The sequence below is a fragment of the Cucurbita pepo genome, chromosome 7 (genome assembly GCF_057944985.1).
Source record: "Cucurbita pepo subsp. pepo isolate OVF chromosome 7, ASM5794498v1, whole genome shotgun sequence".
Taxonomy (NCBI): Eukaryota; Viridiplantae; Streptophyta; class Magnoliopsida; order Cucurbitales; family Cucurbitaceae; genus Cucurbita; species Cucurbita pepo.
The window spans coordinates 14,253-136,148 of record NC_141804.1 but is presented as its reverse complement, the minus strand read 5'-3'; the positions used below and the strand labels follow the sequence as shown (position 1 = coordinate 136,148).

At 38.5% G+C, this 121,896-nt stretch overlaps 26 protein-coding genes and 1 non-coding gene across 50 annotated transcripts in view; 12 read left to right on the top strand and 15 right to left on the bottom strand.

Annotated features, from left to right (window-relative positions):
* The first annotated feature begins 903 nt into the window (after window positions 1–903).
* LOC111798931 (poor homologous synapsis 1) lies at window positions 904–6,707 on the top strand. 2 transcript variants are annotated; one of them, XM_023682288.2, is made up of 9 exons: window positions 904–1,250; window positions 1,785–1,901; window positions 2,032–2,097; window positions 2,192–2,295; window positions 2,394–2,587; window positions 2,660–2,718; window positions 2,879–2,906; window positions 3,642–3,708; window positions 6,372–6,707. In XM_023682288.2, the coding sequence occupies exons 1-8, from the start codon at window positions 951–953 to the stop codon at window positions 3,698–3,700; spliced, it is 927 nt and encodes a 308-aa protein (XP_023538056.2). In that variant the 5' UTR covers window positions 904–950; the 3' UTR covers window positions 3,701–3,708; window positions 6,372–6,707. The 2 variants fall into 2 exon arrangements, with proteins under 2 accessions (XP_023538056.2, XP_023538055.2); XM_023682287.2 differs by lacking the exon at window positions 6,372–6,707 and having other exon boundaries at window positions 3,642–3,859.
* Window positions 4,054–6,374, bottom strand: LOC111798930 (L-tryptophan--pyruvate aminotransferase 1). The gene is made up of 5 exons (XM_023682286.2): window positions 5,799–6,374; window positions 5,405–5,714; window positions 4,948–5,237; window positions 4,523–4,824; window positions 4,054–4,422 (listed from the first exon to the last, which is right to left on the bottom strand). Exons 1-5 carry the CDS (start codon window positions 5,876–5,878, stop codon window positions 4,229–4,231), a joined length of 1,176 nt encoding a protein of 391 aa, XP_023538054.1. The 5' UTR covers window positions 5,879–6,374; the 3' UTR covers window positions 4,054–4,228.
* A 49-nt stretch (window positions 6,708–6,756) lies between the features above and the next one.
* LOC111798928 (uncharacterized) lies at window positions 6,757–9,598 on the bottom strand. 4 transcript variants are annotated; one of them, XM_023682282.2, is made up of 8 exons: window positions 9,086–9,598; window positions 8,849–8,943; window positions 8,665–8,768; window positions 8,463–8,563; window positions 8,289–8,392; window positions 7,576–8,013; window positions 7,340–7,471; window positions 6,757–7,060 (listed from the first exon to the last, which is right to left on the bottom strand). In XM_023682282.2, the coding sequence occupies exons 1-8, from the start codon at window positions 9,323–9,325 to the stop codon at window positions 6,901–6,903; spliced, it is 1,374 nt and encodes a 457-aa protein (XP_023538050.1). In that variant the 5' UTR covers window positions 9,326–9,598; the 3' UTR covers window positions 6,757–6,900. The 4 variants fall into 4 exon arrangements, with proteins under 4 accessions (XP_023538050.1, XP_086981846.1, XP_086981847.1 ...); XM_087125720.1 differs by having other exon boundaries at window positions 8,849–9,025; window positions 9,068–9,256; XM_087125721.1 differs by having other exon boundaries at window positions 8,849–9,009; window positions 9,066–9,217.
* A 283-nt stretch (window positions 9,599–9,881) lies between these two features.
* Window positions 9,882–12,533, bottom strand: LOC111798929 (protein neprosin). The gene is made up of 7 exons (XM_023682284.2): window positions 11,697–12,533; window positions 11,525–11,611; window positions 11,208–11,420; window positions 10,922–11,086; window positions 10,701–10,754; window positions 10,451–10,597; window positions 9,882–10,375 (listed from the first exon to the last, which is right to left on the bottom strand). The coding sequence occupies exons 1-7, from the start codon at window positions 11,907–11,909 to the stop codon at window positions 9,998–10,000; spliced, it is 1,257 nt and encodes a 418-aa protein (XP_023538052.2). The 5' UTR covers window positions 11,910–12,533; the 3' UTR covers window positions 9,882–9,997.
* A 58-nt stretch (window positions 12,534–12,591) lies between these two features.
* Window positions 12,592–13,240, bottom strand: LOC111798158 (uncharacterized). The gene has a single exon (XM_023681158.2). The coding sequence runs from the start codon at window positions 13,238–13,240 to the stop codon at window positions 12,740–12,742; it is 501 nt and encodes a 166-aa protein (XP_023536926.2). The 3' UTR covers window positions 12,592–12,739.
* LOC111798155 (cysteine-rich receptor-like protein kinase 2) lies at window positions 13,169–17,620 on the top strand. Of its 4 annotated transcripts, none has more exons than XM_087125716.1 (9): window positions 13,169–13,421; window positions 13,530–13,623; window positions 15,009–15,708; window positions 15,789–15,902; window positions 15,991–16,130; window positions 16,234–16,444; window positions 16,532–16,766; window positions 16,872–17,022; window positions 17,121–17,620. In XM_087125716.1, the coding sequence occupies exons 2-9, from the start codon at window positions 13,594–13,596 to the stop codon at window positions 17,463–17,465; spliced, it is 1,926 nt and encodes a 641-aa protein (XP_086981842.1). In that variant the 5' UTR covers window positions 13,169–13,421; window positions 13,530–13,593; the 3' UTR covers window positions 17,466–17,620. The 4 variants fall into 4 exon arrangements, with proteins under 4 accessions (XP_086981842.1, XP_023536918.2, XP_023536923.2 ...); XM_023681150.2 differs by having other exon boundaries at window positions 14,910–15,708; XM_023681155.2 differs by having other exon boundaries at window positions 13,169–13,628.
* A 596-nt stretch (window positions 17,621–18,216) lies between these two features.
* LOC111798156 (cysteine-rich receptor-like protein kinase 2) lies at window positions 18,217–21,167 on the top strand. Its single transcript, XM_023681156.2, has 7 exons — window positions 18,217–18,985; window positions 19,084–19,203; window positions 19,301–19,443; window positions 19,536–19,746; window positions 19,830–20,064; window positions 20,181–20,331; window positions 20,428–21,167. Exons 1-7 carry the CDS (start codon window positions 18,217–18,219, stop codon window positions 20,770–20,772), a joined length of 1,974 nt encoding a protein of 657 aa, XP_023536924.2. The 3' UTR covers window positions 20,773–21,167.
* On the bottom strand, window positions 19,829–23,723 carry LOC111798157 (2-phytyl-1,4-beta-naphthoquinone methyltransferase, chloroplastic). Of its 3 annotated transcripts, none has more exons than XM_087125724.1 (8): window positions 23,026–23,723; window positions 22,845–22,909; window positions 22,669–22,759; window positions 22,490–22,578; window positions 22,183–22,316; window positions 21,955–22,016; window positions 21,746–21,845; window positions 19,829–19,906 (listed from the first exon to the last, which is right to left on the bottom strand). In XM_087125724.1, exons 1-8 carry the CDS (start codon window positions 23,215–23,217, stop codon window positions 19,878–19,880), a joined length of 762 nt encoding a protein of 253 aa, XP_086981850.1. In that variant the 5' UTR covers window positions 23,218–23,723; the 3' UTR covers window positions 19,829–19,877. The 3 variants fall into 3 exon arrangements, with proteins under 3 accessions (XP_086981850.1, XP_086981851.1, XP_086981849.1); XM_087125725.1 differs by having other exon boundaries at window positions 19,829–20,997; window positions 23,026–23,722; XM_087125723.1 differs by lacking the exon at window positions 19,829–19,906 and adding an exon at window positions 21,262–21,573 and having other exon boundaries at window positions 23,026–23,720.
* A 680-nt stretch (window positions 23,724–24,403) lies between these two features.
* LOC111798326 (protein trichome birefringence-like 2) lies at window positions 24,404–26,886 on the bottom strand. The gene is made up of 5 exons (XM_087125717.1): window positions 26,037–26,886; window positions 25,616–25,808; window positions 25,351–25,541; window positions 25,102–25,260; window positions 24,404–25,030 (listed from the first exon to the last, which is right to left on the bottom strand). The coding sequence occupies exons 1-5, from the start codon at window positions 26,825–26,827 to the stop codon at window positions 24,688–24,690; spliced, it is 1,677 nt and encodes a 558-aa protein (XP_086981843.1). The 5' UTR covers window positions 26,828–26,886; the 3' UTR covers window positions 24,404–24,687.
* Window positions 26,887–27,028: 142 nt separating this feature from the next.
* LOC111798323 (protein CLAVATA3 INSENSITIVE RECEPTOR KINASE 1) lies at window positions 27,029–30,802 on the bottom strand. Its single transcript, XM_023681389.2, has 11 exons — window positions 30,279–30,802; window positions 30,054–30,186; window positions 29,897–29,968; window positions 29,593–29,736; window positions 29,435–29,506; window positions 29,271–29,330; window positions 29,090–29,178; window positions 28,878–29,021; window positions 28,370–28,711; window positions 27,682–28,073; window positions 27,029–27,495 (listed from the first exon to the last, which is right to left on the bottom strand). Exons 1-11 carry the CDS (start codon window positions 30,382–30,384, stop codon window positions 27,175–27,177), a joined length of 1,875 nt encoding a protein of 624 aa, XP_023537157.1. The 5' UTR covers window positions 30,385–30,802; the 3' UTR covers window positions 27,029–27,174.
* A 1,362-nt stretch (window positions 30,803–32,164) lies between these two features.
* LOC111798324 (ATP-citrate synthase alpha chain protein 1) lies at window positions 32,165–36,504 on the bottom strand. 2 transcript variants are annotated; one of them, XM_087125718.1, is made up of 13 exons: window positions 36,345–36,504; window positions 36,023–36,131; window positions 35,277–35,453; window positions 34,987–35,148; window positions 34,774–34,854; window positions 34,482–34,533; window positions 34,092–34,206; window positions 33,914–33,995; window positions 33,251–33,346; window positions 33,051–33,152; window positions 32,786–32,902; window positions 32,575–32,691; window positions 32,165–32,477 (listed from the first exon to the last, which is right to left on the bottom strand). In XM_087125718.1, the coding sequence occupies exons 2-13, from the start codon at window positions 36,119–36,121 to the stop codon at window positions 32,406–32,408; spliced, it is 1,272 nt and encodes a 423-aa protein (XP_086981844.1). In that variant the 5' UTR covers window positions 36,122–36,131; window positions 36,345–36,504; the 3' UTR covers window positions 32,165–32,405. The 2 variants fall into 2 exon arrangements, with proteins under 2 accessions (XP_086981844.1, XP_086981845.1); XM_087125719.1 differs by having other exon boundaries at window positions 36,270–36,389.
* An 846-nt stretch (window positions 36,505–37,350) lies between these two features.
* LOC111798325 (uncharacterized) lies at window positions 37,351–41,388 on the bottom strand. 3 transcript variants are annotated; one of them, XM_087125796.1, is made up of 9 exons: window positions 41,186–41,388; window positions 40,547–40,901; window positions 40,037–40,070; window positions 38,752–38,979; window positions 38,467–38,556; window positions 38,264–38,329; window positions 38,090–38,181; window positions 37,942–37,989; window positions 37,351–37,858 (listed from the first exon to the last, which is right to left on the bottom strand). In XM_087125796.1, the coding sequence occupies exons 2-9, from the start codon at window positions 40,867–40,869 to the stop codon at window positions 37,741–37,743; spliced, it is 999 nt and encodes a 332-aa protein (XP_086981922.1). In that variant the 5' UTR covers window positions 40,870–40,901; window positions 41,186–41,388; the 3' UTR covers window positions 37,351–37,740. The 3 variants fall into 3 exon arrangements, with proteins under 3 accessions (XP_086981922.1, XP_086981923.1, XP_086981921.1); XM_087125797.1 differs by having other exon boundaries at window positions 40,547–40,898; XM_087125795.1 differs by lacking the exon at window positions 41,186–41,388 and having other exon boundaries at window positions 40,547–41,179.
* Window positions 41,389–42,221: 833 nt separating this feature from the next.
* Window positions 42,222–43,191, bottom strand: LOC111799040 (uncharacterized). Its single transcript, XM_023682427.2, has 4 exons — window positions 42,948–43,191; window positions 42,728–42,833; window positions 42,557–42,634; window positions 42,222–42,410 (listed from the first exon to the last, which is right to left on the bottom strand). Exons 1-4 carry the CDS (start codon window positions 43,011–43,013, stop codon window positions 42,352–42,354), a joined length of 309 nt encoding a protein of 102 aa, XP_023538195.1. The 5' UTR covers window positions 43,014–43,191; the 3' UTR covers window positions 42,222–42,351.
* A 1,740-nt stretch (window positions 43,192–44,931) lies between these two features.
* On the bottom strand, window positions 44,932–46,020 carry LOC111798129 (DNA-directed RNA polymerases I, II, and III subunit RPABC5). Its single transcript, XM_023681107.2, has 4 exons — window positions 45,865–46,020; window positions 45,633–45,691; window positions 45,448–45,542; window positions 44,932–45,344 (listed from the first exon to the last, which is right to left on the bottom strand). Exons 1-4 carry the CDS (start codon window positions 45,898–45,900, stop codon window positions 45,319–45,321), a joined length of 216 nt encoding a protein of 71 aa, XP_023536875.2. The 5' UTR covers window positions 45,901–46,020; the 3' UTR covers window positions 44,932–45,318.
* A 327-nt stretch (window positions 46,021–46,347) lies between these two features.
* Window positions 46,348–49,382, top strand: LOC111798097 (putative BOI-related E3 ubiquitin-protein ligase 3). 6 transcript variants are annotated; one of them, XM_087125344.1, is made up of 4 exons: window positions 46,585–46,725; window positions 47,637–47,816; window positions 47,989–48,350; window positions 48,785–49,382. In XM_087125344.1, the coding sequence occupies exons 2-4, from the start codon at window positions 47,711–47,713 to the stop codon at window positions 49,334–49,336; spliced, it is 1,020 nt and encodes a 339-aa protein (XP_086981470.1). In that variant the 5' UTR covers window positions 46,585–46,725; window positions 47,637–47,710; the 3' UTR covers window positions 49,337–49,382. The 6 variants fall into 6 exon arrangements, with proteins under 6 accessions (XP_023536831.2, XP_086981470.1, XP_086981472.1 ...); XM_087125346.1 differs by having other exon boundaries at window positions 46,589–47,036; XM_087125345.1 differs by having other exon boundaries at window positions 46,589–47,179.
* An 848-nt stretch (window positions 49,383–50,230) lies between these two features.
* LOC111798447 (cytochrome b-c1 complex subunit 8-1, mitochondrial) lies at window positions 50,231–51,856 on the bottom strand. Its single transcript, XM_023681600.2, has 2 exons — window positions 51,676–51,856; window positions 50,231–50,497 (listed from the first exon to the last, which is right to left on the bottom strand). The coding sequence occupies exons 1-2, from the start codon at window positions 51,843–51,845 to the stop codon at window positions 50,449–50,451; spliced, it is 219 nt and encodes a 72-aa protein (XP_023537368.1). The 5' UTR covers window positions 51,846–51,856; the 3' UTR covers window positions 50,231–50,448.
* LOC111798446 (polygalacturonase At1g48100) lies at window positions 51,799–58,158 on the top strand. The gene is given in 11 exon segments (XM_023681597.2): window positions 51,799–51,939; window positions 52,374–52,445; window positions 53,634–53,724; window positions 54,423–55,307; window positions 55,448–55,541; window positions 55,544–55,578; window positions 55,713–55,940; window positions 56,045–56,089; window positions 56,185–56,392; window positions 56,791–56,981; window positions 57,151–58,158. Coding segments are annotated over 8 exon segments (1,551 nt in total). The 5' UTR covers window positions 51,799–51,939; window positions 52,374–52,445; window positions 53,634–53,724; window positions 54,423–54,953; the 3' UTR covers window positions 57,547–58,158.
* A 489-nt stretch (window positions 58,159–58,647) lies between these two features.
* Window positions 58,648–75,182, top strand: LOC111799185 (uncharacterized). Its single transcript, XR_015421783.1, has 4 exons — window positions 58,648–59,091; window positions 73,966–74,083; window positions 74,695–74,897; window positions 75,013–75,182. It is a non-coding gene; the product is annotated as an uncharacterized LOC111799185 (transcript).
* A 1,023-nt stretch (window positions 75,183–76,205) lies between these two features.
* Window positions 76,206–79,973, top strand: LOC111798999 (ADP-ribosylation factor 2). The gene is made up of 7 exons (XM_023682374.2): window positions 76,206–76,366; window positions 76,997–77,167; window positions 77,354–77,424; window positions 77,566–77,685; window positions 78,361–78,479; window positions 78,565–78,646; window positions 79,681–79,973. The coding sequence occupies exons 2-7, from the start codon at window positions 77,020–77,022 to the stop codon at window positions 79,684–79,686; spliced, it is 546 nt and encodes a 181-aa protein (XP_023538142.1). The 5' UTR covers window positions 76,206–76,366; window positions 76,997–77,019; the 3' UTR covers window positions 79,687–79,973.
* Window positions 79,974–86,350: 6,377 nt separating this feature from the next.
* On the bottom strand, window positions 86,351–89,502 carry LOC111798998 (OBP32pep, putative (DUF220)). 3 transcript variants are annotated; one of them, XM_087125813.1, is made up of 6 exons: window positions 89,291–89,499; window positions 88,728–89,181; window positions 88,380–88,547; window positions 87,988–88,110; window positions 87,164–87,307; window positions 86,351–86,898 (listed from the first exon to the last, which is right to left on the bottom strand). In XM_087125813.1, exons 2-6 carry the CDS (start codon window positions 88,845–88,847, stop codon window positions 86,440–86,442), a joined length of 1,014 nt encoding a protein of 337 aa, XP_086981939.1. In that variant the 5' UTR covers window positions 88,848–89,181; window positions 89,291–89,499; the 3' UTR covers window positions 86,351–86,439. The 3 variants fall into 3 exon arrangements, with proteins under 3 accessions (XP_086981939.1, XP_023538141.2, XP_086981940.1); XM_023682373.2 differs by having other exon boundaries at window positions 88,728–88,923; XM_087125814.1 differs by lacking the exon at window positions 88,728–89,181 and having other exon boundaries at window positions 89,291–89,502.
* Window positions 89,503–90,494: 992 nt separating this feature from the next.
* LOC111798997 (putative inactive poly [ADP-ribose] polymerase SRO2) lies at window positions 90,495–92,152 on the top strand. The gene is made up of 4 exons (XM_023682371.2): window positions 90,495–91,081; window positions 91,230–91,468; window positions 91,569–91,711; window positions 91,802–92,152. Exons 1-4 carry the CDS (start codon window positions 90,600–90,602, stop codon window positions 91,916–91,918), a joined length of 981 nt encoding a protein of 326 aa, XP_023538139.2. The 5' UTR covers window positions 90,495–90,599; the 3' UTR covers window positions 91,919–92,152.
* Window positions 92,153–93,341: 1,189 nt separating this feature from the next.
* Window positions 93,342–94,498, top strand: LOC111798391 (uncharacterized). The gene has a single exon (XM_023681496.2). It carries the CDS (start codon window positions 93,533–93,535, stop codon window positions 94,304–94,306), a length of 774 nt encoding a protein of 257 aa, XP_023537264.2. The 5' UTR covers window positions 93,342–93,532; the 3' UTR covers window positions 94,307–94,498.
* A 703-nt stretch (window positions 94,499–95,201) lies between these two features.
* Window positions 95,202–100,041, top strand: LOC111798996 (uncharacterized protein At4g28440). Its single transcript, XM_023682369.2, has 3 exons — window positions 95,202–95,359; window positions 96,726–96,960; window positions 99,391–100,041. Exons 2-3 carry the CDS (start codon window positions 96,738–96,740, stop codon window positions 99,579–99,581), a joined length of 414 nt encoding a protein of 137 aa, XP_023538137.1. The 5' UTR covers window positions 95,202–95,359; window positions 96,726–96,737; the 3' UTR covers window positions 99,582–100,041.
* A 3,612-nt stretch (window positions 100,042–103,653) lies between these two features.
* On the top strand, window positions 103,654–106,367 carry LOC111799239 (polygalacturonase-1 non-catalytic subunit beta). The gene is made up of 2 exons (XM_023682704.2): window positions 103,654–103,868; window positions 104,043–106,367. Exons 1-2 carry the CDS (start codon window positions 103,800–103,802, stop codon window positions 105,843–105,845), a joined length of 1,872 nt encoding a protein of 623 aa, XP_023538472.2. The 5' UTR covers window positions 103,654–103,799; the 3' UTR covers window positions 105,846–106,367.
* A 328-nt stretch (window positions 106,368–106,695) lies between these two features.
* Window positions 106,696–109,176, top strand: LOC111798891 (protein CORTICAL MICROTUBULE DISORDERING 4). Of its 2 annotated transcripts, XM_023682238.2 has the most exons (5): window positions 106,696–107,568; window positions 107,694–107,857; window positions 107,959–108,050; window positions 108,133–108,775; window positions 109,028–109,176. In XM_023682238.2, the coding sequence occupies exons 1-5, from the start codon at window positions 106,842–106,844 to the stop codon at window positions 109,034–109,036; spliced, it is 1,635 nt and encodes a 544-aa protein (XP_023538006.2). In that variant the 5' UTR covers window positions 106,696–106,841; the 3' UTR covers window positions 109,037–109,176. The 2 variants fall into 2 exon arrangements, with proteins under 2 accessions (XP_023538006.2, XP_023538005.2); XM_023682237.2 differs by lacking the exon at window positions 109,028–109,176 and having other exon boundaries at window positions 106,698–107,568; window positions 108,133–109,012.
* Window positions 109,075–116,200, bottom strand: LOC111798890 (beta-amyrin synthase 1). Of its 2 annotated transcripts, XM_023682236.2 has the most exons (12): window positions 115,580–116,200; window positions 115,199–115,384; window positions 114,833–115,120; window positions 111,662–111,746; window positions 111,405–111,571; window positions 111,136–111,327; window positions 110,700–111,056; window positions 110,496–110,594; window positions 110,142–110,198; window positions 109,666–110,034; window positions 109,475–109,555; window positions 109,075–109,366 (listed from the first exon to the last, which is right to left on the bottom strand). In XM_023682236.2, the coding sequence occupies exons 1-12, from the start codon at window positions 115,778–115,780 to the stop codon at window positions 109,160–109,162; spliced, it is 2,289 nt and encodes a 762-aa protein (XP_023538004.2). In that variant the 5' UTR covers window positions 115,781–116,200; the 3' UTR covers window positions 109,075–109,159. The 2 variants fall into 2 exon arrangements, with proteins under 2 accessions (XP_023538004.2, XP_086981601.1); XM_087125475.1 differs by lacking the exon at window positions 115,580–116,200 and having other exon boundaries at window positions 114,833–115,131; window positions 115,199–115,337.
* Window positions 116,201–118,222: 2,022 nt separating this feature from the next.
* LOC111798004 (spermidine synthase 1) overlaps window positions 118,223–121,896 on the bottom strand; it is a 4,730-nt gene continuing 1,056 nt past the window's right edge. The window contains exons 2-6 of one of the 3 annotated variants that reach the window (XR_015421666.1): window positions 119,077–119,153; window positions 118,861–118,983; window positions 118,599–118,737; window positions 118,370–118,452; window positions 118,223–118,280 (exon numbers count right to left, since the gene is read on the bottom strand). Coding sequence is in view for 2 of the 3 variants with exons in the window: in XM_087125477.1 (XP_086981603.1) it covers window positions 118,612–118,737; window positions 118,861–118,983; window positions 119,077–119,153 (326 nt within the window). In the remaining variant the exon portion in view is untranslated. Of the gene's footprint in view, window positions 118,281–118,369; window positions 118,738–118,860; window positions 118,984–119,076; window positions 119,154–121,896 lie in introns of those variants that run through there. The other 2 variants (XM_087125477.1, XM_087125476.1) reach the window with 2 other exon arrangements.

The following is a 121,896-nucleotide window of genomic DNA, read 5'->3' as shown; positions in this document are numbered from 1 at the left end:
AATCTGCTTCAATTCTAACGTACAATCCAGTGAAGGGCAATTCATTTTGTCTTGCCCTTGCCCTTGCCCTTGCCCTTGCCCTTCCAATTCTTTGCTTTTTGTGTCATTATTGTCCAGACAATCGGGTGACCCCAAATATGGAAGACAACTCTTCAGCATAGTTGGTGTAGGACTACTACTCCTGAACAATACTGATGCCCCAAATTGAGCATGGTTGTAAAGAATTTTTATAATGGGCGGCCACCTCGGCACAAGGGTGTGGGGGATGAAATCGAGGCTCACCAATGATTTTAAAACTATATAATAACGTACATTACAAAGTGTTTTTCCATATGTTTTTCAATGGATAATGATGAAGCTTGCCAGTCAGCTGCTTACACATAATCTGTATGAGCTGTGTGTCAATTCAACTTTTGATTGGTTTGGTTGCTTTGTTTGTCTGCCGCACAATATGGGTCCCAACTTATTTTGACATATCTTATCATATGCTACGTGATGTGGTTGATAAAAGAATTGATCAGAGCCTTTTCTGAAGTGGGTCCAACCCCATCTCGACCATGCTTGAACCCATTTCTTTCGTGAACCATCGGATGATCCTCCTCCTGAATACCAGTATTTGATTCTGTAACGCTATATAATAGCCAATTTCAATAAAATGAGAGATTTCTCCCTTCTCCCTAGGTATAGTTATTTGTGCCATAATCATCATCATCCGATGGATTGAAGGGAAGAGATAATTCATAAATATTTAATTGTAAAATGTGTCATAATTAATAATAATAAAATTAATGCTTTGCTAGGTTTAATCATACTCTGAATTTGAATGAATTTAAAAATGTTTGGAAGTTTATAATTTAAAAAATTAAAAGAATAAATTTGTAATTTAGCGTGACTATAAATATGATTGGCGATTTTGTAAAGCAGGAGAGGGATTGTTGGGAGGGAAAAGAATGGCGGGATTTGAAGGCGGGGAACAGAGCAAAGAGGAAGCGGAGATGCCATTTGCTGCCATTAGAGACCAATGGGAAGTTCAATTTTCTCGCTTCGTTTGCTATCCAAGCACCACATCTACATCCAACGACACCGACACCGACACCAACACCAACCTCCGTCCTCTCCTTCTTAATGCCCGAAACCGCCCTCCTCGAGGCACATGGATCTCTTCCTCTTCCACGGCTGTCCTGCAGCTCCTTCATCATTGCTCCGCATCTGATTTGATTCTTGCCGTACGCTTTCGAGATAAAATCCTCGTGAGTTCTTTTTTCACTCTTCTCTCCAAGTTCAACTCGTAATCTGTATGTGCCGGTAAATTTGTTTATTATACACTCGCTTCTTCAGATTCCTCGAATTTTGTCCTTACCGCATTTAACGAATTTCCTATTACATTTCTTTAGCCATTGCTTAAATTCATGCAGTTTCTTATTAATGTTCTTGAAATCAGCCTGATCATGTGCTAATTTCCGCTTAAGGAGTTGGTCTCTTGTTTGATTTCTTCCGTTTCCCCCCCTTAACCTCCCTGCATGGATGATTACCTTCGAGGCTGCATCTTGACCTCATTATATACGCTTTAATCTGTAGTTCATTTATTATACAACACCAAATACTAGGGAAGGTGAGAAATCCTACTTTGTGAATTATGCTTCCTCTGGCAAATCAAATGCAGCACCTTATACTGAGTTCAGTCGTTTAGCACAATCCAAAGTATCAATCTAAGACACGATTTCTATTATGTGGATGCGTTTATCGCAATGGATGAATCATGTCTTATTTGCATACTGATGTAGGAAGAACACTACCTCTCGAAGCTGCATTTCTCTTGGCCTCAGATGTGCTGTATTTCTGGTTTTCCAGCCAGAGGCACCAGAACTATATTCGGAAGTTATAGAGATTCAGCTGACGAGGCAAGTCATGATATGTTCATCAGATTTTGTTTGTCTGTGGTGCCACGGAATTTCAAATAAAGTAGTTTTCTGAGGACGAGTTTGAGTTGTTAAACCCCACAACTCACGAGGGCACTGTTTTTCTTGGCAGATCCAAAAATTTGCCCTAAGATTTTCAACATCTTGCGAAATTGATTCATTTGTGAGCATTCTCAAGGTATTATCATGAATTCCTTTGATGGCACGGTTTAATGGAAGGTATTTGTCTACTAAAAGCTAGCTGCTGCTTTTGTGCTTTTCTCCTGTTTCAGGAGATGTCGAAGGATGCAAGAGATATACAACCAATAAGTTGCGACTTTGGATCTCAGATTTCGTCTGAGTTATTATGTTCAAATACAAATAGGCCGTCTGACAGGTAAATGGAAATTATCTAATTATCAAATGCATCATTTTCTTTTTACAGCCAGATTCAGAGAGAGAGAGAGAGAGATTTGATGCATCTTATGTTTCCAGCCTCTCTGAAGAATTGAGCAATTCTACCGTGCTCCAGCCTTACACCCCTGAAATGCCTTTGAGCTTAAAAGATACTGCAGAGAAATACTCATCTTCTCAGGAAAATGTACATGTTGACCACTTAGAAAGCATATTTGCAGCGTTGCCACCCAGTTTCACGTCTATGGTATCGAACTGTTCAGATGTCAAACAAGGTAGATGCTATGACAAACTTAGCCAAAAAAATATTTCAAATCATTGTATTGATCAGTTCCCTTCGTTGTAAGGTCCAACTGCGACGCCACCATCTGCTACAAAGGATAATGATCTAAAGTCTCAAATCATGGTATGTTTCATTGTTATCAAATGGAATTTCTTTTTGCGATACCCTCTATTAAATGGTTTGATCTAATATTGAAATTTTTTCTTGGACTCAATATTGTACATTTCGTATCATCATCGTTGGGTTTTTATCTTTTTGAATTTTTTTTTTTTTTTTGGGACAGAAATGTATGGAAGATTCTTCCTTTCAAGGTACGTTTATATCAACACTTATCTAAACTTGCAAATGTTTCCATGATGCCCTGCATTTTAGGAACTGTTTTAGTCGATTCAAGATGGTAGAGTTAGTTCTGTGAAATCTTGCACCAGACTGAAAGACTAAGCTTATGGTTATAACTAAACTCAACAGAAATCTTAACAAAATTACTGATACTTAACAGAAAATGCCAGAAATAGAAATGAAACACATTCCGGAGGTCTAATTTCAGAATACGCATTTTGTTTGTTTTTATCTGATTTATTTTCCTTTTGGGCTGGGCTTAGTTTTCTGTTAAGGCTCGTTTCTAAGGCCCGTGGAACCTATCAAAATCAGCTGTGTTGGGCCTATTTTAAGGCTTTTCTCCTGTATATTTTTCAGTCAGCTCAATAATACACGACATTTGTTCCAAAAATAATAAAATTAAAAGATTAATAATAATAATATAAACATTCGAACAACAACGTCTCAACAACCAGATGACGTTAAAACAGCCAGTAATATAATTTTGAAGCGCATGTCAGCTTCATTAGATTAGATGCCAAGGTTGGAAAATGCTGTGAATTTCTCTAGCTTACCGTAGCAATAGCTCTAGAAATGCGCCTTCTTTATTAACGGGATGCAATTTCAAATAATACATTTCCAATTCGAGAAGTAAATTGTTTATTCTTATATAATACACTGTAATATTAAATACTGATCTGTTGGTTTAAATTCTTGGTGGTTGCTAGATATGTTGAACAGAGTTGAGAAAATTGTCGGCGAAATTGGAGGCGATTTGGCGCTGTAATTCTCAGGGTAATGTCCATAATACTTGAATCCTTAAGATTTCTTTCCATTAGCCCCCATCGGTGGCCATATTATTTTCGCATACACATTATTCTAGTTTGCACTTATATACGGAATATTCGAGTTAATTTGACATCTCATAGGCCTCTTATTATTAGAATCCAGTTTCAATTGTGAACTAAGATTTCCCTGGAGGATGCTTGGAAAAATCTTAAGAGATAAAAAAGATGAAATTAGATATTATATTATTTGGTCAAAAAGAAAATTGGGAGTTATAAAATTGGTTGGTCCTAATTTGGGACGAGAAGGTTATGAGATGAAATTAAGTGGATTGATTGGTACTGACTACAAGAATTAAGAAATAATAGAATTAATATAGATTGGTTTGCCAAATAAGAAGAAGAATGATAAACTAAACCACCAAACATGGACGACAGAGGCATTGCCCTCCCATCGCCCTGGGGGTTGCAAATACAAATTAGGACCAAACCCATAAAACAAAAACAGAAAAGACAATGAATTTCAGTAGTCACTCTTCAAACAGTCGGATGGCGTTCAGCCTGTCCAAGAAATCCTCAAAAACATCATCGCTACTAAGCATGCTTAGTCTCAAATACTTGGCATCAGCTCCAAAACGCTTCCCATTTCTCCCCAATATGTTATACCTTCTTAGCAAGCTACCACAATCCTCAGTCTCCTCATTGCACTTCAACCAAGCAAAAGCTGTTCAAACTCACATTAACAACATGCTTTATGTCACCATCTTTATCCTTGTAACACAAATTATTAGAAGCTGAATTTAAATCTAGCTCGGACGACTTACCGGGATATGGTTTTGTGGGACGTCCAAGGAAAAAGCAGTATTGCCGTTCAAAGCTGGGAACACTAAAGAGATCACTGCTTCCAATTGCCTCTCTCAAACTCTCCCATCTTTGGGCCATGAGACGGTTCCCATACTCAAAGAAGTTGTTTGAGGAATTCAACCCAAATTCTTTGTGCTCATTGCACAACAATTCCATTATCTTTGCTGTTCTGAATTGCGAGTCTTTTGATACCCCAATTGAGTTGAGCTCTATATATTTTGTCATTTTTATGGCCACCTCTCTGTCCTTAACAAGTGCCCAACTTCAAAGACACAGAAAGAAACAAAGACATATGAGATCAGATGCATTAATTGAATGATCCTCGTCTTGTCTTGTTGGGGACACATAATCCATTGTAATTATAAAAAAGTAAATAAACACCCACCCAATGCGGGAGCCAGCATGTCCGGTGCATTTGGAGAAAGTGAAATACATAAGATCATGATCGGCGGGACGATTGATGGGCATGAACTGGGGCCAGTAATAGGCCAAGTCATGGATGAGCTTGCCTTGGCCGCAATCCTTGACCACTGATTCGCGCAAACTACCATTTGGATTGTTTGGGGAGTTGACCACTTCTATGAATGGTCCACTTTTATTAGCGTTGTACTCATTGGCATCCCCCGCCCATTTGTAAAGCCTCGAGCACAAGTAGTCTGTTTCTTCTGGATAACACTGCTCAAGGAAAGTATACGATTCATTCAGTTTCATTACATTCCGCCAACAAGCTGAGGTGAAATGATGTAAATCCAATTACAAATTCGAAGGGAAAAGGAAGAAGAAATAGATATGTGGTGCGATGTGTAAAGTGCATAAAAAGTGGGGGAGGTTCTGATTCTGACCGAGTAGTAAGGAGCAGCAGAAACGACATTAATGGGTTTGAGGGAGGCAGGGGTAGACAGAGCATAAAGGGCAGCCTGGTAGAGCTGGGTGGAACCGGTCCCCACTACGATATATCGGTCATCGACCACGGCGTTGCCGACGAGTCGATGCAATCTGACGATGGCGTCCTCCAATTCCGGCAACAAAAACCAGCAGACTTTGCCGGGCTTGGTGGCGGCTTTGTAGCTCATCAGCTCACACCCTGGGATCACGACCCTGCACTTGTCTCCCATCCTCCTCCAGTATGGCTCGAACACGGTTGGGTTCCCCCTGTCAGTCACCGCCAACAGAATTAATTTAATAACAAAATGTGAGATTAATTAAGACCGAGAGAAAGAGGGTAATGGAGGTTACGGATCAAGATCAATGAGCGACAGGTTGCCTCCGAAGCCATTGGATTCAGTGGAATGGTTGGTTGTTTCAGCTCCACACATCCTTAATCTTTCTTCTTCTTCTTCTTTTGTTTCTGAACACAGACAGCAAATCCAAATAACAATACAACGTCTTAACCTAAGTGGTGGGGTCGAGTTATTGGATTTTTGGTGTGTTTTGCCTTCCTTTTGGGTGCGCTATTTATAGATAGTTCATCCGAGTGTTTATAGCCGATGCATATGGATTCCCATGAATTTAAATGCTGTAGACAATATCAAATCACATGGTGGAATTAAATATTGGTTAAAGCAAAGAGTTCAAAATGATTAGAAGCGGTTGAATAATTGTGGTGTGTATGAGGAAGAATAAAATAAATGTAAGTTTGGATTTGACGGTAGTTGTTTGGCAGAGCTGGTCTCACAAAAATGGATGCCCAAAAGACACGGGGCCATCCCTTAAAAAACAGATTAGAGTTCGGACCGTCATGGAATTGGGCTCGAATTGCTAGTGTTCTTTCTTAAACAAACCCCATTTGAATGTGGATATCATTTGCAGTTGCAGAATTAGACGATTAAAGCGGGTATGTCGATGGAAATGCGACAAAGGGTTTGATCGACCAAGTGGCGATGCCATGCCATGCCATGCCATGTGCCCCTATCCACTCATGAACCAACCATTCAACACTGCCATGTGCCCTCTTAGATTCTGTTCCCCCCCCTTTTTTTCTCTTATCAGAAGTCAGAACAAACTTCTTATAATCCTTCTTTGATGCATGTGATACTAAGTTAACGAACTTCTTCTAATCTGCCTTCGATATTACTAAATTGTTTTGTTCTACGTTTGAATAATTCTGTTTTTTTTTTTTTTTTTTTTTTTTTTTTTTTGAGCTCTTGAGAAGCTCAGGCTGGTACTGCAAATTGATGGGCCCAGGGCAGGAAAATGAGGAAAACAAACGTAGAAACTTTTTATTTACATGAAAGGGGAAAAAGAAGGGGGGGTAACTACAGGAAGAGGCAAATGACTTTTTGTTGGAATTCCCTAGCTGTAGACTCTGTAGTGCTATTGCGATCACCAGTAAGAGCGCCTATGCGTGAGCTTCGTTAGGCAAGGTTGGAGGGTTCTTCCTGAACACATGTTTTCTACAACGTTCAAATATGCCATCATATATGAGATCAAATTGAACTCCTGCTCTCTCCCGATTCACTATGAACATTATGTGATCACCTTCAATGATCTTGTAGTACCTGCAGTTTCAATCAAACTTGACATTAAGATTCAACCCGAGTGTTCAAATTTCCACGCAAAAGAGAGTAACACTTGGAATGCGTCTTCTGAAAGTAGTAGAAGATGGCAGCATATGATAATATGTCTCTTCTTAAGTTCTAGATGATCAGGAATGCATTTCAAGAAAAAGTGTATATGATTTGATACAAACCTCTTTAAACATCAACATCCCAGACTGTCAACTGGGTTTCAAATAAGGATACGGAAGATGGTAAGGAATTTGAGATGTTTCAACTTACCAGATGCCAGGTTCGAGGGGTTTACAATCTGAATCGTTTACGACATGACGACTTGGATGCTCAACTGGAAAGCGTGGGTGAGTCATGGATATGGTGTTAAGCGCACCATCGTTGTCTTGCCAATCTTCATCTCTGCACAAGCACCACTACCATTATATTCTGCTGCCCTGATGATCTTTTTCATAAATCAAAACGAAAGTTGGAGGGGTTTTCTTGCTACTTATTTGTTCACACACCTATAGTCTTTGTAAGGTGGCGCGACATCGGAAGGGTGGCGCCATTGGCTCATCTGCAGAACTCTAATAAAAAACAAGGGATGGATTCTAAATATGCTTGATGGAACCGTGATCCCTAAGATCTTCCTAGTACATTTGGTTACATAGTTAAAATAGTATGTATTAGGAAAGGTCTGTAATTGGTTGTTGAGATGGATGGAACCCTGTATGGTAAGATCAGGGAGGATCCAATCTCCAGACGCAAACGGACCCGAATTTCCCATGAGGCAATGAAGAAGACCCCAAATACCCATTTTCTTCCACGACATGTTGAAGTGATCAAACCCAAAGTTATAATATGCTCTCAACCAGGGAATGTCAATCCAATCATATACTATAACGCCCAGGCGGCAGAACTGCAGCAGGGATATAGACTTCATTGATCTCCCATCTTCCGGCCTGGAACAAGTTGACATGAAAGGTGCTAAAATGGTTTATTGGATTAGTTTGATCATATTGGCTGTTAACAAGATCAAAATATTACGTCAGGATGCTAATCTGTGACTATTCTAAACAGTCAAAAGCACTTGGAAACTTGGTGTGAAAATAATGTCATAATAGCGACAGACAGGAAACTTTTTTGGGCCACAAGCTTCAAAAAGATATGACAGTTGATAAAAAAACGAAGTAGAAGTTATGTTGGTGGAAAAGATGAAAGTGGGTAAGGAACTTACTGCATCCCATCCAAGTAGGTCCTGGTAGTCCCATTGAATACTCCTGATAAGGACGTCATGCTTATTACCCAGTTTGCATTGGTATTCTCGTACCCCTTGAATGCCTGAACCAATAAGTAGGGGTTTCAGATATGTGTTATTATCTACAACCATTGAACTCTATGTTTCCCTAACCTTGTCGGCGAGCATTTGCTGGAGTACTCGAATGACCTGCGCTCCGGCAGAATGGCCAACAAAGTGAATAGGATGGTCTTCATCCCATTGAGGATAGTGTCCTGCAAATACCATTTCGGATCAGAAGATAAGGGTTGTATGGAAGCAAATGTTTTGAGGTAATAATTTAGGTCGTAGAAGGGAGAGAAATATGATATGAAACCTGGTTCATAAAGTCGCCCAAATTGAGAGTGGCCATAGGCGTTGCTGTGTTCTTCCCCATAATCGACTCGTCCGCCTTTGAGATAATAGAACAATTCGCGAGCCCTAACAAAGGAAAACGAAAAGGGTTGAGAACGAGAAGCGAAAAGGGAAAAAGGAATGAAATGGGTGGAAGATGGAGTGACCTGTCATAAATGCTGGTTAAGGATCCTAGATCAGGGACAAGCACTCTATCGTCTTTCTTCTCGGCCCCCGCAAAGTAGGATAAAGATCCCAATCTCTGCGGAAATGGAAGAATGAGGGGAGAAAACAAAGAAGAGAAGAAAGGGAAACGCAGAAAAGGAAACGCAGAAAAGGAAACGCAGAAAAGGAAACGCAGAAAAGGAAACGCAGAAAAGGAAAAGAAAGGAATGAAGGCATACTCCTTGGCCAAAACCAAAAATTCCATGGACTAAGACAATGGGAGGGAGAGTGTGGGGATTGGGTATTGTGGTTGCAGGGAATCCCTGATGGACGGCAACTTTGGGGGAAGGGGAGAAGAGGAATTGGGAGAGATCCCCCGCCACGGCTGTGCTAAAGATGTAGAAGGCATACACCAAATGAACAAGGGAGCTCAAGAATAACTCCGTCAAAAGCAGAGCATGAATCCAGAGGGTAATCATGATTTGAATCGAAGAAGAAAAAGCAGAATAGAGGAGGGCCTTCTTCTTCAACCCAAGAAAGAAGAGAGAAAGAAAGAAGAGAGAAAGAAAGAAAGAAGGAAAGAAAGAAGGAAAGAAAGAAAGGAGGGGCAGGAAGAAGACTCTTCTGGAAATGTGGTCGAATGTGAGTGACCCCGCAGAAGCAGCAAATATATGGGGAATGTCCTGTCCTCTCCTTTCCTGTCCTCTCCTTTCCTTTCCTTTCCTTTCCTTTCCTTTCCTTTCCTGCTCTCTCCTTTCCTGCCCTCTCCTTTCCTGCCCTCTTATACCACCAAATAAAAATATATTAATATTAGCCAATCAAAAACACACCCATAAAAAAGGCGTTTCGGTGATGTTGGGCCCGCTCCCCCTCCTCCCTCCTCCACGTGTTTCATCTAACTTCAATTGATTGATTGTATACCAACCCTTCATCATTTTCAACTTTATTCCTTCTTAACTTTAATATATCTTTTCAAATTCCAATACTTTATTTATTATTAATGATGTAATGTTTCCTTACACATAACAAATGTAATGTCTAAACTGCTGATATTGATATTATACTAAAAATGGTGAATCAAAATTTACAATTATATTAGTTGTAATGATGAAGGGGATGTGATATAACAAAAAACAAAAACAAGAATTGTGTCAAGGACACCTCTGGCTTCGGCCAGGTCCACCGTAGTAAAAGTAGTTGCCCCAATCGGTGTTCATCCCTGCTTCAATATCGTAGCACTCCGGATGATCCGCCAATACCATCAGGTTTGTTAATGGAACCAAGCTGTTGTCCCAATCCACCACCTGCAGGTTCCGGAAGTAGGAAGCTTTTCCGAATCCCTCCCCGCCGAAATGCCCACTCCCCATCTCCGTGCTGCTGTGGAATCCGGAGGGGCTTGAATTCACCACCTCTCCCCCGAACTGCACCATGGTTGCATGCTGTTGCAGATGCGTGAATAAGAAGGACGGCCAGTATCCCACCAGTACCCCCGCTCCAAATTCCAGCCACCAGTTTCCATGCTTTGGGTCCTACACCCCCAAAATGTTAATCAAATGCCTAACAAATTGGGACAACTACCTTAGCATCATTATGTCCAATCCCACCTTCCAAACCATCAAGCTGATGTCGAATTGACCGCCATCCAACGAAGACGTCGGAGATATTGTAGCCCCAATGGCCACTTTGTTATTTGTTTGGACAAACCCCGAGCATAGCAGATTGTAACATCCGGTTGCTTGGTATGCGTCCGACTGTTGCAATTCATCTCAATGTCAAATCTCAACCCCACGATTCTTTTTTGCGTAAATGAACAAGAATGCAACACAAAACCTAGCCTTTTGTTGGGTATCTCACCGTCCAGTAAGTAAAGAATCTTGGGTAATTGTCTCCGTACAGTTCTGGACTAACCTGCGGATCCAAAATTTCAAAACCATCGGTATCAATCCTTTAAATGGAAAAAGAGCATAGTATGGCACTTTAGTCACATGCTTTGTCGGCCCAATCTTTAGCTAACTGAGATAAAGACAAAGTAAGATGAGGGAGGGAGAAGTTAAGGACTTAAGACACAGACATGCCTGCCAACCGGCTTCGAGGGTGTTGAGATCGTCGCCAAAAGAGCCGGAGATGACCCACATTTGCGATAAGCTGAATTCATACTGATCGGCGACTCGAGGTGCCCACACGTTGATGCTTGCTTTTGCACCGAAGTAGTGATTGCCGGTCACATACCCCACAGCGTGCTGGAAAAAGAACCAAAAGTTGAAAAAGAACAAAGGACATTTGTCAGAGAAAGAACGAGAGTTTGATGTTCAAAGATGAAGAAATTGACAAGGATTCTTTTAATTTTGTTGGAAATGGTACCTCATGCCCGTCGCTGCTTGTTTCTCTCCTAACCCATCCTTTTACTTTTCTTCCAAACATCTGAAAAGAGGTAGCTCTGAGTATGTCTTCCTCCGTTGTTCTTCTTATTGGAACTGTTCCTTCCGGGCAAGTTTCCCCATTCATGCTCCATAATTGGAAGCTCCCTATCTCCGTCCTAGGCGGCTTATGTCCTTCTGGTCTCTCTGGTGGATCCTGCAAATTTAGACACAACATTCATTCACATTCACATTCACTTTCCTTTCAAGGCTGAACCAGTTGAACTTTGAATTTGGGTGGCAATGGAAGTAAGCGGTTACCAAGGGTTTTTGGGCCTTCAAGTTTGGATGGTCAAATGCTGGTTGGTGGTGAGATAAAACACAATCAATGAGATCCCCGTCAGGACTCTGCATTCCCAAAACAAAAGCGTCCTGTTTTTTTAGTGAACAGAGGAGGAAGTGAAACAGAGTAGTGTATTAAGCTATTAGTAACCTGAATTGTGTGGACTGCAGGCTTGTTGACCTTATCCAGATGAGCCCTTATCATCTTCAACTTGTTCAATTCCTGTTGGGGATGGAAAGTCTGGTTGGTGGCAGGAATATGAGACGAGTATACCGGAGTTACTGGGAAAGCAAGAAGAAGCAAAAGCAGCGGCACAAGAATGGCAATGGTCTGGGGAGTGTTGAAGAAGCAGGCGGAGGCCATGCTTAGGCGGAGTGTTAAGTGTTGGAAGGGTGTTTCATGTCCATAGAAATGCAGGGCCCGGCATTGTTGTTGAGAGAAGGCCAAAGGATGATCCTTTAAGCATAGTGAAAGATATGGGGAGAGGTTGTTTGGTTTATGAGGAGGAGGCGCTGGGGAAGGGGGTTGAAGAAAGTGGTTTAATAAGGGAGATTAGAAAAAGGGATGAAGAAATTAAGTAGTTGGCTGGGGTAGTGATGGAAATCATGCTGGATTCTCCTTTTTTTCTTTTTCTTTTTTACTTTAAACAGAGAGAGTGTATGTGTGTTCCCAGTCTCCAGTACAAGGCCTGGAACTTTAGCTTTCTTGTGCGTAAGATGATTAATATGTGTTGTTGTTATTCCTTACTTTGGTTCTGAGGGCAGAAGGGAATTGCACTCCCATTCTGTGGGCTCCAAAGTTGTTTCCTAGATGTTCTTTCTGTCACCACCTTCTTTATTACATCCCAAATCCTTCCTTAAACCCCTCCTAACCAACTATATCTCAATCCATTTATTTGGGAGCGACAAAAACGACAGTGTGTTCGGACTGTAAGTTGTTGTCAGAATTGTCCCAAATGAGTAATGTATGTATGTATGTATGTCACATCCGAATGGTAGGTTTTGTCGAATATGAATGAAGAAAAAGCATAGGGAAGAGGATAGAATTAAAAGAAAAGAAACGGCAGAAGGGGAAAAACCAGGCCACTTCTGCATGCTCTATCCCCACCTTTTCTTATTAATGAAAACTAGAATTTAAAATAAATAAATAAGTAAAAACTAAAACTAAAACTAAAACTATTCCAAACAAATGTTTCAGCGAACGCCAATCAAACTAGACAAGTACAAACAGTTGGTGGCCATTTGGCGGAGTGTAAGGTTTGTTCGGGTTACGGGAGAAGTGCCGCCTCTCTCGGCCACCGCATCGTCGCAGGTGACGTAGCCGGTCAAAGCTGCAGAGAGGTTGATGTTGAGGGTAGGTTTGTCTCCGGTTTTGAGGGTCGAAAGGCAAGTCTTGAGGTTGCCGAAGGCGTCTTTGTATGTCTCGGAGCATACCTCCATGCCCGGTGACTTCCTCAGCCTCTTGGCTGTAGTCCTCGCCATTTTTGTTTGCAACATCAACTGCCTGATCGCGGATTCTAAGGCTACAGATGGCTTACTCAGACCCCTCACCACAGATCGACACAAAACCGGGTAGTCTGCCTTTCCGCACAGGTCTCCCATATTCGGATCCAGATTCAGACTCAGAAGCTCTCGCTCCTGCTCCTGCCCCTGCCCCTGCCCCTGCCCCTGCCCGCCCTCCCACATACCCGCCATGGCTACCAACAACAAGCAACCACACCAAAAATGGCTTCGGAAACTCATTCTTTTTATTATTTTTTTATGATTATTTTTTATCTTAAAAAGCAAAAGACAAGCTCAATCCCTGCAATCCGAGGCGTGTGTGTGTGTGTGTGTGTGTGTGTGTGTCTGCGCCTGGACTCCAAGACACAGGGAGGTAGTATTTCTTGAATTGAAAAGATGGGTTTGCATTGGTGATTACAGAACCGTATTATTATATACTGAATTTGATTGGTGTGTTCTGTTTGGTCTAAAACTGTAACAGATAGTTTGGTTTCGTGAGTCTTACCCTTCAGTGTAGCGATTGCTTGGCATCCCATGCGTTGCGTATGCACTTCCTATCCCAACCAACCGCTTCTGTATGGTACACTCCTTTTTTGTCGCTTTTACTAATTAAAATTATGTATAACCATTTTTTGATGTGCATGTTATAGTTTTGGTTTAGTTGTAGCAATAGCAACAGGATAATTGTAGAATGATTTTTGCAATATCTTGAAGTGGAAAAAGTGTTATAACATAGAAATAGTTGTTATAGTTTAACTCAAAAAGTTGAGATCTTTATGTTGCTATGTATTATGCATTAAATAATTGGGGATACACAGTATGAATCGAAAATGTTCCCTCTTTATTCCAATCACAATCTTATTTGTTTGAAGTTTGAGCATCAGTTTATGCGGAATTGGGTTTGAAATAGTAACATCCAAGTTGGTATAAACGCATATTCACTCCAATAATTGTTTTTGGGGGAGCTCTGGATTTACCCTATTTGCATATGTCTGGTACTCATTCTCATCCATCTTCTTCTTCTTCTTCTTCTTTTTTCTTTATATTTATGAAATTTCGCCATTTCCATCATTTTCTACTCCTCATTCTAATTCTCATCATTTGTATTATTACTCCTTTGAATGCTCCATCAGTGGTGGGTTTGGGGCCTCACCATTCCATTACAGTGCCTGTGTTTTCATTAGTCTGCGCATCCAACTTTTAACTGAACAATTTTTTAATCATTTCTGTTCTTATATTTCTTTTTTGTTTATATTACTCTTCCTTCTATGAATCTTGTGTTAATCTTGAACGATATTTTAGAGGAGGAAGAATGAAGGGAATTATGGAGTATTGATCCAACCCACCTCTACAACCCACCTCTACTGCCCCACTAAGACTTGGAGGTGAAGCCACAATTAAGTGGTTGATTCAATGATCACAATTCCTTCATTTCCTTTTCTTTTTTTCTTTTTTTATTGCGCACAACGCGTCTCCTTTTAATCACATAATCTTTTTCTTTTCTTTTTTCTTCCCTTTATTGTATTTGGTTTATTATTATTTTTTTTATAAAAAAAATACTGTTTTTTTTTCCACTCTGAAAAGAGAATCTATTGACTTGAAACCGAGTTGAGTTGACTTCCACAGAATACCATAAAGAACAGTAAAGAATATGAATATTTGGAACCAAACAAATTTGGTAACACATAAGACAGATATCATGTTTGGTTTCTTTTCCATTTTGAAGTGCTCACATGATATGATATGATATGAATATGGGCGTTTCTGTTTTTTGTTCTCTTCCCTTCTACATATACTATATAATTCTCACGTCTCTTTATCTCTTCTTGCTGCATATACAATACTTCCTTTGAATTCGTAGCACACACACAAAAGGAAGCTGCCAATGAACACTGCATCGCCACTTCTTCCCACATATGGCTTCTTCATCATTTTCATCACCGCTCTTTTCTTGCTTCAGACCACGTCCACACTGGCCAACCCCAGATCCCAAACGGTGAACATACATTGTTCCACCGTGTTAGAGCATAATACAACGGCTTTTGTGCCAAACTTCGTTGCCACCATGCAAATAATCAGCGATCAAATGCGAACTGGTGGCTTTGGAGTGGCACTGGCAGGGAAAGGGCCGGACGCCAACTACGGCCTCGCTCAATGTTACGGAGATTTGTCGCTGATGGATTGTGTGTTATGTTATGCCGAAGCTCGTACTGTCCTGCCTCAGTGCTTTCCTTTCAATGGTGGCCGAATTTTCCTGGATGGCTGCTTCATGAGGGCTGAGAACTACAGCTTTTATAACGAATATAAGGGGCCTCTGGACAGGGCTGTGTGCGGCAACACCTCCATTACTACCAACTCCCTTTTTGGACAGTCGGCCAGGCAGGCTGTGGGCCGAGCAGTTGACATTGCACCCAACAATGGAGGGTATGCCAGAGTTGAAGTGCCTGTCCCTGGAACCTCCAATCTCTCGGTCTACCTGTTGGCTCAGTGCTGGAAGAATTTGAAACGCAGCTCCTGCACTTCCTGTTTGCAAAACGCCTCTGCTTCTATCCTCAAATGCTTGCCTCAGTCCGAAGCAAGGGCCCTCAACACTGGCTGCTTCATCAGATACTCTAGCGTTGACTTCCTAAATAGGGAAGCTCGAGCTGCAAGGTTCAGAGGTATGAATGAAAATTGGTGTTGTATTATACGCCACCACTACTAGCTTCTTACTTGAATTTACTATGGACGATCTCTGCAGGTAACATTATAGCAATTGTAATCTCAGTGGTAAGCTCGATTGCTGTTTTGGTCGCTGGTGTGTTGATTGGAATCTACATCTGGAATAACAGATATGTAAAGATGAAACGAAAAGGTATATTTAAAACAGCGCCTTTCTACTTGTTGAAAATAAGTTCTTCGTTTCTACTTGATGTTCACTTGATTGCCATATGTATTGAAAGGTTCAAATGATGCAAACAAGATGGTGAAAACACTCAACAATAGCAGCTTGAATTTCAAGTACTCTACCCTTGAAAAGGCAACAGAATGTTTTGCTGAGGCTAACATGCTTGGACAAGGAGGATTTGGCACTGTTTATAAGGCCAGTCTTCTTATTGTTACCTTCAAACATGCAATTAGCTTAATAAGCTCAAACACTGAGATTTCATCATCCCTTCCTTCCTCTTCTGTCTATGTTGATGCAGGGAGTTCTGTCGGACGGAAGAGAGATAGCTGTGAAGAGGCTTTTCTTCAATAACAAACATAGAGCAGCAGACTTCTACAATGAAGTGAACATAATTAGTAGTGTGGAGCACAAAAATTTAGTAAGGTTGCTTGGCTGTAGTTGTTCTGGACCTGAAAGTCTACTCGTCTATGAATTCCTTCCCAACAAGAGCCTCGACCGCTTCATTTTTGGTAAACGCTGACATGTTCATTTCATTAAACATCCACTTGAACCATTGTTTATAAACACCTCTTCTGATTAGTTTCAAAACCATACAGATCGAGACAGAGGCAGATCACTCAATTGGGAGAAGAGATTTGATATTATCGTGGGAACAGTTGAAGGTTTGGCTTACCTGCACGAGAACTCGAAAACCAAGATCATTCACCGAGACATTAAGGCTAGTAACATCTTGCTTGACTCAAAGTTTCGAGCTAAAATTGCTGATTTTGGATTGGCTAGATCCTTTGAAGAAGATGTGAGCCACATCAGCACTGCCATTGCCGGAACCTTGTACGTAATTTCTCTTGAATAACAAGGAATAAGTATCAAATTAAACAACACAAAACAAAAGTGATTTAACATTTGTTGTTGCTTCTACTGTTCGTGAATCCACAGGGGGTATATGGCGCCAGAGTACTTGGCTCATGGCCAGCTAACAGAAAAGGCTGATGTCTACAGTTTTGGGGTGGTTTTGCTGGAGACCATCACTGGGATACAGAACAGTAGGAGCAAAACCTCGGACTACTTGGAAAGCATAGTACTCATTGTAAGTAGCTCTTCTTCTGTTCGTTGTTTCATGGTAGTTCTATATTACGAAGAAAGAAAGAAAGGAGAGTGATAAATATGATTGATGTGGGGAAACAGACATGGAAGCATTTTGAATCGGGAACAGTGGAAGGGATATACGACCCGAACCTGATGGTTGATGAGAAGGAGGGAGGTGGGAGCATAAAAGAGGAGATATTGAGAGTGGTGCACATAGGACTTCTGTGCACTCAGGAGACTGCATCACTGCGACCCACAATGTCAAAGGTACTGCAGATGCTGATGAAGAAGGAAGACAAACTTCCAGCGCCGACCAACCCGCCTTTCATGGACGAGAGGACAATGGAACTGAACGACACCAGCGACGCCCCGTCCCAGTACAACGTCACGGAAGGTTCTTCCACGGCTGCGAGCGTCACCCATAGTTCATTCCATCCCAGGTAATTGTAATTGTAATTGTAAAAACTGGAAAGGAAATAGAGCTCGGTTGATGAAGAAATGTGTAGACGTGGTGAAGGAGGAAGTGGGGTTTGCTATATTTGTGTACACTAATACTGCGTATAATCCAATTATCAGACTGAAAGTATTCAGTCCTACAATTACAATCCCAATCCCTCCTCACTCATCTCGGTGGTACCCAAATTAAGGTAGCAAATGACTTCTTTTCATATTCTAGAACATCCCCAGACTTCTGGCTTCAATATTTTGCCTTTTCTTGACGGCAATGCAAAGTGAGCCACAGACAGGGGAACTCATTTCTTTTAACTATTCTCGACGACTCTTAACAATGAAAGATCAGATTTTTGTGGAGGGAACTAAAAATCATCAACCGTCAACAAGATAATTGTTCAGCCGCCGTTATTGAATTTTCTAAGGCTGACTGAACAGAAGATGTTGAAATAGATACGGTCAGCGACTCGGTCTATTTTAAACGGAAAACGCCACACTCGCTTTCTCCTTCTCCTCCTCCTCCTCCTCCTCCTCCTTCCGGACCTTGACTTCTTGTCAATTACTACCATCCACTCCTATTACATCGCTTCTCATTTTCAACAGATATATTTTAAACTTGTATATTTCGTAGCCCCCTTTCGCGCAAACTGTCACCCATTCCGCAGCTTCCCGACCTTCTTCGTCGTCGGCGGCGGCAGCAGCCTCCTTATTCAGAATCAAGCAGACAAACGGAACCCCAGATTCAATGGCGATCCAGCTTGTTTATGCTTGCAAATATGTCCTATTTTCGGTCCTCGCTCTTCTTCTGCTACACCTAACTTCGGCTGTGGGAAAGCCAAGAGATCAAACTGTGAAAGTGATTTGCGGGAAAGAACTAGAGCACAACACCACGGCGTACGTTCCAAATTTTTTTGGCTCAATGGAAAAAGTAAGACAACAAATCACAACTTCGGGATTTGGAACGGCGGGTACAGGAATAGGACCTGATGCCAGCTATGGGCTTGCCCAATGCCATGAAGATCTCTCATCCCACGAATGTGTGCTGTGTCATTCTCAAGCACGTACGGTGCTTCCCCAGTGCTTCCCTTTCAACGGTGGCCGTGCATTCATCGATGGCTGCTTCTTGAGGTTCGAAAACTATAGCTTTTTTGACGAATACAAAGGACCCGAAGACACTGCAGTTTGCGGGAACCTGACCCAAAATGACCCCAACTATAGACAAGCAGCCAGGGATGCGGTGATGCAAGTGGTCAACGGTGCACCAGGCAACAAAGGCTTTGCAAAAGCTCAAGTGGCTGTGGCCGGGATGGCGAAGGAGTCTGCCGTTTATGCTCTGGGTCAGTGCTGGAGAAGTTTGAGCCACAGCTCTTGCAGCTCGTGTTTGAAAATTGCTTCTGCCTCGATGCTGCAGCAGTGTTTACCTCGATTGGAAGGGCGAGCGTTGTACACAGGCTGCTTCATGAGATACTCAAACACAGACTTTCTCAATAAGGACATCAAAGATAGTTCCAAAGGTAAAACTGATCCTTTCTCAATAAGGACATCAGAGATATACTCAAACACAGCCTTTCTCAAAATTGCCTGATAAATTGCAACCATGCTTTGTCTGTAGGTGAGACAATAACTGCGGGGATCATCATTTCAATTTTGAGTTCTGTTGTTGTTATGATAATCGTAGCGGTGATCGGTACTTTTATCTGGAGGCGCAGATACGTTCAAAATAAAAGGAAAGGTAAGATATGAAGTCTGAAGGTTTCGTCGTGGTGACCACTCCTTGGGGAGATTAACTGACAATTCTTTTTCTTCAAATGCTATGTTTTACACGTTAGGAGGTTCAGCTGATGTGAAGAAGTTGGCGAAAACTCTTCAAGATAGTAATTTGAACTTCAAGTACTCAACCCTTGAAAAAGCTACCAACAATTTCAGCCTCGATAACAAGATTGGACAAGGGGGGTTTGGCTCTGTTTATAAGGTAGTTGTTCTTCCTCTCCATCTTGACAGGACCTGCAATCTCCAATTATGACTAACAACAAATCATTTACTATTCATTCCCATGCATCGCAGGGAACTCTACCTGATGGAAGAGAGATTGCTGTCAAGAGATTCTTCTTTGATAACAGACATAGAGCAGCAGATTTCTTCAATGAAGTCAACATGATCAGCAGTGTCGAACATAAAAATCTGGTTAGGTTGCTTGGATGCAGTTGTTCTGGACCTGAAAGCCTACTTGTTTATGAATTCCTGCCAAACAAGAGTCTCGATCGCTTCATTTTTGGTAGATACTCCAGCGCTCAAAATACTTTTGATTTCAGCAATTCAAAGATTTCCCCTTGACATGCTGCTAAAAAATTTACACAGGTGCCAATAACAGCAAAGCTCTTGATTGGGATAAGAGATATAACATCATCATTGGCACGGTTGAAGGTTTAATATATCTACATGAAAATCCAGAGAACAAAATCATACACAGAGATATAAAGGCCAGTAATATCTTGCTCGATCTAAAGCTTCAAGCAAAAATAGCAGATTTTGGATTAGCAAGGTCTTTCCAAGAGAACAAGAGTCATATTAGCACCGCCATTGCAGGAACTCTGTATGTTTTCTCATAAATAACATTCCTTCCTTTGAACACATCGTTCACTATCTGAAAGCTAAGAGAAGATTTGTAGTGCCATTAACATTTTCCTTCCTTTCTTGTATATCTAACAGAGGATATATGGCTCCGGAGTATCTAGCTTATGGTCAGCTAACAGAAAAGGTCGACGTCTATAGCTTTGGAGTGCTTTTGTTAGAAATAGTTACAGGATTCCAATACAGTGGCATCCAAGTCTCGGGAAATATTGAAAGTCTTGTCACTGCTGTAAGTTCTATGAATCCTTTCCATATCCTTCCTTGAATGTCAAATTCTACTAACAAAAATATGGCATCTCTCTTGCGCTGCCACATGGTAAAATAGATGTGGAGACATTTCCAAGCAGGCACGGTTGAGAGGCTATTTGATTCAAATCTAAATCTTCGGAATCACTACAACAAAAAAGTAAAGGACGAGGTATTGAGAGTGGTGCACATAGGGCTCTTATGCATTCAGGAGGTTCCATCTCTTCGACCAACAATGTCGAAGGTACTACGAATGCTGACCATGGAGGAGGAAGAGCACCTTCCTCCACCCACCAAACCGCCTTTCATGGATGAGATGACCATGGAACTTGATGGCTCATGCAAGGACTCGCAATATTGTTCTATTACAGAGGGCTCTTATTCAACTGCCACAGTCAGCCATAGTTCTTTTCATCCAAGATAACCACCATGAGCTCAGGAACCCTTCCACCTTTCTCACCTAAAGCCCCCAACACAAAAAGATCCCCAAGAATGGGAACTGGCTTGCATTCCTCGTGTCATGGTGTCTCTTATGCACCATAAAGACCAAATGTTCCAAAAGGCCAGTTGAGCAGAATATTAACACATGATTTGATTTTGGGTTCTTCAAGACATTAGCTTCTCAAAACTCCATTATGTATACATCAACCTGATCAAGCTTCAATGTTCATTACCAAGAGTGGTAAAAATAGGCTTTGTACTCTACCGAAAGTGTATAATTCAAAATCTTCATTGTATCAAATCAGGAACATGGTAGAGTTATGATGTCCTTAATAATACCACAGTGATAAAAGTATTAGAATCTAAATGATTTCGTTATGAGGCCTACAACTTATTACATTCCTCGTATATGCATGCATACACTGAAAACTCAATAGCATTGACAGGGAGCCGGCAGAACCTTATACATTGATTAGAAACCAAATATGGGGCATCTATTGCAATTATATACTTTTTGTTGCTTAAACTTGCATGAAACAGAGCTCCAATGAAAATGTCACAGAACTTGATGCATAAAAAGACGTGAAGCCACACACCATATTCTCACAAGTCACAAAGAGCTCAGTTCAAGAAATCTGAACTAAGATCAAGAAAAATGAACTAAGACAAAACATGAATATCAATCAACGAGATGCCACTAAATTTCCCATGAGACCTCCACTAATTTCATAATGTCTAGAGGTAGAAAACCCTACTTCTAAAGCAAGTTCTTCCAATTCCTTTCCTGTACAAAAACGAGTTTAGTCAGCGAGTAACACTGAAGGAAGATCCAAAATACATAATTATATTAAAAATAAAAAATAAAAAGTGGAGGCTTTTGTTTACGGAACAACTAATAAAAGTGGTTGTCCGGTCAACTAATAAAAGAGAGAGAGAGAGAGAGAGAGAGAGCCTGCCTGTTGAAAATTCATTGATGGATTTAGACAGATATTTATAGTCCTCAGCAAGGCCGTAACCAGATGCCACTGGGACTACAATGTTGTTGATCATCCATTCCTTGCATAGAGGAAGTTCATATGAACCAAGCATAAAGAGTAGAGACTCACTAAATTTGAAGTGTGCAGTGTGCACCACATAGCAAAAACGAGCCTTTACATAAAAGTACCTGAATGGCAGCAGTAATCGGTTGTGTAGTCTTGTTAAAGTCGAGAATTGATACCTTACTACCTGGAAAGACCAATTGATTTCTCAATCAAGAAACATGTATGCAAATCCACAATCCAAGAATCCAAGAATCCAAGAATCCAAGAAGGAATTAAGAGAGATCATTCGTTGGAGTTGAATCACAGTGATAAATCCACACTCCAAGAACAGAAAATATACAGCAAATGACCTTGTTTCAGTACTCTAAGCATCTCCTCCAAAGCTTTCCGTTTATCCACCACATTCCGCAGACCATAGCCCATTGTAATGGCATCGAAAGTGCCGTCAGAGAATGGCAAATTAAGAGCATCACCTTCCACCCACCTTCATTTTGGCAAGCAGCTGTATCAGGTTGATAATTCCACAAGCAATTACAAAAGGCAAAATTGTAATTCTTACTGCAGCAACACCCTATGGTCATAGTTCGATTTGTATAAGACAAACACTGAGTGGAGTACAGGCTATCATATTTATTGTTCAAGTTCACTAATGCTTACTCAATGTTGTTGTAGCAGGGTTTGGATAGCGAATTTTGACGGGAAGAAGCAATACTTAGCTGCTCTTGTGAGAAATCAAGACCCGTCACCTGCGAATTAACACCAAAGAATTTGATGATCAGATATCTATGGTCATCAAAATAGGCACATAATCCACTGGGGTGTTGCCGTCGGGTTACCTTGCCATCGTATCCAACTCTCTCAGATAAGAGGAACGCCAAATCTCCGCTTCCACAGCATATATCCAACACGCAGTCTCCTGCCTTTGCACTGTTCCCAAATGTTCGAAAGCTCAAAAGAAGAGAAGAAGAAGAGATAAGGTAATTCCGCATCAGGAAACGAGAACATTGCATACCCGCTCCACGAGACGGCCATTCGTTTCCAAATACGATGCTGACCCAAACTGAGTAAGTCATTCAACTAAATTCGAAGCACAAAGAAGAGTAAGGGTTCAAGAGGGGAAAAGCAAATAGGAAAGCATGGAGTGGGTTAGGGAAAAAAAAAAAAAAAAAAAAAAAAAAAAAAGGTAAGCGGACGTTATCATAGACAGGCGCAATACGGTTGAACAATGCTTGGCGGTCGGCAGCGCATTGAATCGGGCGGTGACGCAGAAAAGGCGGATTGGTTGGAGGAGGAAGACGGAGTTGGAGCGGAAGGGAGGAAGCCATGCGATTGCAGATGGCCGGAGAATTATATGGCAGCAGATTTGAGTTGGCTGCATATACCATCTGCCCCCCCCCCCCCCCGAATCCAACTTATCCAGTTCACGTTTACCAACAATTAGAAAAATAATTAAAAAGAGGGAATAAATGGCGGTTCTCAAGTGCCTTGACCGAGCCTCTATTTATGTGGCCCTCTGAATAATTTATAAATTATTGAATGAATATATACTTGAATGATTAAAAGAAGAAATCCTTTTTTGCATTACATTAAGAAAACTAATCGCCAAATAAGAAAACAGGGGATTTAGTGGCGAACGCCTTGAATCAACCAAAAGGGCTTTTGCCTTAAATAAGCTTTCTTGCTTTTGTGGTGGAGATGATACCGTAGGATATGGCCATCTGTAGTGAACATTCCACCACTCCACCAGTACTTCCCTTCCCTCTTTAGGCAGCTTTCCTTTCTCCTTCTGCTTTGCGAATTGTAGCTTCAACCTACCAATGTGGCTCCACCATAAGTATAAGCATTGCCATCATTACAAGATTGGTAAGCTGGAGCAGAATGGTATTGAAGAAGGAGGAAGCTTCATTAAAATGGGTTGAGAGGTGTGATTTATACTAGACCAGCATGTCGCAGTACGCTGCCTATCCGGACACAGATAATGAATTCAATGAATACCACGCAAAGCATGCCCAAATTGAATGGGACACAGATAATGAATTCAATGAATACCACGCAAAGCATGCCCAAATTGAATGAGAGGAGGGACCACAATTACCATGAACTCGTCCAGCTCCGGCAAGCTGGGTACCTCCGGAGGAGCTCCAACCTGACCCCGAAACAAATTAATTGAGTTTATTGTAAAAAATTATTTATGAAGTGTTGTGATTCAACTATTTACCTGGCATGATTTTCCTAAATTATTTTCGAAACTTCATTGTAAAAAATTCAAAAGTATCGTTTTTTAGTAACAAAAATATATAGAATATAAAACATGGAAATGTAGGAACGTGGAAGTAAGGCAAAAGCAATGATAAGCCGGCAGCAGGTGGGCATAGATAAAAATAAACTGTCATTGACTTAGTCAAAGCCCACGATCTCTGTCTCCCCCCAAGCATGCGGGCGGGTGCACTGCTAATGATAAACTTGCGCACCAAATCAGGCTCCTCCACCTGCCCACTGTCACTCTGGCTGCTCCTAGAATCAAACATCACCGTTCTTTTTCTAATATTAATTTGTTCTAGTTTAAGAAAATTAGAAAGAAATATTTGAAATTCTATTATAGAATTACAAGTATGATGCTTGTTCCTCTACATTTGCACGGCAATCTATGAGTCAGCAGCCTGTATTTTCCTCAACAATGGGCAGGCAGGCAGGCATGATCATGTTGCTCAGAACCAACCTAAAACCATTAAACAACCATTTGATACATGCACCTTTACTCCAAAACCCAACAAAAATACACAAATGACAAAAAGAATGGATGGGATACAAAAAAAAAGAAAAAGGAAACGGTGGTGATTTGCAAATGTTGGAGCTTAGTCTCTCCAAAATTTGTTGGCCATCCTTAAGAGAGACACATAAAGCAGCTCGTTCCATGTGTCGGGTACCCCGGGCAAGCACCAATGGCTGCAATCTTGAACTCCCACGCTTGCACGTCTTTCTTCCTCCGTCTTGTATTCCATTCTATAAATGGAAGGGTGCGCATCCTTCCGATAATGAGTCATCCTGGTGATGTTTAAGTAGGACGTCCGCGTTTTCATCTCCCCCATCACATACTCCAGAGCCCTCATTTTCTTTGGGTACTTCCCCAAGTATGCTTCCTTATATATTGGCTCCGTTTCATTGTCGCATTGACCTCCCGAGTTCCACTGCCCACCACTGCCAACGCACACATTTTTCAAGCACACATTTTTCAAACACACACACACCTCCAATTCTTTGATACATACCTGAAGTGCGAATATGAATACCCTCTGAAGAAAACCAGAGTTCGATTTCCATCAACGTTGTTGTCTATCCATTGACCCCAAGTGGTGAGAGCCCTCTTAAACGCTTCCAACACCTTCAGTCTCGGGTGCAAATGGTTGCCTTCTTGGTAATAGTTTTCCCTGCAAAACAGGAGGGAAACAAAAAACACTTCACCACAAAACCCTCAAAACCTTGGATACAGCCAAGATGATGATCACTACAATACGTACCCCCTAGAGGTTTTCTCATGAGTCCACCAATGGCCTGTATTAAACACTAGAACGTCCGCGTCACGGTACATTTCGGTCGTCTCGTCCATTTCATCCAATCTTAATGTCTCCATCGTTTTGTTGTCTCTCTCGAATGTAGATTCCCTAACAAGGAATGGAGAACTAACAAAATCCACGGAACAATTAAAGTCCTGCACATACAGCAAAACAAAAGAAAGATGAGTTGAAAACATCACAAACTGAAGAAACATGGTTTGAAACTTGCCTCAAACCGGAAGGCGTAGAAGCCCTTCTTCTTGAAGTCTGTCCTTCCAGATATCTCATACACTCTTTTCTTGTCGGCAATACTATGACGAAGAATGCACACCAGAGACTCCCACATGTTCCTATTCAATGAGTCCCCAACGAAAACCAGATTTCTTCCCCTCAATAATTCTAGAAAATGTGTTGCGTTCAGACTGAAAGCACCAGAGTTCAAACAAAAGGGATATTAGGAAAGAGGTTTATAAACACAAATGTATTACTGAGGAGAAGCATCGTAAAGGAGAATCATCCTAATTTTTCATTCATTCATTCATTCATTCACCAGACATGGATCATTCTAATCAGCAGAATATCAAGAAGAGCAAGCATATTCATGAAAGTAATTGAAGGACCAGGGCCAGGGGATTCGATTAAAGAAATACCTTGGAATGTTGCACCCATTTGGCTGCCATTTCCATTTGACATATCCATCATCTGGCCTCCTATTAAGATGACAGTCAAAGTCTCTGTCAATGTAAGGGCAAGAACCTGGAGGATAATATGGTTTCGAATCGTCCCTCACCCATTTGCCATCAAAGATGTCACATTCCTCATCGAAGCTGTCATTTGATGCTCCCATCGGTTGAGAGTTGTTGGTAATTTGAATTCTCTCGCTTGAATTTCTTCCTCCATTTCCTTCTGACGCATTCTTGTCGTCAGCATTGGAAGAATGAATATTCTCCTCCTGATATAGAGTAGTATCGTTTTTCAAAGAAATGGAGTTACTCGGGGTTCTCTCTTCATTTTTCTTCCCAGGGCCCAACTTTCCTCGGGTGGAAATGGATCCATTTGCAATTCCCGACCCATTTGGCGGATGGGCATTCAGTTTTAAGCTCCCATTGGTGTTGAGCGTATGATTGGAGGGCGACGCCATTTGGGGAGGAATTGGCTGAACGGGTCGCGTGGGAGCAGCATGGGTCGGGAACTTGGAAGATTTAGAAGTTAAATCAGACGAGGACGGAGATGAAAAGGAGAAACACCAGGAAGAAAAGAGAGAATCAACGGGAGTGGAGCGGTAATAAACGGGGAAGAAATATTTGGCATGAGAGGATCTATAAAGCAAAAAAAAGCTAAGAAAAATAAGAGAGATGCTAATGCCAAGACCAAATCCAGGGACAACTCGTCTCCTCGGCGACAAAATCTGGTCCGGTAAGCCAAGTTTCCTGGGGTCCATGGCATGGGTGAGGAGGGCGGGGCGTACGTTGAATGGGGGGAGGTTTTTATGGAGTGAAAAAACTAATGGTGGAGACAAAAGTGGAGTTGTTAAGGTTGAGGGTGTTGGTTTCTATTTTCGAACGGTTTCCAAAACGGAAACGAGGGAAACGTGTACAGCGAAGAACTGCTATCCCTACACCTCACCTCCTCAGATCTCATCTACATTCAAAAAACCAAACACCATGCATTACTCTTCCTCCTCTTGTTTTCTTTTTACACAAGAATTACACACCAACACTATCAACGCCAACCCATCACATTTTTTCTACGCAACACCGAATTACACAAGAAAGGAAATGAAGGCTGTCATCTGGGGCCTGAAAGCTCCATCGCTTCTACAATCAGAGAAGATTCTTCTATATAGTCTGAGTACCGTTGAGGGGGATTCTCGCACGCTCGCTGGTATCTTGGCGCATCTATGTGCTGCGACGCTTCCCATTTCTCAGCTAACCCATCGCCTTCCAACATTTTTAATACTTCAGACATTTTGGGTCGGTGAGAAGGATTGAATTGAGTGCATAACAGGGCCACCTGGACCATTTCCTCCAACTCAACTCTGTCGAACTTACCTCTTAGATCCTTATCCACCATCACATTCACCTTTCCTTCCTCATGCAACTTCTTCACCTGCATTTTTCCAAGAAAAACAACAAGTGAATTCTCCACCACCAAACATGAAACTTTCTAGTACTAATATATATATATATATTAATCCATTGAAATGGAGGAATGAATTGTCTACACACATTTCCCTTGAACTCGTTGATCTAGTATCAGTATGTTATAACGAGGACATGCTAGAGAAGTCATTACCCAATCGAGCATCACGCCTTTCTGGTTTGCTCCTCGACCAAAATCCAGAGCCTTTTGACCAGTAATTAATTCCAAAAGCAATATTCCAAACCCAAAAACATCAGTCTTTTCTGATGATTGTCCTGTTGATAAGTACTCTGGAGCAATATGGCCAACCGTGCCACGCACTGCTGTAGTCACATGAGAATCTCTGTGATCCAGAAGTTTGGCCAACCCAAAGTCTCCAACTACGGCCTCGAAATCTTCATCAAGGAGAATGTTGGCAGCTTTTACATCACGATGGATGATTTTAGGGTCACACTGCTCGTGCAAGTACACCAATCCTCTAGCTGTGCCCAAGGCTATTCTCTTTCTCATTGCCCAATCTAGAGCCGGCTGCCCATGGATATGATCTGATAAACAAAGGATTGAGAATTATGACACGCCTCACACTTATCGTTTACTAGTTGGTATTACTATGAAACTAGCATGCATTAAAAATCCAAGTAAACAATCTCAAGTTATATGGAACCAAATGAACATTTAATATCTTGTTTTGTTAAACCAGATGCATTTGATAGGCAACACTTTATGCTAAATTAAAAAACTAAAAACAATACTCAATTAGGATGACCATTGCACACTATTAACGTGCATACGGTACTAATATGTTTGCAATCAGGTACTAATATGTTTGCAATCAAAATACCTCTTAGACGAGATCCAACGCTTCCATTGGGCATGAAAGGGTAAACCAGAAGTCTTTCACTCTCAGTAGAACAGAAGCCAAAAAGCTTGAGAAGATTTCGATGCACAGCTAAACTTATCATCTCAACTTCAGTCTGAAATTGGATCTCCCCACCAGCGGTGTTATAATCCTTCAACCTTTTAACCGCTACCAGAGTCCCATCATTTAAGCATCCCTTGTACACAATTCCAAACCCACCTCTTCCCAAGATATTCTTTGAGTTGAAATGATCAGTTGCTGCCCGAAGTTCCTTGAATGTGTACCTTCTCAAATGACCCAAACGTACCTCTGGGTCATATTGATCTGTTCCATTAATGTTATATTAGTCCAATAACACTTGTCAAACGTATTACACGAGAAGCATACAAGATCATAAAACTCCTTCCTACTGAATAATATATTACTTAATCCCTCACAAAGAAAAATGCCATGAATGAGCAAGGGGAAAGAGTATATAGACAAAACTTACCATTTACATCAAAGAAAATCTGCTGGTTGTGTCTGTATCTCCACCAGACAAGTAGTCCAATAAGGACTAATACAATAAAAGCAGCACTAAAACTTGCCCCAAAAGCAATTGCCTTGCGGTGGCTCTTACCAAATCCCAAATTTCCTGAGAAGAAATACCCCGAGCAATCAAAAACCTATGTTACGCAACAAATCAAAACAAAAGAATTATACCTTCTAGAGCATCTGGGGCAAACAAAAACGGCTCCGGAAAGATGGAAGAACAGTTGTTTGGACCACAGATCAGAGGGTTACCAACAATTCTGAATAAAGAAACAGTAGATAAGGCTTTTGGGATTCTTTAACTCAATTAAGATGGCATGTATTTGTAAATACGAGTAAGAAAATGACTCACTTGAATGTTCTTGCTGATATTTTGGGCAAGGAGCCACTCAAGTTGTTGTATGAAAGGTCCCTATAAGTTCAACTAAAAGCTTGAGAATATATTTCTTCCTAATTGTATGAATGGGATTTGTCCACGAATAGAAAAGTGGTATATAGAGGTAAGAGTGAGCATACACGAGTGTGAGACCTTCAACTTTGGATAGAGAGTCAGGACAAGGTCCAGTTAGGCTGTTGTTATTTAGTCGCCTGCCTTGCTCAAAAAAGTAATGTGCAGTTGACAAAGGTCAGAGTGAATCCTGAACGCATAGAAAGATAAAGCTTACAAAACTTACAAATAGTTGAGCTTGTTTAAGTCCCCAAGGGAACTGGGTATTTGGCCACTAAATACATTATTGGAGAGATCAAGAGTGTGGAGGTTCTCTAACTTTCCAATGGATGCAGGAATTGGCCCCGAAATGTCATTGTTCTGAAGCAGCCTACATGTATTTGTGATAGCACAGGGAATTATTCTGATTAGATAGATACTATAGGGGAAGTATTGTAGAACTTCAACCAACATTGAAAAGGAGAAATGCTGGAAGTGAGTAATCAAAGAGCATAAAGCAGGAGGATTGTAAGAAGAATGGAGAGGCTTACACTGATTCTAACTTGGTGAGGTTTCCAATCCCCGGCGATAAGAGTCCTGACAAACTCTGGCTGGGTAGCCCCCTGTTTATAAAATTGAAAAGAAACAATCCGAAATTAGTAAATTGAAGTTTGAGGAAGAAGGAGATAAGGGATTAAGAATACTTACAGAACAGAAACGTATCCATCTGGAGAACATGTAACCATTCTCCAGCTACAAGGATCCACTGAATTAGAGTCCCAATTCTCCAAAACATTGTGGGGGTCTATCAAATCATTTTTGATGGCCATCAAAGCCACGACTGTAAAAGAATAAGAGAAGAATGAGAAATTAGAATTCGGAAATAGAAAAGAGTAGAATGAAGAAAGAAAATGGAGGAAGGAAGGGAGAAACCTTCGTAGTTGACACCAGAAGGGGAGAGGGTAGCAGAAGCAAGATGGAGGAGTGGAAAAAGAGTAAAAACGGCATGGCATAAGAAGAAACAGAGTTCCAGTTCCATAACTAAAAATTCAGTCCATCTGGTACCATGGATGAAGGGTTAGCAGAGAAGGCAATCTCCAGAGAGATCTGAGAGGGGAGAATGGGGAAGGGATTGAAGAAGCATGGGGATGATGTTGAGTAGAGTTGAGGGTCCGCAGGAAGGAAGGAAGGAAGGAAGGAAGGAAGGAAGCAAACAGTGGATTGGGTTTGAGGGTTTGAGGGTTAGAGGGGAAAGAAGGGAAGGGATATATTATATTGGGGGTTCATCAGAAAGAAAGAAGGAAGAAGGAAGAATGTGAGTGTCTCTGCGTCTCTCTCTCTGCGGCTCTGCGTCTCTCTCTGCGTCTCTCTCTGCGTCTCTGGGTCTTGCCTTTGCCACTTCACGTGCTCCCTTTCCCCTTCCCCTTCTCTTTCTTCTCCAATTTTCAAAATATTACACTCTTTTTTCTTTTTATTTTTGTTGGAGAAAGTTAAAAGAGTTAAAAGGGGGAATATATTGGGAGAGGGCCCACACTACAGCTATCGACATGGCCTGTAGAGAGGGAATGGAATGGGGTAGCTACTAACATGACACTGCCCTCACCCATGCCTTTGTCTCCTTCGACTTATTTATTTATTTTTTATTTTCTATGTATATGAAAAAAGAAAAAACCATTTGTTACCTTGCCTTACTCTGTGGTGGGGTCTGTGCTCACGGGCTTCTTTTATCAACTGTAAAAAAAAAAAAAAAAAAAAAAAACAAAAGGGGAGGAGAGAGATTTAAGGATTTTGTTGTACTGAGTTTAGTTATATAATCAAAATGCAATTTGGCAAATGATTCTACCATTTTGAATATCTTCTGTTTGTATGGCATAATGTAATGAGCACATGATGTTAAATAAATTTGTAAAATTAGGTTGTAAACGGAAAACAAATCATATTTTATATTAAATAAATTTGTAAGCTTGAGGTACTTAAATGTGATATAGAATCCCGAAGCATGTGGTATTTTTGTCGCATTGGGAAAATTGAATATGCTCAGCTTTTTTCATAAACAATTCATCTACTTTAGATATTTAATACTAATAATTAAAAGAAAACAAAATTCCGAATTTGTTTACCCGAGAGAGTCGTAACACGAAGTCCGGCGCGCTTCAGTCTGAGCTGCTTTGGGAAAATCACAATTCCGCGGAATAATATGCTTATAAGCGCTGCACCTCCAGGTTTTTCTTTTCTTTTTTTCTTTTTTTTTTTGAGTTTACCGCTTCCGCTTACATCCAAATTATCAATTAACTTTTTTTTTTTTTAATTATGAATGGATATGTAATTATTATTACTTAGAGGGGGAAGTGGAATAAATAAAGATAATAGAAGCACTGAATAGTTGGTTCTTATGTATTATGCAATGCAATGATTGTCGAGTTGAGGGGAAAGCTTTTGATGAGTTACCACTTTTGGTTTCTCTTTCTCCTTATCAATATTATTATCACTTTTCTTTTTTGTTTCTTCATCATTGGTCCACCATCTTCCAACATTGATGCGCCCCACCAATGATCTTCTGCGCCGCATCCTTACGCCTTTCCCTTTCCCTTTCCCTTTCCCTTTCCCTTTCCCTTTGCTTGGTTTCAAGTGTTTTTTGCAACTGGGGCTCCCCATACTGTTACTACTGTATTGGGTACTACAACTGGGAAACTTAGTTTGCCCGGCCCGGGCTTGTTCATCAATAAAAGCCCAACTTCCAAAGCACCTACCTATTTTTTTCTGTTTTAATAAACGAATACTAATCATAATTAACCCTATTAGTTACATGCATGAGGATATGTTCAAGTATAAATATATTAGAATATGCAACATCCAAAAATAATTCAAATTAATTGCTGACCATTACATTCACCCTTATCCACTCAAAAGTTTCTGCTCACAAATTGTTTTATTGAAAATCTGAAGGAACTATCACCACAAATTGGATTGGTTGAAGGCAAAGAAAACTACAAATTGATAATAATATAACAGATTTCTATGGCAGACATGCTCGACGCGATGGTGTATCCTGAAACTGTCTTATGCAGCTGCCCTAATGCACTCAATTGCCTGCTTGCATATACCAGTCATGGTTGCCTCTGGCCCATAAACCTATATATTAGAAACCAAGGTTTCTCAATACCAGCTTTTATGCAGATCTTTTAACACTATGAACTTACTTATATTATAATTTAATCCTCAACATTACCTCAATTGGAACTCCAAGTTCTTCTCCCAGTGTCCGCATCTTGGCAAGACCTCTCTGGTAGTTGGGGCCACCTCTCCTCACATAAATGTTCATCCTAGCCGCTTTCAGCCTTGATTCCTGAATCATAAGAACGTTATGTAAATACCAATCATTAGTATACCCAATGAACCGAGAGAATGAGTTCCCTAAACCAGAACAGGGGTTGCCTCACCTTTTCCTTCAACGCCCGAATTATGCCATTAAATGTAGCAGCAACATCAGTAAAGTTCGCTATCCCACCTCCAATCACAAGTGCTCTCTTTTGACCATCGGGGTCTGCAGTCGCGCACTGCAGAAAACAAAAGTGAAAGCCTCAACTTCTTCATTCAATATACAGAAGCAGATGTTGAATTAAAATTCAAGCATGTCCACACACTCAAGATTGCAATTCAACATGGCAATTGATTTATGCATGATTAACTTGGAACAATGCTTACATCAATAACAACTCTGGCATACTGCAACACCTCCTCCTCATTAGGTGCTCCGCTATATTCTGCATAGTTTCCAAGCTCAGAGGCATAACCAAGATCTCCAACCTATAGAAAAAAGAGAACTTCAATCAATAAACCAAAACAACAAAATTGAAAGATGAATCTCGACAGTCAAGTATTGGAGTGGACAAACAGAAGCACACCGTGTCAGCATAAATGACACTTGCACCACCCCCAGCCACCATGGTCCAAATTCGTCCCTTGGGGTTCAAAACCGTGAATTTCAAAGACGCACTTGTCTACATAGAAGAAAATAAGAACAGTTGCTTCAATTAGTTTAGAACAAAAAATTCCCCAAATAGATTAGATCCATCGTATGAAGTAAACTGAAATGGTATTTCAGAAAACTCGGTGATTAATGAAATGAAATTAGTTTAACCTGCTCACATAAGCATTGGAGTACCAAACTTGCGAGGGCATACAAACCTTAAAAAAGCACAATAAGCGAAAAGCTTATTTTGCACATGCTTTATAAAACAACTAAAGTAGAATACAGACTCACATACAAGAATAAGAAAATCAGGCTCAATATGTATTACAAAAGTGCAAAAATATTCAAGCCGTCATACTTAGTGCTTGCAAATCCTGAAGACTTGAACTATAATAAGAACATATACTGACAACTGGTAATAACAAAACTGAAAATGCCCAAATATCATTACCCCTTCACCCAATAAAAGATTTCCAAATACAAAGAAACATCTTCAATGAATTTCCAGAACAAATGAATATAGTCGTCTAGGGGAGGAATTGTTAAAGGAGAACATTTAGAAATATGGAGAAATATTAACAGATAGGTGTACTACCTTTTCATCTAGGCCATGGATAAAGCTTTCAGTAGGACTCATAACCCTACCAAATGGCATTGGAAATTCAATACCTCCCCACCTACAAGGTCAAAAACATATTAAAAAAATATTAGGCAAGTACTTGATGCACAAACAATGGATGAAATTTAATTATAACCAAGAGTGTCAGTCATACTTCTTGAAGTTCTTGAAAGCAGCAGTATCATCGAGTTCACCTCTCATATCCAGAGGATAGGGCTTCCCATCAACAATGGCAAAAGGATTCATTTCCAAGAAAGTAAAGTCCAGATCTGTTTCACATGAAATTGATATCAACTATATGAGGTAGAAAATCAACTATGGAATTAAATCTACTCTAACCTAACTGCATAAACTTTTAGGTCTGGACTTCTGGACTCTAGTCATAATTCAACATGATAACAAGACAAGACAAAAAAAAAAAAAAAAAAAAAAAAAAAATCCTAACAACAATATTGAAATATATCAAATACTAACCTACCAATTTCAGTTTTTGATACCAACAATAGTTTAACAATTAAGTTCACACCCCAAACAAACAACATACCTTGGAATAGGGTATAAACTGCCCTGATGAACTCCTCAATCTCTCCCTTGATCTGGATTGAAGAACAAATTTATGTCAACTATCTGGTCTGCAAATGAGTATCTTGACTTTCCATGACAAAATAACCATTTCAGATAAATAAGCTTCAAACGAAAATAGTATAACCATGGTTTTTAGCAGATTTTAAGCTTTCACAAATTATGTAGACAACAGTTTTATATGATATTTATATATTAGTATCAACAAAGAAATAACAGTCCAAAAATCAATTTCAATCGATGTAAAGTTACACCTCCAAAGGAAGGGTTGCCACCAACTCAGCGCATATTTCTGAAGTGAGAGACACTCCTGTGGGGATAAATATGGTTTTAACCTGAATAAAACAGAGTATTATTGAAACTTAGTCAAATTTGGGAGGTGATAGAAATCAAACAGGAAGAGTAATCCACTAACGAACACTTATATTCAAAATATTGTTATTAAAATGGTTCAACAGCAACAATACCTTATCCCAGTTCTCTTCAATTTCAATTCCTCCACACTCCGAGAAGCTAATGCTGCACCCAAGCCTCTCTGAGACAATATTAAGATAGTATTCTTCACTGTGCGGAATGAAGGGTTCCACAATAAATGTTGTGATGGGTCCCTTACATCCACCCATTGATACCTGATTATGAAAGAGAAAAACACAGTAAAAGGATCACTAAGCAAGAGGAGGAAATGAAATGTGATTGACAGAAAACAAACAATAATCATGAGCAGATAGCTTAGAAAGACAAGGAAATAAAACAACACCTCTTTGCCAAGGCGCTCTTTGACAAATGCAGCAACCTGAGCCAGATCAAGATTTAAGGCAACTAGACCACTTTTCCCACGTTTTCCAAACAACATGTCGGGCTTCACGACCAATTTTGATGACGAAAGCCAAGGTTCCCTCTCAACAAGCTCATTGAAATCAGTTGATTCAGTGACCTGTGCCAGATTTTAGTTAGTACAAAATCAACTACGTCCTGAAAGGGGGAAAATATGAGACAAAATCATGTCTATTCATGATTTTGATTCTATCGTCAGCAAAGCCAGGGGTGGCAACATCAGACTAGATCTGATAGAATGATATTTAAGAAGACGACTTATAAAAACGAATCCAAGCACTCAAACTGGTAAGTTGCACTCACGTCGGCCAAGATTGCGGATGTTGAGAGGAAATTTTCAGGCCGGGAAAAGGAAAAACAATGAACCACAGACAATATTAAAATTTAAAAAGGGGAGAAAAGAGTATGGTGCGGGTAATTTGAACTATTGTCGGACGCAGTACCCAGAAAAACGAAAAATGGAGAGGTAGTGAAACTCAATAAACCGAAACTCATATAAAGAATACAGAAAGAAGAAGGAGGAGGAGATGGTTCTTGAGTGAATGACTAGTTTCAAGTGAAGAGGATCCTTGAACAGGCAATAATGTGAAGAAGATGTCAAGGAATGAAAAATGTAGGAACAAGATTTCTAGAATTTGAGGTTTAGAAAAAGAATGAAAGAACACTCACTTGAGCTGATTGGATGGGCAGTTCTCTGCCAGAGATCCTTTTGAAGTGCTCCTTCAACAATCTCTTCGAATCGAACTCTCTGATCTTCTTGCGAGCCATTTCTCAAATCCTGCAGTGACTCAAAAAGAAGGCCATCAGAACAATGTACTCCGACTCGCACATTTCAAAGGTAGAATAAGGGAATCTTTAACAGAGTTCCATATTCGTAATCAAAGTCAAAAGGAAAAGACGACAGAGACGCACTCACAGATCCAGAAAAGTTGGTTGCAGAGAAATGAAGCTGAAATGCAGATTGAAAAGAAAAAAGAGAAGAACAAATCACCTTTTGGATGAGAAGCAGAAGAAGGATCAGACAGAGTCGCGGAATGTAATTTACTGCACAGTTTTTGCTTTCTAACGACCCTCGTATTTGTAGTTGGAGAAAAATAAAAAAAATAAAAGATTCTCAAAAGTTTTTAGCAATAAAAAATTAAATAAATAATAGGGTAATCTTGTTGGCTTGAAACGGCGGGAATCTGAAGTCGTTGAATGCGAGGGACAATGAGAGAGAGAGAGAGAGAGAGGAAGCATAAATAAATAATAGATTTTTATTTTATTTTTCTTTAATAATTTAATAACAAAAATATTGAGGATATCTATTTTGCAACCCACGATGATGCTCCTCCGTTTCGTGGAAGTAGGTCCCCCGACTAGAGCGTGAAGCACGTGCACCTTCTCGTGTTTTTTTATTATTATTATTATTATTATTAGGTTAAATAGCATTTATTATAGTACTTGACGCAGGGTTGGATGGGAGGGTATGCACTACAAAAATGATTTTTTTAATTACAAAAAAAAAAAAAAAAAAAAAGAAAAAAAAAAAAAACCATATTCAAATCATTATCATTTTTTTCTATTTGTAGTGTCATGGTCGTGCAAAAAGAATAATCTCATCCTTTTATAAAATATACATGTATATAGGTAAATGAAACGTGAAGATATTAAAATAAAAGAAAAATAATATAGGCATTGCCTGCAAGTAAGTTTAGTAGAGGGAGGCCCGTGAATACAAAATTGGAGAGGATCTTCAACAAATCCACGACCAGGAGGGGTTGGCGTCTAAGATAGGAAACAATTAAATTAAATTAAATTAAATTAAATTAAATTAAATATATGGTTTTAGGAACGGGTAAACTCATTCACCTTACTTATATAATCTTAATTCATGATAATGATTGTCGCTTAACACCTAAAATTGGTGCCCAATCAAATATGTTGTTTTTCTTTCATGACATAAGTTGTTTTAAATTCACGTATTAAAAAATAAAACAACGAGCAACGCATGAAAATTAAAGAAAAAAAGCATATATCTGGCATTGGTTGTATCAGGTCTAAAACTAAATGGGATAATTAATTGTTCTACTCATAAGGCTCCAACCACTAATGTACTCGATGTATAATAGAAGTTGGAGAAGTGACTCTTAACTGAAAAAGAATAATAATGAATAATAATCGGAAGAAGATGCAAGAACTTGATAATGGTGTTATTATAAGCTTACAAAAACTTGCACCCTCCACTGTTTGAGCATTGCTAAAGAGTATGGGGTGCTCCATTCGTTTCCACGCCTGTGTTTTTTTGCACTTCATCATCATCTTAACATTTACGTCCTCCACACTCTAGATTTTGAAACAAACAGATGGGGCTCTGGGAAGCGCAGCATCATCATTACATAAGCGCATCAGCCACGTCCCTGAAATGACTGCGGGAACAATTTTGGCAACAGATACTGCTTCATTTTGAACACTAGAGCAAAAACTCCAAAACAAGGGATATTCATCAACCCAACCCCAGCATACCTGCAAAAGGAATGACCATAACCCATTGGAAATTCAAAAAAACAAGAAACATTCGAGTAGGTGCCACACATTCATATACTTACCATATGGGAGCGGTTGGGGGTGACAAGTCAAGAAATGGATAGGGCCACCTGCAAACAACCACAGCTTCAAATAAATCCAACAATCTCATTCATATGTTCAATCTAAACTATTTGCAGGAAGTTATGTTAGAGCGGAGTGGAAGGTTACGGCATAGAAACACAGGCATGGAGGATCCATTGAAAAATGACGTATGTCCCTGTCCACAGTACAAAATATCCAATCCGAAAGAATGGATATCGCTGCAGTTCAAAGCAACCTCAGATCATTGCCCATACTCAAACAGAACACCAGAAGAGAAGACTAAGGAGAATTCGAACTTACCAAACCATTCAAAATTGATTCGCCAAGAAGACAAACAGCATTTACCGAGTGCATCGTTACAACGAACTGTGGCCAAATAGTGAACACATCACAACTTCAATCAAACAAAACAAAAGGCACCCCCTCCCACTCTAAAATAAGCATAGTATATGACTTTATATTTATCTAGATACAGAGGTGGGACAAAAAAAACAAATACTTACAAAACTTAGCCCACGACTTCGAGATAGAAGATATGGATAAAGAATCGTCCAAAATACGATGTCTGTAAGTACCACAGCACCTGCGGATACCTATGAAAAGAAAACGAAGTGAGAATCTTCAGGACACCCACTTTGTATTTTCTATACTATAAAATGATAACGTAAGTCCAATATGTAATAGGAAGGTCAAATTAATAGTGTATAAGAGACTTCGCCAACCCGTGCAGATCCATTGGATTGCGACAAAAAAGCTGTTTCTGCTAAGTCTTAGGAGGAAAACAATACCTGAAAAATAATTTGACATGCATATCCCCCCACACCAGCAGCTTTGCGAGTATGAAAATCTTCACTGGAGTTCGAACATTTGGCTGTATTGGACGCGTTGGGGCTGCCCTCATTAAGTGCCGGGGGCACGTAATTGCCTCGTTCTGCATCTAAACTCGTATGCTCAGTTGAGCTGCTATTATTATTACCTTTTCTGCAACAACCATAAATCGAGAATGAAGTTGCAAGCTGCAAGATAGCAATATTTGAGCTTAGTTAATAATTTACAGATAATGGAAAACTAAACCATGAAAATTTAATAAAAATTCATTGAATGTTAGGTAGGTTTGGTAGTAGTCCTCGTTATGTTGAGGATTGTTGGGAGGGAGTCTCACGTTGGCTAATTAAAGGGATGATCATGGGTTTATAAGTAAGGAATACTATCTTCACTGGTATGAAGCATTTTGGGGAAACAAAAAACAAATTCATAAGAGCTTATGCTCAAAGTGGTCAATATCATACCATTGTGGAGAGTCGTGGTTCCTAACATGGTATTAGAGTCATGCCCTTAGCTTAGCCATGTCAGTAAAATTCTCAAATGTCGAACAAAGGGTGTACTTTGTTTGAAGGCTCTAGAGAAAGGAGTCAAACCTCAATTAAGGGAGGGAATTCGAGAGCTCCATAGGTTTCAGGAGAGGCTAACCTTGAAAGTGAAGTCAAAAGTAAATCAAGTGTCAAACAAATGGTGTACTTTGTTCGAAGGCTCCAGAGAAAGGAGTCGAACCTCAGTTAAGGGGAGCCTGTTCGAGGGCTCCATAGGCCTCAGGAGAGGCTCTATAGTATACTTTGTTCGAGGGGAGGATTGTTGAGGATTGTTGGGAGAGAGTCCCACGTTGGCTAAGTATGGGGATGATCATGGGTTTATAAGTAAGAAATACTATCTCCATTGGTATGAGGCCTTTTGGAGAAATAAAAAAATAAAGTCATGAGAGCTTATGCTCAAAGTGGATAATATCATACCGTTGTGGAGAGTCGTGGTTTCTAGCAGGTTACCTAGTCCTTAAAAGCCAATGATTACAAAATTTCACTTATAAGTAGATGATGCAACATATATCAAACGTTGGATCACAATTTTTCTTTTAGGACACCAAATGCGGACAAATTTTCATGACTACTTTCCAAGTCCAATGCACATAACATATTTATATACACCATCCTGCTTTGTGTCTACCAAATGTCAGCTAAGTATAACAACCAGGTTATCAAGCAAACATGTAGATGTGGGTTTTGAAGTTATAAAGCATACCCCAAAGTAGAGCGTGACCAATGTGAATGTCCACCTGCACGAAATAAATATGTTAATCTGAGGTTTAACTTCAATTTTCTAAAGATGTTTAATTTGTTAAATATGAGCTGAGACAAGTAAGTTGGTTATCATGCAGAGTCAACTACATAAGTTTGCAACCTCTCTGTCAATGTAGGAGACATCTCAGAAAGATACCATCTTCTTAAATATATTGATATAAGATGAGAAAGTGTTTTACCCCCATCTTGCACGAACTAATATAAGGCAAGAGTGAAATAAAGGGTACGTGACCTGATCAGGAAATATTTATAGTTTTTAACACTAGATATCTAAGAAGAACTAGAAAATATCAGATGCAAGGACTTGCGATCAAATGGACAACAACAAACAGGTTACTATTGAACAGTCGGGCACTGATCCAAATCCCCACAATGTAAGTGTTTCTAGATTTGAACCAGAAATTAAACCATCAAAAGCCTAGCATTACCAAGCTTGAGAAACATGACTTACTGAGTATAAAATAGAAAAATGCGGCCTCCTTTAACAATAGTTTCGCTTAAAATCAATGCGAAAAGCACAGAAAAAGCAAGCGTTCTGTAAGCTAGCAGCCAAGCAGGATGAATTGGTTTGAGACACGGCTGCCAAAGTTCATCCTCATACAATGACCCAACTGAATCTTGTGAGTGGTCAGTTGATCCAGGTTTGCGTCTTTTGGAACCTTCATATTTCCATATTAATAGGGCTGCCACAAGCATAAAGGTTGATAGAAACAAAGCACACACAAAGAATCTCCAGTTCAACCAATAACTTAAAGTATTGGTTTCAGTAGTCATGACAGGCGTCCAGTAATGGTCTGATAATCCTGCTAAGAAACTCATGACGAGTCAATCGTGAATTTTCGTTACAATGATGGTAGCTATCTTTGGAAATATAATCTAAACTTGAAGGGAACTGTAAAATGAAGGGTCCAAACAGAAAGAAAAAAAAAATCAGAGGATGTGAAGAAGAATGAATGATAGATGAGAGGTGCAGCGATATGGGGAAAGGGGGAAATTCTGAAATTCCTAAAATTAGATTGGTCGAATCGAAAGGGAGGCGATCAACATGTAAAAGAAAAGCAAGAAGAAGAGCGCGTAATTGGAAGCTTACTTAATTGCGGTCTGCAACTGAAACTCCGGAAAAAGAAGATGCTTTGCTTCCTCCGATGGTTTGAAAGCAAGGAGAGTGAATATGGTTTAAACAGAGAAAATGTGTCCGGAGGTGGGAATGCAAGACGGGCCGTTCCTTGTTCCTTCTCTTACGCGCCGCGGAATCCCCCGCGGAAGGAGAAGATTCTGTGGAGGGTCAATCAAATCTTTTCTTTTTTTAGGAAATGTTCTGGACACTTCTGCGCTGCCACGTCTACGCCATAAATTATATAAAAAAAACAATTTTTTTTTTTTTTTTTTTTTTTTAATTTTATAAAATTATCCAAATCGTATAAAAACAACTCATGCAAAAAAATCCGCAACCTTGGCGAGACAGTCGGCGGGCGTGTGTCGGTAAGTGGGTGTGGAGAAATGTGGATGGTTTATTTTCTTGAAGACTCAAAAAGGTACAATATAATATACCACGCCAAATAGTACGGAAGGCCGCCACAAACATTGATGCATCGAAGATCATTCATGAATTTATAGATAATGAGTACTATCTCCCGACCTTTTAGGAAAAAAAAAAAAAAAAAAACATGAGAATCTATATTCTATTGTGGAGGTTAGGATGAAGCTCGGTGAGGATTGAGTCTACTTTAAGGTAGAGAAGCAGTGATTAGCTTGTTAATTAAGTGGTTGACATTTACTAGCTGTGTTGCCATGATTGAGGTTCCTACGGTTTCATATTGCTTGGTTTTGTTTGTTTTGCGGCTGGCTGTTCGAATAGTGTCTGCTATTATTGTTCGATACGTTATGCAGTTGTGTATGAGTTTTATGTTGAAGCTTGTAAAACAAGTTTGGGATTTTAAAGCCTCTTCCTTCAGTTTTTTCCTGGAGATTATGAACGAGTGTGAGCACTGATTTTAGCAGGGAAAATGGTCGAGCATTTTGATACCTGATAATTCCAAAACAATATGGTACATTGTAGTGGTTGGTGTTACGATGAAAACAAATTTTCAGCGAATAATGGATCAAATTATATTATAAAGAAAGCATCCATCAAATTATAAACTTGGATAATTGATATAATATTAAAGACTATTATTAGTTCCCCTGGACTCATACTCGATATGTAGAAACAAGGAAAATAAATTAATCAGCATATTACAGACTGCATATTATCCCTCATCTCCAGTGACGTTGTCTTCTCCTCGTTATTGTAGGAGCACTCCTCCTGAATTTGGCTGTAAATAGGTGCAAATTTAAGATCACATAAAATTGAGTCTAAACATTTTAGCCATTTGAGATGGACCCACTTAGTACCGCGTGCGTATGAGAAAAGAGTAGAGAGCAATCACTAAATGATATGCAATCAGAAAAAGGGTCGTACCCAGGAATGGCTTGGGAGGAATAGTACGCAAATATGCACGGAAAAATTCAGTGTTCTCTTTCTGAAGCTCTTTCCACACTGCAACCACAACCCAATAGCTTAGATTGAAGCTGAGAGAGTGATCTGAAAATACATAACAAAAGGGTATGTTATTTTGTTCAAAGTGAGGACCTGTGAGTGTTATGAGAGGGCGAATGTTTGCATGGCGAGCCAGGGCCTTGACGCACTCATCTCGGCTCATATGAAGCAGCAAGCATCTCTCTATCAGATGTTGGATCTGAAGAGTTACATACCAATAAATTAAACATCACTAAAATGCAAGGATTTATATATATGTATATGCAATGTAGTGTGCACATTTGTGAAAGGGGGAGGGAGAGAGAGGCAGTACCATCCGGATATAGGCATGGGGGTGGCAGTGAAAACAAGGAAGAAAGTGGTGGGCGTTAGGGTGCATAATGTCTCCGTTCACTCAAAAAATGAGGTAGCCAGAATGGGACAAAACCAATAGGATATGAAAGTACATATACAGGGAAAAGAAGGAAATGTTTGATGATCAATACACAGAGAGAAACAGAATGCGAAGAGAACAAAAGGGTTCAGAAGATATTTGCGGGGTTTTTTTTTTTTTTTTTTTTTTTTTTTTTTTGTTATAGGGAAAGAAGAATAAGAAGAGAGAAAATGTTATCCACAGATATCTGAGTGAAGGGCCAAAACAGGACAAGCAATCCACACGAAAGCTACTCCTCGTCTCCTACCAGATAAGAGAGATGGACGGATGGGTATTGCTTGCAACTTCTTTGTTTTTTTGGTTTGTTTCTTTAGTCACTGATTTTGACAAACAATCTCTCTAACTCCTTCGGCCTCAATTACTTAAACAAGCCCATCTTTGAATTCTCATCACTGCTAACAAATCATATATATTCCTTATCTACTGTTTTCATTTTTCAGTATTCATCCTTCCTTATCTTACAGAGAGAGTGTCACATTGAGAGAGAGGGTAGCTGCTCCATTAATAACAATAGTGATTGCAAAAGCAATACTGTTATGGTTCATTTAAAAGGGGGTGTTAGGTGGTTGAATTGTGACCTTACGATGGATGAGTTTTTAGTGTATACTCATTCACCACGTTGTCTCCTAATTTAGCATATACATGAAATGGAATGGAACGGACCGTTGAAGGTTGGGGGTGATTTCCTTAGGATAATCATCATGCTAAGGAGTTGGTATTGACACAATCCAATTTTAACATTTTCAGCCCAAATTTTTGAAGTGAGGGAACATTAACCCAAATCCTCGGGAGAAGAATTCTTTTGGGCAAAAGACACTTTTTGGCTCTAAAATTTAGAGGTCTGTTAAAGCTTTCAAGTTTGGTCTGTTTAGGAAATAACTTTTATAGTCATTGGACTCTTAGTTCAACCATACAAAACAATGGTGACTGTGTATCGATGAGTTAGGCAATATATTAATTTTTTTTTTCAAAATTGTTCATGACAGATTTGCCATGAAGGCACCTGTCCCAAGGCACTAGTCCCACGTTGGTTAGGGAGGAAAACAAACCACCGTTTATAAAGATGTGGAAACCTTTCCCGCAGATGCGTTTTAGAGCCTAGAAGGAAGCCCGAAAGGGAAAGAAAGATGTGGAAACCTTTCCCGCAGATGCGTTTTAGAGCCTAGAAGGAAGCCCGAAAGGGAAAGCCCAAAGAAAACAATATCTGCTAGCGATGGGCCTGGGTCGTTACAGTACCACTCCAAAAAAGCCCTCAAGCTACATGGACCAGAATGGTGTCACCACCACTCAGCTAGTGCCAAGCCACATAACCCTCCCCCTTCGTAGCAAAGAAGAAGAAGAAGAAAAGACGGCATTATATGCAGTATTTGGCCGACCACGAATTTGTTAACTTTCTTAAGTTCAAACCTTTTGGGAAGATTTCAAATACCATATTTGATTGAGAAGGTCCTCATCGACCTCAGTCTCCACATTACCAAACAAGTTGTACCTCGATGTGCAGGTCTAGATCTACATGACTTTAAGAATCCAAACGAAAAGCAGACAATTACATTTCCAATGGGTGAAGTTAGGAACAAAGGAGATGCCTTCAATCTAGACGAAGACTAGGAAGCTTTCAAAAAAGTGATCAGCGAAAAGAGAAACTAGTTCATTGGTAGTGAAGTCTAGAGACCAATTGAATTCATCCTTGGTAAAGGAAACTATCAGACAGAATACTGTAGGACTAAATCGACAATCTCTTTTCATTTCTAAACATTCTGAGAAACATGATACAGATCAAAGAACTAAGGCTTTTAGGTTTTTGTCCAATGACTGGTCACATTCATTAAACAACATAGAGAAACCAAAAACCATTTAGAACAACTGACGCAACATAAACATCTGACGATTATATTAATAGGATTGTAGATGCAACAATGCAGTTAGAGACAGCATACTACAAAGCCAGTTAAGCGAACGCCAGCATACCTAACTAGTAACTAGTAACCACACATTTCTAAAGACTAACTTTGACATGGATAAGTACATGGTTCTGAAAAATAACTCCTAAAAGTAGTAAACACTTGAAGATTAAATAGTTGGGTTCGTATAATCAACAAGTGAACAAACTGGGACACCAAGATATAGCTTAACTCGAGTAGTCCTGCACTGAATCTTCCTAAAGTTCTTCTTTTCTCTTAACTTGACTCAGACACCATAAAACGTCAATACTGACTGCTGCACATGAATAAGCATATAACTTCTCCCCCGCCTAACTGGTATCAGACTTATCCAGGGCTGAAACAGAAAGCAATTTTAGTGTAAATAGATTGAATTCAGCAATCTAACAACTCAAACGTGAGATTTCAGAAAGGAAGGGAGAGAGAGAGAGAGAGTTTACTATTGTAATTAAGAAGCTTCTCAATAAGGTCAACATGAGTCATGAGCATTCGCCTACAGCAGTAACGAACCAAACCCAGTGCATCAAGTGCATCCCTAATATAAGAAAAATATACATTAGCATCTCAATAGCAAGGTGAAAGGATTACGGGAAAAAAATTGAAGAAACAAGGGGTCCTTCCTCACCCTTCGGAATAGTCAGCCTGTAGAAGATCGAGGTAATGATCCCATTTGTTTCCAATCACCTGAAAAAATATAAACCATGTCGCTTTAAGAGCTGAGACAAACCGAAGCATATGTACATACGACGATACATAGAAGACAGAAAAAGAAAATCAATTCTCAGAAGCGACTTCCACATAGAAGCGTAAGTAGAAGACATGTTAGGTGAAATTGAAGATGATTCTGGATGGCTTACCTTTCCGCAAGTGAAGCAACGCACTGGGATGATCATTGTCGCTTCCTGCGCTAGTCTCCGGTTGGTTCCGACGCTACCTCACCCGCAGTTTGACGTTCTACTTTGTAGGGCTCTGGAAGGGTTTTCCTAATTCTCAACTTTTTAAATATGTATTTTTATTTTGGGCTTTAATTCTCAAAGTTTAGTTGGATTTGTGGTCCCCCTCTGAATCAGTAGAGCGTGACATAAATGTAATTGAATTGCGTAAAGAAAGATGGTTTTATGGAATGTTTGGTATTGTATGTTTGGTATTGTATGTTTGGTATTGTATGTTTGGTATTGTATTGTGAATATATTTTGAATACCTTTGTGAAGCCACGTGTTAGGCGTTGCATTCAATATCCTTCCTTGGTCGATGGATTTGAAGAGGACAAAATATGGTGAAAATAATTGGGAAAAAGGAAAGAAAGATGAAAATAATAAAGAAAGAAGGAAAAAAAAAAGGAACGGAAATCGGTTTGCGTAACCACTACCACCGATTCATTCATTTCATTCTAATCAATTTTCCACTCCCACCGCACTACCTCCCTACAATTTCTCTCCTCTCCATATCTCCTCCTATAATTCATCATCTTCTTCTTCTTCTTCATCTGTTTCTTCTTCTTCTTCTTCATCTGTTTCTTCTTCTTCTTCTTCATCTGTTTCTTCCTCCTCGGTTAAACCCTCCTCCTCCTCCTCCTCCTCCTCCTCCTCCTCCTCCCTCTTTATATTTCTACATCTTTTCAAGGTATTCTATTTTCCCAATTATTGCCATAAATCTGTGCGGATTCTTGTATGCCAGGATCTGGACATCATATCTCATACTCTTGACTTCTTCTTCAGGTAACCTCTATCCATGCCTTTTACTTTCTGTTTGCATCCTTCTTCAACTCCTGCCTCTTCCTGTTCCTAATCACATTTCTGCCTCATCATCTCAACTCCACCTTTTTCTTTCTCAAATTGCTACATCGTCCCTTCCTTTCTTACATAATCTCCTTTTCATCTTCATTATGCGATTCCGGTCAAGCTTGTTCATCAATCTCCCTTTCTTGTCTGATTTAGACAACCTCGCGCTTCAGATACACTCAACTTTATATATCTTCCCATTCCATGCTTGTATGCCTATCCCTGTTGATGTTCTTCTCTATCTGGATGTGGGTTTTAGATACAACTCCTGGGATTTTCTTCTGCTCTGATGTCCTTCTAGTGTCATGTCTCAAATTCGTGCTTGCACTGAATTTGATGTTTATGTTTGACTTTCTGCTATCAATCTTTTTTAAGGAAACCATGATGATGGGTAGTTTCTCGCATCCCGTTTTCACCTGGATAGATTGTAATTCTAAGTAAATGTTATGGATTGCTGGATTTTGGAAGATCATTGATATCCCAATATTGTAGATTCATATACTCAATTAAGTGAAGTCATGGATTATTTTACCCAGTGTTGCAATAGGATATGTTGAACCTGTAAGACCACTGTTGTTATATTATATTCGGGATGACTTCGATGGAAAACCTTATGTGACAATGCCAAGTTTGTTTGTGAACTTATGGAATTTTTGCAAATTGATTGATTCAATCCTCTTATTTTGTCCGTTGTTTTTCAATTAACCCCATCATCCCCCGAGTTAAAATAATCTGAAATTGAAGCGGTTCAATGTCTACGCAATGTTTCATTGTTATTGTCCTTTTCCTTCCTTATCATTTATTCTATCGCTGAAATCTGTTATTAAAACCACTGCCCCCTTTTGCAGGCAGTGAACCCTCCGTACTATCGGTATTTTAAACTTCACATCATCTGAAGTTCATCACTTCTGTTCTGGAGAAAATGTTGGGTGGCGACAATGGCAATGCCATGCTTCCCGTTTTCCTAGATGAAAATCGAACTCAATATCAAACTAATGCTTCTGGTCAGCTGCAGTTATTTGGAAATCGTTAGTTGTTTTTCTGTTTCCAAGAAATCTGATTTCAACTTATTGCGACCAAAAAAAAAAAAAAAAAAGTATTTGAATTGCAATACAAGTCTGATCAGATCGTGGACTATTGATCAGAACTATTGTGCTTTAGTTGTCTCGTCTCTCATAGAATTCATGATTTATATTGTAGTGCCCGTAAGCTGTGGAATTGAGCCTGTAAATTATTTTGGAAACGAGCAAATGGCTCATATGCTTCGCCCTAACAAAAGAAGTAGGGAAATAGAAGATTTCTCAAGACAGCAGAAGCTTCAGATTTCCTTAGATTATAATGCTTGTCAAGATGATGCTGATCGTCCAGCAAGCATTATAAACCCAAATGCTGTATCAACAGGTTTAAGGCTATCGTATGATGATGATGAGCACAACTCCTCTGTTACCACTGCAAGTGGAAGCATGACAGCTGCACCTTCTATCATATTTTCTCTTGGCGATAATCTCAGGATCGAGATTGATAGACAAAAGGAAGAACTGGATCAATATATTAAAATTCAGGTACTTCACTTTCTCCTCTTCTGGATATTTTTACAAGAGTGCATGCTGCATCGGAATAAAACTAAAATAATTTAGGTTAATTACAGGTTTAGTCCCTGAATTCAGCTCCCAAATTTTTAAAAGTGTCTAATAAGCCCCTCCACTTTCAATTGTGTGTCTAATAAGTTCCTGAACCTTCAATATTGTGTCACAATTTAAATTAATTGTTCTATTAGATATAAATTTGAAAGTTTGAAGATTAAATTTTGTAACATTTTTTAAGTTTAGAGGCTGTCACCAATCATTTATGATGATGTGTTTCTGGTCAAAGTCTATTTAGTTCATGAAATTTGGATTTCTCTTTATAGCATTCACTCCCGGGGTGCTCAAACCCATCAATGTGGTTTGATTCGATTGCATCTGATGTACATTTTTTTTATCTGTCTAACTAACAGGAAGAACATTTGGCAAAGGGCATTAGGGAGATGAAGCAAAGACATATGGCTTCATTTGTTAATGCGATCGAGAAAGGCATTGGAAAGAAACTACATGAAAAGGATGTAGAAATTGAGAACATGAACTGTAAAAATAGGGAACTAGTGGAGAGAATAAAGCAGGTTGGCACTGAAGCCCAGAATTGGCAGTGCAGAGCGAAGTACAATGAATCAGTCGTAAACGTCCTGAAAAGCAACCTTCAGCACGTTATCTCACAGGGTGCGGACCAAGCGAAGGAAGGATTTGGAGACAGTGAAGTGGATGATGCTGCTTCACACGTTGATTCAAACAATTACCTTAGTGTTCCAGGTGGAACTATGAGATCCTCAACCAGGAATTTAGCAGGTTTCAAGGAGCGCATGATCTGCAGAGCATGCAAGGCAAAAGAGGTTTCCATCCTACTGATGCCTTGTAGACATTTATGTTTGTGCAAAGATTGCAATGGACTTGTAAGTGTCTGTCCTGTCTGTCAGTTGATCAAAACGGCTGGTATCCAAGTGTACTTGTCCTAAATTATAATCTTACCAAAGAGGAAAATAAAATCTTTATCCTTGTGTATGTGTGATATATACCTGCATTTTCCCCTTAAATTTAGTTTAATTGGTTGATAGATTCATTATTTGCTTCTGTCGGTATAAGTTCTTAAGACGATCTTTTGAAGCGATCTTTTGAAGAGGGGTTTCGTGTACTCTTTATTATCAGGTAAATTGTTCCATCCACCTTTTTGGAGGAATAATATCTAGTGCAACAGAAAACAATTAGTTGGGAGAAAACCGTGAGTTTGCTTGCAATCCATGAATTGGAAGTGCAACCCAATAATCATAGATGTGATAGAACAAAATTACTTTTCAAGATTCATTAGTTACTCTCATGTTTTTAACATAAAATATAGCCCACGCTTGGTTTATCTTGGACGCTAAGCCGCACCATCTTCAAATCAAGTTCAAAACTCACCCATTCCTCGTGCTCATTTCTCCAATGTGTTGTTGGATAACTCTCCACGCCTCCTCCCTTGAGATCACCGAATCTTGATCCCAGTGGAAGATGGATGGAGCGGAGCAAAAAGAAAACTACCTATTATGATCTCACAGCCACCTCTCTTCTCACAAACTAGTCTAGAATTTTCAAAGAAGTCGTACTCTATTTAGTTTTAATAATTGAACCACCAAAAAAAGAAGGTATCTTATTAATATAAGTTAATTAATATCATTTTGTTGTGGTATGGTTCATTCATGTCTCTCCTAATTTAAAAAGTACACATGTTGAATTAATTCAAGTTTCAATATTTTGGTGGTTCACAAATTAGGAAAATATTGAAAAGAGGTGAACCTAATGACAAGGAGTCTCAAGATTGGTTGGTGGTTGGTATTGAGAAGACGGCAGGGGTCGCGCCATTACGGCATCAGTTACGACCTTCCCAATGCTGATTATTTCATAACAGCCATCATTCACATGATAACAAATGTTGTAATTTATTCCAACAAACAAGCGAGAAAATTTTCCTCAAAATAAAAGCACAACCTCATAGCCTAAGAAACCAGAGCTCCATTTGCATAACGAAAAAGTCCGAAGTTCAAAAGTTGTTCAAAGTAGATGCCAAATGCAGGAATCAGGCCCCCTCCTTTCAGTACCTGTGAGATAACTTTTCATTCTCCTTGAACTGCTGCGCGTACCTACATCCATTTGCAGATATGATATCTTCAATGCAAGGGACGTCCACATTAAATCGAACAAAAGCAAGTTCACAAGTGAAACATATATTTGCACATGTTCATCCACCATGACCCCATTTTCCACCAATCAATCAACTAATACAAGTCATTTATCTTATGCATGTATATGCAAACGAAGCTTAAATCAAAGCTAAAACAAAATAATATCTTTCGTATGTTGGTGCATGGTGCGGAACTCAGATGAAAAGGGAAACTTTAGTTCCATCCAATCTAGCGCTAAAAAATCTTAAATACAACGTTTCATCATTCTTAAACACAATGATGCCATTCTTACTTCTCACGTAAAAAATAGAAAGCATAAATTAGTCATCCCGCTATCATCCAAATTGATTTTACTCCGTTTTAAACCTCTTGCCCGCATCCAATTTCTCAATCTTGCATGTGAGGAAGGTTCCTCTTAATCTCAATTCTTTATATGTAGCAAAAAGTAAAAGTTCCACCCCGTGCACAACAGAACCAACCTATCTCTTCAATGATAAAATAGCATGAACTAAAAATAGATCAAAGTAATTGAAGGCTATTATAACACACACAGATGGTGGACGAGTAATTGCAAATCTGATTGATATGACCTGGGAACAATTCAATCAAGTGAGGCAATGCCTTTTCTAAAAAGAAGCGAACACTTGCAGTTCAGGACAATAACATCATCACGGGTTAGCCTACCACCCGCCAAAAAAAAAAAAAGCTTTTTATTCCATTCCAATAGATGAAACAATCAATCAATAAGATGCACCCTGTCAACTGTTCGCGATCAGTTCCAGTAGAAAATTTCGTATGAATATTAAAATGATGATAGCTTTGAGGGAAATATTGAACACGATAAGTCCAGAGAAGACTAAATGATTACAAGAATTCCACGTCGGTGGAATTGTGTATTTCCTCTTCGAATCTGATTAAGAGATATCTCATCTAAATTAGACCCGACCAGGTGTTACGAAAAGAATAACCTACCGAGCTTATTGAGAAACAATTGAAGACTTGTTTTGTTTTTTTTTTTTTAAATTGATATTAGATTGAACCATGAAGGGAAAAAACCAATCAACAAGAAGCAAACCCTAAATTCGGAATTCCAAAATAAGAAAAATATGAAAAGGAACAAGGAGATGAAAAATTACGTGTAGGTGCCGACGACGGGGGTAATTAGAAGGGCGGCACTGATCCAGTTCTCGGAGATCTTATGGTGAATCTTGCCGGTCAAGTCGTTCCATAACCCTGACATGGTCTTCTGCTGGAACGGCGACAAAGCGTAGATCACAGCCTTCATCCGGACCGGTTGCTTCCCCATAGCGGTCTTAATTCTTCAACTCCAAACACGGCAAGGCGATTATGATGAAGATAGCGGCTTCCCGATCGAAAGGGGTTGGTTCTTGTTGCCAAATGTAAGCCAGGCACTTATAGAAACAGCGTATTTGAATACTCGCCCTCACCGTTGGATGATTTTCACATCGGACGCTCGAGAAATTTTGGAACATATATTTGAATTTAAAGTTCAAATTTATGAATTAAAAAATTGAGTATACAGATTATATGAATTTATATTCCGTATAACAAAGATATATGAAGGTAATTGGTAAGTTCATTTTTGACATAATTGATTAGTTAAAATATTATATTTGATAAGTTAATATCTGAAGGGAGGATAAGAAGGTTGAAAACCCTTCATCGAGTTGAACCAGACCGGCAATATTGTTCGTGTAGATCTGGAGCTCCATATTAAGAAGCTGTAGAATGCATAGAAATGAAACGATTGGAAGCAAAATTGCGAAGTCGTTGGTGGATCTCGAAGCTGAAAGATGTTGCCATTATTTTGCAGGCTTCGAGCTTCTTCTCTCAGCTGGATTTGCATGTTGTGACTTGGTGCCATTGGTGGTTCAGGAAGCAAATGGTGAGCAGGTCCCTGTACTTGTTAAATTTTTATACTGGGAAATTTGGTGTCTGTGACGGTATGCCTGGCTGTGTGGCGTGGTGGAAAATGGATTTAAATTGAAGCACAGTCTTCAACTAGAATGGATTAACTCATTCGGCGTAGGGCTGCTAATACAAAATGGTTAACTACATACTGCATAAACATAGAACTGTCTAATAGTTGTCAACGGGGCTAAGTGACTGACCGCACTACCTTACGAACTGAAAGGTTGATCACACGTATTGGATATTAGAATATTGACAGCGTTTTCAGCCATAAATAATGGAAATGACTTCTTTGTTCGACCCGACCAGGCCATTACAAGTTTATAAGTAAGGGTATGAGGTCTTCTAGAGAAATAAAAAATAAAGCCACGAGAGTTTATCCTCAAAGTGGATAGTATCATACAATTGTAGAGGTTCATGGTTTCTAACATGGTATCAGAGTCATGCCCATAACTTAGTCAAGTTAATAGGATCCTTAAGTGTCGAATAAAGAGTGTATTTTGTTCGAGGAGAGGATTGTCGAGAGGGAGTCCCACATTGGCCAATTAAGGAGAAACTCAACATTGAAACAGGCTCGAAGGGACCTTGTTGGCTACCAACTTAGCAACGAAAAAAACTAGATTTATACTGCAACAACAACATCTTCATAAAACTTTGTTTCAAGGCTCAAGAACAACAAATACTTGTAAATGAAGGATAGATTTAAAGTAGATGCAACCTTGAGGGTTCTTTGACTAAGTTTGGGAATTTTCACTTGCGTTTTGTTTTGTCAGTGAACTGATGAAACAAAATGGTTAAAATTTTGATGACTTCAAATTTCTTCCCACTTAGGTCTCGTGAAACTTTGAGCTAAATTTTCTACCAAATTCTATATGATGTTGGGGTGAAAGGAAAAAACAAGAGAGAACGATGAAAAGATTGAATGTGACTATAGCTTATGGATCATGTGGCTTGACCTGCTGCACTGTTGCTCATAAGAAAGATCACACCACAAATTTATTAATACCCACTTCTCTGTCTGTCTGTCTGTTGCAATAGACTGTTGCTTATTAGTTGTATGCTTCATAGTATTGGTTGTCAGGTCATTGGGATCGATAATTTAATTAATATAATGAAAGTAGCAATAGAAAAAGGGATTTATAGCTGAAAAATTCACATGCAGGACAAAGGTTTGGGCAAAATGTGAATCCACAGAGAAGGAAGGAGTGGGCGTGGGAGCAGAAGCACAGCCACAAGTGTAAGAACCTCAGAAGGTGGGAATTTTTCACATCACTTAACACTGTTGTTCGTGGAATCTTTTGCGTTTGCTTTGTTCTAACTTCAAATTCTAGAATGATCCGTGAACTCCCATGTTCCTAAGGGAGCATTCTTTGAGATCTCTCTCTAAAACCCACTTTCAAAAAATGAATCAAGTTTCAAATATTTTGGAACCCATAATGGTTTATAGGTAGGTGGGTAGGTGGGTATTTGTATTATTTTGTTTTCCGAAAATATCACCACTTGCAAAATTATTTAAACTAGTATATCTATTAATTTAATGAGTTCACGGGGTATGAACACTTGCAAAGCAAGTTCACGCCCACAAAAAGACGGCTCAAATAATAATTTCTTTGTCTTCAGTTTTTTCTCCTCTCCTGGGTGTTCATACGGTACAAAGGTGGCCTTTCAACTAAATGAATCTATGATTAGGTATAAACAATAACAGATTGAAGGGGATCCCTCAACAGTCACAGACATATTGTACACTCTCTCGCTTTATTTTTATATATTGTAGGTTTCCAAATGAAAGAATCCTAATTTTCTCCTAATTTTGATTTAGCATCTTAATGCCCCATGCTAAGATTTTGAATTTGGATTCTAATGATTTTGACATTCTTTTGTTTCACGTTACTTGTTTAACTTGTTTTCAACTACTTTTAACATGCTTTGCGCGCTCGCGCTTCCTATCCAGTTTTGGAGGCAAATAAAAGCTTTTGTATAGAAGAGAAGATGTAGTAAAAATGTATATACAGTTACAATTACACGGAAAGATTTTGTGGTGGTGTTATGGTGTAAGAAAGGCTGTGTTAAGGTAAAAGAAGAGGGAAATAGAGTATATGCAGATGGCTGATTTAAGATGAGTTCTTAAGAGGCAACTGGATGAGTCGCATGTAATGACATATTAGCATGTAGCCAAAAGGCCATGTCGCTGTTTTTCAACTATACAATTCCTACCAGAATTCACTAAAAGGAAAGCTTCCTAATTAATAAAAGGGAGACGGCAGGAAAAACAGAGAGAGGGGGGGAATGAAAAGATTAAAAGCCTGCCATTAACAAATTGGTATGTTGGCTAGCCTTTGTCTGCACAGTCTCCTGAAGATTACGGAGTCGCTACCTATTTAACCCCACTTCACCTCCCACTTGCTTTGCCGATCTCAAAAGAACACTACCTCTCTCTCTCTCTCCCTGCCTTCCCACATTTACACTAAAAGTGAGGAGTGGGATGAGTTCCAAAACCTTAACACTTTCGGTTTTTATAGCTTTTCTTGTTTGGTCTTCGAAATTTGAAGGCTGCACTGCAAGGAGAGGAAAACACTGGAGACAGAGCAGGCAGACCTCGGCTTCTCTATCAAAGAAGAAAGGCAGTCATGGCGGTAGCAAGAGCCACCATGTCAGTGGCTCCAACCCAAAAGCTCCTCCGTCACACAATGCCTCCCCTTCGTCTCCAATTCCTCCTAAACCAAAAGAAGAGATCATTCCAACTCCACCCAAGAAAGGCTACAAGGGTAGCGATTCTTCCATATTCAACGTTCTAGATTTTGGTGCTAAAGGCAATGGAGAGTCTGATGACACTAAGGTACGTTCAATCACTCTTCTCCTATAGAAATACTTGGAGTTTTATATCTAACAGAATTTTGTCATTGCAAAAGGATTGGATAAATGGAATACCATCAAGGAATGATTTTGATTGGAAAATATTTGCACGATCCGTTCCAGGCATTTGAAGACGCTTGAGTAGCCGCTTGTAAGGTGGAGGGATCGACGGTCATGGTTCCGGCAGACTATGTGTTCTTCGTAGGACCCATTTCCTTTCTGGCCCATATTACCAACCAGATATTGTATTTCAGGTAAACATTATCGTACCCAGAAGCACGGTTCCCCCAAATTAAAGTATCCCTTTCAAGGGTAACCAGCCAGAACTAAACTACTCATAGTTAGGATGTTGACAATATTATATTAGCTCATTAGACTTGATTTGCAGCTGGATGGAACCATTATAGCTCCCACTGATCACCGAACTTGGGGGAAAGGTCTCTTGCAATGGATCCAATTTACAAAGCTAATAGGGGTTACCATACGGGGAAGTGGCATAATCGACGGAAGAGGATCCGTCTGGTGGCAAGATTCCTCCTTTGATGAGCCTATAGACGACGAGATGAAACTCATTATCCCCATGAACAAGACCAGAGATGAAGCAAAACCAACGCCGGTAATGAACACTATCTATACTGATCTTTTTCTCCACAATATTCAGTTTTCTAGCTGCAAATAGAGAAGGAAAATGAACGTGATTCACTAAAAAATATGTGGCAGGTAGGAAGCAATCTAGAAGGCAAAATGCCAAGCATCAAGCCAACTGTAAGGGATCACTTACTGACAAACTTCTAAGATGATTTCATTATGGCCCCATCATCCTCACCCTGTGGAGTTATATGAAATGTTATGTTACGCAGGCACTAAGGTTTTATGGAAGCTTCAATGTTACAGTCACGGGCATAACAATCCAAAACAGCCCCCAATGCCACCTCAAGTTTGACAACTGCGTGGGAGTCCTGGCGCATGATATCAGCGTCTCATCTCCTGGAAACAGTCCTAATACTGATGTAATTCACTTGCAAAACTCCAAAGACGTTCTAATCCACAGCACCAGTCTATCTTGTGGTAATTACGTCACTTGCAACCACTTGATCCTGTTGTTAAATATTATCTACTTAAATGGGCGGTGCTCAGTAAGGGCTAAGGGTGTGCATGTCTTGAGATAAACTGAGCACTCAACATTCAATCGTTACGACTATTTAAAAGGAGCATTTGATGGATAAAATACTAAATGTTTACTTAAAATATGATAACCTTTCTTGTCAGTAGACATAAGAGTCTTTCACTACAGAAATTTGCAACCATTAGTTATAAAGGCCAAGTTGAAATACTCAACAATTTTGAGACATTGGTTTTAATAGAAGAAAAAAAAAAACAATAATGTAGATTACGAGTAGGTAGAAGTTTGAAGTTGAAAATTGAAATAAACAGGTGACTGATGATCTTTATTCTGATCCTTTCAGGAGATGATTGTGTTTCTATTCAAACTGGATGCTCAAACATATACATACACAACGTGAACTGCGGGCCAGGACATGGAATCAGCATTGGGAGTCTAGGAAAGGACAATACAAAAGCTTGTGTTTCAAACATAACTGTCCGTGATGTCACAATGCATAACACGATGAACGGTGTTAGAATCAAAACATGGCAGGTACTTGTGTTTAAAATGGAAAGCATGTTGTTCATACCAAATGAACAAGCTCATTATTTTTGGGACAACCTAGCATTTTTCTAAAATTGGGAAGCCCCATAAGTCATCTATAATGTTCAGAATTGAATATCCACGAGTATTGATAGAATGGCACATGATACCTTTACAGGGTGGGTCAGGCTCTGTTCAGAACGTTCTCTTCTCAAACATTCAAATGTCTGAAGTTCAATTACCAATTGTGATTGACCAATTTTATTGCGACAAAGCGAAATGCAGTAACCAGACTTCAGGCGTGGCTCTATCAGGAATCAATTATGAGAAAATCCGAGGGACTTACACAGTTAAGCCTGTACACTTTGCCTGTAGCGACAACCAACCTTGTAGGGATGTAACGCTGACAACCATAGAGCTAAAACCACTGCAAGAGCGGTATCATTTATATGATCCTTTCTGGTGGCAGACATTTGGAGAACTGAAAACTCCTACTTCACCTCCAATTGGATGCTTACAGATTGGGAAGCCGTCTAGCAACAGAGTTCAGTACGAAGAAAATGATTCCTGTTAAGCTTAGAGAGGAACATTAAAAAGTTTCAGAATCAAGGCATTACTGAACAGGGTTTGAGGAGGCCATGGATGTCTCAAAAGTATGGCTCTTATCGTCATCGCTCTAGTTGTTGGCGCTGCAGTCATGTCCCCAAACATAGAGTCTTTGGATTGGGAGGAACTCACTGCTTTCATCCCACAACACTCTTTCTGAGCTGCCCTTCCTGCATTGTCAGCTGACGTTTCGTATTTCGATACTTTCCCCCACCGATGAAGCCGGCCTTGGCGCACCTCTTTCGAGTAAGGGAAGCCAAAAATCCCCTGGTAACAAAACTGCACCAACTACTTGGTCCTTTTACATCCTTCTTGTAATCCTCTTGAGGATACAAAAGTAGTGGTTGCAGTAAGTTTTTAAGTTAATGCGGCTGCTCAAAAAGGCTGAATACCCATTTTAGCATCTTTTTTGATTTGATTTTTTACTTCGTTTTTTTTCTTCTTCTTCTTCTTCCTTCGGTTGTTAGATTTGTTTATGTTATTTGCCTACTCTAACCTTCACAGTCTCGGCAATAGATGATGCGAAAGGGAGTTGTTTCATTTCTAAATGGAATTTTCTAACTTATGTTTTCTTCTTTAATTATGTGTTTGATCATATAAGTTCTTATTTTCTATTTTGCTTGTGTTTTTCTTTTGGATTTAGTTAATAGGTTAGATTACAATAATAATTAACTGCAATTTATAATAATTATGTACACTATATATCATTTTTGCAATGCAAACTAATGTTATGTACCCTATTTTTAGTATAAAACTTCATATTATTACATGGGTATGGTGAGAGTTTATATTTATATTTCAAAATCTCTCAATATGGTTTGAATACCAATAATGAAGCAGACGTCAACACTGTACCCTAAATAAAGTAAAATTAAAAAATTAAAAAAAAAAAAAAAAACCTTTAGATTTCTTATTCATATCTACAAATTATTGGTTAGAGCGTAGGTTAAAGAATCAATATATATGGGATCTACTTCAACTAATTAATATATTAAACGAAATTAGAAAAAAAGGTAATAATATTAATAAATAAATAAATAAAAGTTAGAAATTAGAGCCACGTCATTGGTCTCCATTTTTCCTTTCATTCGTTTTCTCCGGCGACAAGGGTTTTGTTAGGTTCGGAAATATAACCTTCAACGTTCATATCGTCGACGGTTTTCCACGGTCAAAGTCATAACGGTCTTCAGAGCCGTTACCCGCCATTCTCGGGTGCCAGCTGTCTCGGCCCCCGCTTATTTCACTCGGGCTTATATATTTCTCCCGCACTCACACCCTCTTCTTCGGCACATTCTCACATTAGAATCAGAGCGCTCCATCAACGCCCTCTTCCCTTCCGACTGTTCGTTGCCCAAACCGAACGCTAGATCGTTACAAGGCTCCATCAACGGCCTCTTCCCTTTTCGAGTGTTCGTTGCCCAAACCAAACGCTAGATTGTTACCAGGCAATCGGAGGAAGAGAGAGCAGAATTGAAAGAAGTTTCTCGCCTCGTCTCGGTGATGAAAAATAGAGGTGAAGTACCTTCATTCTGCCTTTTAGTTTTATGCGTGGTTCGGTCGCTGTTCTGGGTTTGAAATTTTAAGGGTACAGTAATGACTCTGTTCTCTCGTCCTCTGATTGCCTTCAAATTTCGTTTCAGCCTTTTAGTTTATGCGTAGTTTGATCGCTGTTTTGGGTTTGAAATTTTAAGGGTACAGTGATAATTCTTCTCTCTCTTCTTCTCATTGCCTTTAAATGTCGTTCTCAGACTTTTAGTTTTACGGGTAGTTTGGTCGCCGGTCTGAGTTTGAAATTTTATGTGTACAGTGATGATTCTGCTCTCTCTTCCTCCGATTGCCTTCAAATTTCGCTTTCAGCCTTTTAGTTTTATGGGTAGTTGGGTCGTTGTTCTGGGTTTGAAATTTTAAGGGTACAGCCGGCTATTTAAATTTAGGGGTTCACAGGAGAACTTCAGAGGTTATTCTTGTTTAGAGGTTCAAAAATAATTAAGTGAACAAAAGAAAATGATCCTGTGGTCAAAAGAAGCTACAAAGGATATAAGAAGGCATTCCAACTGAGGCAAATATCCTGTAACGAAAATCGAACAAGTTTCCTTTCAGTATAGAACAAGTTTTTGGCACACTAAAATTTTTTTAGCTTGTTTTTGGTAGAACTTGAATCATATATTTACTATTTTATCAATGCCAAGGGAGTTTTGGGAGCTCCCACCTCTCCTCAATGCTCAACCAAGCTACAATTCAGAAAAAACAAAAAGATACCCTCTTGCTTCTACAAAGCGACCTTAATATTACCCTCTAAAAAACTCCCACAAGCAATCATAACCAACATCATGTATACACTTGGGTGATTTGACATCATGAACTACCATATGTCCGGTCTGGTTCTTGCAGGAATTACATTTTTGGCAATGTTGTGGTCTTAATAAGGTTAGATTCCTACGTTTAACTTTTATTATGTCTTTGCTTTCCTTTTTTTATGTTCTTTGTGCTTCCTATATCATGTTTTTATTTCTAAGAGTAAATGATTAAACTACAATAAAGGATGGTAATGAATGTTAAATTTGAAAGAGGTTCATGAGTAAGAAATTAAATTACATCTTTTGTTTTCTGAGCTTTTTAGGTAGCTATGAATAGATCTTTTTTTTTTTTAAAAAAAAAAAAAATGAAAGTGAAGCTTTCATTGAGATCAATAAAAGAATACAAGAGGAACACTAGAAAACCATCCCAAGAGGAACCCAAGTGCCCATAAAGGTGCTCAAATCAAGCAAAATAAGACCTAAAGGATAGTTTAAAAGAAACGGGTGTCATATCCCCAAAAGCCGAATTGACCTAAAAAGATACTCCAATCAAACAAAATAAGATTTAAAGGTAATTACAAAAAATTGTACACACTCTCCCATACCATACAGAGGTGTGATCTATAAGGTTACACTGCACCCCAAGGTCTTCCAATCCTTTTGAAATTCCTATTGTTTCTTTCAACATAAAAATTCCATAAAATTGCTTTAAATAATCTCTTCTTTATCTGTTTTCAAGAAGGGATGAAGAAGAAACTCTTCCACCATGGAACTACAACTTGTAGGCTGGGCAAGACCATAGGAGAGATGTTCTAGATCCTTGGTCATTACAAGAGACACAACACTAGGGTCTATTCTGAAGTGGAGAATTCCTTTTTGTCTAAAGAGTTTGAATTAGAGATAATGATCAAGCAACTAAGCAAGGAGGTTTGTTTTACGGCAAGATTTGTAAATTGGATGAATCATTAAGATGAGGGGAGATGGCTTTCCATGATGAATTAAATGAAAAAATAACACTAGGTATTATGCACATAAAGGAGGAAACATTATGTGTACAGTGGTAGACGTGGGGTTACATATTCAAATAGCCAATTGGAAAGTGAAGAATTGTTCTAATCAAGGAATACGATGCTAAAGCGAAAAACACAAGGATTTGAGTATGAAAGGATTTGAGTTGAGGACAATTGGAAAGCGAAAAACTTTTGAATGGAGGAATGAGAGATCACAAAAAGAGGTTTGTTAAATTTTAGAGGAAGGAAGCACTAGAATAAAGATTATACTTAACTGGTGCTAAAGAAAAGTTTAATTGGTTTTTAGTCTATAAGTGAGATAAAGGATAATCTTTTGGATTTTTTGAGTTTGATGGTTATGTTTGTAAGGAAGGAAGATAAGTTTGGATATAAGGAAAAACACAAGGATGACCAAGAAAGACTTGTAATTTCAACAAAGGATATTGAGACGACAGTCAACAAGAACAAATACCAGAATAAGTACTTGGCCTTAAGTAGGACAAAAGGCTACACTGGCAAATTAAAAAAACATGTCAGAGAATGACAAACCCATGCAAGGACCCTCAAGGAACTTGGAAGGCCATAACTAAGACTAAGAACTCCCCCATGGTAAGAAAAGTGAACTTTCGAGGACAAAAGTTTTTAAAGGGAGGAGAATTTGCAAGAGACCAAGTAAGATTAAGAGATACTGGAGTAAATTTAAGGTGCCAAAGAAAGGATTAAGGATCTAACAAAAGGATTAAGAGACCTGAAGAAGGTTAATGCGCAAAAGAAAGAGATTTTCAATGCCCAAGCAAGGAATTATGTGGATTCAAGCCATTGAAAAAGGTTTGAAAAGGAAATTGTATTTACTCCGAGAAAAGAAGGAAAGAAGGACTTAAGACCCTAGAAACTCACCAATAAGCCTAGTAGAAAAAGGAACAAGAGAAGTCTCCCAGATACCACCTTGAAGGAAGAAGGTTGATTATGACAAAACTTGTTGGGTACAAGGAAGGAAATATACTCCAAGATATAAGGAAAAAACAAGGATGACCAAGAAAGACTTGTAATCTCTACAAAAGAGGTTGAGATGACAGTCAACAAGAACAAATACCAAAATAAGTACATGGCCTTAGGCAGAACAAAAGGCCACAAGGGCAAATTAGAAAAACATGTCTGAGAAGGACAAACCTACACAAGGATCCTCAAGAAACTTGGAAGGACATAACAAAGACCAAGAACTCCCCCAAGGCATCGTAAGAAAAGTGACCTTTAAAGGAGGAAGGTTATTCAGAGAGGGAGAATTTGCAAGAGACGAAGTAAGATTAAGAGATACTCGGGTAAGTTTAAGGTACCCAAGAAAGGATTAAAGGATCTAACGAAATGATTAAGAGACCCAAAGAAGGTTAATGGGCAAAAGAAAGAGATTTTCAATGCCCTAGCAAGGAATTATGTGGATTCCAGCCATTGAAAAAGGTTTGAAAAACAAATTCTATTTACTCCAAAGAAAGAAGGAAAGAAGGACTTAACATCCTAAGAACCCACCCATAAGCCTTGTAGAAGAAGGAACAAGAGAAGTCTCCAAGATACAACCTTGAAGGAAGAAGGTTGATTATGTAAAAACTTGTTGGGTACAAGGAAGGAAATATGCTCCAAGATATAAGGAAAAACACAAGAATGACTAAGAAAGACTTGTAATCTCAACCAATGATGTTGAGATGATAGTTAAGAAGAACAAATACAAGAATAAGTACATGGCCTTAAGGCAGAACAAAAGGCCACAAGGGCAAGTTAGAAAAACATGTCAGAGAAGGACAAACCCATGCAAGGACCCTCAAGGAACTTGGTAGGACATAAGTAAGACCAAGAACTCCCCCATGGTAAGAAAAATGAACTTTCGAGGACGAAAGTTTTTAAAAAGGAGAGAATTTGTAAGAGACCAAGTAAGATTAAGAGATACTCAGGTAAATTTAAGGTGCCAAAAAAAGGATTAAGAGACCCAAAGAAGGTTAATGAGCAAAAGGAGGAGATTTTCAATGCCCCAGCAAGAAATTATGTTGATTCAAGCCATTGAAAAAGAAATTGTATTTACTCCAAGGAAATAAGGACTAAGAAGGACTAAGAAGGACTTAAGAACCCACCAATAAGCCTTGAAGAAGAAGGAACAAGAAAACTCTCTAAGATACAACCTCGAAGGAAGAATGTTGATAATATAAAAACTTGTTGGGTTCAAGGAAGGAAATATGCTCAAATATATAAGGAAAAACACAAGGATGACCAAGAAAGACGGTAATCTCAACGATGTTGAGATGATAGTCAACAAGAACAAATACCAAATTAAGTACATGGCCTTAAGACAAAACAAAAGGCCACAAGGGCAAATTAGAAAAACATGTTAGAGAAGGACAAACCCGTGCAAGGACCCTTAAGGAACTTGGATGGACTTAACTAAAACCAAGAACTCCCCCAAGGCATGGTAAGAAAAGTGAACTTTGGAAGATGAAAGTTTTGAAAAGGGGGAGAATTTGTAAGAGACCAAGTAAGATTTAAGAGATATTCGGGTAAGTTTAAGGTACCCAAGATAGGATTAAGGGATCTAATAAAGGGATAAAGAGACCCAAAGAAGGTTAATGGTCAATTAAAAGAACAAGAGAAGTCTCTAAGATACAACCTTGAAGGAAGAAGGTTGATTATGTAAAAACTTGTTGGGTACAAGGAAGGAAATATGCTCCAAGATATAAGGAAAAACACAAGAATGACTAAGAAAGACTTGTAATCTCAACCAATGATGTTGAGATGATAGTTAAGAAGAACAAATACAAGAATAAGTACATGGCCTTAAGGCAGAACAAAAGGCCACAAGGGCAAATTAGAAAAACATGTCAGAGAAGGACAAACCCATGCAAGGACCCTCAAGGAACTTGGTAGGACATAAGTAAGACCAAGAACTCCCCCATGGTAAGAAAAATGAACTTTCGAGGATGAAAGTTTTTAAAAAGGAGAGAATTTGTAAGAGACCAAGTAAGATTAAGAGATACTCAGGTAAGTTTAAGGTGCCAAAGAAAGGATTAAGAGATCTAATAAAAGGATTAAGAGACCCAAAGAAGGTTAATGGTCAAAAGGCAGGGATTTTCAATGCCCTAGCAAGGAATTATGTGGATTCAAGCCAATGAAAAAGAAATGATATGAAATTGTATTTACTCCGAGGAAAGAAGGAAAGAAGAACTTGAGACCCTTAGAACCCACCAATAAGACTTAATGGAGAAGGAACAAGAGAAGTCTCTAAGATACAACCCTGAAGGAAGAAGGTTGATTATGTCGAAACTTGCTGGGTACAAGGAAGGAAATATGCTCCAAGATATAAGGAAAAACACACTAATGAACAAGAAAAACTTGTAATCTCTACAAAGGAGGTTGAGATAACTGTCAACAAGAATAAATACCAGAATAAGTACATGGCCTTAAGGCAGAATAAAAGGCCACAAAGGCAAATTAGAAAAACATGTCAGAGAAGGAAAAATCGATGCAAGGGCCCTCAAGGAACTTTGTAGGACATAATTTAGACCAAGAACTCCCCCATGGTAAGAAAAGTGAACTTTCGAGGACGAAGAGAGAATTTGTAAGAGACCAAGTACGATTAAGAGATACTCGGGTGTGTTTAAGGTGCTCAAGAAAGGATTAACGGATCTAACAAAAAGATTAAGAGACCCAAAGAAGCTTAAAGGGCAAAAGGAAGAGATTTCCATTGCTTTAGCATGGAATTATGTGGATTCAAGCCATTGCAAAAGGTTTGAAAAAGAAATTGTATTTAGTCCAAGGAAAGGAGGAAAGAAGGACTTAAGACCGTAAGAACCCACCAATAAGCCTCGTAGAAGAAGCAACAAAAGATGTCTCCAAGATATAACCTTGAAGGAAGAAGGTTGATTATGACAAAATTTGTTGGGTACAGAAGGAAATATCCTCCAAGATATAAGGAAAAACACAAGGATGACCAAGAAAGACTTGTAATCTCTACAAAGGATGTTAAGATGATAGTCAACAAGAACAAATGCAAGAATAAGTACATGGCCTTAAGGCAGAACAAAAAGCCACAAGGGCAAATTTGAAAAACATGACAGAGAAGGATAAACCCATGCAACAACCCTTAAGGAACTTGGAAGGACATAACTAAGACCAAGAACTCCCCCATGGTAAGAAAAGTGAACTTTTGAGGACGAAAGTTTTTAAAAGGGGGAGAATTTGTAAGAGAACAAATAAGAGTAAGAGATACTCGGGTAAGTTTAAGGTGAGATACTCGGGTAAGTTTAAGGTGCCAAAGGAAAGGATTACAGGATCTAACAAAAGGATTAAGAGACCCAAGGAAGGTTAATGGGCAAAAGGAAGAGATTTTAAATGCCCTAGCAAGGAATTATGTGGATTCAAGCAATTGAAAATGTTTGAAAAAGAAATTGTATTTACTCCAAAGGAAAGAAGGACTTAAGACCCTAAGAACCCAACAATAAGCCTTGTGGAAGAAGGAACAAGAGAAGTCTCCCGGATACAACCTTGAAGGAAGAAGGTTGATTATGACAAAACTTGTTGGGTACAAGGAAGGAAATATGCTCCAAGATATAAGGAAAACACAAGGATAACCAAGAAAGACTTGTAATCTCTTCAAAGAATGTTGAGATGACAGAAGGTTGATTATGACAAAACTTGTTGGGTACAAGGAAGGAAATATGCTCCAATATATAAGAAAAAAATACAAAGATGACCAAGAAAGGCGTGTAATCTCTATAAAGAATGTTGAGATGACAGTCGACAAGAATAAATATCGGAATAAGTACATGGCCTTGAGGCATTACAAAAGGCCACAAGGGAAAATTAGTAAAACATGTCAAGAAGGTCAAACCCATGCAAGGACTCTCAAAGAACTTTGATGGACATAACTAAATCCAAGAACTCCCCCAAGGCATTATAAGAAAAGTGAACTTTCAAAGAGGAAAGTTATTAAGAGGGGGAGAATTTGTAAGAGACTAAGTAAGATGAAGAGATACTCTAATAAGTTTAAGGTACCCAAGAAAGGATTAAACCCAAAGAAGGTTAACGGGCAAAAGGAAGAGATTTTCTATGCTCTAGCAAGGAATTATGTGGATTCAAGCCATTGAAAAATGTTTGAAAAAGAACTTGTATTTACTCGAAGGAAAAAAGGAAAGATGGAAAGAAGGATTTAAGCAGTAAGAACCCACCAATAAGCTTTGTAGAAGAAGGAACAAGAGAAGTCTCTAAGGTACAACCTTGAAAGAAGGTTGATTATGTCAAAACTTGTTGGGTACAAGGAAGGAAACGTGCTCCGAGATATAAGGAAAAACACAAGGATGACCAAAAAATAGTTGTAATCTCAATAAAGGATGTTAGAGATGACAGGCAACAAAAACAAATACCATAATAAGTACATGGCCTTAAGGCAGAACAAAAGATGAGGGCAAATTAGAAAAGCATGTCAGAGAAGGATAAACCCATGCAAGGACCCTCAAGGAACTTTGAAGGACATAACTAAGACAGAACTCCCCAAGGATGGTAAGAAAAGTGAACTTTCGATGACGAAAGTTTTTAAAAGGGATAGAATTTGTAAGAGAAGAAGTAAGATTAAGAGATACTCGGGTAAGTTCAAGGTACCTAAGAAAGGATTAAGGGATTTAACAAAAGGATTAAGAGACCCCAAGAAGGTTAATGGGCAAAAGGAAGAGATTTTCAATGCTAGAAAAGAATTATGTGGATTCAAGCCATTGAAAAATGGTTGAAAAAGAAATTGTATTTACTCCAAGGAAAGAAGGATTTAAGACCCTAAGAACCCAACAATAAGCCTTGTAGAAGAAGGAACAAGAGAAGTTCTAAGATACAACCTTGAAGGAAGGTTGATTATGTAAAAACTTGTTGGGTATAAGGAAGGACATATGCTCCAAGATATAAGGAAAAACACAAGGATGACCGAGAAAGACTTGTAATCTCAACAAAGGATTTTGAGATGACAGACAACAAGAACAAATACCGGAATAAGTACATGCCTTAAAGCAGAACAAAAGGCCACGAGGACAAATTAGAAAAGCATGTTAGAAAAGGAAAAACACATGCAAGGACCCTCAAGGAACTTTGAAGGACATAACTAAGACCAAGAACTCCCCCAAGGCATGTTAAGAAAAGTGAACTTTCGAGGACGAAAGTTTTTAAAATGGGGAGAAATTGTAAGAGACCAAGTAAGATTAAGAGATACTTGGATAAGTTTAAGGTGCCCAAAAAAGGATCAAGGGATAAGAGACCCAGAAAAGGTTAATGGTTAAAAGGAATAGATTTTCAATGCCCTAGGAAGGAATCATGTGGATTCAAACCATTGATAAAGGTTTGAAAAAGAAATAATATTTACTCCTAAGGAAAGAAGGAAAGAAGGACTTAAGACCCTAAGAACACACCAATAGGCCTCGTAGAAAAAGGAATAAGAGAAGTCTCTAAGATACAACCTTGAGGGAAGAAGGTGATTATGTCAACACCCGTTGGGTACAAGGAAGGAAATATGCTCCAAGATATAAGGAAAAACACAAGGATGACCAAGAAAGACTTGTAATCTCAACAAAGGATGTTGAGATGACAGGCAACCGGAACAAATACCAGAATAAGTACATGGCCTTGAGGCCGAACAAAAGGCCACGAGGGCAAATTAGAAAAGCATGTCAGAGAAGGACAAACTCATGCCCACCCTCAAGAAACTTTGAAGGACATAACTAAGACCAAGAACTCCCCCAAGGCATGGTAAGAAAAGTAAACTTTGGAGGATGAAATTTTTTAAAGGGGGGAGAATTTGTAAGAGACTAAGTAAGATTAAGAGATACTCAGGTAAGTTTAAAGTGCTCAAGAAAGGATTAAGGTATCTAACAAAAGGATTAAGAGACCCAAAGAAGGTTAATGGTAAAAAGGAAGATAATTTCCCGTGCTCTAGCAAGGAATTATGTGGAAAAGAAATTGTATTTACTCCAAGGAAAGAAGGAAAGGACTTAAGACCCTAAGAACCCACCAATAAGCCTGGTAGAAGAAGGAACAAGAGAAGTCTCTAAGATACAACCGTGAAGGAGGAAGGAAATATTCTCAAGATATAAGGAAAAACACAAGAATGACTAAGAAAGACTTGTAATCTCAACCAATGATGTTGAGATGATAGTTTAGAAGAACAAATACAAGAATAAGTACATGGCCTTAAGGCAGAACAAAAGGCCACAAGGGCAAATTAGAAAAACATGTCAGAGAAGGACAAACCCATATAAGGACCCTCAAGGAATTCGGAAGGACGTAACTAAGACCAAGAACTCCTCAAGGCTTAGTAAGAAAAGTGAACTTTTTAGGACAAAAGTTTTTAAAAGGGGGGATATTTGTAAGAGACCAAGTAAGATTAAGAGATACTCGAGTAAGTTTAAGATGCCCAAGAATGGATTAAGGGATCGAACAAAAGGATTAAGAGACCCATAGAAGGTTAATGGGCAAAAGGAAGAGATATTCAATGCGACCAAGGAATTATGTGGATTCAAGCCATTGAAAAAGGTTTGAAAAATAAATTGTATTTACTCCAAGGAAAGAAGGATTTAAGACCCTAAGAAACCCACCCATAAGTCTTGTAGGAGAAGGAACAAGAGAAGTCTCTAAGATACAACCTTGAAGGAAGAAGGTTGATTATGTAAAAACTTGTCGGGTACAAGGAAGGAAATATGCTCTAAGATATAAGGAAAAACACAAGGATGACCAAGAAAGATTTGTAATCTCTACAAAGTATGTTTAGATTATAGTCAACATGAACATATACCAGAATAAGTACATGGCCTTAAGGCAGAACAAAAGGCCACAAGGGCAAATTAGAAAAACTTATTAAAGAAGGACAAACCCATATAAGGACCCTCAAGGAACTTGGAAGGACGTAACTAAGACCAAGAACTCCCCCAAGGCATGGTAAGAAAAGTGAATTTTCGGGGACAAAAGTTTTTAAAAGGGGGGATATTTGTAAGAGACCAAGTAAGATTAAGAGATACTCGAGTAAGTTTAAGATGCCCGAGAAAGGATTAAGGGATCGAACAAAATGATTAAGAGACCCATAGAAGGTTAATGGGCAAAAGGAAGAGATTTTCAATGCCCTAGCAAGGAATTATGTGGTTTGAAAAAGAAATTTTATTTACTCCAAGGAAAGAAGGAAAGAAGAACTTAAGACCCCAAGAACCCTCCAATAAGCCTTGTAGAAGAAGGAACAAGAGAAGTCTCTAAGATACAACCTTGAAGGAAGAAGGTTGATTATGTAAAAACTTGTTGGGTACAAGGAAGGAAATATTCTCCAAGATATAAGGAAAAACACAAGAATGACTAAGAAAGAATTGTAATCTCAACCAATAATGTTGAGATGATAGTTAAGAAGAACAAATACAAGAATAAGTACATGGCCTTAAGGCAGAACAAAAGGCCACAAGGGCAAATTAGAAAAACATGTCAGAGAAGGACAAACCCACGCAAGGACCCTCAAGGAACTTGGAAAGACATAACTAAGACCAAGAACTCCCCTAAGGCATGGTAAGAAAAGTGAACTTTTGAGGAGGAAAGTTTTTAAAAGGGGGATATTTGTAAGAGACCAAGTAAGATTAAGAGATACTCGAGTAAGTTTAAGATGCCCAAGAAAGGATTAAGGGATCGGACAAAAGGATTAAGAGACCCATAGAAGGTTAATGGGCAAAAGGAAGAGATTTTCAATGCTCTAGCAAGGAATTATGTGGTTTGAAAAAGAAATTTTATTTACTCCAAGGAAAGAAGGAAAGAAGAACTTAAGACCCTAAGAACCCACCAATAAGCCTTGTAGAAGAAGGAGACTGATATAACCTTGAAGGAAGAAGGTTGATTATGTCAAAACTTGTTGGGTACAAGGAAGGAAATATGCTCCAATATATAAGGAAAAACACAAGGATGACCAAGAAAGACTTGTAATCTCTACAAAGGACGTTGAGATGACTGTCAACAAGAACAAATACCAAAATAAGTTCATGGCCTTAAGGCCGAACAAAAGGCCACAAGGGCAAATTAGAAAAACATGTTAGAGAAGGACTAATTATTAATTTATTAAAAATAGAAAATTATAAAAATAGTAAATTAGTCCCATGCAAGGACCCTTATGGAACTTGGAAGGACGTAACTAAGACCAAGAACTCCCCCAAGGCATGGTAAGAAAAGTGAACTTTCAAGAACAAATTTGTAAGAGGGGGAGACTTTTCCAAGTAAGATTAAGATATTGGGTATGTCTAAGGTGCCCAAAAAAAAAGGTTTAAGGGATAAAAAAAAAGGATTAAGAGACCCAGGAAGGTCAGTGGGCCAAAGAGATTTTCAATGTCCTGGCAAGGAATTATAAGGATTCAAGTCTTTGAGAAGGTTTGAAAAAGACATAGTATTTACTCCGATGAAGGAAGGAAAGAAGGACTTAAGACTATAAGAATCCACCAATAAACCAATAAGCCTTGTATATGAAGGAACAAGAGAAGTCTCTCAGATACAACCTTGAAAGAAGAAGGTTGATTATGTCAAAACTTGTTGGGTACAAGGAAGGAAATATGCTCCAAGATATAAGGAAAAACACAAGGATGACCAAGAAAGACTTGTAAGCTCAATAAAGGATGTTAAGAAGACCGTCAAGAAAAACAAATACTAGAATAAGTACTCAGACCAAGTCGTAGAATGACACACCCATGCAAGGATTCTCAAGGAACTTGGAAGGACACAACTCAGACCAAGTACTCCCCGAAGGCATTGTAAAAAAAGTAAACTTTTGAGGACGAAAGTTTTTAAGAGGGGGAGAATTTGTAAGAGCCCAAGTAAGATTAAGATACTCGGTAAGTTTAAGGTGCTCAAGAAAGATTTAAGGGATCCAAAAAAAAGGATTAAGAGACCCAAAGAAAGTTAATGGGCCAAAGGAAGAGATTTCAATGTCCTAGCAAGGAATTGTATGGATTCAAGCCATTGAGAAAGGTTTGAAAGAGAAATAGTATTTACTCCCATGAAAGAAGGAAAGAAGTACTTAAGACCCTAAGAACCCACAAATAAGCCTTGTACAAGAATGAACAAGAGAAATCTCTAAGATACAATCTTGAAGGAACAAGGTTGATTGTGTCAAAACTTGTTAGGTGCAAGGAAGAAAATATGCTCCAAAATATAAGGAAAAACACAAGGATTACCAAGAAAGACTTGTAATCTCAACAAAGGATGTTAACAAATTAGTCAAGAAAAACAAAGACCAGAATAAGTATACGTTCTTAAGGCAGGACAAAAGGCCACAAGGGAAAATTAGAAAGACATGCTAGAGAAGGACAACCCCATGCATGGACCCTCAAGGAACTTGGAAGGACATAACTAAGACCAAGAACTCTTCCAAGGCATGATAAGAAAAGTGAACTTTCGGGGACGAATGTTCTTAAGAGGGGGAGAATTTGTAAGAGCCCAAGTAAGATTAAGATAATCGGGTAAGTTTAAGGTGCCCATGAATGGTTTAAGGGATCCAAAAAAAGGATTGAGAGACCCAGGAAGGTTAATGAGCCTAAAAAAGAGATTTTCAATGCCCTAGCGATTAGAAGCCTTTGAGAAAGGTTTGAAAAGGAAATAGTAAGTATAAAAGAAAAAAAAGGTCATTTTTTTTCAGTTTCAAGTAAACTTCTCCTATTTTTAATTCTTGATGGAGATGGAATTTCAAGATTAAGGAAAAATTGACCAAACTATGATCAAGAATTTTTAGAAAAAGTTTGGATTTTTAGAGTAAAATATTATAAATGGCAAATTACAAAAATGCTCATGAAGGTCACAAAATACGAACATGCCCCTCCCACGAAGATTTTTTTTGCATATATGGTTTCATAACGTGACCAAAGAAATTGAGTACTTTCTTGGAATGGTCTATGAATAAATTATTATGATGGTGAGATAGAGTACTTTCTTAGAATGATCTATGAGGGAGTACTTTCTTAGAATGATCTATGAGTTCTCTTGAAGAATTAAATGAGATGATATCCTTACTTAAAGAGGAAAAATATCCACCTAGTGTGGTAAATGGAGGACTATATGTATCAAAGAATAAAAGTCACATAAAAGTCACATGCAATAAGAAATATAAAAGAATTTGAATCAAGGATAATTGAAAAGTGAAGAATAGTGTGAATCAAGGAATATGAGATCACACTATGAGGTTAGAGAAATTGTAGAGGAATGAAGCACTAGAATAAAGAATATGCTCAATTAGTGCTAAAGAAAGTTAAATTGTATTTGGTCTATATAAGTTAGATAAAAGACAATCTTTTGGTTTGAATGATTATGTATGTAAGGAAGGAAAATAAGTTTGGATACGAGAGTTGTGGGTTAAAGTATAAGATTTGACTCCCAAGTTTTTGATAATGGACAATTCTTTGAACTTGGTTACTCCCAAGTTTTTTATAATGGAAAATCATTTGAATTTTTTAAGTTCAATGGTTGGTTATGTACGAAAGGATGGAAGAGAGATAAGTTTGGATACAAGAATTTTGGTTTTAAAGTTTAGATACAAGAATTTTGAGGTAGTATTGCTAGGGCAAGTGAATAAAGTTTTATGATGTTGAAATAAGGTACTTTCTTAGAACGGTTTATGAGTTTCCTTGAAGAATTAATGAAAGAATTTGAAAAAAGGATAATTGGAAAGCAAAGGTTTATGAGTTTCCTTGAAGAATTAATGAAAGAATTTGAAAAAAGGATAATTGGAAAGCAAAGAGTTGTTGGAATCTAGAAAGAAGGGAACGCAGAAAAAAAATGAGTTAAAATATGAAATTAGACTCCCAAGATTTTGATAATGGACATTCTTTTAAAATAATTTAGTTTAAGGATTATGTATGAAAGGACGGGAGAAAGATAGTTTTGGATATAAGAATGGACTTCTATTTTTTATTGCTAATTTCTTGTCGATTCTTTGAATCGAAATTAATGTTTGAAATAGTATTGTCTAATAAGGTTTAATTTGAGGCAAGTGAATGAAATATTTTGATGATTACATTGGGTACTTTCTTAGAACGGTCTATGGATTTCCTTTAAGAATAAAATGAGATGATATCCTTACTTAAAAAGGAAAAAAGATCCGTTAATGTGGTAAATGGAGAAGTATAGGTTAGAATAGTCAATTGAAAAACGGAGACTTCGGATTCAAATTATAAGTTGTCAGTAACAATTGAAGGAGGACGAAGTGTGATTCGAGGAAATTTCAACGATAGAAGCCAAAGAATAGTAGTTAGTAGGGTTATTCTAGAACTTGGATGGATTGTGTTAGATGAAACAAAATTACAAACTACAAGTCCATACGAAACTAATTTCATAATAATTATTTGTGTACCTCATGACCCCTTCTTATCTGCAAAAGTCAACAAAAAAACCCAGAGTTGATACCTTCACCAGTGTGCATACATAAAATTTTCTAATTTTCTAGCACAATCAGAGACCTGAATGAACTAAAAATTTATTTTTTAAGGAAGACGTCCAAGACACTCATCTTGCAACGCTCACCACGCCATGACACGTATGTGTTATGCGTTGAGGCATGAACACATGTCCATGCTGATTCATTTATGGTTACCGTACAAGAGAGCAGCCTCATATATCAACCTTTGACTCATGGACTAGGGCATAATATCGTCACACCTGTATCATCGTTAGTGTCCTCAAAAAATTCATTTTCTAAGGAAGACGTCCAAAACACTCATCTTGCAACGCTTGCCACGCCATGACATGCATGTGTCATGGATTAGCTCATTTAGGCCATAAGACTTAGGGGTGGAGGAAGTCTAACATCATGCCTCCCCCTGTAATATATTTTGATGCATATTTGATCTGGCTGGAGTAGACGTAATTTTGGCGAGCAATCATACAGTCCCGCGGAGTGTCTCTTAGGTGTTCGTTTAACACCAAATTTTTCAAGCTTTCATCTTTCATAGAGACAAATTTAACTCTAGAGTAGCATATTGAAACACATATCTAATAACATTTTACATCTTTCCCAAGAAGTGAATTTCGAAGTGAATTTCTTCTCTTCTAATGGTGCAGGGAGGTAGCTGAAAATTTGATTCTCATGCATGAGGAGTGTGTGGATGGTAACTTTAGCTCTATCGAAATGTTGAGCCAATCTTCTCTTCCACGAGTTGCTCGTTCTCATGTTAGTCAGGTATCGTGAAATTTTGCCTTAAATAGTACGTTATTTTCTAGCTCCACTTTAAAGTAAGAAAAAATGTTGAGATAGAACTCGTTATTCAATAGTGTGGTTTTGACAGTAGAGATTAGCATTGTTGTTTAATAAAACTTCCAGTTTTGCAATTTTCTGCTTCAGCTTATGGATCATGATTCCCAACCTCTCAATCTTCACTACTTTTCTACTTCTGATCATCTCAAATTAATTTTATTTGGTGTGAAGATATATATAAAATATTAGAATTCAACTTGTTGTGTTTTTGGAAATATCACAGAGGGCCATATGCCGTTTTATTTCCTCATGTCTTCTGATTATTTCGTATGTTCGTCCAAGTTTGGTAGCTAAATTGAACACCTACATTTTCGAGGAAGGTCCCGAAGGGCTGACTTTATTAAGAGAACCAAAGGATTTTATTGGTAGGTTAATGTCCATTTAAATTTTGATTTTTAAAATTTGAAAAGTGTGAGGGTTTTTCGTTTTAATTTATTGTCAATAAACAAAATATGTATAGTTCATAAAAGTCAATAAAATCAATATTAATTCCTCTTCGATAAGATTCTATCTGACATCTCGTTTCTCTATTATAGTTGCACTTTTTCAGGAACTATTGGCGTCTCCAAAGGAGATTGAACCTTTTGGTATCCATCATGCATCTCAAATGGCTGCTCTGGACTGCATTGTATCTGTTGAAGGCGATGGTATTTATATCCTCATATACTGGAAACATGGCTACAACAGTTGAAGGTCACCGCCGTTTCCTTGGAAATAGGAGGACAATACCACCAGACAGGCAAGCTTTTATACATATAATTGGTTGAATTAGGGAGAGGAAACTTTTTTACAACTAAAAAGCCGTAGGATTACATGAAAATTTTTCAAACACTTGTAACCTCTGGCTTTTGCAGGCAAGAGATCTGCAAGGAAGAAGAAGAAGCTTTCTATGTTAATCCTTTGCCCAATTGTTTATGTCAGAGAGAACAATCAAACTCACAAACCACAATTGAATATTAATGGACTTATTAGAAACTTAACAAAGTTGACTAACCTTTAGCTTATTACTTCTATCCGAAGAGGGGGGAAAAAGCTTGTTACGAAAAAAGCTTGTTACGTAAGAAGTTCATCAAGAAATGGAGTGTTGAATGGTAGCTTAATGACCCCAGAAGACCCCAGAAGCCACATGGAGTGACAATGCCCAAATTGGAAGAACCCATTGAAACGTAACCAGCAGAAACTGTTTCCCTGCGACTTAAAATCAAATCAAAGAGCTATTCATACATGAAAAAAGAAAAATTAGTGAAGCTCTCCAGTGCAGCAAGGCAAAGAAACTTTGTACCAGAAACACAAATATACAAATATTGACGGTTAAGGATGGTTGGGAGGGAGTTCCACATTGGCTTTGGTATTAAAGTCATGCCCTTAAGTTAGCCATGTCAATAAAATTCTCAAGTGTCAAACAAAGAAATTGCTAGCCTTGATGGTGTAGTCAAAAGTGACTCATGTGTTGAACAAATGGTGTACTTTGTTCGAGAGGCTCCAGAGAAAGGAGTCGAGCCTCGATTAAGGGGAGGCTACTCGAGGGCTCCATAGGCTTCAAAGGAGGCTCTATAGTATACTTTGTTTGAGGGGAGGATTGTTGAGGATTGTTGGAAGGGAGTCCCACATTGGCTACTTTAGGGAGCGATCATCTTCATTGGTACGAGGCCTTTTGGGAAAGCCCAAAATAAAGCCATGAGAACTTACACGAAAAGTGGACAATATCATACCATTGTCAAAATCCGGATTTCTAATCGTAATAATTTATCTATCAATATTTAAATGCGTAGATGTTTGTCCTATATTTGTTTTTTTTTTTTTTTTTTTTTTTTTTTTTTTTTGTCTCTCCTATTGGAGGATCTTTTTGGATAAAAATCACAGTTTTTATTTTTTTAAAAAAATAATTATTAGTTTTTTAGATTTATTATTTTCTCGCGCACTGCACACGCTGGGCACTTGGCATCCATTGACTCGAGGACAGCGCAACCACTTGGATGACGTGGCTGGTTGTGATTGGTAGAATTACGAGCACTGAAGACTTCAGATGTAAGTTCGATTTAGGGGTAGAATCGTATTTCCGTCCCACATCGGTCGCTTCTTTATTAGGCCATCTTAACAATACTCGTCCTCCAACCGAGCGCCATAATCCGCGTTCTGAAGCTCGCCTTCTTTTGTTCTCTCCATCCCTTTCAATTCACTTCTGACCTCTCTGTGAAGCTCTCAGTGGTAATTCCAATCTTCTGAATCTTGGTCTGCTTTCATTGTTTTTGAGTTACAGTTCTTCTGTATATAGCGATGAATTCGTTCCATTTGGTTCTTGTGTTTCTCCGCTTTCTGTCTGCTGTTGATTGTATGTCGGAGCTTAGGTATACTTCTTATATGCTGCCTTCGGTTCGTCTGATGATTAACTCCTTTATTTTCAAGAATTTTGACGATTTATACTTCAGTTAAGGGATTTCTGTTCGATTTTCAACTTTTTGACGTGTTTGGCGGATCTATATTTCCGATCTGATCTGTTCGGTGCTTCATTGCCTGTTTTTCGTATATCTTGGTAATGGAATATTAGTTATTTAAAGGTACTGTTTGAGCCAACCGGTGCTTCATATGATCACGATAGTGATCTTACTGTGTCTTCATGCATTATATGATTCATTAGCTCATATTCTTTTCCGTGCAACTGAATCATGATATATCTTCCCTGGATTTATTATGCTGGCGGCTTTTTTTTTTTTTTTTTCCACTAGATTTAACCTCTTTTCTGAAACAACAATGTTTTAAATAATTTCAGCGATTGTTCCGGTTCGTAATCGTTGACTTTCTCCTCGTGAGTGTAATATTTTTGCTCTGAAAATGCAGGAAATTCTCCGTTACGAACAGAAATGGGACTGACCTTCGCAAAACTCTTCAGTCGGCTGTTTGCTAAAAAGGAGATGAGAATTCTGATGGTTGGTCTTGATGCTGCTGGTAAGACGACCATTCTCTATAAACTCAAGCTTGGAGAGATTGTCACAACTATTCCTACCATCGGTAAGCGTCGTATCCCTCCCTTTCTTTCGTTCTTTGTGTTTAGTTATGTTTTTGCCCTGCTTAGATTTTTAATCATTTCAGAGGAGCTACTAGTCTCTTATTATTATATGTATGTTTTCATTGATGTGGTTGGATTCCATGACACTGACATTTGACATTATAATTGATTTTTATCTCTATTTGCAGGATTTAACGTGGAGACTGTGGAATACAAGAACATCAGCTTCACTGTTTGGGATGTCGGTGGTCAGGACAAAGTATGAACTTAGAAGTCTATTTTTCATCATTTGTTAGCTGTGGATAACTTTTCATCGCAGTTTTCTATCTATGATATAATCGATTCATGAATGATTTAGTGTTTTTTACGTAGCCAATAAATGTGATTTATCTTTCCTCAGATTCGTCCATTGTGGAGGCACTACTTCCAAAACACTCAAGGTCTTATATTTGTGGTGGACAGTAACGATAGAGACCGTGTTGTTGAGGCAAGGGACGAATTGCATAGAATGCTGAATGAGGTGTGCATAATGTATTTATCATTCGTTAACATTAATCCATTGCTAGGATCTGTAGATTTCATTCTTACCACACTCTGAATGTCAATGGAGTTATCGTGTTTAGCGTCTAAATATGACAATTGGAACTTCAGAATTTCCGCACTTAATCACTTGTTGAAGGATGATTAATGGTGACTCATTTTTCTTTTCCATACCATGATCGGTATACTACATGTAGGAGTTGCATCAAATAATAATAATTGGATCCAAGTATTCAGTCCTATACGAGAAGTTTCTTAGTGGATAGATCTGATGATATTTTAGTATGACATGCCATATGTATATGAAATTCGTTTCATTCTGTCCAATGATAACCAGACAAGAATGAACTATGAATAATTATAGGAGGTTCATTGTGTTTCTTTGTGCCTTGTATTGTTTTCTCTGATGATATTTTCCCCCAAATATCTTAACAAATTTTAGTTCAGATGATCTGGAGTTAATTTGGTTAGCAATTTCATTTATCAATATGTTGTTCAGAGGTCAAAGTTACCTAATGCCTGTATGACGTTGGTTTAGAACTAGGCCTAGTACTAAACAAGGATTGAGCATGCTTTGTTATCATGTACATACGTTGGAGATTTTATGATTAATTGTACTTGGAATTTGTCGATGCTTTGTTATCACTGACTTCAGGATGAGCTTCGAGATGCAGTATTACTTGTGTTTGCTAACAAACAAGATCTCCCCAATGCAATGAACGCCGCTGAGATTACTGATAAGCTTGGTCTTCACTCGCTTCGGCAGCGCCATTGGTAATCCATGTGTTCTTCCATCCAATACCATTTTGCATCATACATATTGTTCTGAAGTCGGATGAACGTCTGTGGTGTTTAATAGGTATATCCAGAGCACTTGTGCAACCTCCGGTGAAGGGCTTTATGAGGGTTTAGATTGGCTCTCAAACAACATTGCTAACAAGGTACGTGCCCTTTCCTTGGGTTCATGTGAATTTCATATTTCATTGGATTACTACTTTAAACTTTCCTTGAGTTCTTTTCGGTTTTATTATCAAAATTTTGACAATTTTTTTTTTTTTTTTAATATTGAAATTGAAATTGGTTTTTGGTTTTTGTTTTATTATCAAAATTCATGTTCGTTTTCATAATATTTGCATAGACATATTATAAATTACAATATAAAAGTTAATTACAAACTAATAAAACCACTTGATAATATTATTTTTTACAGAAAGTTACAAAAGTAAATACTAGTAAAAAGGGAAAAAAGTAAAAGCTTGAAGTTTAAAGCCATTAAATCACCATAAATTATAAACGTAAACCTTATTCAAATTGAAAATCTCTGTTACGGGAGAATTAATGGTGAATTGTGAAAAAAAATTGTTTAGACAACAACAATATTAACTGCTCCAAGAAATTAATTTTTCTTTTTTAACTTAAAAAAATGGGTAAAGCCAAAATTTTAGGGTTTTCTTAAGCAATTAAGTTTTTTTTTTAAAAAAAATAACCTCATCAGCGTTCGAGGACTAAAATATATTATGGGTGGAACATTTTCAAGAATTTCAAAAACTTTATAGAATCAAAGAATGGTTGAAGCAAAGGAAAAAAAAAATTATAGTAGGAGTGGGTTTGAAATTCAAAATATATATTCAAATGCAGGCGTGATCTTTTAAAAATGTGGATACTACAATTTTGTATTTACATATTTCAAAATATTTATGAAAGATAACATCTTCGTATAATTTAGAAGACGGGATTCATATTTGTAATTGAAGAAACATGGATAAGATTAGTTGAAAATGGAAACATTACCATAGCTTCTATTTTACTACTGTTTTGCATCTTAAAAAGTATACTATAATTAGAATATTAATTAAATAAACAAAGGGTATCTCGACACATTTTATAGAACACTTAAAAATTAAGAGAATAGATTAATTGGATTTTCTGTGAGGTATCTCTAACATCGGTTTGAATGTTTGTTTCCGTAATACAGGCATAAAGCTGATAAAGAGTTATTATTACTTTCACAGCTCCTAATAGATGCTGGAAGAACTACAATGGGTAATGTTCTCATAGATTCTACCCCTACCAAAATATCTTCCAAATTATTACTTTCAAACAATGCAAAACACTGGATCACAATTTGTACTTGCGCGTCCATTGGACAAAAACCATCTTCTTCAGTTCCTTGTGGCCTAAGGTCATCCATCTCTATTGCTGAAATGATGTATTTCTTAATATTTTCGTCAATAATTTCCCCTTCTGATTGCGGAGATTGCAAAGTCATTGGAGTATAAAACTGTTCCAGCAATCGTTTTGGCAAGATCCGAGGCAAAGCTACTGATCTGAAGATGAACATGAAGCAAGTAGTTCATACCTACAATAACCCTACACAGCTCTCGTGAATAATATGCGAATATCTGTTCATGAAAACCTAAAATTTTAAGAAAGTATGCTCTTATCCTTACTGCGATAAAACACTGTTCTTAGCGTATGGATGACCATTCGTATCATAAAGCGAGTGCGAATTACTAAATGAACTTTCGGAAAAGGAAAAAACAGACAAGAAAAACTGCGATAAGATTTTGGACAAGGTAATATTTACTTTCAGCACACAATTACACATGCAAAAGAAAGTATATTATATTGCATGCATTTCCAAGATAAATTCATTGTAGTCAAAAGTCGTTCGCCAGATTTCAACATGTATGCAGATTTGCGTTTAAAACCTTAAATATGATGATCTTGAACAAAAAAAAAAAAAAAAAAAAAATCCACTTTCAACCTTAAAAAATGCTCCTGCTTAATGATTGTAAGTGCACAGGAGGCAGTGACATAGAGATCTACCTTGAGGGTATTAGCACTGAGAAGAAATCCTGCATATTTAATTTTGAAGTCGTCAGTGCAAGTTTAACTGATATCCTTGGGAGTTTATTTTGTCAAACAGCGTCTTCTGCTCCTTGGGAGTTTATTTTGTCAAACAGCGTCTTCTGCACCAACGGCATGGCCTCGGCTACCAGCTAAGGCAGAAAACAAACTTTTACATACATATAAAAGTCTAATAGGATCAAGTTCAATAATGGTTGAACCATAAATATTTTAGTAATAAAGATAACCCGGTAAATTAAGAATAATCATTTAAGTATTTTCGAAATAATAAGTATTTCATAAATAAACATTTAGGTATTTTAGGGATAAAGATATATAGGTATTTTAGGAATAAATCTTGTCTACTCTGTTTCCCCCTCCACCCCCATTAAGTTTTTCATTCCAAGCAAATCAAAGTGTAGTAGTTTCTACCAAATGTCTTATAAATCTTTTTTTGATTGGTCTTAGAATGTGAGTGTTCCCCACGAAAAAGTTGTGTTCATCAATCTAGTATCAAAGCAAGGTTGGTATAGATTGTCAAAGCTCTTGGAATTCTTAGAATACTATGTGATTGTAGCTCAACACGTGGCAACATGCATGATGTCCCTACCTACAAGGACAAGACCTTTGGGAAGTTGTTGGTGAAAGTAAAATTATGCCTCTAGAGGAGGATGCTAATGGCGCCTTGCGTAAATGGAGAATCAATATAATGACCAACTTTTCGAGACTTCTAATCACGAATCGCCACATCGACTCAAGGGTATAAAAGCCGTAGAAGTTTTCTTTTTGTAATGCGGGGAACAGAAAGAATTTAGATTTTAAATATGCATTTAAACTTATGTAAAAATAATATTTAAACGTACAAAACATACTGGAGTCACATCAAAAACCGTTCATAAAATAACATGTGTTTTAGAAGTAGATAACATTAAAATAATAATAAAAGCAACACAAATGGAAAAGACTCTATCTAGGGGTCCCTTCAGCAACCGCACGCTCCCTCTATCACAGTGGTCTACGCTTAGTCTCAAAAAACAGAATAACATGGAATGAGTATAAAAATACTTAGTAAGCAGTTTACTTGTAGGTTTTTGTCAAACTTATTCTTGTACATGCCCCTAGAGATGACCAAAACTGTGATTTAATGTCTATGTTGACCTTTGCAAGTTTCTGCGTAACTAACCCTGAATATACCTCGTCTAATGAGTACTCTAACCCACCTACGGTTCATAACTTCAAAGGGATTCCTAGTTCTCTTAGCTCGATGTTTTATGTATGTCTAGGTCCTTTGTCAACCGTGCACGAAATGCGCCTCAAGTCGTGCTCCATGAAAAAGCCCTAGGGGAGAATTCATAAGTCTGGGGGACCTCCTTTGCTCTACAACGATAACCGTAGTCCATACATGTCTATGTACTGAGCTCTAACTAGGGAATTCTTCCTAATGATGTTGAGTGTCACAACCATACTATGAAGAGAGTAGATTGTGACCCTCACGTTGAGACAAGCAAAGCGGCGACACTCAAGTGACACCCCCATCCGGCCATGCAAGAGCCAAAATAGATGAGTGCCATGATGCGACCAAGGAGGACGGTGCATCATGCAACATACCATATAGAGTGAGTATTGAAGAGAAGACGAGGCATAAGCAAGATGGTGACAAATGTAGACAAGTATGTCAAAGATAGGCTTGATGAAGGGCCGCATAGAGCCTCGAACCTTAACCTCAAAAGTCAGGATTCTTGAGATAATTTAGACATGCGGTTCTATAGTCAAATCCGTCCATATGAAATATGAAAGCTCACCAAATTTGGTGTCAATCAGGCATCGAACAAACGCTCCATGACATTGTATGATCGTTCGCCAAAATCATATTTATACCTGTCATACCAAAAATACTTCAAAATGTAACTTGAGGGGAGGCATACGTGTGTCACAGTGAGAGGGAGTGTTGCAAAGCAAGTGTATCAGACGACTTCCTTTGAAATAGATTTTTCAAGGACAGTGTTGAACGACACACGTGTGGCAACATTGCGCCCCAACCCATGTGTCGGAGGTTGGATCATACACCTGCTATCCAGTACAAAATTTGTAAATGATATGGCATGGACACAAGAGGGTCCAATGTCTCGATAGAATTTGGATGGATATTCGAGATGTCCCGATATTATGAACAATACATGGGCCCATTCTCGATGGGCATGACTGAGCAAGCTACGATGGCAAATGACACCCTACGACTTGAGATGATGTTAAGATTGGGACATGTTAACTGGGAATCAATATAATTTGAGATGCGACGTTGTAGTGAAAGACCTCGGCCCTGAGTAGAGGCAAGGTCGAGCCGAATGACTTGGCCTAGTTTAGAGTTAAGTCGGTTGGGTCACAAACGGTTGAGTATGCACGCGTAGGCAGCGTGTGTGGACGAACAAGCTTGGGTTCTGCACATACCCAACAAGTAGAAAGTGCTGCACCTTAAGAGATATGGGTTTTGATGAAACATCTTCGTGGTGGTCCCCAGAGAAGAAAGTCTTGACGAGACTCGAAGAATATTGAAGAAATTCTACTACAGAAATGGGGAGCAAACTGCAAACATTTGGTCAAGTGTTGATGCATTTGATGATCTACATGCACTGATGTTGGTGAACAAATGACTCAATCAAGCGAACTCGGTAAAAAGGAAATGACACCTCAACAACTTAGACGGTCACAAAAAATCCGAAAGTCAAATCCTAAGTATGCCAACGCAACTATTATAGAAGATGGATGACCAATATCATACAGCGAATGAGGGCTAATTTTGAGGGGGAGTGTTAAAATATCATCACTAGTCCAATAAAGATATCTGAATATTTTGGAAATAAACATTTAGATATTTTAGGAATAAATTTGGTCTACATTATCTAGCCTCTAGGATAAATACCCCTCTATCCATTAAGTTTTTCATCCTAAGCTGGCTAGATAAATACCCCTCTATCCATTAAATTTTTCATCCTAAGCAAAGCAAAGCAAAGTATGGTTGTTTCTACCGTGTGTCTTATAATCTCTTTTTTATTGGTCTTAATAAAAAGTGCGAGGATTTCCACGAAAGAGTTGGGTTAAACATAAATATCAAAACAATAATTCATTATCGACCATAAGATTGAATGAATGTTATACCTTTATGATAGTAGTGGACAACAATATGAATACAAAAAGATTGTATTCCCACTTCAATAATGTATGGCTTTTTTTGATTGATAGCGTAGTCCAAAGTCAATCCACAACGTTTCCAGTCAATGCCTGTTAATACATTTAGAAATGGCTCAGAGATTGAGCAAGGTGCGAAATCTTTAAAACAAAAAGCCTGTGTAATCATGTGCAGTTACCAAAGTTGACCCGAAGTTGTAATCATAAAAAATGAAAAAATGAAGAAATGGCAACTAAAGCCTTAGTATTGCAGTGAAGGGGGGAATGAAGAGAAAATATGTAAAAAATATCAGTCTTCATAATTGAAATATTTTGAACCAACTGTAGCGCTACTTTTATAGTTGATGATGCATAACTATAAAGAAACAGTTGATCTCTGCCAGCAAAACGTTAACAGTTCCATAAACAGACAAACACCCCCCCCCCCCCCAAAAAAAAAAAAAAGGTATCTCCTATTCCGAATAAAAATAAACAGAAGTGACCAAAAACTTAAAATGGTTCCATGCCTGAACTTAATGTCGAAGGTAGCCAAGTTGCCTTCCTGGTAGTGACATTCGCTTTCAGATTCAACAATAGCAACTTATCTCATTATCACAGATATCTGCAATTTCTACGGGACATCAGTATATGTACAATTTGTACAAGATTGCTAAACACTGAGAATAACTTCATAAAGCAAAACAACTTAAAATGTATATTAATAGGCAAGAAATGTTTTGAAATTGTCAATAAATCAATTCCTTTCATGAATTTAGAGTTTCATTTTCTCTTCGTTATTATCTCTTACTCACTAAACTTTATCCTACACCTATGCTGCTATGCACTTAGCAAGTGATTTAGACGCTCAGCATAGAGTAAGAAAATACAGAAAGTGTTGATGAATGATTATGAAGAGATCTCTTACTCTAGGATACAGCTACTGACTCTTCTCTTCCTAAGAGGTGTTGATGCAGATCTTATTACATTACTCCCCGGACCATTAATACCAGAAACAAGTTTATCTGCATAAAATACCAGAAATGAATTAATCCACGTAACAATGGTACGGTAGTCTGACTCTAGCGGAAAGTTCTTGAATGAATTTTCAAGTAAAGAGGGATATAACAGAGATAACTACATCAAACAAATAATAATATGATGAAGTACGGCCTGCTATATGCAGCTTTTTGAGAGGATGATGGCAGACTTGCTGTTTGCGGAAATCCTTAGCTTAGCTTATCTGATTAATGAGAAAATATAAGGAATCGTTTGTACAACAATCTATGCATGCGTTGCCGTATAGGTAAGAAGGAAGTTAACCGTAAGAAAAATTACGCATGCCCAGGAAAACAATAAAGATGCCTACTGTTATACACGAGCTACTGCATTAAATGTAACTTATGTAACGCAGGCTAAGGAATCAATAAAATAATAATACGAATAGTAATTAAATAACGTCGAGGCATTAATCAAAGCAATTTACAATTCATCAAGCGCTGCCGGAGTGCTAGTGGAGCAGTCAATTAAAACTCCTCTAGGCAGCTTGCAAGGCCGGTATCTGGAACTACATTAAAAAAAAAATCGAGGATATTACTCTGATATGAAGTTTATTCGTAACTTTTAAAGCTTCGGTGCTTCATTCAAACTCTGGATCAAACGTAACTGAATGAGAACAGACTCGACAAAGTGTTTGATAAACCAAAATCGAAAAGGACTTGAGAGATTACCAATATTTCAACAATCGCCGACGAGAAAGAGCGCGAGAGATCATTACAGAAGAACTGAGAGTCTGCATAGTCGGTCGGAGCAGATGAATCTCCGTCTTGCCAAAGAAATTAGCTGCACTAAGAAGTTCAAGAAGAGGTTTCTTCAAAATCTCGTGTATTGGATCTCGGGAAAAACAAAAAATAGGTGTCAGTTCCGCAAGATTAAACTTACCTGAAGAAAGAGGTCTATAAGAGAAGCAAATGCCATGGTTGCATTGAGAGAATACCAATCCAACTCCCACGCTCCTATTGTGCTCCACTCACTCTCACTTTGTCCTCCACTTTGCCCGCTAAAATAGTGGGGCGGAGAACTATATACGAGCCTCGGCTCAGTTTGAGGATTTTAGAAAATGTGGCGGGATTTTAGAAAAATAGAAAAAAGAAGATGATCAAAGTTCCTTCCTCCTACACTGCATTCTAGAACATTTAGACATGATTTTATTTAAGAGCCATATTCCAAGAAAATATAATAAAAAGAAAATTGAACATCATGAAAGTTGTAAATAAAAGCGATACTAGAGAATGTTCTAGAAGGTTTATGAAGAGAAAAGTTGATTTTTATTAATTTAGCCGAGTAAGCAATAGTTATTTTTATTTTTCCAAAGAAAAGAAAGCCATAATTAAAAAATGTTTCGGAAACCTTTTTTGTTTTAGAAAGAAAAGTACATTAACAATATTGTTTCAAAACAATTTACTGTTCAATTTGGTAAAAGTAAATGGTGGATAACTCGAAATTTGTTATTCTTCTATTCACCTAATTAAATTGAACAGTAATCTGAAAAGAAACGGTTTCATCATTCACAGCACAAGCTCCCTGTCCAGAGGCTATGAGGCTGATCTAGATACTTCAGACTATGCAGAATATGATGCAAATTCAAGATTGTCATCTCATTAGCTGGAGAGAGAACAAAGAAAATGAGTGTAATACATAATATAAGTTTAAAAAGGATTATTCATTTGGCAGCAAGGAAGCTCCTAGTCCTTCCACGTTGTTTCGCATTTCTCCTACGGATGGCCCATCTTTGTTTAATATCAAGAACGCTATCTAACGAGTTGCTATCACATATTCTCTGAGAAATTTGAAGCTCCTCGTTTGTAACTTCATCTTTCACATCTCCCCTTATCCTTTCGGCTTCAGCAAGGAGATCAAGAATGAGCATCTCCGTTGTCCTCGTGGTAATTCCACGTAGATACCAGGAGATGGGCGGCGGGGGAACAATGGCCGGCTCGATAAGCTGTTCCAGGCTCACCCTTGACCCGATTCTTCCTTTGCCCTTTGTGCAAGCATTATAATCTTCCAAATTCTTTGGTTTTGTCGGAATGCACATTCCTTCATCAACAAATAGAGGCTCTACTCTCCACCGGCCTTCAAATCTCTTCATAAATCCAGCCTTCAGTTGCTTGAATTTCATCTAACCAGATCATTGAATTGATCATAAGAAACAAGAAACTTCCTTTTCATCAATCTTTCATTGCGAGGCAGATAATCATCATCCAAGTCACAAGATATGACCATATTGAACAAGCAAATATTCAAATAAAGAACTGAAAGTAAATACATATATCATTTCATACTTACGCTAAACTGAGAATCTGCTTACTTCCTATAAAATATCCTAGAAATCTCTGTATATTCTACTGAAAGGTAGCGCGCACAAGAAAGTGCCAAGTGCTTACCGAGTGATCTGCTCTGTTTTGATCTACTAGAACGTGAACTGCAATGGTCCCTGACCACCAAAGAAATCTCCACAAAGCTGCTTGCTCCAGCTCAACCACTTGTCTCGATCCTTCATCAATCAAAACCCTTCTGGATATCACCTCCTAAAACAGACATTAATTTTCTAAACTCAGCAGATGGTATAGCTACAACAGGATGCAGAACGATAGCTGATTTTATATGTATTTCGGCACGTATCTGGATAGACAGAAAACAGAGGTTTTCTTGAGGAATTCCAAAAATAGTTTTGTGATTTTGTGTGGCATACACTTTCTGTTGGAGTGTCCATCAAAAGCCTCTAGACTATAGCTTGTATTCCTTTTGTTTTGTGGTTTATAAATAATGTAGTCTAAAATTTATTTACAAGTTTTGATGGGAAGCACTACACTAAAATTTAAATATTACAGAAGAAGAAATAATGAAATAAGGTAATTATAATAAACAAACAACACATGATGAAATTATCATTTTAAAAGACTTGGAAAAAAACTAACACAACTTTCAGCAAGTTTACAAAATACTATATCTTCCAAACTGCTTTCGAATTTAATTTCTTTTCCCCATCCAAACCCAGCCAAGATTCGAACACTGCGAAAGATGTACCTCAGCGCCAAAGTTAAGCATGTGGATTTAGAAGGACTACATGAAATTACCATAGTTCCCCCCTCACTTCCATGACATCATTGGTTTGTTTTGATAACCAATAAAGAAGAGTGGTACAAATGTTTGATTCTGACAATCAATAAAATATGAATGGAATTGTAAATGAAAATGTGTAACTTACTTTAATATTCTTGAAAACTCTCTTGTTATCGGGGTCTATCACAATATTATAGACAGCATCCGGAGGCAAACCAACATCAACCTTTACATCGAGTTTGCTAAGGGTATCTTTTGGTACACTAACCTGCAAAGAGCCTCATTTAAACTCGATCAATGAAATGGAAATGGTCAGGTCAATTTAACGAAATCCCAACTGAACCAGATTGAGAGCTTAAGCTTGCCCATGTTAATTTTAGATTCATCACACATAACACTTGATCGACAGTGCACTTCATGAAATGAATGGGGGGGATCTTGCAAGGCCATTTTTTAATTTATAACACCAAGTTCACAACAGGAATGAACATCAGGTCTACAATGGAAAGCACGTCCTTCTATCCTGATATTAAGCACCTTTATTTGTGGAGGCTTATCCGTCCATGAAGGGTTCTCCCTCCATGCCTGAAGTTGCTTCTCCACATCAAACTCCCAGGATGAAGAAGACCCCTTCTTCTCCCCTTTTGTGGATGGGTTCATTGACGTAAATTTCTGACCATCACTTGCTAGTCCCTTAAGCTGAGGCTGCAACCAGAAATAAATAAATAAAATAAAATCATGTAAAATACATTATCAAAATTAAATTTTAATCCAGTCTAGAATTTACAGGTTTAGTGATAATAGAATGTTCATTCTCTCTCGATTTCTATTCAACAGACAAAGTTTTTAAAAGTATTCATTCCAAATGAAATTAAGATGACCAACCTTGATAGAATTTTGAACCTTCTGAGAAAGTTGCGCAAGAAACTTAGAAATTGCAGGATTAAAAGCTTCCAGAACATCATTTCGCTCATTCTTGGAGACGTCTATACTTGTTTTGGTCATCACTAGGTCACATGTAAGATCCTGGTTTCAAATCAATTTGAAGTACCGAATCCCTGATTTGGTTTCCCTCTCCCCTCTGGAATTCTTTCGAAGTTAAATTTCATATCATTTCTATATGCCACGGATAAGACTCGGAGAGCAGAGCTCAGTTTTGGTGTTGCTAAATGAGAATCAAAATTATAGATAAAAGACATACGAAGTAGAGATTCAGGTAAGCCAATCAAGAATGACAGGCAAAAACTGGCCACAATATTAGCACATCTGAGTCATCATAAAGGAATGACAAGTAAAATCCAACCACAGAATCAACGATTAAAAAGGCTCCGTAACTTTGCTGATTATGCACAAAAAAGGGACGAGAAAACAAAAGAGAAATTAAGAAATCCACTCGTTACAAAATGGACAACGAATTTGTTTTTGAAGAATTCAGTAGGCATAAAGACCTTCATTCCATCATCGAAGCTCAGCGCTGGGCTCGAATCCCTGCGTCGGACTCAGCCGAATAAACCTTTCCTGGTAAAAAATTTGAGCGACTGCATCTTGGGTTTGTAGTGGCCGGTGCGAGAGAGCCAGAGAGCAAGGAGTAAAAACGAAATCCGAGCGAGACCGTGAAATACCGTTCCAATTAGGCATGGGTCACAAGAGAAGAACGCGAGTTAGACACAAAAACGTGTTTGACTTGAACCTTCTTCTTGTCCCTAGCCTGATCTTAAAAGTATTTAAAAAAAAAAAAAAAAAAAAAAAAAAAAATTATGTCAAATATCACTAACTTGACTCATCAATAAACGATGTGTTGCAAAATATATGGGTTTAGTTTTGGGTCGATTTGCCTTCTAAATTGGAATTTGTGTTTGGAGCAATGAGTTCGGTTTCTCAACTTCGGTTCTGTATACTCAATTTAAACGCATTTCTTGCATAATTTTGGAGAGGCTCTCCATTTTTCTCATAATTGGGATGGGTTATGCCATTTCTCTCTATTTTCCCCATGAGTATTTTATTTATCTACATTTATTTAACAACAGTTCAATAGGTATATGATTTAATAATTTTAAGATACGAAAGGTGTATTTTTATAGACGATTTATTCACATAATTTCTTTTTAAAAAAAATATTTACTTTTTTAGTTTAAATTGAATACTACAAAATAAATAGTATTTTATTTTAAATTTATTGAAATGAAATTAACAGTACTTAATTTTACATTAGCTATAGTAAAGAAAATATTTCATTTTTAAATTACCTACCCCAAAAGAAAAGCAAATATATCAAATTCGTTTTGAAGCATAAATATATGTTATTATTTTTAATTTAATCATTTTAAAATTATATATAATATATTTTTGTTTTTATTTTTATTTTTGAATTTTTGCATGAACCGAGTAAAAAATTGTTTGTTTATTTATTTCCGATTTTTTTCGGAGTTGAAGCAGGGAGAATTTGAACCTTTTCAACTTCTACTAGGGTCTAAATAACGTGCAGAGTCCGTAGAGGAGCGTACAAGCATCCCGTGTGTAATGACGGAAATAAATATATTATATATAATACATATTCTTTCCTACTTTTATTCATTTTCTTGGTCTTGTGCAAGTAAATGGCTTTTCCTTGCGCCCCAATCCCCCTGCCTATGTTGATTTTTATTTACCTCTCTCTTCTTTTGACCTATATTTATGTATTTGGAGGGTCATTATTCTTCTATTTAGCTACGCTTTGAGGGCCTGTTCTGTTGTTCCACTGAAAGATAAGATCGGAAGATGGAACAGTCCAATGTCGAAGAGGGAATCTTCACAACTAATGAAGATTACGAGAGGTTAGGCTCTGGAAATCATGGCGACGAATACGATTCGTTGAGTTCAAACCGATTTAGGCTTCTCCAAGGGAGCGGAATGAGGAGGCTCGAAGAGAAGGGGCTGGAGCACGAAACTGTAGCGAAGTGCTTCGTTTCGGGTCTCGGTAGCATAGGGAGGGATGCACAAGTTGTGGCGGTTCATAAGAATTGGAGTTCGGATTCGGGGAAAGTGGGGAGGGAGGAAGCTTTTAGAATATTCTCGGATGCGGTGGCCACCAAATGCGGAGGAGATGCTAATATCAAGTTTGGTTGGTACGGTGCTCCAGTGGATGACATCTGCCAGATCGTGTCTCACGGTTTCAGTCGTTTCAATCATAAAGATATGCGCTCTGAATCATTGCACGGCGTGGGCGTCTCTTTGTGTGCTGCTAGATTTTCGATTGACTGGTAACTGTTTTCCTCGCCATCTCTCATCATCTTTCTTATTATTATTATTATGTGCCCCGCCGCCAAAACGATCCTCCAACGGCCGTTTCTTAGAAATTAGAATAGAGATACAAGAGTTGCTCATTTGGTAGCTTTTAATTGTTTGCAGTGTCTCGTCTTCGGCCGTCGACCAAAATGGACTACAACACGCGTTATTATGCAGAGTAATATTGGGGAAAGTGGAGGCTATTCCCGCAGGATCTAAGCAATTTTATCCAAGTTCCAGCGCATTCGATACGGGCGTAGACAGCTTGTTCGCACCCAGAAAATACATCGTTTGGGATGCTTTCATGAATTCTCACATACAGCCCACTTACGTAGTAAGCTTCAAGGCCCCTCAGCCAAAGGGTAGGAATTTCTTCTTCTTCTTCTTACTTTTTTCTTTCTTTTCCCGACAATATATAGAGCATCTCGGTATTGATACAAGTATGGTTTGAGCGTTTTGCAGGTGCCCAAATGAATATGAAGTCGGTAAATATGGTGAAGCCGAGGTCGGCATGGGTGAGTTTTCCTACGCTGATGCTTACACTTTCGAGGTTCTTGGATCCTAGGAAGATGAGTTTGATACACAAATGGCACGAGGATTTTATTGTAAGTGACGCACATATTCTTATCTATTTAATTTATTAATAAGTAAATGGATGAATTCGTTGTAAATAATGAGTTGGGAATGGGATGCAGAGAAACAAGATTCCGCGCCCACAACTGATCAACAAAGTGAGGCACATTGCTGGAGACGAGCTGTTAATTGCTGTAATTAAAAAGCAGAGGAGAAAGGAGGTGATGCAAGTGGCGTAGTTCCAGCCCTTCAAATCACAGGGGCAGTGGAGCCGCGTAATAGATCAAATTGAACATTTTGGGAGAATAGTATAACATTCAGGGCGGGTTAATTGTCTAATTCACTTCCAATCATCCCTTGTAATATCAATTATCAACTTCATTTTGTTTCTTTCTTTTGTTATTCAAAATCCTTATTTTCTATATAAATGTTCCCCACTAGATTAATTATACCACCCTACTGTTTCGCTTTCATTTTTCCTCTGTCTCTGCTATAAAATTAAAATAAATATCACAATTCATAACAACATTAACATAATCCCAGCAAATGGAGATATTATGATTATATTTTCTATCGCCGACAATGGCATACCACCTTTGCAAACTTTTTTTATTTATTATTATTTATTTTTATTAAACACTGGATGTAACAATTTTCCTTATGATTGAGCCACAATTAACTTTTGGTTATAATTTTTTTTTTTTAAATTTATTTTTTTTGTTAAGTTACAAACCTGATTTTTATGATTTTCTAACATTTATAACTTTGTTTATAACTTTAAGGGTCATAGAGACCAAATTATAACTACACCATTTGAAATTTGGCTGGGAGAATTTAATAGTGTTTTCAGTATGTACTAATTACCAAAGGTAATAAGTGGTGAAATATATTTATAAAAAAAAAATCAAATGTCAACTTTCTTTTTTTCAAACATCAAATGTCAACTTACATAAAAGTTTCAGCTTTTGAATTTAAGAAGTAATGATAGAAAGAAATTTTTTAAAAATGATAGATTGTCCAATTTGTTTGTTCAATATTTATAATTTTCTTGAAAGAAAAAGGACGTATATTGAATTTAGAATAACTCATTGAATTCCTATCAAATAAATGCAGTAAAATGAATTTAATGAGCTTTGTTGTAATCATTGAATATCAACTTGATGAGCTTTACAGGCAATGCCATCGAAAACTACGCAGGATCTAATTAAGATAAATTGTAGCAGTTAAGATAGGATCAATAACTTGTAAAGAAGAACTAAAGCTTTAAAAAAAAAAAAAAAAAAAAAAAAAAAAGAATAGACATGTTCAAAATCCTTAATATGCAAGTCACAGACAAAACTATTTAATAAAGCAAAAGGTCACAGACAAAGACAATTAGACAGACCATCCATTTCCTTATCGTCATCGGTGAGGATTGATCACACCTCAATCATTGACCTCATGTTTCATCCTTTGGCTTTGACTTGCTGATCAAGAATGTATGCTTGTCAGCCAAGTGAGGCTCCTCACCCGGTCACCAAATCGTTTCCCTTCTAGACAGCTTGTTTGGCGCGTGTGACATTTCACGTGCGACAAAAGAAGCAGAAAATGTGAATGTGAATAGTAAACGGGAAGTGGGTTGCTTCCGGATTTCATGAATAGTAGATGAACAAAAATGAAGGTCAACAGAAGTACTTTTCGCCTCGAAATTGGAAACTTCGTAATCGTCTCCACCAAGTAACCACCTTATTAAATATGCAGCAAACCATTTCTGACCCACCTATACTCAAAACTCAAACCACCTCACGCGGTTACAGTTTCCGTCAGATTCACAAGCAATTGCCAATTCCGTTTTCCATTCATCACAGGAGGAGATGAAAAGTCGTGTCTCTGAAGATTCTAGCGCGAACATGAACAACCCCCGCGTCTCTGCTAATTCCACCAAACCGGACCTCGAATCCTTGGCTTTACACGATGCCTATGAGGAACAAGATGAAGAGTTCTCCTTTGTGTGCGCCAACCCAAATGATTCCCCAATTAGCGCCGACGATGCCTTCTTTAACGGCCAGATCCGCCCCGTCTACCCACTCATCGACAGAAGCCTCCTGTTCGTGGACGGGCAGGATTCCGAAACACCCGATAACCCTCCATTGCTTCGCCCGCCCTTGAGGAAGTTGTTCGTGGAAAAGCAATCGGAGTCGGATACGGAGCTGGAGGGAGTTGTTGAAGGCACCTACTGTGAGTGGTCTCCGACGACGGCGGAGCTCGGCAAGAAGAGCAACTCCACAGGCTTCTCCAAGCTCTGGAGATTCCGGGAATTTATGACGATGCGCCGAAGCAGCAGCGATGGCAAGGACGCCTTCGTTTTCTTGAGCAATCCCAATCCCACCACCCCAAAGTCCCCCCAAAACAAGCTACAACCTCAACCTCAATCGGATTCCAGAACCTCCACCTCCACCTCCACCTCCGCTCCAAAGCTCAACCGCCTCAAAGCCCAAACAGCATCCTCTGCCCACGAGATACACTACGTTAGAAGCAGAGCCCAGAAGCAAGTCGACAAACGCAGGTCCTATCTTCCCTACCGCCAGGATTTGCTTGGCTTCTTCACCAGCGTCAATGGATTCAGCAAAAATGTTCATCCTTTCTGAATCAATATTCTTCTGCAATTTCTTTTGTTCTTCTTCCCCTCTTTCTATTTTCTTGTAAATATTTCTGCCCCAATCAAGAATTTTGGCATTAGCAATGCAATGCGATGCGAGAGAAGATGAATTCTTTTGTTTGTAACTATGAACTATAACTTCAACAATTTCATGTATATATTACAAGTAGTCTCCATAACACCTCCCGGCCTTGGGTTCAAAACACAGCCACGAATTTCAATATTTAATATGACCAAATTGATACTCCAATTCTCAAATTTGTTTCAGTAATCTGCAGAAATAGAATTCATATTATTTACCATCTCCATCAATGCATTCAAGAATTTCATTGCTGCTGATTCCAAATCTCAAGTTGGAATTTTCGTAGACATCGAGCAGAGCTCGTAAATGGGGCTGCCATCTTCTGGATCTTTGTGAGTGTGAAAACCATCCTCTTGTGGGTCTTCAAAATTTGATTTCTTCTTCCATCCATGTAAAAGGGGAAAAAAAAACCCCCAAAACAATCATTCCCTAAACCTAAATTAATGTGTGCCGACAATATATACCTACATACACATACTTTAAAATACTTGTTATCTTCTATTTTTAAGCGATACAAATATTTTAGAATGTTTTTATATTGGATTTTAAAACCATATTAATGGATGCAATAGAAGGAAAAAAAAATATATATATATATATATTTTTCACCTAATAATTCATATATGACCGATTCAAATCTCTAATATTTATCGATAAATTCAAGAAAATTTGATGCGCCTTATCTTAATTCTTATCCAATATCGAGGGCAAAAAAAAAAAAAAAAAAAAAAAAAGTTTTCCTAATTTTATTTTCTGAAACCCCCGGGTGAGAAGGTAAAATCTGTAGGGTTAGACACGTGGTCGATTACGATTAAAGTCTTCTGGCGAACAATCATCGACGGTTGTTATTTCATAGCAACTTTATATCTTTCCTCGAAGCTAGAGTTTGACGGCTACGTTTCTCAAATCAGATCGGCTTCCTTTCTCTGCCTTCGTCTTTGCCTCTGCCACTCGTAAAAGGTGATCTCTAAACCCTAAAATTTCAGTTCCGGTTATTCCTATGCCTATCCTTTTTCTGTTTTACACTTCTCTTCATTTCTTAACTTTTATTGGCGTTTAGGTTGCGATTTTCTCCTACCTGTTCGGTTTGCATGCCCTCTTTATGATTCCCATTTGGGTCATTCAAGTGTGAAATTTTATATGGAGATTGTGACGAGAAACACTCTCTGAACATTAAGTCTGTTGATTTATAGCTGATTTTCGTTTTTCTTCTAGTCCCACATTTGGCCACCGTAGTTTCATTATCTTTCATTTGATTCACGAAAAGTTTTCGAAAAGAAAAGTTCTGAACAATTATGTATATCCTTGGATGTAATATTAGTATTTGTGTTTAAGCGATTAATAGCTTAAATGCTCTCAAGCGATTAATGGTGTTGTAATTGGAGTGCCTGCTTGAGGTCTATTTGTTGGTGGGACGAGGGTTTAGAAGATTTGAAGTTAACCAAGAAAATGATATTGACGATAAATTAAGAGAACAAACAAGATGTTATTCGAGGAATCTATGCACCAAATGTGGTTGAGCGTGAAAACAGTAATGTTCTGGTTGGAAATTCTAGTTATTAACACTTGTTTATCTTCTTGACTCTGGTTCATTTGATTTAAATCTGACAGAGTTGCTATATTATCTTCAATTTTTGAGACATAAAGTAGAAGATTGCATAATGGAGCAACCATCTGTGAGATCCCATATAGGTTGGAGAGGGGAATGAAACATTCCTTATCAGGGTGTGGAAACCTCTTCCTAGTAGATGCGTTTTAAAACCGTGAAGTTGGCGGCGATACGTAACGATAGACTTTGGCTATTACTAATGGTATCAGAGCCAGACACTGGGTGGTGTGCCAACGAGGACGCTAGGCCCCCAAGGAGGGTGGATTGTGAGATTCCGGTTGGTGAGTGGAACGAAGCATTTCTTGTAAGAGTGTGGAAACCTCTCCCTAGTAGACGCGTTTTAAAACCATGAGGTTGACGGTGAAGAGTATCAGGCCAAAGTGGACAATTTGCTTTTGGTTAAAATTTAATGTCAACATATTTTACATTTTGCTTTTGATTGACCTAGTAGTCATATACAGGGTTGGAGAGAGTGGGTTCATAGGCACCGTACCTGAGATTTATACTATCCTGGTGGTCAATGTGATAGGTTAAGGCAATTATTGTGTTTCTTTGAATGAGGAATTTATTTATTTATCATTTTTTCATGGTTATTTTATCAATCCCAGCCTTTGTCCACCTTGGTGGTTTACTGGTGGTGTGGGCATTTTGTAAAAATTCACAATGTCAATCTATTGTCTAACTGTTTTGTTATTGTTTGTATATTGGCATGATTAGGTATTCGGGGAAATGGCAGAATCCAAACCTGGACTGAGGAAACCTGTATTTACCAAGGTTGATCAACTTCGGCCTGGCACTAGTGGGCATACTCTTACTGTTAAGGTTGTGAATACTAAGATGGTATTGCAGAAGGGTCGTCCTGATGGTCCTCAAGCCCGTCAGATGCGAATTGCTGAATGCTTGGTAGGTGATGAAACTGGAATGATCATATTTACCGCCAGAAATGATCAAGGTAAACTTACAAAAGTATTTGAGCCTGCACCATTTACGTAATTTTATCTTGTATGAAGCATGCCAATTTTCTTCTTTATGCTTACATTCTAAATCCACATGTAACTGAAGAGGTGCTGTGAAGAGTTTTAATAACTGTTCTATATCGTGTGATCTCACTCACTATCCACAATTACTGTGAAAGGTAAAGGATGTTTTGATATATTAACTTCCTACTAGTAAAGATTTCGTAAAGGGAGGCTTTCTGTTATCTTAAAAGTTGTCATGGACCTTTCTTTTTCACTGGAAAAAAAAAACTCGATTTTACTGAATACTGGGACATATGGAGGTTGAAATGCAAATCCAACTGAAATAAATCATCCATACTAAAAGTACCTTTTAAAAACTATAAGTTCATCACTTTGTCCGCTATATATATTGGTCAGTGTAATGGCTCATAGTTGGATAATGACTTGAATAGTTCAATTACACGACGGATTTTGGATAAAGTTAAAACTATACATTAGAAAGGATAATCTCTACGCTGAATCTTGAGAATAATAGATTTTGAATGAACCTCCTGTGTATTATTTTGATTTTGATCTTATGAGTGAGATTGGTACTGGAAGGTCCATCAGCTATAGTTAATGTTGTTTCTACAGTAGCTTCTTTTTTTCTATTGACTACATTTTTATATTTTTGTGTTTGGATCTGATTATGCATTCTGTTGAGTGTTAGTTCAGAATTCTGTATGTTATTGGTAATATAAAGTAAGTGTAGATGCTTTTGTGATCAAAAGATCGTAGACTGTTTTATTGTAGGAGGGAGTAAGAGAATGAGAACTAATTGTTATCAATATTAAAAGTCATCTAGTTACTGGAACCTACTTGAACCAGTAATTTTGGCTTCTTGTTTTTGGAGGAACTACCATCACTCAGGAATCCAGGGCCATTTGATAACGTTTTTGTTTCTCATTTCTCATTTCTCATTTCTCGTTTCTCGTTCCTATTACTATTTTGTTTTAGAAACATGCAATTTTGACCAATGATTTTGTTTCTCGTTTCCAAATCTAAAGAAATGTTTCCTCAAAGTATGAAGAATTTGGGGAATTCCAAAAAGAAGTTTCTGTTTTAATGTTTCTCTTTTCATTTTGGTTGTTCCAGCCTTAAAGCATCCCAATTCCCAATGCGAAGGGAACGTGTTCGCTTGTTAACATATTTGCCTTTTGCTTGCATCTCTTTTTTTTTTTTTTTTTTTTTTTTTTTTTTTTTTTTTAGTTTTAGCAAAGTTTTTGAAGAAGATTTTTTTTTTTTTAAAAAATTAAGACAAACATTTTAATTTTTGAACTTTAAATGATTTGGGATTTGAATAGATATTACAAATTTTACATTTTAATTAAAATAATTTTATTTGTATATTTAGCCATTACTTTTCATTTTTTACTATATAGTATATTATTTTTACATGATATTACAAAGTTTTAAGGTGAATGGCGAGCGAGAAACAATATTCAAATTTGGACAACAGTTGAAGGATAGATTCAACTTTATTGTTGTGCTTCAATTTTGCATTGGGACTTAATTATAATGTAAAGTTTTGATAATTATTTTTATATGTTTTATTGCATGCTGTATGTTTTCTGTATTACATATACTATATTCAATTTGAGGTATAACAGAGAAAGAAATAGGAAGCAAGAAATAGTTATCAAACTAGTTTCTTTTTCTGTTTCTTGTTAGGAAGGAGAAATAGGTATTACATAAACTTTATTGTTGTTTGGTTTGATGTTGGACAATTGCAGTTTTTAGAACTCAAGGACACTAATGTACAACCTATAGAATAGATCCTGTTCAAGTAAGGTTGTTTATCAAATACACATAAATTAACACTGGTTTCAATTATTCACTTACTACTTCGTTTGTAAGTGAATAGTTGAATGGAAAACTGGTTAGTAACACCATGGCTTTGTAATTGTGTAGTTGCAATGAAAACTATTCCTCCTGCATGGGCAGATGAAAAAGGTGGACAAGAATGGAATTTTGTGCTAAGTAGGTTCATGATTTGACTAACAGGTGGTGCAGGAACGAGCTAGGATTAAATTTTTTGTATGGCAAACTCTTATTGTAAAAATATAGCCCTCCGTGATTTGACCTATAGCCTATCTTTGTTCACGAGATTAGTAAATAGCGTCATCCAGAATTTACTCCAAGCATTCAGGACAATTTTATAAGTTTACTGTGCCTTGCATTTTTTTTAAAATTCCAACTGACCCCTAAAATTTAATCTGGTTTAATTAACCAGCCCTTTATGTATATTTTATCTTAATTTTGAATGTCCATGTAGCCACTGTTCAATTTATTTATTTGAACTAATATTTCTTTTGGCATTTAATAAATGGAATTAAAGTTTCCGTAACTCATGTACTCGTAATTCTTTGCTTTCTTCTGTGTAGTCGACTTGATGAAAGAAGGTGCCACTATAATCCTGCGCAATGCTAAGATAGACATGTTCAAAGGATCAATGAGACTTGCTGTGGACAGGTGGGGCCGAGTTGAAGTTACTGAGCCTGCAAGTTTTACTGTTAAGGAAGAGAACAATCTTTCACTCATTGAATATGAACTCGTGAATGTGGTGGAAGAGTGAATTTTGTGATCGCGTTCACTTTCCTGCTGCAACCTGACCATAAAATAAAACAATCAAGCTACAAAATTACAAGTTTCCTTTGGGGTACTGAAAATGCTCACCGAGTTCATTATTAGGAAATAGAATTCTGGAAGCCAGTCGTACGAAAGTTGATTTTCATCCACGCAGCTTATTGTTAGAACCGTTGTTGGGATTTACAAACAGGTGGGTAATGGCTGCAGTTGATGGAAGAAGGCTTAGCCGGCTTTTTTTACTTTTCATTTGGCAAGTATTTTATTGGCTGTGACACAGTTTTATGATGTTGAAATTATCATAAGATGATGACAAGAGTAGCGCCTTGCGTGGTTTTAAATTATGTTTTTTTATTAGTCAAGGTTCATGCCAACTGAACTGCTTTTGAACTCAAATCCAATGCTTGAATGATTGATTACCCTGCAAGTGTGAGGATTTCACGAGTAAATATCAGTCTCCGGTTTTAGGTTGCCCTTGTTCGTGTATGTGTTGTATGATGTGCTTCAGCAGGTCTTATGTTGTGTGATAAGATCTTAGGATCAAGTTGGGATCCCAAATTGTACATTTCACACAGAAAAGAGATAGGTAATAAGGAAAGCAGTGGAATCTTTCACAATCCATACGTACGCTTCCATCTGGGGTAAGCTGTGGAAGTAAAAGGTCAAAGCATCAAATGTATTCAACATAAATAAAATTCACAGTGATTCAGTGGTTCTCTGCCCAGAGAGAGAGAGCGTACTGATACAGTGGAATGAAATTAAGGGGAAAATGAAGATCATATGAAGTATTTAATTGCATTGCGTCTCTTTGACGTCATGCATACTCATCATCACTACCTCGTTTCTTATTTAAACACCTCTGTTTGCCAACGTGATCATAAAGTATTCAAATGATTGGATATCTAGAAAATGTTGATAGACCAGCCGCGACTGTCTGCTCGCCTCTATTACTTTAATCTATTTTTTGGATATGATATGATCACATTTCTACTCGAAACCACAGCACTCGAAGTCCTATTTTCGTTTCTTTGGTCAAATCTATTGATACTCTATCGTGTTAGGACCTTTCACTTCACCCACATTTCTTTCCGGAAGGTTGATGCCCGAGCCCTGATTGGCCCTACTCTGGGTTCCCGTCCATGAATCTTACTACTTTGGAGGATGAAAAGCTAGCCATTTAAGTTGTAATCATAGTTTATGAGCCAAATTACTTGTATGGCATTCCAAATGAAAGCAGAGGGAGGCCGTACGGCCATGATTGTTATTCCCACTATCCCATCCACTACGCCATGGGTGCTCTTCCCTTTTGTTATTGGTGGCTTCCATTTCCAACGCGATCACGATGGGCTTCTTCAACAATAAAAATATGATAGCACTAGCTGGTGGGGTTTTCTTTTACAATTCAGAATCCAATCCCTCGAGGATGAGGAGGCTACATTTATCTTCAACTACTTGATTCAGACTACAATGAATGCTGGATCTCGATCAGAAACGAAACTAATCATGTGCTCTACTTTTTGGGAGAAAGGAGTGTTGTGCCGGTGAGCAAGGGAAAGACACAAGCATGTGCAAGCATGCTCTGAAAGGTTATTTTGTGGGAACAAAGTTAAAGCGACTAAAGCAATACACGCTTCTGAATGCAGTAAACTTGATTTGAAAGCTCCCCAGTTCTACCATCGCGCCTCTTTACTTCCTTTGTACAGAACACCATGTTGTTAGTGCAATACGATCATTGTACCAATTAAAAATAAGATAAACACAAATGTAACCCATACACATACTTTTTGTTTGTCATCATACGCAATTAGCAAAAGTTGGAAATGGCCATATTTTTATTGCAAGCGTCATATGCTCTTTTACGAACCCAGCCTGTGGAATTCAGTAAAACATTGTTATGAAGTGGGTGAACCGACTTTTTTGAAATTGCACTCTTCCTGATCCACTGAGAAGCAAAGAAAAAATTGGGATCCAAAGCTGGAAACTCTATGAAGGACACAACATTATACTTAGCGACCAGCATTCTGAAAAGAGTACTGCATTATCATATGCACACCTTTTTATTCTTTTTTTTTTTATAAAAAAAACAAAGTAAAGGCTTTAGTTGGAATAATCCAAAGCGAATTTGGAGGACGCAAGTTATGGTTTAAACGATGAGAGAGGCTCACTAACTGAGATACACTTTGCTGGGGAATAGAAACTTTGAAAGTGTATGGCAATTATGATGCGAGCAGCGGCGTTGTGGTCGTATAGTTGTAGCTGTAGTTGGAGGAGTCTGCAAAAACAGGAGAATTTGCAATTTGATTGGGATTAGTTCACAAAAATGGGAGCCCAATTCAGATGTCTTCTCCTATAATAGAAGACATTCCATTTTTTTGAATCGAAATGAGGTCTACTTGCATGTAGTTAATGGCGATAGGTAGCTCTTTACTTCTCTAGGTAGTATATAAAGGCGTTTTAATGAATTGTAACTGTGGGGAATGAATCCAAATGGGTCACCACCAACCAAAATGCTTCATCCAGCATTTGCTATTAGTGAGCGATTGTATTTATGGAGCTTTAGACATGTGGGTGAAGGATAGTGGCAGCCAACCCAACCGCATTTTTTTTTTCTTTTTTGTTTTCTTTTGTAGACGTGTCAAGTGCACGTTATCACATTAATCACTTCCTACACTTACAATATTTTCGATTAAAACCTTAAATATTGTAAAATGCACATACCTTTACATTACAAAGTGATGGAGGTAGTTGGTGAATGTGAATAGGTTGACGTAGTTGGTAGTGTATGAACCAGGAATGTGTGCCAATAAACTGAAGTCCTTTGCGTTTTACTATTATCATTATTATTGTTATTACTGTTGTTGTACGAAAAAGGGCCACCTACGTTGATTAGGCGCTTCCTCATGAATTCCCCAACCCACGCCCACACCCTTTCTTCTCTCATTAATTCTTTTTAGAAAGAGGAGAAATGATGGCATCATCACCACCGTTCGTTTCACCACAGCTTTAAATCATTTTCCTTCTTTAATTTACTTGCCTTATTCCTTATCCCAATCCCTTGTTCTTGACGTTGACTTAAACAAGTTGACTGCGACCCATAATTCCATTTCCAAATTAAATCCCAATTACATGGAACCAACAGTTTTAAAATGGGAAATGCCAAAAATAGTACATTTGTCGACAATGACTCCACATGCATTTTTCCAGCGTTATTATTTTCTTAAAACCTGCGGTACATAATCTGAATTGAAATGAAGTAAAAGGAAAAAATAAAATTATGGGCCTGCCAGTTTGTACCAGTTAAACAATGAAATTACGACTTTCTTTTTTCTTTTTTTATTTTTTCTTTTTTAAATAATAAAAGAGAAAAGGAAAAAAGGAAAAAAGGAAAAAGAAAAGAAGGAAAAAAGTGGGTAGCAAATAACGATGCCCACGAATTTGAATCATTAGATGCATACACTTGCACAAAATACTAATACAAATTAGCTTGGTTCTGGAATTAAGATATTCCATGATTGTTGACGATACAAAAAGGGGAGAATTGCAAGGAGTTAACCAAGAGGACTATCAGGAGCTTTGTCGCTATCATACTTTCATTTCTATTCATTCCTCTTTTTTCTTAACGAAAAACAAAATTAATAATAATCCCAACTTCGAAAGCTGTGTGTAACCGATCAAACCCCGACACGTGCGCTTTAAAACGCGGCTTCTGAAACTACCCCTTGTCTGTACTCCACTATCGCCTTTATCTTCCTCTGTGTTTCTCTTTTTCTTCCAAGTAATCTATGCATCTTTTTTTCCTTCCTTCCTTCCTCTTGGGTCCTAACTAAAATAAATTCCCTCTCGCACAGTTACTTCTTACTCCGTGTCATCCCTAAATGTTCTCTCATGCCACAATTTTCTCAACTCTCTGGGGGCCAATATTAAAACAGTCCAATATTAGGTCCCATTAATGGTTGCGCATTTAAATAATAAAATGAGGATCCACCCAAAGTTAGAATCAAATACATTAAACAATTGGTATTGCAGCTCTAAAAGGCACTTGTAAACGCGTCTAGGTTTGGTTGAAATTCGGAAAAAGGCCATACAATCTCAACATAAATCCAAAAAATAAAAGAAAGGCATTGATAAAATTGAACTTTTTGGCAGCGTGAAACCACTATAAATTTCTGCATACAACCCAACCCAACAAACAAGACCCAAAACAGAAATGCACGGATTACCCGCGCCCCTTCTGGTTCCTCTCTATCTCTCTATCTTCTTGCTTTCGGCTTTCAATGTAAGTCAATTTCCATCTCCACTTCACTCTTTATTTCTCTTTACTTCAGTTTTTATCCCCTGTAATTGTAATTTATGTGTGGAATTGTATTGTAAATTGTAATTTCTGTGTGGAATTGTATTGCAAATTGTAAGTTGTTATTTGTGTGTGGTTTATGTGGGTGTGCGGAAACAGGTTCCCGCGGCTGGCGACGAGGACAACCCCTTTACCCCAAAAGCTTTTCTGAGTCGTTATTGGAACAAGAAGGTCCGGAATGATTTGCCAAAACCCACTTTTCTCTTCTCCAAGGCGTCTCCCTTGACGGCAGTGCAGTCCGCGGCCTTCGCCAAACTCGCAGCCCAAAACACACTCTCCTCCCGCCTCCCTCAGTTCTGCTCCGCCGCAAATTTGCTCTGCTTCCCCGATTTAGCCCCTTCTTTGGCCAAGCACAACAAGGACTCCAACTTTGCTGTCTATTCCAATAGGAACTTCACCACTTACGGCTCCAAAAGAGCTGGTGGCATCGACTCCTTCAAGAACTATTCCAATGATGAAAATATCCTCGTCGATTCCTTCCGGCGCTACAGCCACGGCGCCTTGAGCCACGCCGACCGATTTTCGACCTATGGCATCGACACCAACGTCCCCGACCAGGGTTTTAACTCTTACGCCTCCAAAGCCATAGGAGGTAACGGCAAGTTCACAACCTACGAACAATCCACCAATGTCCCCAATCTCCGATTTACCAGCTACTCCACCGATGCCACTGGACGATCTCAAGTCTTTAAGAGCTACAGCGAGAACGCAAACGCAGGAGATCAGTCGTTTGCCAACTATGGAAAACGAGGAAATGGGGGTCCCAACGAGTTCTCTGCCTACGGGACCAACGCAAACGTAATAGGCTCTGGGTTTTCAAGCTATGGGTCCGACGGAAATGGCGCTAACGACACATTCACCAATTACGGTAACGAGCAAAACGACCCACAGAACAACTTCAGGAGCTATGGGGAGGGTGGGAACGGAGCGATTGAAAGCTTCTCTAGTTACAGAGACCAGGCGAATGTGGGGGACGATTCATTTCAGTCCTACTCCAAGAACTCGAACTCGGCGAAGGTCAATTTCGCAAATTATGGGAAATCCGCCAATGAGGGTTCGGACAAGTTTAGTGGTTATGGACAGAATGGGAATGCGCAAAGCGTGGGATTCAAGATCTATGGGGTGAATACAACGTTCAAAGATTACGCGAAACGGGGGATTAGTTTTGCCCAGTACAGCAATGTGAGCTCCGGTGGTGCGAAAATGTCGGTGAACGGGAGTTTGGCGCAGAGGTGGGTAGAGCCCGGGAAGTTCTTCCGCGAGTCAATGCTGAGGAAGGGGACGGTGATGGCTATGCCGGACATCAAGGATAAAATGCCGAAGAGGTCGTTCCTGCCCCGATCTATTCTATCCAAGTTACCCTTTTCGAGTACGAAACTGGGAGTGATGAAGAAGATATTCCACGCCGAGGATAACTCGTCGATGGAGACTATGATGACGGAGACGCTCAGGGAGTGCGAGAGGGCGCCGAGTGCCGGGGAGACAAAGCGGTGCGTGGGGTCGGTGGAGGATATGATAGACTTCGCCACGTCGGTGCTGGGGCGGAACGTGGTGGTCCGGACGACGGAGAACACGAAGGGGTCGAAGGGGAACATAATGATAGGGGCGGTGAAAGCGGTGGAGGGAGGGAAGGTGACGAAGTCGGTGTCTTGCCACCAGAGCCTATTCCCTTACCTACTCTACTACTGCCACTCCGTGCCCAAGGTTCGAGTGTACGAAGCGGAATTGCTGGATCCAAGGTCTAAGGCCAACATAAACCACGGAGTTGCCATCTGTCACTTGGACACCTCAGCCTGGAGTCCCAGTCACGGGGCGTTCATAGCTCTCGGGTCCGCCCCCGGTCGGGTGGAGGTGTGCCACTGGATCTTCGAGAACGACATGACGTGGACTGTGGCCGACTGATCTGTCGCCGCAAGGGGGGAGGGTATGGGTGTCGTCTAAAAAATGTTTAGCCGCCACCTCCACGTCATCAGAACATGTTTTTAATGTTTAATGTTTAATTGCTTTTGAATATGATTGGAAATAGAGAGGGCAAAAAAAAAAAAAAAGAAAAAAAAAAAGAGGATATTATTTTCTGTTTCTAATTTGTTTTAGGTTTAGCCAAAGAATGGTACTGTTAACTGTGAAAGAATGGTCCTGTGCCCATATCTATGTGCTTCCATTGCTTTGTTGTGTTGCGAGGGAAATTCCATGAGACAGCTCACACGCTTGTTGTGTCTCTCTCTCTCCCTCTCTCTCTCCCTCTCTCTCTCCCTCTCTCTCTCCCTCTCTCTCTCCCTCTCTCTCTAAATCTATCCATTCCCCACTTTATGGGCTGCTACTTTGAGTCCAAAACAAGAGAAATTCTTGGTTGAGGTCACAATGCATCTAACAATTTTGCACCGTTAGATGTGAGAAAAATGGTACTTTTGTATTCCATAGTTATTAAGGGCTAATATATTTTTATATCTACCTTTGATGGTTATTACAAGGATGCTACATTATAATGGCCTAATCTTTTTTAATACTTTAAAATATTTTTTAGACTGGTTCAACTTTAAGAGTATTTGAAAATATTTTTATTAATTTAACCTAAAATTTTTATAAATTTTTATAAATTTTTATAATTTGAAACAAAATTATATAATAAAAACAAAACGGTGTTGAGAATTATTTCGAAATTATAAATTTATAACGAGGTAGATGGGTCCCCTTTTGACCGTTGTGTAACGTTACAAAGTCCGAAATTCAAAAAAGTTGGGCTTTTTCCTGTATGGCCTTCCGTTGCCAACGGCCACTTCCATCATTCTCGTCCATGAAAGAAAGTGAGAGAAGTCGAAAATATTGAATTGTAATTGGGATTTGAAGTAAAAGAATCTGGAGCATTGAGTCGTTCCTTATTTCTTTGAAGTTCTTTTAATGGCGACTCTGGCACCAGGAGTTCTGGTAAAGCTTCTAGATGGAATGAGTTCGGGGGTGAAACCCACGAGCGATCACCGCAGCTCCCTGTTACAGGTTACGGACATTGTGCCTGCAGATCTGGACGAGAAAAACCTGTGGCCAAAGCATGGATTCTATATCAAGGTGTCGGATTCTTCGCACTCGATCTACGTGAGTCTGCCTTCGGATCAGGGTGATTTCGTTTTGAGCAACAAAATGCAGCTAGGTCAGTTTATTTACGTGGATAAATTGGAACCTGGGTCCCCCGTCCCAGTGGTGAAAGGCGCAAAGCCACTCCCTGGGCGACACCCTCTGGTGGGAACACCAGAACCTCTGATGGGTTTGAGAGAGAAAGGGGAGAAATGTGATGAAAAGTCCAAGGCAAAGGGGTCGGTTCCGAGGCGGGGTTCTTGGGGAACAGGGATGATCCATGGAGATGGGTATTCTTCACCCATGATTCTGAAGCCCGTTCCCCTGGACTTTGACCAGTGTACGCCCGTGAAGGAGCGAATCATGTCTCCCATGGTTAAGGGAAAAAGCGGAATCCGGTCTTCCTTTGGTGTTGGGCTGTTGGCTAAAATTGAAAGCCCTGCTCCTTCAATTCTTAGGAAAAGCTGTGCATCCATTTCCAAATTCCCTAGAAGCAAGAGCGTGTGCGAGCGAGATCCAAGGATTTCATCACCAGCTTCCTTCAACTCAGCTGTAGGTATACAAAATGTTATACTGTCAAGCGCTGCTGTTGTCTGTTGAGTGTTATCTGTGGGCCTCTCAAACATATTATCTATCTTCATTTTCATCTCATCACTTTCTTTGGCTGGCTTGTTCTTGCAGCAAAGAAGAGCACCACTCCACCTCCAAGTCTGCGGAATCAAAGGACCTCCAGGATTGATGCCTCCCCCATGCTGAATAGTTCTCAGTATGGCCCTTCAGACTCTGATGATAGCGGCACCATTCTTCCCATTAACTTACCAGGAAAACTCAGCATATTAGGCAAGGTGAATGAACAAAAATTAATTCCTTCTGAATTCCAGTTGGTTGATGGTGCTCCTAAATCCTAATAATGCATCATCTTATGATAATAAACAACGTTTATCAGGAAGCTGTGCAGCAGAGAGATACAGCGCAGAAGATTGCCCTCCAATCCTTGAGAGGGGCTACTGCCACGGACGCTTTAGTTAGATCCCTCAGGTACACCCACTCGCACTTTCACCCACTCTCATCACTGACTTTTGCTCTAAGATAAGATGGATATTTTGTTGTATGTATGTAGGATGCTTTCTAGGTTGAGTAAATCAGCTAGAGCCGACGCTCCTGCCAACTGTTTCGACAAGTTCCTTGAATTCCACCAGCAAATCATGCAGGCAGTGAGTGATATGGTGTCGGTTCAAGCCGCTACTGAACTGGCTCAGAACCAGAATTTCATAAAGCAACAACAGCAGCAGGAACAAGAATCTCCCTCCTCCTCCATACTAAGTGAGATCACACCCAACTCCAGCAATCCTGAATCAAGTTTATCCAAAAAAAGGTGTGGGTTGTACAAGTCAGTGGCGACTTGTGCTTGTCCGGAGAGAAGCGAGCAGAGGATAAAGACTAACTTTGGGAAAGTCGTGATACCGAGGGAGCAGAAAGCATCATCATCATCATCATCAACATCAACATCTGTTGGGGAGAATGATGAAAATCAGAAGCCACCTATGGCAATGGCAATGGCAATGCCATCATGGTCCAGCAGCAGTAGCTTGAGCGACACAATCAAACTGGGAAAGGAGATTGAAAGGGAAGCTGGCAAGTGGTTTATGGAGTTCATAGAGAAAGCATTGGAAGCGGGCATGAAGAAGAGCAAGGGAGCGGGGGACGAGGATGTGAGGAAAGTTCCTCAGTCTGTATTACTCAAGCTCATCAACTGGGTCGAGGTAGAACAGTGCAACAACAATAACAACAAGGGGGTGCTCCATCCCAGAGCCATACAAATTGCTCGCAAATTAAGGATCAAGATCAAGAACCCTTGACAATCATACTCTTTCTTCTCTACTTAATTCCAATCTTCCTCCACAAATTCTTAATTTTTTATTATTACTATTTTGTTGGCTTTTTTATTAATTCATTATTGTTCCTATAATTTGATTTAATTTAACCGTGTTCATTCCTAACTTTTTTGGGGACAGATAATTTAAACTTATTCAACTCAACGGTTCCAGCGGTGGAAGAAATATATAGGAATTACTGGAGGCACGTGCTAAATCATATTTATCAAAATCCGAAAGAGGGTACAAGAAGAAAAGAGCATATTTATAAAACTAAGGGGAAGTAGAAGCCAATTTGACTCGTTTGCTGTATTCAGCCAAAGCCCATAGCGGATATATGTTTCTGTAAGCTGCATAATGTAACATACAGTTCTTCATGAAAACACCAGTTATTTCCTGTTGAGGAAAATCTCCGTCTTCGGTTTGCGAGTTTATTAACAGCTTAGCTGCACGGTGAAGAGGTGTAGGGTCCCTTTCCGCCTGTTCAGTGTATATTTGGGAAAGGAACCATCATTTATTTCAAATTTCCATAACTGGACATAAATGCTACTTAAATTAAACATCTTAAAAAGATTCAAGCCTACGAACCTGTCCTGAATGAATGAGGGCCATCATAGCCCACGCTGTATGAACCAAATTGGAGCGCTTTCCTTCAAGGGGCACATATTTCTAGTAATGCAGCCGCACCCACACCCACACCCACCAGTGAGCGCAAATAAAAATGGTATTAAGTTATTAAATAAACAGTTCAAGTGGATGGAGAATAAAATCGAAATTACCTTACTCGGGCAGCAGTGGTAGCTCTCTCCCCAACCACCATCTGGCATCTGAATATTCAAAAGGAAATGTACGCCTTTGCGAATGGCTGCGCAGTTGTTAAAAGTTTTGGCGGCAGCCACCAGACCGCCAAGTGCGAACCAGCAACCATACGTAAAGCAAACTCCCCAGTTACCGTACCAAGAGCCATCGGGCATTTGTATATCTTGAAGGTAGCGTACAGCGTTTTGAATGAAGTTGTCAATCTCCTTCGTCCGGTGCCCTGGGTGTAGCTTCTTGAACAATATCAGAGCCTGGATTGCCGATGCTGTGCACTCTACATACTCGTGCTCAATCACTATGTCTGCAAAGAACTCCGTCGGATTCAGCATCTGCCACCGCACCGTACACCATTCTATTAATTTCAGATCATATATTTCCTTGCCTTCACATTATTCATTCATTCATCGGATTCAAACAAAATTACTTAATAACTTACTTCTAGCCATTTTTGACCGGTTGCAGGTTCCCAGGCTGCCAAACCTCCATTCTTACTCTGCACGTGTAGCGGATACACAATATTGATTTTGTTTCGTGGAGAGAGATCATATTTAATTTAAATTAAACACGCATAGGCGGAGAGATCATTTTTTTTCTTTTCTTTTTTTCATTTTTAACCTTAATTGAAGGAGGAGATTGTGGAATAGAAGGAGACTAGGAGAGTATAGAAGAAGAGGATATTTTTTAAACAAAATAGAATATTATTTTAAACTATTTTGAAAATGTGATGATATTATTGAATGTTTTGAGAGTTATCTTGAAACATTTTCTATAATTTAACCTTTCTTCTAACCTGTAAAGAAAGTAAGACATTCACGGAATCGTATAACCTCTGAGCTTCCATTTTGTCGCCTACAATCTCTGGGCGCATCAGTGAGAAAAGAAGGCAACACTGGGAGCATGCAATTGAAGATTAATCAACATATATAAGATTTTTGTAAAGCAGATTCTACGTTTAAGCTGAATTTATTAGTTTTTATATGCACAATCCATGTACCTTCAGAGCTTCTGCAGTACAATCAGAAACTTGCCATCCATGATCTTGATCAGAGAAAGTCCAAGATCCTTTCGAAATATGTCGATGCATGGTCTTGAAGTTACCAGAGGGGTTGTCCTTAACCTGAGACTTTTTAATGAAGTCATGTCCTCTGGCTAATACAGGTCCAATTTCGTCTGCCATATCAGCCGCAAGCAAAGCTTGGATGGCAAAACCCGTATCCCACTCTTGACTACCAAAACTCTGCATCTTCATACCGTCTTCAGCAACCCATATGTAATCGGGGATCCTTGCCAAATGCTTTTTGAAGTAATCCCCATCAGGATCTTCCACCCAACAAGCTAGCATACAGAGTACCTGATACATTTCCAATATCGTCAAACTAACTCTCAATTAATATGATTTTGTAACCTTGGAGTACCGCATATTGCTTTACCTTTTCAACACAACCAATGGTAATGTATCGACTGTTGTCATCTTCGTAATGGATATGCTTCATGGTGACTTGAAGAGCCTTCTCCCTAACCAGCTTGTTGAATGGCCAACGAGTAAGAAGCGGCTCAGTGCAGATGTAAAGGCTATCCCATAGTAGATCTTGCATCAAGGGATGCGGGTAGTATACATCCTCCTGCACATCCAGATTTGCATTCACGTAGTGTAACTGCCGACAAAGTAAATAGGTTGAATTAAACGAATTATATAAACCTTTGTACACAGATGCCGGGTCTTCTTCCAGTTTATCTCATCAAAAGGTTGGGCGTGAAGTTCCAGTCTCAATTCTTGTATGAGTGGTGTGATTTGGCACACAAATCTTTTTCCATACAAGTAGGACATGGGCATATAAACCATTCGACAATAGCACCACATTTTTGCTGCACCAATTTTCATACGTACTAATTAATATTTAATCAATAAGACTACAGATGAGCAATGAACTCAAGCAGCATGCGCAAAATTCAAACCTGGGTGCATTGGTAGAAACGAAGGGAGTAACCAAAACTCTGGCGGCATTGGGTTGCTTCCAGCCCAATCATAAACACCAAGTATCTGTTTTCATTTTAAATAAGCACGGAGTAAACTAATTAATTGTGGAACACACCTCTACGTATGAAACACTCGCACACTTTATCAAGACCAGAAGAGATTTACAAAATAGAAACTATATTGCTAGGGATTTCTTGGGATGATAAGGTGAAGGGTATTATACTAGATGATAGGTAATCAATTCCTAAAATTTCTCAAACTCAAAGTTTTTTTCTTAAAGTATCTTAATCATTTATCTAAATTTATTCCTAAAATCCCTAAATCATTTTCTGTTGGGGTTAGTAATGATATTTTAATACTCTCCTGGCACTACTCTCTAATAAAATGTGTTTAAGTATTCAACTCTTTTGTAGACAAGTCTACCACTTAGTCATTCGTATTCTTCCTTCAAGACTTTGTCTCTAATAAAATGGCAGGGTATCTCCACATGCTTTGTTCTGCCATGAAACATCAAATTTTCTACTAGACGAATCACAGGTTGATTGTCGCATTGAAGTGGTATCAAATAGTCAACTTTCTGGTGCCAATTTTTCATCAGAAGTTTCGGCCATGTACATTCCTGAGCTGCTCTCGCCACTTCTTTGTACTCTGCTTCTCTAGTTGACAATGATCCAGTTGGTTGTTTTTTGTTACACCAAGAAATTGGTCTCGAACTAAGCTTAAACATATACCCGGTGCTTGACCTTCGAGTATCGTGATATCGTTTGACATATCTCAAGGTCCGTCGGGCCGCATCCAAATGAGGCTTCTTTAGACTTCGCATATACGGACTAATGACTCCAACTGGTTGGTTCATGTAGATCCCCCTGGTCCAACTCTCCATGCATGAAAATATTCTTCATATCCATCTGCCAAAATTTCCAATATTTATTTATCAGAAGTACCGGAGGAACCGGCATGATAGTTATCTTCGCCACTGGACAAAACGTTTCATCATAGTCTAGCCCATATTCTTAAGAGAACCCTGTATGATAGTTATCTTCGCTCAAGGGCTATAATTTCTTCCTCCATCGCTTTCTCCCAAGCTAGAGTTTTGTGATACTTCTTCATATGTCTCCACCTCATTAACTTCGTCTTCTACTGCGTTGGCATACTCTGGATTTGGCTTTAGGATTATTTTTTGAATGTCTGAGTTGTTGAGGTGTCATTACATTTTCATTAGGTTCACTTAGTTGAGTCAATTCTTGCTCACCAACACTAGTGTCACTTGAATCTTTAGGCACATCAGCACTTAAGCAAATGTGTGCAGTTTGCTCCCCCGTCTTCTATGGAAGAATCTCTTCAGTTTGCTCCCCCGTGTTCTGTAGAAGAATTTCTTAAGTTTTCTCAAGGCCTGGTTATACTTCCTTCTCTGAGGGCAACTTCTTTTCCATTGCACCACTTTGATCATCAATCATGTGGTTTGAGCATCCTCAATCAATGATCCAATCATTCTCATAGTCGATATGGTCTCCCATCATTGCACCACTTTGATCATCAATCATGTGGTTTGAGCATCCTGAATCAATGATCCAATCATTCTCATAATCGATATGGTCTCCCATCATTGCCATGAGTGCTAGCTCATCTTCTTCTATGGCATAGAGTACCTCTGCATCCCATTCCTCCATCTCCATGTTGGAGGATGCCACATTGTTTTCGACAGATTTTTTCTTGGACCAACCATCTCTGGACAGGTGACCCTTCTTCCCACAATTGTAGCAAATGCTCTCAAATCATTTTCTTTGAGAACTTTGGTTGTCATTCTTTTGAGTTCTCACAGGTTGTGCAGTTTCTTGGTGACTTCTTCTTTTGTCACCATTGTATTCACGTTTGGTAGACGGCCTATTATTGCTCCAACTTTCACTTGTGTAGAGTGCTTCTTCTTCACCTTTAAATGTGATGTCTCCCATTTGTTTAGCCATAGCTTCTTGGCTGACAAACAAATTTTCGAACTCTACAAGTGATGGTTGAGTGGGCCATCCTTGTACAACAATAATGAAGCTTCGATAGTCTGGTCGCAATCCGTGGATTATGATCCTCTTCATTCGATCTTCTCCAATTGCGAACTTTGGGTCTAGTTCAATAATCTCCGGACAAATCGACTTACCTTATGGAAGTACTGAGCAATTGTCATGTCACGCAATTGACAACAACTCGTTCTCCAAAAGTTGTAGTCTCGTATCGTTCTTCTTTGAGAACAACATCACGAACGTGTCGTACTTCTTTCGGTGTCTTGTCATCCCAAATATGCTCTAACATCCCTTCTTCGATTGTGGTCTTTAGGGCAAACATTACTTTGCCTGCTTTGATTCTCCATTTGCGCAAGGCGCCATTAGAATCATCCTCTGGCGGCATAGTTTTGCGCCCGCCAACGATCTCCCAAAGATCATGTCCTTGTAAACAGAACATCATGCATGTTGCCCACGTGTTGTAGTTGTTGTTGTTGAGTTTCTTGATTCCTCCAACAATTTGAAATCACCCATCGTATTGACTATACCTCAGTAATACCAAACAAGCTCTTTCGACACAAGACTTGTCGAGTCACAGACTACTCACAACACAAAAGAAACTCACTCACTACTAATCTCAAGAAATAATTTCTGATGTGGAAGATCAGACAAAGCTATAACCACAGAGCATACTAAGAATTCCAAGAGATCTATAACCTACACTTACCTTGCTCTGATACCAAATTATTGAACACAACTCTATGTGAGAAACACTCGCACACCTTATTAAGACCAATCGAGAGATTTACAAAACACTCTAGAAACTACTACCCTTCATATTGATTGAGATTTCTTGGGATGATAAACTAGGTAGGGTGGAGGGTATTTATACTCATGGTAATCAATTCCTAAAATTTCTAACTTTTTAAAGTATCTAAATTATTTACCTAAATTTATTTTTAAAATTCCTAAATCATTTTCGTAAATTTATTTCTAAAATTCTAAATCATTTTCTTAAATTAGTTGCTATTGTGCTAAACACGATTGGGCTAGTGATATAAGCTGGCAGTGAATTGAATCAACGATAATTAACTAACTAATCAGCTAGCTAGAATGGAGAAATTAGTAGTAATGCGTGTGTGTGTAAATGATACTGACCGAGAGCCACGTCTTTCCCCAAGAGGGTATGTAGGTGACACTACCATGGTCAAGAATCCACTTGCGGCCTCTAGCACAAGCATTGTTGAGACCACCATCTGGGCCCTCTCCAAGAATACGCATACAGATATAGCTGAGAGCAGTGCAGAACATGGTGCTATGGCCCTCTATATGCAATCCCCACCCACCATCTTCGTTTTGATGGCAGTATATGTATCTAAGTATTTCTTTCTTGTGTTCTTCAGGGAATACTTGGTCCAAATGTCCTGTTATGTATAAACACATTACCTGCACACTCCCTTCATTCATTTCAATTCCATTTCCGATTCCATTTCCATATCCTGGCACCTACAGATTTATACTCACCAGCGGTGGAAGGAAGAACAAAGGTCCTGCGTTTTCAGCCGGCCAGTGTCCATCACTTGCTTGCAACGCTGAGTAGAAGTGAACTGCTCTTCTCAATGCTATCCTCGCCTTGTCTTGTGATATTTCCTCCCCCTCCTTTATCTTTACTGCACCAATTTCTTGTTTGAACTTCTTCTCCCTCAGGAACTACCAATTGTTTAAATACATGTTGTGTCATCTTCCAAAACATCATAACTCAACCAAAATTGGAAGGTTTCATATATAGATTCCAAAATTTTGGCCTCCATAAAAAAAAGTTGTAGCCCCATCCGCGGAGCTACGATCAGTATAGTGAGGGAAGGTAAAGTGTGAAGTTAAGAAGGCATTAGTTTATTTACTTACTTGCATTCGCCAAAGGCAGTCGGCACTAGGCTTGACTTTGTAGCGATTCCGGTAGAAATGATGGCGAGCCTCTTCTACTTCTTGTCTCTCTTCCGGTGTCCCTGCTTCCGGATCGAATTCCCAAGTTTGTCTCCCTATGAAGTCATTTGTGCTGTATATGTAGGGGTCATTCCCTCCATCCGCAATCTTAAGCCGCCACATACTTGTTTTTTACTTCCGGATCCGCGTTTTGTGTCTGAGCTAGCTCTTCATATGAAGACATGAACCATGGTTATTTCGGAGGAAACCAGGTATGATGATCAAACGAAACCACTTTCGCATACAAATTAGTGCCGTTCAATAATAGACGCAAGGGATTTTAAGACGAAAATGGTAGTAGATGAGTGGATAATAAGTTGTTATACAGTTGCGTAAAGCAAACAGTGAGGCGATCAGAAAAACGAAAGTTCGAGGTGGAAGTCAGATTCTAAATTATATATAAGGTGATAGGTGGTTCAACAATTTAAGAGGTCAGTTTGGAGAAAATAAGGAGGAAAAGGAGTTGTAGTTAAGGGTAGTGGATCGGGAATGGAATGCATCAAGGGGAGGGTTGGTTGGGGTGTTCGATGACATTTATGACTGGAGCCTCACCAGTCACAAGTTTTGTGTTTCTCAACGCTCTCTAAGCTATTCCGTACATAAAAACATGTGGATTAACACTGCCCACACAGCTGAAGATACAAGAAAAATACTAATTCATTCTGCCACGCAACATTTTTCCTTCCCTTACTCCTCTTCCTCCAGCTCCATGCTCTAGCTCCCCATCCCTACTCATTGCTGTGCCTTCCCCCTCTTCGTAGTTCGTACTAGGGGTTGGTCCTTCTTTCCTCAAATTTTGGCTCACCCATAAATTTTAAATTTTCACAACTATGAATAATATATTTTTGCCTTAAAACAAAATTCTTACCATTGACAAAAATTCATATGTTTTTTTAGTTCACTCCTCATGTCTTCAATTTTCTATTTCTTTTCATCTTTTTCTTCCTTCATTCCTTAATTGTCTTCTTAACCTCATTCTTTCATTTCTCCGCCTTCAAAACTCTCATTTCTCTTATTCTTTTTCTCTCTTCTTAAAAGATTAGAACTTTAAATGAAAAGAAGAAGTTCATTTTCAAACATATTATAAAATAATTTAACACAAGAAAAAAAAAATAAGGAATTGTTAAGAGCAACCGAAAAAATAAATCATGATTTTTTTAAGATTAAATTTATTAATACTACTTTTAAAAATTCTGTGAATATGGTACTAACTACTTGGTTGTTTAGTTTACATATAATTATAAGAGTATACTTTAACCAAATTTTTAAAAAGATGTTGGGGGTATTAATGAATTTTTTAACTCTTTTTTAAGAGTATTAGCGACCCTTTTGATTTTTATTTTATTTTTATTATTAATTTAGCTTAATAAAAATTTATGTGATTTATATTGATACCTAATAGCTGCAAACTAAGAAATAACATTGAAAAGGGATAGGAAGAAAGAACAGATAACTATTCTAAACATAACACTTGTTTTTCTGTAACTGAATGATATCCAACATGGAGCTCATTGATGATGTTATTGAAAAGAAACTAAAAAGAAAAAGTATTCACAAATAATTGAAAGCAAAACAACAAAAGAAAGAGCATCGAAATCCAGAAAGGAATCAAAGTCGCAAAATCAGCGTTTCACCCAGAGGCCAGAGGCCAAAAGCTAAAGCATGCATATTTTGGATTTCATTTCCATTTCCATCTCCATCTCCAAACGTTGACAGAAAATTCATAATTGGAGAGGGAGGGAGAGAGAGGGAGAGAGAGCGAGAGAGGGAGAGAGAGAGGAGAATTTACCAGGAAGGGTGAATAGACAAAGAATGAAATCCGAAGGTAGAATTACGCACAACCCCTTATCTTTATTGGAAGTAGGAGCGTCACGTTTTTCGTGGGATAAACATGGTTGAACGTTGCATATCACATGACTAACACATTGCTTGCCAATCCAAAAACGTGAAAGCAAAATTATGCCTTACATGTTCTGTCTTTTGGGGACGTGCTGCTATCGTGGATTTTTTTTTTTTAAATCAAGGATGCCTACGAATTTAAATCTCCAACTCCTCATCTTGTTTTATTCAACTAACAAAATATTTATCAACAATTTAGATGCTTCATTTATTTTTTTAATATAATTTATATTTAAAAAATGTATAACATCTTTACTGCCTTAATTTACACATTTGCACACAAATAAATATGTACACACTGCCTAGTGCCTAATCCCTATAATATTCTATGAAGTTGTTTTTGCTCCAACTTGAATATAAATCCAAAGTTTGTGAGAAGAAAAAGTGTGAATGACTATTTACAAAAACAATAAGGTAAACATCCATGTTCTGAATTCAATTTATGAACAAAGGGCTATGCTATGGGCGAAAAAGTTGTATTGTATTAAGCAGCAGCAGCAGAATAATAGAACAACTGAATTGCTGAATAAGCAGCTAGCGGAAAAATGAATAAGGGAAAGTTAAAGAAGGAAAATGCCTTGGTTGCTCTGCAGTGTGGGGGTAGACAAGGCATTTGGTTCAAAATGAAGAGCCACAACCTACTCCCCCGATTCAATCCTCATTTTACTCTTGAATCAATAACCTTCTTGGCGAAAGATGGCAAACAGAAAGCTGCTGTGTGAATCTGGATTTCAAATTTATGATTCTAATCAAATGAGGATTGTAAAATCTTTTTTCAAAAACAAAAACGCCCAACAAGATTATGGTACACACCTCAGAATTGTAAAATCTCAAGGGCCCTCTAGACTTGTTAATATCATTAACATCGATTGAATTTATCGGGTGTTTGAAATCAACTGCAGGTCCCTCGGTAGAGCACAGCATAAAACCAATCACTCCACTGGGCCACAAAATTTCAAGGAGAAACAAGGATACCAACTCATATGCGGGGGGGAGGTGGGGGAGTAGCAGTATATTAAGGAGAAACAAGGACATTACTTACATCAACCACCATCTTATATCAATTTCACAGATTCATCAACCACCATCTTATCAATTTCACAGATATCTATCTGCTTAACAGAAGAATGGCGAGAAACTTCACGAAGCACTCCACCATCTCCTCCACCAATAACCAAAACCTTTTCAGAATAATGCAATTATAATCAATAGTAATTATTGAAGAATGCATATGGCCTAAAATTGATTGTGTATAGAAGAGAATCAATCCAAATTTTTTGTACATTTAACAGAAGATTAAAAACCTTAGTCGGATTAGAAATTGAGCAAAGTGGTAGGTGAGCAATCGTTTCTTGGTAAGCACATTCATCTCTCTCAGTCAGCTGGATGACTCCATCCAGAACAAGAACCTTCCCATAAGTCGATGACTACAAAAAGAAAGCATCCCCGTCAGCAAACAGTTGGAATAGAATCAATAACAAGCCAAAGAAGAAATATTACAATGCTCCAGTAATTCACACCTGAAAGACCATAACATCCCGATAGTCAGAATTCCCTCGAAATAAAATCTTCTCTACTTTCAATGAATCTGCCTCTCCTGCACAATATTTTCAAGTTTTAAGTATGGACAAGAAAAAAAAGTGATACCATCGTGGACAAGTTCACAGCATATTTATTCTTGTAGATTGATCTAGTCAACCAAGAATTTCATTCTTAAACGACCATAAGCGCCTTCATGGCACCTAACAAGTGAGGCTTTGCACAACCTCAATATTCCAACATCAATACATTTTGTCAACATGTATGCTGGATTTTTTGCACCCTCTATCTTCTCAAAATACATCACCATCTTCTACTAACCTGCAAATGCTGGATTTTTTGCACCCTCTATCTTCTCAAAATACATCACCATCTTCTACTAACTTACAAGTGAAATGGTATCGCCTTTCGTGTTTTATCTTTAAATGATAGACTAGGTTCCTCACTAACTGTATGACACTCTGACTATCTCTATAAAAAATCTTTTCGTGCTGCTTCTTGCCCAATTCTTCCAAATAGTCAGTCATCCATATCCTCTCCTTTCCAGCTTCAGTTATTGCCACGTACTCAGCCTCAGTACAACACATTTTTGAAGCCTAGACATCCCATCCTCCATGGCTTGCTCCCACTTCGTTGTATCCTCCAACTGTAGGGCCTCAACAAAGGGCTCTGGTTCCCTTTCATCAGCAACAGATATGTAATGAAGGTACGTACATATCTAGTACTCTGATAGTACTGGATGATCTTCTCAACACCGGTTCAGGTGTCACTTGCTCTACCGCTGGTTCCTCTGCAACAGTCTCAGGAGTTTCTTGAGTATCTGCTACAATATCACTAGATGATTTTTTTCGCAACTCAACCTCAACTCCCACTTGCTTCATTGTCTTGGAACCTTGCTCCACATCTGGTTTCTTAGCAGTAGTCCAAGAGTTTCATGAGTATCTACTATAACATCACTGGGTGAGTTTCCCTGCGACTCAAGCTCAACTTCCACTTGCTTCGTTGTCTTGGAACCTTGCTCCACATCTAGTTTCTCAACGGTAGTCTTAGGAGTTTCATGAGTATCTGCTACAACATCACTAAGGTAAGTTTCCCTGCAACTCAAGCTCAACTCCCACTTGCTTCATAGTCTTGGAACTATGCTCCACATCTGTATAGACCATTTCCAACCACACTTTCTTCAATTCTCTGGTAGTTCTTGTGAAGCTAACTCGTTTCTGTTTGCTCATAACGCAGTTCTCACAACGACCCACATCAACAGATTTCAGACCTTCTAAAACTCCTATCACAGCCAACATCTTCATTCCTTTCACGCTCATATGTCCAAGTCTATTGTGCCATAGACTTGAATTTGAAGCACTTTCAGCAACAACAACCATGTTCATACACCTTGCAGTGGTGTATAAAGTTCCAGATTTTATGCCATGTGCTACCACCATAGCACCTTTCATAATCTTCCACGAACTCTTCTCTAACTCTATTGCATAACCTGTGCTGTCCAACTGACCAATAGAGATCAGATTCTTCTTGAGACTAGGAATATATCTGACATCCTTTAATGTCCACTGATTTCCCGCCGGAGTTTTTATGCAGACATCCCCTTTTCCTTTAATCACCAAATCTTTGTTGTTGGCAAGATACACATTTTCAAAATTTCCATACTTTTCCGAAACAACTCTTTATTTGGAGATGAATGAAAGGATGTACCTGAATCCAAAATTCAGGATTCAATCGAACAGTCCACGTTGAGGATTAGAGCATTCCCAATGTCTTCTGCTGAATTTATAGAATCATCATCACCTCCAGATTTGTGATTTTGCTTCCTCTTTGGTCTTGTACAATCGGTTCGAAAGTGACATTTTTCTCCACAATTCCAACACGTTACATTTGGTCTATTTAAAGATTTTTCTCGGTTCTTTGATTTTGATCGCCCTTTGTTTGGGCTCTTCGGTTTATTTCTTCCCCGTTGGTCAACACTGAGAGCACTACCAGATGAATTTCCAATTTCTCGTTTGCGAATACTTTTGCTGAGAACTACATCTCGAATTTCATCAAACTTCAGTTTATCAGATCCTTGGGAACTGCTGATTGCGGCAACAACAGTATCTCACGACTCGGGTAAAGATGACATCAAAATCAATGCTTTAATTTCATCCTCGAAATTAATTTCCACCGAACTCAGTTGACTTACGATCATATTGAATTCATTTATATGATCAAGATCTACCTTCAAACATTTGTAGACTAAACAATCTCTGCATCAAATACACCTTGTTCATAGCCAACGGTTTTTCGTACATATTCGACCGTGCCTTCAACAGATCTGACGTTGTCTTCTCTTTGATGAAGTTGAATACCACATTTCTGGATAGCGTCAACCGTATCAACCCTAACGCTTGTCGATCCTTGAGCTTCCACTGTTCTGTGATCGTGGTATCCGGCTTCACTCCCAACAGGGGTTCGTGAAGATCTTTCTAGTACAAATAATCTTCAATATGCATTTTTCAGAAATCGAAATCGGATCCATTGAACTTTTCAATTCCAATCTTTAAGCTTTCCATCTTCACAGATTGTGGTGAATTTCACCTAGCTCTGATACCAGTTGTTAGGATCGCACAACAACGCACACACTCGATCTAGATGAACACAAAGAACAGGATAGAGAAAATGCAAGAAGAATATTGGCTAAAGGTTTTGTATTGATAATTATATATATGTACCCTAAGAGAGAAAATGTAAGCTCTCTCTGGAGATATATATGGTTAAACTTAATGAATATAGATGTCCCGATATGACCATTT

Bases quoted from the DNA above. Each gene is read 5' to 3' on its own strand.
- LOC111798326 (XM_087125717.1), bottom strand. From the start codon at position 26,827: ATGGACCCCAGGAAACTTGGCTTACCGGACCAGATTTTGTCGCCGAGG. The intron at 25,261-25,350 runs GTACGTATTGTA...CCTGTTTTGCAG, and splicing joins CATGAGAAAACCTCTAGGGG to GGAAAACTATTACCAAGAAG. The intron at 25,031-25,101 runs GTATGTATCAAA...GTGCGTTGGCAG, and splicing joins TATTCATATTCGCACTTCAG to TGGTGGGCAGTGGAACTCGG.
- LOC111798158 (XM_023681158.2), bottom strand. From the start codon at position 13,240: ATGGCGGGTATGTGGGAGGGCGGGCAGGGGCAGGGGCAGGGGCAGGGG.
- LOC111798097 (XM_087125344.1), top strand. From the start codon at position 47,711: ATGTTGGGTGGCGACAATGGCAATGCCATGCTTCCCGTTTTCCTAGAT. The intron at 47,817-47,988 runs GTTAGTTGTTTT...TTTATATTGTAG, and splicing joins GCTGCAGTTATTTGGAAATC to TGCCCGTAAGCTGTGGAATT. The intron at 48,351-48,784 runs GTACTTCACTTT...TCTAACTAACAG, and splicing joins ATCAATATATTAAAATTCAG to GAAGAACATTTGGCAAAGGG.
- LOC111798325 (XM_087125795.1), bottom strand. From the start codon at position 40,914: ATGAGTTTCTTAGCAGGATTATCAGACCATTACTGGACGCCTGTCATG. The intron at 38,182-38,263 runs GTAAGTTCGAAT...TTTGAACTGCAG, and splicing joins AATCAATTTTGAATGGTTTG to CGATATCCATTCTTTCGGAT. The intron at 37,859-37,941 runs GTAAGTATATGA...TTCCTTTTGCAG, and splicing joins CCCCCAACCGCTCCCATATG to GTATGCTGGGGTTGGGTTGA.
- LOC111798998 (XM_087125813.1), bottom strand. From the start codon at position 88,847: ATGACCAAAACAAGTATAGACGTCTCCAAGAATGAGCGAAATGATGTT. The intron at 88,111-88,379 runs GTGCTTAATATC...GGCTCTTTGCAG, and splicing joins ATAAGCCTCCACAAATAAAG to GTTAGTGTACCAAAAGATAC. The intron at 87,308-87,987 runs GTAAGTTACACA...TGTCTGTTTTAG, and splicing joins GAGTTTTCAAGAATATTAAA to GAGGTGATATCCAGAAGGGT.
- LOC111798156 (XM_023681156.2), top strand. From the start codon at position 18,217: ATGGCGATCCAGCTTGTTTATGCTTGCAAATATGTCCTATTTTCGGTC. The intron at 20,065-20,180 runs GTATGTTTTCTC...TATATCTAACAG, and splicing joins ACCGCCATTGCAGGAACTCT to AGGATATATGGCTCCGGAGT. The intron at 20,332-20,427 runs GTAAGTTCTATG...ATGGTAAAATAG, and splicing joins TTGAAAGTCTTGTCACTGCT to ATGTGGAGACATTTCCAAGC.
- LOC111798324 (XM_087125718.1), bottom strand. From the start codon at position 36,121: ATGGCTCGCAAGAAGATCAGAGAGTTCGATTCGAAGAGATTGTTGAAG. The intron at 33,347-33,913 runs GTAGTACACCTA...TCTTCTATGTAG, and splicing joins TCCATGGCCTAGATGAAAAG to ACAAGTGCGTCTTTGAAATT. The intron at 32,903-33,050 runs GTAAGCATTGTT...TGTTTTCTGCAG, and splicing joins ATGCCAGAGTTGTTATTGAT to TGCGCGACTGCAGACCCCGA.
- LOC111798157 (XM_087125723.1), bottom strand. From the start codon at position 23,217: ATGGTATATGCAGCCAACTCAAATCTGCTGCCATATAATTCTCCGGCC. The intron at 22,760-22,844 runs GTATGCAATGTT...ATTTGGGAACAG, and splicing joins ATGGCCGTCTCGTGGAGCGG to TGCAAAGGCAGGAGACTGCG. The intron at 22,017-22,182 runs GTCATTTGCTGT...TGGTCTTTCCAG, and splicing joins GCTTAGAGTACTGAAACAAG to GTAGTAAGGTATCAATTCTC.
- LOC111798891 (XM_023682237.2), top strand. From the start codon at position 106,842: ATGGCGACTCTGGCACCAGGAGTTCTGGTAAAGCTTCTAGATGGAATG. The intron at 107,858-107,958 runs GTGAATGAACAA...AACGTTTATCAG, and splicing joins AACTCAGCATATTAGGCAAG to GAAGCTGTGCAGCAGAGAGA. The intron at 108,051-108,132 runs GTACACCCACTC...GTATGTATGTAG, and splicing joins GCTTTAGTTAGATCCCTCAG to GATGCTTTCTAGGTTGAGTA.
- LOC111798996 (XM_023682369.2), top strand. From the start codon at position 96,738: ATGGCAGAATCCAAACCTGGACTGAGGAAACCTGTATTTACCAAGGTT. The intron at 96,961-99,390 runs GTAAACTTACAA...TCTTCTGTGTAG, and splicing joins TACCGCCAGAAATGATCAAG to TCGACTTGATGAAAGAAGGT.
- LOC111798928 (XM_023682282.2), bottom strand. From the start codon at position 9,325: ATGATTACCCTCTGGATTCATGCTCTGCTTTTGACGGAGTTATTCTTG. The intron at 8,944-9,085 runs GTATGCCTTCAT...CCATTTCCGCAG, and splicing joins TTTTTGGTTTTGGCCAAGGA to AGATTGGGATCTTTATCCTA. The intron at 8,769-8,848 runs GTCACTCCATCT...TTCCTTTGTTAG, and splicing joins TTAACCAGCATTTATGACAG to GGCTCGCGAATTGTTCTATT.
- LOC111798447 (XM_023681600.2), bottom strand. From the start codon at position 51,845: ATGGGGAAGCAACCGGTCCGGATGAAGGCTGTGATCTACGCTTTGTCG. The intron at 50,498-51,675 runs GTAATTTTTCAT...AAATGGATGTAG, and splicing joins CCCGTCGTCGGCACCTACAC to GTACGCGCAGCAGTTCAAGG.
- LOC111798155 (XM_023681150.2), top strand. From the start codon at position 13,594: ATGCACTTCCTATCCCAACCAACCGCTTCT. The intron at 15,709-15,788 runs GTATGAATGAAA...CGATCTCTGCAG, and splicing joins TCGAGCTGCAAGGTTCAGAG to GTAACATTATAGCAATTGTA. The intron at 16,131-16,233 runs GCCAGTCTTCTT...ATGTTGATGCAG, and splicing joins GATTTGGCACTGTTTATAAG to GGAGTTCTGTCGGACGGAAG.
- LOC111798391 (XM_023681496.2), top strand. From the start codon at position 93,533: ATGAAAAGTCGTGTCTCTGAAGATTCTAGCGCGAACATGAACAACCCC.
- LOC111798129 (XM_023681107.2), bottom strand. From the start codon at position 45,900: ATGATCATCCCAGTGCGTTGCTTCACTTGCGGAAAG. The intron at 45,543-45,632 runs GTGAGGAAGGAC...TTCTTATATTAG, and splicing joins CAGGCTGACTATTCCGAAGG to GGATGCACTTGATGCACTGG. The intron at 45,345-45,447 runs GTAAACTCTCTC...TTTCTGTTTCAG, and splicing joins GAAGCTTCTTAATTACAATA to CCCTGGATAAGTCTGATACC.
- LOC111799239 (XM_023682704.2), top strand. From the start codon at position 103,800: ATGCACGGATTACCCGCGCCCCTTCTGGTTCCTCTCTATCTCTCTATC. The intron at 103,869-104,042 runs GTAAGTCAATTT...GTGCGGAAACAG, and splicing joins TCTTGCTTTCGGCTTTCAAT to GTTCCCGCGGCTGGCGACGA.
- LOC111798997 (XM_023682371.2), top strand. From the start codon at position 90,600: ATGGAACAGTCCAATGTCGAAGAGGGAATCTTCACAACTAATGAAGAT. The intron at 91,082-91,229 runs GTAACTGTTTTC...AATTGTTTGCAG, and splicing joins GCTAGATTTTCGATTGACTG to TGTCTCGTCTTCGGCCGTCG. The intron at 91,712-91,801 runs GTAAGTGACGCA...AATGGGATGCAG, and splicing joins AATGGCACGAGGATTTTATT to AGAAACAAGATTCCGCGCCC.
- LOC111798323 (XM_023681389.2), bottom strand. From the start codon at position 30,384: ATGGAACTGGAACTCTGTTTCTTCTTATGCCATGCCGTTTTTACTCTT. The intron at 29,737-29,896 runs GTAAGCCTCTCC...AAATACATGTAG, and splicing joins CTCACCAAGTTAGAATCAGT to GCTGCTTCAGAACAATGACA. The intron at 29,331-29,434 runs GTATGCTCACTC...TTGAACTTATAG, and splicing joins GTTGAAGGTCTCACACTCGT to GGACCTTTCATACAACAACT.
- LOC111799040 (XM_023682427.2), bottom strand. From the start codon at position 43,013: ATGCACCCTAACGCCCACCACTTTCTTCCTTGTTTTCACTGCCACCCC. The intron at 42,834-42,947 runs GTACTGCCTCTC...GTAACTCTTCAG, and splicing joins CCCATGCCTATATCCGGATG to ATCCAACATCTGATAGAGAG. The intron at 42,635-42,727 runs GTCCTCACTTTG...TTGTGGTTGCAG, and splicing joins CCCTCTCATAACACTCACAG to TGTGGAAAGAGCTTCAGAAA.
- LOC111798890 (XM_023682236.2), bottom strand. From the start codon at position 115,780: ATGTGGCGGCTTAAGATTGCGGATGGAGGGAATGACCCCTACATATAC. The intron at 115,121-115,198 runs GTGAGTATAAAT...GGGAGTGTGCAG, and splicing joins TGTTCTTCCTTCCACCGCTG to GTAATGTGTTTATACATAAC. The intron at 111,328-111,404 runs GTTTATATAATT...CTGGATGTGCAG, and splicing joins CCCGGCATCTGTGTACAAAG to GAGGATGTATACTACCCGCA.
- LOC111798929 (XM_023682284.2), bottom strand. From the start codon at position 11,909: ATGGCCTCCGCCTGCTTCTTCAACACTCCCCAGACCATTGCCATTCTT. The intron at 11,421-11,524 runs GTAACCGCTTAC...CTAAATTTGCAG, and splicing joins TGAAGGCCCAAAAACCCTTG to GATCCACCAGAGAGACCAGA. The intron at 10,598-10,700 runs GTGAGATACCCA...GAATTGCAACAG, and splicing joins GATTCTTTACTTACTGGACG to TCGGACGCATACCAAGCAAC.
- LOC111798931 (XM_023682288.2), top strand. From the start codon at position 951: ATGGCGGGATTTGAAGGCGGGGAACAGAGCAAAGAGGAAGCGGAGATG. The intron at 1,902-2,031 runs GCAAGTCATGAT...TTTTCTTGGCAG, and splicing joins ATAGAGATTCAGCTGACGAG to ATCCAAAAATTTGCCCTAAG. The intron at 2,098-2,191 runs GTATTATCATGA...CTCCTGTTTCAG, and splicing joins CATTTGTGAGCATTCTCAAG to GAGATGTCGAAGGATGCAAG.
- LOC111798999 (XM_023682374.2), top strand. From the start codon at position 77,020: ATGGGACTGACCTTCGCAAAACTCTTCAGTCGGCTGTTTGCTAAAAAG. The intron at 77,168-77,353 runs GTAAGCGTCGTA...CTCTATTTGCAG, and splicing joins CACAACTATTCCTACCATCG to GATTTAACGTGGAGACTGTG. The intron at 77,686-78,360 runs GTGTGCATAATG...CACTGACTTCAG, and splicing joins TGCATAGAATGCTGAATGAG to GATGAGCTTCGAGATGCAGT.
- LOC111798930 (XM_023682286.2), bottom strand. From the start codon at position 5,878: ATGTGTGGAGCTGAAACAACCAACCATTCCACTGAATCCAATGGCTTC. The intron at 5,715-5,798 runs GTAACCTCCATT...GGTGACTGACAG, and splicing joins TCGCTCATTGATCTTGATCC to GGGGAACCCAACCGTGTTCG. The intron at 4,423-4,522 runs GTAAGTCGTCCG...GAGTTTGAACAG, and splicing joins TCCCACAAAACCATATCCCG to CTTTTGCTTGGTTGAAGTGC.